Source organism: Ambystoma mexicanum, chromosome 3q, assembly GCF_040938575.1.
Source record: "Ambystoma mexicanum isolate Mex_15411 chromosome 3q, UKY_AmexF1_1, whole genome shotgun sequence".
Classification (NCBI taxonomy): Eukaryota; Metazoa; Chordata; class Amphibia; order Caudata; family Ambystomatidae; genus Ambystoma; species Ambystoma mexicanum.
The window spans coordinates 246,294,309-246,438,487 of record NC_090926.1 but is presented as its reverse complement, the minus strand read 5'-3'; the positions used below and the strand labels follow the sequence as shown (position 1 = coordinate 246,438,487).

Genomic DNA, 144,179 nt, shown 5'->3' with positions numbered 1-144,179 from the left:
GCACTTCTATTTTTGAACTGTGAAAGGCAGCTCTGAAAAGAGCCTTTTTTTGGGGGGTTTTGTTGTTTTGTATTTTTTTTGGTTTTTCAGACATGACACATAAGGAAGGAAGGGAAGGGAGGGTAAGGAAGCGCACCAACCATGGGGATATGAAAGGGCAGGTGGCGAGAGGAAGATGTAGGGTGGGCCTTAAGCAGGTAGTTGACAGTCCTTCCCATGCTCCTGGACCGCAGCCTCAAAAGCACTTTGGAGGGTCTCCCCCCTACAGAGTACTGCATCACAGTACATACACAATACTGTGACCCTCGAAAGCTAATAGTCTACATCATCATGTATGGCCTGCAAGGCAGCAGGAGGGATGCGCTGCCCCACAGGAGTGCCTCTTGTGGTGGCAGGAGCAGAAACGGAGGATGCTGCAGAGGAACTCAACCTACTACGTTTATCGCAAGGTACAACCTTACGAATAGCCCCACCGTGGAAAGACTTTAGGTGGCACTTCATTGAGGTAGTACCGTAGCTGTACAAACCTGGTTTGCCACGACTCAGCACCAACTGACACTGAGTGCAGCACACCTTGTTTGCACAAGCTTTCGGTACTCCATCAAGAGTGACAAACAACCTCCACACCCAAGATTCACGGTGGCTGCTAGTAGTAGGTACTTCCACTACCTCATCCTCGTCATCCTCTTCATCCTCCTCTGCATCCTCATGCCTGTTCCCCTCTCCAGGCCCTTGGGGAAGTGGTGGTGGTGGGGGGGTTACGGGTAGTGCTGAGGCAGAAGTAGCACCAGCAGGAGCAGCAGCAGCCATGGTTGCCATCTTCAATGGTGTCAGGTGGCACAGCAAAGGCAGCAGTTTGCAGAATATCAAATTCAGCAGTGTCTGACCGAAACTCCAAAAACTGAATGAGAAGCAGCTCTGGGTGTGGCCTTTTATAGGGGTGCTGGTGCGCTTTGCGGCCTCCTGCGTGGTCCGCGAACACTTCGAACACCAAAAAGGGTTCAAAAAGTTCCAGAAAGTATGCAGATCGCTAGGGACATGGGCCCTCATTACAACACTGGCGCTAAACCATGGCGCTATTAGCACCATGGTTGGTGCCGGTGTTGTAACAAGTCTGCCATGGTGAAATGGGGAAATACCACCCCATTCCAAGGTTAGCGGGGCGGTAATTCCCCATTGAACCATGGCCCTTCCCCATTCCCATTTTTGCCCCATAGGGCTCTATGGGAATGGGGAAGGCGCTAAGTACGGTACCGCATATTGCGGTACCGTACTTAGCACCAAGATCCCTTTGTGGGTCCCTACTTTAACGGCTGGTGTAGACCAGCCGTTAAGGTCGGGTCCCACAAAGGGACCTCGTAATCAGGCGCTAATGGGTTAACGGTGCCGCAGCCTTTTACGGCGCCGTTAACCCATTAGTGCCTGGGTCATAATGAGGCCCATGGTCTGGGTAATGTGCAAGGGTGAAGTTTCACAGGAAAATACCTTGGATTGCTTAAAAAAAACTTTTTTTGGTGTCCGGGGGTCCGGACTGTGTTCGGGAACAAGGAGCCATGCTTAGTGTGGGTGCGGTCACATGATGACATTGCGGACACGTTCACGAATGGGACTGGTGTCCGTAGGACACCAAATGCGTGGGGTCGGTTGTACGCTTCCGTGTGGGTGTTCTACGAATGGTGTTCATGTCCCCGAATAAATTAAAAGTACGACACACATGCGGTGGACAGTTATGTACAGGCACGATGTTCGTAGGACCCATGGGTGTGATACACATGCATGCGAGTGTTCTACGGACATTGTTCAGGTCCCCGAACTAATTAAATGTGCATCACAACTTTGCGGACAGGGCATAATACACCCTCCCAGACACTTGTGGAGCAACAGAAACTGAGTTAAACCCATTTGTTCTAAGTCTTCCACACAAGCTCTCTCCTACTACTTGCAACGCCATGCCAGTACTGTGGCATGTCCTACGGATCCATGGTGTGCTTTCTTTCACTGCTACTGGAGCGGGAAGTATGGTGACTTCACCCTGCTCCCCCTGATCAACATCTGATTCCCAAACCTCTTCATCTTCTACTCCAGCTACCACAGCCTCTGAACCTTCTACAGGCACAGAAGCATAATCAACACTATCGTCTCCCATCCACCCTGCTCTGCCACTGTACCTTTGGGTGCATCCCTGTTTCCCATATCCACCTCAACCATTTTGATAACTGAGTTGTCCAATCTAACAAGAACCTGCCCATATCTCTACCCTTTTTCTTCTACATCCCTTACCTGTCTCTTCACTTCCTCCCACTCTTCATCCCTTTGCCACCGAAGCAGCACTACCTCTTCTTCTGCTAGCCTTAGCGCTTCCTTCAATTTTCCCCCGTTCTTGCGCATCTACTACTCTTCACAGCCTACCAGCTATCCTAGCAGGAAAAGGCCTAACCTCTTCTTTCTCTCTCATTTTCAATCCTTCCTCTGCTCTTTTGACTACAGGTCAAACTCTTTCTTGCTCCTCCACCCTTAATCTATCTGCTATCTTAGCAGTGAGAGGAGTTATCCCCTTTCCGCTCTCTATTTTCAACCTTTCTGCAGCCCTAACCATTGAAGGAGTTACCCTTCCACTTTCCTCAAAATCCCAGTTCTTAGAAATCATAATTGATGGAGGCGTTACCTGTGTCCGTCTTGCAATCACTGAAGTAGCCACTGGGGAAAATGGTGGTATGAACTCAGGGTCTGTGTATCCATCTGTGGGTGATAAAGTATAGCACCCATATGGGGGCAGTGCATTCTTCCTGCACCCTCCTTTTTGGGCCCTCCCCCCATGATTTCAACATCATGGCCCTTTCTGCCTTTTTCATACATCCTCCATAATTCCAAGATGTTTAACCGCTTCTCTAACTTCAAGCCCTTGTGAATTGTAGTTAAAAAGGCATGCAGGTTCTCCAATATTCCTGTATCATAGGTTTCCTCAATAGGCCAAGAATTTATCATTTTCCCTTTACTTTCCCACAACCACTCCCTGTGGTGTTTTAGAATGTTTGCCTTATAGCCGGGTAACACCTGGCACAAATGGTTCAATGGAGGTTCCGTACTCCTCCACAAGTTATCAAAAAATAATTTCACAGAAAAAATGTCACGCTGAACCCGCAGCATGAAAAACGTGCACACAAAGATCCCCCTTCTTACCCCTACTCATTTCTTAGTCGCTTCCCACAATCACTCACCGTACTTAGTTATACTGCAATTACCTCATTTGGCTACATCAATTCTACTTCTCACTCTTACGCAAAAGACAGCATCTTATCAAAAACAGTTGCTGGCCAATATTTCCGAGATATTCCCACCACTCGAGTATAGGAGGGGTGCAAGGCTTTCCATTTCCAATACAGCACTGCTGCTCTCCTTCTTATTAATATGGCCCGCGCAACATGAACCCCCCATAATCATTGGGACCTTTCCTGACCACCCCAACATACATTACTAAGGCCTCCCTTGCTATGCTTGGTCGCACACACTAATTTGGGGGAAATGCTTATAACTGAACATACTCACCAGCAACCAACTGCCTTGAATCGTTTACAATTCCTCAGGAGCTCCAGGGACCACCCCTAGGGCACCCAAAGCTGCCTCCACACCTGTTTACTGTACTTTTGTGCATAGGTACTGCTGCAAGAGTTGTCCCTTAGCTATGTTACTAGGTAATTTTCCATCGAGTGAAAACACAGAATAGCTTGATAATGAACTGGTGCCTCATCCATGACCCTGCCTGACATACGGCAAACAAAAGGGCCAGTCATAAGTGACTTAAGTTAAAATGATGAAAGCACGTGGCGTGGAATTGTTTGCTGTGGTGATGCACTGCAGGGTGAAGATTGCACAACAGATGCTAGGAGCTCCCAACCACGTCTTCTGGATATTTGAAACGTTCTGCTCTCGTAATCACCAACTGCTTCACCTTTCTGGGGCGTGGTATGAAATATTCGTACGCACTCTAGTTTAGGAACAATTTATGCTCCTTCTCCCTACGTCTAAAAATAATGATGTACAGAAATTAACTGCAGACAGAGATCGGCGGGTGCAGGGGTCATGAAAAGACATTAGTGAATGTGAATATTTGTCATGTGGGAGCAGTTTCACCACCTAAGATAATTATAACACCTGGGATCCAATTAAACGTGCATAGCCAGGTATTTTGTGAGTGCAGCTACGATGCAACAGGTGTCTTTCGCTACGTCTGTTTATGTAAAAGTACAAACTACACCCAAAGTATTCGGAACAGGTTGTCTTTCACGATTCAAATGATTAATTGTTATTGTCAACCCATATTCTCTTTTCCAAATGTGTATAAAAGTTAGAGAGCATACCAATGGGCCAGTGCTGGATTATCCATTATTTTTTTATGTTTGTATTTGTTGTGTTTATGGTTAATACAAACCTTTACACAAATAAAACAGCGTAAAATACATAAACAGATAAAATAATACATAAAAAGGGACACAAAAGGGAATAAGAAAATGAGCCAACACAAATATATCCATCAAAATGGTCTACAGAGCAAAATCCCAAATCAATATCAGTTATCTAAATGATCAATCTCTAAAACATCAGCCAAATGGGAGATCATACCGCATGCCTTCTTCCATACACGATATGCTGCCCCAGTCATGACAATCGATTCTACACTATTAATAGCAGACCAAAATGGATTGTCTTCATTGTGTGCAATATTCATCACAAAATTAGAGTAGCTTTTAATATATTCAACTTTCGATTTGTCACATTGAGTAGAATATGTCGGGCGAACTCTACGTCTAATTTACATAAATAACATAATCTGGGCCTAATTACGAGGTTGACGGAATGGGTTTACCGGCACCGGTAATGGTGCCGGTAAACGCATTCCGCCCTATTACGAGGTTCCGTTGCGGGACCCGTGCAGAACGTCTGGTCAGACCAGACGTCCTTTGCGGGTCCCGCAAGGGGACCAAGGAGTTAATAACGGACCCGTTATTAACTCCATCCCCATTCCCATTGCGCCATATGGGAACTAGAATGGGAATGGGGAATGGTTTTTTGAATGGGGATTTACCGAGTCCTCCAAGGTTGGAATGACCTGGTAAGTACCCATTCAGGGAACCCGGACACGATTTTGGAGGCAGCCATGGCGCTAATAGCACCATGGCTACCTCCAAACTCGTAATGAGGTCCTCTCTGTCTTTACGAGGGATCTTAGCCCATCTCTCAGTGTGTTCTAAGCTAGGCAGGATATTAAATCGAAGGTATGTGATATATCTTCGCATTATCCATTAGGCCAATTAGGGACCGGCCTATGTGCCCCCACTCCTTGTAGGCGCCCGGGAAGGCAGAGGCTTTGATGTCCAGCTGCGCCATGTTAGCATTCTTATAGTTTGCGCAGGCGGCCCCGAAATGTTGACTGCCAAGGGCCCTCCACAGGGTTTAATCATGCACTGCAAGGGGGTTGCGAAGAGGGGCAATTACCCATCACCATAATTGGTCCCCCCAATTGGTTTCTGCCCTCTGGATAAGAACACTTTCGGGAGTCTTAACGTTGCTTCCTTAAGCACCAGTCACAATTGGCACGTTTACACTCTTCTTGTTTGCTGAGCCAATTCTTTCACCTGGCCTGAAGCAGACACCACGGGAATAGACGGGCCATGAATATCTTTGGGGTGGGAGGCATCTATGTTAAAAACAGACTTCCCTTGTGCGTGCGCACTAACATGCTTCTTAAACTTAAATCCACCATTTTCCTGTAAATTGAAGGTTTTTTTTAAACTGTGTTTATTTATTTTTTGTTGGACTACCGACAGAAATACCCTGGGATTTTTGTGCTCCTTCTTTTGAGTTTTATCAAAGGGTATACTTCTAAAGATGTTATTTGCCCATCAAACTGATCAAGCAAACTGAGCAGTGTATTCATGAGTGCCAACATTTGATTTTCACTATGGGGGGCAGAAATTCACCCACTCCCACCGTGAAAATGAGCAAAGGTATAGCTCAACCCATTTTCAGGCCAAACCGTGCATTTTACAGCCCCTATTTTTTAATAAGGATTTGCAAAAATCTATAAATTTAAAAGCAGCTTTAAACATATAGGGCCTGATTTACAAAGTGTTTTCAATGGGGGTTTCCTATTGATAAAAAAACTTTTGTAAATCAGGTCCATGGCATCCCAAAACCGATCACTCAAGCAGCTGAGTTACCATGGTACCATTCTATTCACTCTATCTTTGACGAATTCAACATTAGATATCGATCCCTGATTGTGCTCAAAATCACTGTATTACCAACAGTGTAGTTCATGCACATGACTTTATAGCCAACAGTGTTTCATCTTCAGCCACACTGACACTGAACACAGTCTCATTTAGGATGTACGTCCAGAAACAGAAAACTGAAAACATGCCTACGGGGCAAAGTGAGGTTTCTGCCCTCCATTGCTAAAGAACAAAGGGGCCAGTTGACCCATTCCCCCTCGACCCTGTGCCTATGGTTGATATCTCATCTGTCAAATAGGCAGTAGATTATTTGAAGCTGAGGTGGGAGTGATGTCTATACTATTAAACACCAGCTATTTTAGTTTAAAGTACCTTGGGCCTCATCACGAGTTGTGCGATGCATTAAAAATGCAGTGGTAATACCGTTACCACTACATTACAGCACCGTCTAACTGATAGCTCTGAGCTGAAGGTACAGCCGGCAATTTTCTGCCCATTTTTGGTGCAATTACCCTGGTGGAATTGCTGCTGCAGTAATTGTTCCAACATTGCCCCTTTGAGTCCAATGGACTCCAAAACAAGGGGGACTTACACCACCACAACCACGTGTAATCCAGCGGTAATACCGCCAGACCAAGTGTCGGTAATGGTAATTTCGTTGGGTGGTGTTGTGGCAGAATTACCACGAGGATACCACACAATTCGTAATGACCAGAATTTCTTTTGCTGTGTGCTTACTTTTAGGTGGTTTATTTATGAATTATGTCTTCTCATTAAAGGTATGCTGTCTCTTGCTTGTATGCACATAATGCATAACAACAAGCTGCATGCCTTGGAACAACAAATAAGATGGTGTGCAATATTTACACTCACTGCTAACCATTGGCTTGTGATATTTGACCCTTGGCGAGTGAGAAATGGTTTGCTCTGAGTATGTATATAATTGAGATGTCGAGTGACTTTTGTAGGGCTAGCTAGAAGCTTGAACCTGAATGTTTGCCCCCACATGTTTAAACCAGCGTGGAGATTAAAGACATCTCAAATTAGTGCCTGGCAGGTCTGAGATGCTAAACCAGTTCTCATCATCTCATTTCATTCTGGTATTTATAAACCTAGCTTTGTAGTCTGAAGATAAAACTACAATTGCTGGTCAAGCATAGTGAATGAAGAGTGCTGAAGGGAAGGACATCTGAACCCTTAAGACAACAATTCAAGAGCTTTCTTTCTGCATATTATACATCGTGTAAAGAAGCAGCACTGGGTTAGTCCTGTGCTCCCTTCACCATTTCTCCAGACTGTTTTGATATTTCCAGGAATAAAAAGGGCCAGGAAAAAAGGTGTCTCTTGTCGACTGCACCCCCCGCTGACACACAACTACAACTCTTTAAGAGTAGTGTGGGGCTAGAAGGGGCCGATTAACAAAAGACAATATTAATTGCCCCATAGGCAGGATTATTGCAAGTCCCTCCTACCCCTCAATGCCTGCAACAACAGAAAAATGGCAAATGAGTGCATGGGCTGTAGATACAGAAATTGCAAGCTACACCTAAACCTTTACCTTACCCTTCTTGCCCTCCCTTTTCCTCTACTCCTGCTGACCTCATTCATCTTACCTGAGGGCCTCACACTCGAGCACCTCCTGCACCAAATACATTTGTGTTCCATTTCGACAAACACCTCTCCTTCAAGACACAGATAACTAAGAAAACTCAAACAACTTGGTATCAGATCTCTCTCCTGCAGAAACTCAAACCATTCTTCCATCCAGAAAGCTTTGTATCCCTGTTCAAGAACTGGTCCTATCCCACATGGATGGAGGTAATGCCCTCCTCGAAAGTCTCCCATCGTCCTCCCTTGTGCCCCCGAGTAGGGTCCTACACATGGCTGCATGCCTCATCAAGGGTCTACGCAGATAAAAGCACATCACCCTGGCCCTCATAGACCTTCACTGGCTCCTACTGAATGCACAAATCACCTTCAAGTCTTGCTGCATCATCTATAAGGCAGTCGCCCTCAAGTCATCCAGCTCCCTCACTAAAAAACTCAGCATCTCCGGTGGACAGTGCACCACCAGAAGCCAGGACATGTGCAGACTTGAAATCCGCCACTGTGAAAAGAAAATAACCAGAAAAGAAGTATTCTCTGCCTACACCCCAAGACTATGAAACATCCTCCCCGTCAGCATCAGACTCGACCCCACACTCCTGCAATTCAGAAAAGACCTCTAGATCCACCTCTTCAAGGATTCTTTCCTCCTCAATACATAGGCCATCACGTCATCCCCTGCCCCACCTGACTCACTAGACACCATCTGCACCACTCCTCCCCACCACCCTGTACAGCTGTACCCCTCCTCTGTGGCCCTCTATATCCTACCCCCTACTGTCATCTATTCCATTGTTACCTCTGAAAAGTGCTCTGTTATGCATCTGTATTGCTGTATACCTCTTTAAAGCACTCTGTTGCTTCTCAAAGCCAAGTCTGCAGTCAAATGAATACAATAATTATAGTAATAATAATAAGATACAGAGTGTATGACCATAAAGTACATGAGCAAAAAAGAAGATTGCAGAAAAATATTGTGGCCATCCTATTAGATGTACAAAACACCCAACCTGTCAATGATACTTCCCTGCAGATTAAAACAGCAAAAGTGCACTAACGCCAATGTGTGACACAAAAATGGCAAGAACTCGTCTCCTATACTAAATTAGGGAATAACACAGGGATATGGAGAGTGGTGAGAAGTAGTCGCAAAACTGATATCCAGATGAATATTATACCAGAGGCTAGCTGGTATACCTATATTTCAAATACGCTAGGAGTACCAGACACTGCAAGTGCACAAATAGGCAATACATGTGCCAAATGGGAATGTAAAGCCTCAATTGACAACATTATAGCCATCATTATGAGGCTGAGCACATCAAGAGCTGTCCGACCTGACAGAACTTTTAATTCACTCTTGAAATCCTCCGCAGTCATCTGGGCGAATGCTCTCCACATTCTCCTACTCGCCATGTACCTCCGCCAAGACTTGTAAAATGTTCTGTTGCTTCTGAAGCTAGGTCCGCAATCACTATATACCCTAATAATAATGATAATAATAATTAAAAAAACAAGCAAACCTGGCTGCACGATTTTAGACAATTTAAGTGTTTGTTTATGACATCTGTTCACAGCCTAAAGTCAGACATGAATTCTGGCGGAGTCGACTTGGCCCTTCATCCTTCAGAAGTTGATCAATTGAGTACCTTCAAGAGTGGCCTTCTCTTTCCTCTCAAGCAACCTGCTGAACTCAATGCCCAAGAGACTCTGCATGAATGACAATCACCTTGTCTTCAGACAATCTCTCAAATCCGAGATGTTCACTAGATATCAACAGATAAACCACAATAACACCTACATATCGGACCGGGCAGAATTTTCAACCTCGAACCATGCCAGTTTGTGGCCGTAAGACTCACCAGAACCACACAGATGAACCAGCATAGTCATGCAAGTCCCAAGGGATGGGCTACATCTGGACACAAAGACTGACCAGAGCACCCCCCTTGCAACAGGGCATGATAAAGACTAATCCCCTCGGGTCTTCCTCATTGACGTGCAATGTGCCTCTGCACAGTACTTAAATCAAGAACACCTTGGAGGTCGGAACCCGGATAGGTCTCTCCAAAATCTTTTCCCCATCACACATAGGACACTGACACCTTCCCAACGTCATCAGAACATGTAAACAAGGACAGTAAAAACATCTCATCCAGTTACATAAAACAACTTTAACTCTACTGATTCAGTATAACTCTAAAATTACTCCACAGGAGCCCCAAATTATCTCCTCCCTCAACCTTTCAAATTACCAGCACCTTTAAACTACACACAAAAAATATAACACACATGCAAGATGTATGCCTGTTAGCACCATCCCAAATGCATGAACCTTTGGGAGCAGCTCAGAGTCCATTGCACAACCTTCTGCATATTTTGCTCTATCGCATACTGTGCTCTGCCAGTGGCTCTCCCAGCATCCCAGTGCTGTCATCTAACAGACTTTGAGATGTTGCTTCCAGATAGAAACCACAACCAAGAGTAAATGTCACAAACCACATAGAGCCATACCAGCACTCACAACTCTAGTACTACCGGCACACACTCATCAACTCCACATGCTTAGTCCCTGCCTCTTCCTTATAACCACCCACTCTTGTTTGGGGTAAAACCCCATCTCACAAGGCCACCACACACATTTCAGAGATGCATTATACAAGACCACTTTAATTGTTTTGCATTACAATTTCTTTAATTAACAAGAACACTTATTACAACACTGAGACGAGGGATGTATCTGCCATGAACAGTAGCTAATAAGGTGATATTTTTAATTTATTTTTTTGTTTATTTGTTTATAGCGCGCCAGAGCCTGCAGGCATCAGGGCGTGAAAAATAAAGACAAGGACAAACATATAAGATGGGTCTGAAGGAAGGACCCCGAAGTTCAGGGTCTAGGTTATTATCTGAATAGTAATGTTTTCAATGTCTTCTTGAAAATCAAGAAATTTGGCTCAAGCTGTCGGGAGCTTTTTCCATTCAGCTGCTGCTTTAATTGGGAAAGATCGTCCCAGTCTGTTTGCTTTTTTTACAAGGGTGTTTTTCACCAAACCTTCTGCTTTTGATCTCAGAGATTGACCTGGTTCATATGGTGTTATATGCTCCTTTAAGTATGCCGGGCGGACCCATAGAGGCAGTGGTGAACAATTGAAACTGATTTAAAGGTAATGCGGTCTACCACAGCTAGCCAGTGGATCGACTTCCTATTTTCAGTGATGTGATCCCTCCTAGATTTTCTTTTGATGACTCTCACTACATCATTCTGGATGACCTGGCATTGGGTTATTCAGCCTTTGTTAGCTCCCAGCAATAAGGCATTTCCATAGTCCAGCCTTGAGAGAATTGTAGCTCTGGCGATGTTGGTGCTTTTTTTTCCCATTTAGGACAGGTCGTATGTGCCTTAGTAGCCTTTTGTAGTACCTGCAGTAGGCATGTAACGAAATAACGGTATACCGTTAAAGATACTGTGAACAACTTAATTGAACAATAATAACCGTCACATTGTTTATACTGTTAAGTGTGCTTTTCAATCTGATTTGGAAAGGCTGCAGTAAGCAAGTGCAGCACAGTCGTGGTCTTGCACTGTTGGATGTGCCTGCCGTCTGCCAAGGGGGCCTTGTTTGGCAGTCTAGAGCATATGGAAAGTGAGGCCACATTAGTAAATGTAGCTTTGCTGTTGTGACCACTCTTTCTCTGTGATCAGTAGAGTTGAGTCAAAGATCAGCCGACTTTGCGCAAATTGTGTTGAAAGCTGCCCAGTGCCTGAACATTTGTGTTCTCCATGCAAAGCTGGTAACGATGATCTGACTGGCTCTATAAGCATACCGGAGACTCCAGTTCATAGACTCTGCCAGACCTGGATTTCATGGGCAGACTAGAACAAAGTTATTTTGTTTCAGGCATTATTTATTTGAAAGGCAGCATACAGATTTTAAACGTTTTCACAGTCATGCTGCTCCACGCTACAGGTAAACTCTTCTATGGTGATTGTCCTGATTTTCAATTTGCAATTAGCAAGACCACAGGGACATCACAAGGGTGAGCTGAGGGCCTGAACTGCAAGTGATAATTTTATTTTTCATTTTGTTCGTATGTAAACAAATGTAATAAAGCGTTCAGTGACTCCAGGAGCACTTTGCTTAGCAACCACTCAGCCAGCAGGAGCAGAAATGTAATGATTCAGCCTGGCCCGGCATCATGTGCCATTAGTTCAGTAAGTTAAGGTCCTACAGCACTGAGCAAACACACATTGGAACAGCTCTTGCTCTGGCTGTGCAAATTGTAAAAAAAAAAAGGATGTCCAGTGAAGTCATGCTCTCCCCAAGGTTTAGATTCCAGAAACTTTTCTCATGGTCATGGATCGGATAGCCATCCAGGTCTGTTTTAGCTTAAAATCTGGGATTTGTAGTTTTCCCACCAATTTGAAAGATGGGAACTACACATCCCATAATTCAAAGGGGGGGAATGAACTGGATGCCCTTCTGATGCATGTCCACAAAACAACTTTAACTCTGTAGACCAGGCATGGACTGACCTTTAGGGCAGTAAGCCCATGGCCGAACCAAAAATGTGAAATGCTTGTGTGGGCCAGTTTTTTGGGTCAAAGTGGCACACATTTATGGCCAAAGTGGGCCCGTTTGATGAGTGATGTCACTATGTGGCTAATTATTGTGACCACTGTTGCTGAATAAACATTCTTTTAAATGTACAATTTGCATCACATTTTATCAAAAATCTCCCACTTGGGTACTATTCAAACAGTGTTCCAGAAGGAATTAATTCCCATTTGCAACTGTGGGTCACTTTTATGTTGGTGACCGAGACAATTGTATGCCCCAGTCCGACCCTGCTGTAGACTGTGTGAACACTGGGCCTATCAGTGCTTTATGCTATTAAATAAACTGCCCCCCCTCACTGTCCTCTGTGTAGATTTGCACATTGGCACTAGAGTTATTGCTTCGCTTGATCCTTCACCTATCTGCCATCTGCATATGGCACTGGACTCAAGCAGGCAGGACAGATTCTACATTCAATTTGAAGTATCCAGAGCAGTGGGGGTGAAATATTTCTTGGGTCTATTCTCAATTCGTGACACCACCCATGAACGGATTCCTCCCTCTGAAGTCGCATCACAACGGTCCTAATGCACTCAGCCCTTGGGGAAATGGTAATGATGGGGCTCTGTGATATGCCGATATGAATTTTAACTTTGTCATGTCAGGGTTTTTTTTGCCACCATCTTTAAGAAGGTAAATGAACAAGTATTGCAAGAATCAAGAAAGAAATCAGCAGCGCCCACTGAATGCTGTCCCTTTAGGATTACATGGTCAGTGGTGACTCCGACATCAGACCTTCATAATAAACCAGGAAGATGGTAAAGATGCTAGAATGATTAGATCACTATGCAACCTTTTGATGTGTCTATGTTGGCTTTGACATTTTGACAAAAGAACCACAATGGCATTGGCTTTCAGACCGCACATCAGGGACTTTTCTTCCTTCAATGGGATTAAGAGTTCTCAAAGCAAGATTTTTGTCGCAGCGTGGGGTCAGGGGTCATGATGCCCATGCCATGTGCTTCCAAAAAAATGCATGTCGAGGCCAATTTTCAAAGCAATGACCTGTGACTGAGCAGCAAGCTCATTGCTCAAAATGTGCATTATAACACTTCCACTAGTCACTCTTTCATTCAAGGCGATCGAGTGCGCGCCATGAAAGACCAATTCTGCAGCTGCCTTAGATTCCTGGAGGATCAGCCAAATATATGCACAGAGACAAGTTTCAAAATGCTACCTTGATACAGCTGGAAAATCCTGCCTGCGTATTCGTAAGTTAACTAAAAAGCATTGACTTAATGGTAAGTTAATGAACTTCCAATGCAAAAAGGCAATGTAAAAAAAAAGTTCTTTTTTTTGGTACAATACGTTTCAGTTGGAGCAGTTTTTAATGCCACTTCGTAAACCACACGTGCCTGACACAAAATCAATATGGTAGCAATAGGAAGAATAAATACAGTGCCAAGATGGAAAAGGATTTACTTTGGGTTAGCGGCTTTGGGGTTTATATACTTATAATGGATAATGTTTTCTGAACATATGACAATGGGGGATTTCCCTGGTTCTATCATAGAATTTACATATAATAAGTCACACCGCAAAATTCACTCATCTCTGTGTATTCCCTGCTGCCATACCAAAGGGTAACATGTCCGTGATTACTCAACACCTTTTGGCCCGCAAGTGAAACAAAGGCTGTAACGTAAAGAGAGAGAGAGAGTGCGTATGCGTGTGTTTGTATGCGCACAAGCACATACTACCAACAGCCTCCATTGATCTGTAGCATGCAGTTTGTCAAGATGGCAACATGTTCATCTTCACCAGTAGCCAGTTGGCTAGCTAACAGCCTAAATTGACTACCGTTCAAACAGAGCCAATTCGTTTTCATCCAGGCCTAGATTACATTATAGATGGTTGAGATCTTAGTGCTGTCTGTGCTGTGGCACCCACTTAGTTCGACTATCAGCTGTGTGTTATCAGCAAAATTGGTAAATAGCACCCATAAGTTGTTAAGAAGTGTGCAAAGGCAGCCGAGGTATAGATTGAACAAAAGAGGGGACAGGCTTGCCCCCTGAGGAACCCCACAGTCCATACGGGTGGCATTGGATGTGTTGTCTCCCCATCGTATTTTGAAACTTCGATCTGTGAGGAAAGAGTAGATCCAATCAATAGCTTTCTGAGACCACTTTCCCGATTTTTCCAGTGCCTCTTTAAGTTTGTGGTGGTCTAGCAGATCAAAAGCTACTGATAAATCATTATTGTTAGACTTGAAATAATGGAAAGAATTGGATGTAACATTGTTGTGGATTATTTGTTTCAAACACTGAGTGGGCCCTTCAAGGAAGATAGTTGAACAGTAACGTTGGAGTTGTAATATGCACGCTGACTGGGATACCATGCTGTAATATGGACCTTAGAGCTACATCATGGAGAAAGAGTGGGGTGAATTTGCAGACTGATCATTTCTTTTGTCATGCAATTTTTCATTCATTTTGTTAAGGTTAGAGGGACAAATGATGATGAATTGTATTCAATGAAAAACGAGCAGTAAAAAAAGTATTGTAACTTTAAAAGCCTGGGGATTTTTTTGTTGATCCTTATTGCAACTTTTGAACTACTTTTTAGGGTGTATATTTACTTAATGCAAAACCTTTTTTGTCTTAAAGCTAATCTGAACTTGCATAAGGTCACTTTTTTTAACCAGCCTAATGTAATATATGTTCAATTAAACCAGTTGGGCACGTTGACCCACATTCGATGCGCCACCGCCCCTTCATCTATTTGTGCGCATTGGCGTGTCCAGAGTCTTATGACTGGAGTGGCCCAAGCGGGGCACTGATTTATGCAGGGGTGGCATACGCGCTTTGAAACACTTGTGCATAGGTGCGTTATAAATGCCATATCATAAGTACGAACGCACACACACAATGATCACAGTTTAGGATAATGGGGGTGGCACCTGGGGTGGCCAACCAGATTCCAGGGGTGGCTCATGCCATCCCAGGCCACTGCCTGGACATGCCACTAGTTGTGCCCCCTGCTTTGCCCTCCATAATACTGATTTCTAGAGACGCCACTCTTGTAGGGACCAAGTCATTGGAGTGGAGTAAAACCTTAATCCCAGTATGACAGAGCCAAGCATAACAATGCCAGGAATAACAGAAAGATTCCTTGAGCACTTCCAGTGTGTTGACGCTAGGACGCGTATAATATTAAAACCCAGGGATGTCATTTGGGGGTTGCCAGGGGTTGCAGCTGTGACCCCTGAGGTCTCCCCTGCTACCCCTGTGCTCTCCCTTGCTCCCTTCTTCCTCCAAGCAAGCCTTTTTTTTTAATGTAAGTTCCTGTGCTGTGGCAAGCACCAGGTGGCTCTTTGTTTCTGGAGTCGCTGGCTTTCTGGAGTAGCTGGCTTTCTTCTTCAGGACTTTTAAAAAACAGGGGGCTCCACAATTGTAACACTTTGAGCAGTGACCCTAAATACGAAAGAATAAGAATAACAAATAATTTGTCTTTATGGAATTCTATACAATAATTGCTAGACTCATTAAAGGTTTATTTCAGGCACACTTCAGGGGGTGAGTGGCTGATTTGGTCTGTTCTTAAACACCTTAACTCAGCCTTTCATCCTTCTGAGGTCGATAAATGAGAACCAACACAGGTTGGATGATTTTGTATGTATAATTTGATCTATATAAAGCGCTTAGGCATAAGTGCTATATAATAATACATCATTATCATTTGGCCTTGGACCTCTTGCATTCACAGTACTTTGGTAATATGGGCCTATACACACTGATATCAACAATACATACGGTGATCCACTCTTGTATGAAATGTATATCCCATTATAGTGATATCATAACCATATTTTTCGTAGTGTACTTAGGAACAGTGCTATGTGATGCCAATTCCTGTTTTGTCAAGGGGTGAAAGGTCGTGTTTCATCACTTCTGGTGATGTAACTTCGGGTGGGTGTCAAATTACATCACAGTTACATCACTTCCTGTGGTGTCATCAGAGGTCAAGGGTCGTATGATGTCACTTCCGCTACCCCTGGCATGTTGGTGAAATGACATCCCTGTTAAAACCCAGTGTGCAGGATTTCCAAAATGAATAAGCATTGGAAAGTGTATAAGACAGAATGGCAATGGCACTTACTTGCGTATGTTCTAGTTATTAAAAATGTGACTAGATCTCACAGTTCGTTGGTGCAATGATCCGGCGTTTAGGCCGTGTTATTCAATATTGGTCTGAAATCTCAGTGAGCTAAACACAAATGTGTGCAACCTGTACATCGCCTGCAAATCTTTGTTTGCGATGTGTGGTTTATTAGATATACACAATTGCGCAAAGTCCGAGTCGGTGATGCAGGAGAAGCCTAGGTCGCCACCACATGGACAAACTAAGTGTTGCCAGATTTACACAATACACATAAAAGCTGGCTGGCCCACTGGGAGGGGGGACCCACAGGTCGCTTGTCAGAAGCGGCATGCAGCTTCGCGCCAGTCTGTCCTCTTACCTCGCGTTTCAGCATTTCAGGAATGTGGCAATAGCACCATATGGTGGTCACTACTAGAACTTGTTCAAAAGCTGGAGAGAAAAGCCAAATAAAACCCCTGCTTGAAATTCCCCCGCTCCTAATACAACCTTGTCGGTTTTGTTTATTTAACTAAGGGAATACATATTATCCTTGAAATCACCTCTTTAAATGGATGTATTTTAAAGGCATATTTATTGAACATGGTTTTCTATGTTCAGAGATGGAACGTCAATCTGGTAAGATAGCTCAGCAGGTGTAGCGCTCGCTGCGTTTGAGATCTCCAGGTCGCATATTCAAATCCTGGCACGGTCGACTCAGCCTTTCATCTTTCCGAGGTTGGAAAAGTGAGTACCTGTTTCGATTGGGTAATAATAATGTATGTAGATATGTTCTCTGTAAAACGCTTTGGATAAAAACGCTATTACTGCGAACGTGATGCTGCACAAGTCTTCGGAATCCTTACTAGTCTGGCCAGCTGCTGCCCTGGGCGTTGATAATATGTAACTGTGCAGCAGCTTATAACAGGGCGCTCCGTGTGCCAGCGCAGCAGACGCGCCCCTCAGACCTCATAGGACGTTTGACTTTGCCTCTTAGTTTCCACATTACTATTCAATGTTCACATTTTAAAGCTAAGCAACCATTACACACTCGCTTCTACTTTGCTCCCACAACATTGCCATGCATTGAAACACTTGTGTATATTATATACGCGCGTTACAAATGCCATATCATATATCATTTTGCACATTGGTCAGAGCCAGCACTCCCTTCTTGCAGGTGCACTCCCCTCTCATAGGAAACGACGATGCCATTCAACATTCTGGTCACTGGCCCTCCAGATTTGGAGCACCCTACCTCTAGGCCTCATTCAACCGACAACCACTTGACATTCAGACATAAGGTGAAAGTCCACCTGTTCACCCAGTGAACCCCGAGCTCCTCTTCATTCCCTTAACAGCTCGGAGCGCACAGTTTAGAAAACGGTTCAACATAACAGCCATTGCCACGATGCACTCTCCGTGCAGCTTTGCCATTGTCTCCAGACCAGTGTCACAGGCGCGTCAGTGCTGTCATGCCAGGCTCCATAGTATGTCATTTTCACATTGACACAGCTGTTGTCTTTGTTGCACCGGCAACAACATGCTAGTTTGACATTGACTAGACATAAATGGCTTGCCGGGTTCTCCATTGCCATTGTTACCCTGATATTGTCATTTAAACTCAAAACGTGTTCCCAGAAAAGCCCGTTTCCCATTACCACAAGAAAAGTGCAGTGCCAATGATCTCGTCAAGAAGGCAGGTTCACGTTGCACATACGCCGCCCTCCAAATGGGCTTAACAGGATGGAGGCTCTAGACGAGAGGCTAGGACCGTTTATGAGTCATAGGTCTGAAGATGTCCACTGCTGATAGGGTGCAACCAGAAGTGGGGCGGGGATTACATTACCCAGTAGATTGCATGATTTGGGTTAGAGCTTGAGTGGAATAAAGCAGGAGTGATTGGCCGCTCCTGGTACGTCAGGGCTCTGAATGACCAAGAGAGGTTTTTATTACAGTTGTTGTTTCTATTGGCGGAGCCAGAAATAATGCTCTTTGTGGGAACCCCAGGTGGGTTCCTGAACAGGGCAGCCTGGTAGGAGGACAGGGGAACCCTTCTGTTAACCTTGACTTCCAGGAGAGTTGATACCCTGACATGGGTGGCTTCAGAGTTGCAGCATGGAGACAGTGCTTTACTACAGGAAAATATGCCGGTAATGCTACATTGCACTAAAGGGACTGTTCTGGGAGGGATACCATACGGTCTACATAGCGGAATCATAGGAGGGGTAACTGTCTCTTGGGCAAGAGTGGTGCCCTCAGGAACCCAGCTGAAGGCACGGAACGCGGTGTGGACTACGGATGTCACAGTATTGATTTTTGAGGGGTATGATACCAGTGCTCAATTTGTGAAAAAATAAGTGGCAGGGCCCACCATTTTCCTGAGGAAGTGGTCCGCACTGTCACCCATGCGCCTCTGTCTATCAGTCAGGGGTCAGGAAGGATGCGGCTTCTCTTTGCTGGGAACCCTTTCACTATTTCATCAATTTCTACACTTACCCCCTGGGTGCGACCTCTATGTACAGCGCTCAAAGCTAGGCTGGGGCTTTATAAATCCCATGCAGATGCAAACGTAAAAGAGGAAATGACCTATGAAAGAACACCTAACAAATGTGGCCAGTAATCACATCTTATTATGATATGTGTTTAAATAGACGTTCAGCAAAAGCCCCACGACGAACGGAGCGAGCAGATCGCAGGAATTAGCCTAACAACATTCTATACAAATTGGATTGATTACTAGCCATTGACTCTATGAACCACAGGGATTCTTGCCCAAAGACCCTTACCTAATTGCCATGAGAAAGACCCTCAGGGATTGAAACACGTGTCGGCTGACCTTCACCTAATAGACAAAGGGCCTCATTACACGGTAGGCGGTAAACCATGGCGCTATTTGCGCCATGGTTCATGCCGGTAATTTACCGGCACCGCCTTGGCGGAAAGGGGAATTACCGCCCCATTCCAAGGTTGGCGGGGCGGTAATTCCCCCTTCCATCATTGCCCTTCCCCATTCCCATTTTTGCCCCATAGGGCTCAATGGGAATGGGGAAGGGGCTAATTACGGTACCGCAAATTGCGGCACCGTAATTAGCTCCCTGGGTCCCTTTGCGGGTTGGTTTTTAACACCTGCAAAAAGCAGGCGTTAAATCCCCCAACCCGCAAAGGGACCTCGTAGTAAGGCGGTAAGGATTTACCGGTACCGGTATTTTACCGGTAAATCCTTACCGCCATCCGTGTAATGAGGCCCAAAGTGTCTAAACCATATTTCAATGCAAATAAAAACTCTCATGTAATAACCACAGCAGAAACGCGTGAAATCCTTTCATAAACAAGGGTCCAAATACTTTCCTTGCAAGGTAACCAGGACGCTTTTGCTGAAACTTCCCCTTCAAGAGGTATTGTTTTGTCTCTTCCAACCTGTGACCTTGCAGAAACAGATTGATTCCAAGTGAACTATTGACAGAGCTTAGCACAGGAGTGTTCACTATCTAGAACCCAGTTTCTTATTCTCTACCGTGTTTGAATAGAGCATTCCTTTACAAATACTAAATCAATCTGAGCAAACATATGTTTGCGTTGGCACAAGCAAAATTATAGTAGCGTCCCTCCTCATGAAGCACATAAATCAGAAAATACTGTTAAATATAGATGTAAAGACTGCATTATGACACACCTTCCACCCCCTATTGCCCTTTGACCTTCTACCCATGAAACAACAGAGGTGAGTGTATGGAATGTCCAAGATCACAAGGCTAAACTACAGTACATCCACCTACCTGTCCTGCGATAAAACAACGCAAGCACCGGTCAGCAGAGACAGCTTCAAAGTAATATTGCAAGCTGAACCCTCCATCCACTGTTTATCCACTTTCCAAACTGTGCTGGTCCCTACTTTGCACAGCATAGTAGTGTGATTTACGATTAGGGAGGCATACTACTCTCTCCTTTGCGTCTTTAACAGATCCATGACGCTCCCGAATATTAGTAAGAAACATATTTATTCTATAGCAAGACTGGCGGCTCACATTACGGTTGTTTAAAGTCTATTTACCGCCAATGAGTTCAACGGCCAATGAGCTACTCTGCTCTTTGTGCCTCTCCGCCATACATCGGTACGTTAGTGTACTTTTAATTTAGAATGTGCACAACAAAAACATTATTATCTTGAAAAATTATTATGGCTTCCTCACCTAACGTGCCTTAAGTACATTTAGACTGTATGGAATTCAAAAGCAAAATCATACTCTTACTTTACCGACTACAAGGGAGTTAAATTATCACAACTCTAATATGCATGTAGGACTAGTCAATGCCAGGTCTGTTGTTAGTCGCAGCATAGGCTGATTTAATTGAATTACATAAACTGGACACGGTTTTCATAACCAAAACCTGGTTCAGTGCAGGTTCTACCTCTGTGTTCCATCTTCTAGTACCTACCGACTTTTAAATTAAGTGTATGAATGGTGAAACCCACAGTGGGGGAGGAGTTGCAATTGTTTTTAAAACCGCTCTGTCCATAACCAGTCCTGAATCTCAGACCTGCTTTCAACTTACTCCTATCTCTCAGGTGTTCCTTTCATACAATGCTCTTCTACCTTCCACAGGCTCTGCCAGTTTTTCTTGGGACCAATGCCCTAAAATATTCTAGGCTTCTTAGTCTAGGAGACTTTAACTTATGGTACGATATTTCATACAACCCCAAAGGTTGTGCTTTGGGTTGATGTGATATGTGGGGTTTTCTGTAGGTTCTTGTCGATCAAAGTTTTAATCCCGCCAGTCCCTAGTCATGAATGGTGTGTTTTAGTCGCTTGGTCCCAATGTGTTGCTGCTTTCCGTCTCAGGTCTGTCCGTTGTGTTTCCATCGTCCTTCCTTGTGCCATGATAGTGCTTATGAGTGGCTGTTTGTTGATGTCTGTTATATGTAGAGAGGTAGCGCAACAGATAAAGTAATCATGGGCTGAACAAGGCAGAGAAATTTGCCCAAGCCAACTGATGACTTATATATGTGCTTGTGATATGGGGAACCAGCCAACAACGCATCTGCTAAAAATGGAAAAACCAGGCCTATGGCGTGCTATTGGGCAGAGATATGGGGAGTGTCTTAGAGTAAGTCCCTGCATAGAGTGAAATATGTTTTTTGCTGCAATTGCTAGGAAGGCCCTCCCTCTACTTATGTTTACAAAATTCATTCAGAGCTTGCCATATAATCTGAGCCACCAGATTGTAATACACCCACTAGAATCATGGGCTTTGCTATTGTCAAAATGAATTTATTTCTCTGACTTGTAAAACTATAGATTTGGCACAAAGTCCTTGAGTAGCCTTTGCTAATGAGAACGTAAAGTAGAGTACTGGTTTAGCAATCCTGAAGGAATGCCATATAATGACAAACTCATAATACAAGCTGAAATGTATACCGTGCATTTGCTGGTCCGGGACGTGAGCATAAGAACTAAGTTCAACATCAAAGGCTTACCTGCCTGTATCTCCAGAAAAAAGTATTTATGGCATATCTGTGATCGAAGTACTACCACAGGTAAAAGCCATTTTAGCAAAAGTTGGACCGAGGGTGTGCCCTTTTTAGTTTGGGCTATTTGGTGTCTTATTTATGTGTACATAGGGATAAGGGATTTTGACAAGGGGCACACATGAATGACATTTGAGGAGGGATACACAGTGTGTTAGGTGTTGTTTGATTATTGATCCCACCCATTCCTGCTCATCTTGGCAACTCTTTGTAGCTCTGAGCTCTTGCATGGAGGCAGCCATCTTGGATGAATGTCTCTAAGGAAGGTCTCTGGAAACAAGCCGAAACTAGCGGCCATCTTTGAATGAGAAAGATCCCATGCATCTTCCAAATAAAATGATACATTGAGGCATGTGAGTGTAATCGTTTTATAAATAGCTAATGTACATTTATTTTGTTTTTCATGGGGCCTCATTGCACGGACGGCGGTGGACCAAGGTGCTATTAGCACCTTGGTCCATGCCGGTAAAATACCGGCACCGCCTTGGAGGAAAGGGGCATTACCGCCCTATTCCAAGGTTGGTGGGGCGGTAATTCCCCCTTCCCCCATTGCCCTTCCCCATTCCCATTTTTGCCCCATAGGGCATAATCGGAATGGGGAAGGTGCAAATTACGGCACCGCAAATTGCGGTACCGTAATTAGCTCCCTGGTCCCTTTGCGGGTTGGTTTTTAACGCCTGCAAAAAGCAGCCGTTAAAGTCTCCAACCCGCAAAGGGCCTCGTAATAAGGCGGTAAGGGTTAACGGTCACCGGTACCATTAACGGTGACCGTTAATCCTTACCGCCATCCGTGTAATGAGGCCCACGGTTTTGTTATATTTCTGTTTTATTACTGGATAGGATGCATAAGAGTTGTAAAATCTACATGTGTATATTTAAATTATTTACCATGTATTAGTGACACATTCATTTCAGCTGTCTCTTGCAAATTTGGCAAAGCTGAAGTCGTCCATAAAGAAAGTCCTTCCTTTATTCCGTTGACTCCAAAGTGTTCAGCATAAACAGACAAAGATGAGACTACTATGACTTTAAAATTGTATTAAAAACGGTCCATATTGTAAGAGAAGCTATTTAATGTTCTACTCAGTACCAAGAGACCTGGCAAAGCTAGACAATTGACATACTACAGTCAAGTTGTAATTACTTCTGCCATAAAATGATAATACGTATGTACAAACACAGGATTTTTAAAACTCCTACTATGGTCAATAGCATACATGCGTTTGAAAGTGTGCATGATTTTATCTAAAAAAACATCTTTTTCATTGTGAACATTAAGCAAGTCTGCTTGCATGTGTTGTAAAATGATTTTCACAGCGCTACGGCACTTCTCTGCAGCATGGCTACCAGTGAGGGCGAACCTGCTCCTATCGTGCATTCCGAGAACCTGCAGATTGAATCCACGCCACCAGCTGCCACTGGACGGGCTGCAAGAGTAGCAGAAGCTGTAAGACCAGGTTCAAACAGCACAGGAGAGTACGCAAGCGACCTGGTCATGATGGTGACACTTTTTGCAAGCCTTTGTGCTCTTTCACTTTGTGTGTTCCTTCACAACGCCAGATAGTGTATTGTGACAGCTCTTCTTGCCTATGTTTTTTGTGTGTTAAGCACTCTCTGTGTGTGTCAGAGTAGAGATGAGAATGAGCTGCACAGCTGGAGCACGTGTTTGGGGGATGTGTGCTTGGGCGCTTTGCCATTAGGATTTAAAGTGTTTGTCCCTCTCACTGGATTTCCGATGATAAGTGGCTGAGTAAGCAGAGTGGTCAGGTCCTTCCCTTTGCCCCGATATGTTAACTGGTGCAGACAGAGCCACGGGTGCACCGACTGTCCAATGCAACCATACATTTGTGGGTCAAACAGCTGTTGGAAACGACTGGACACTAGAGCATTTTAAAGAAATGTACAGTGTAGCCTCACATGTCACAGTTTGTCACCCAGCCTGTGACCCCCTCCCAGGGGCTCTCTCATTCACCCCCACGACCAGTCCGTAAAAGGATTTTAAAGGCACAGGCTGTGGGGCCAGGTTTTGTGGTTGATTGTTTACACTGATAAACACAATGATAGGCTTCTTCATTTCGGTTTTCCCCTTACGGTTGTGTTTCAGAAGGGTTTGTTCGATCAGCATTGGTTTATCCACTATTAATAGTTTCCTGTTTTTTTTTTTTTTTTACTCCTAGTGTGTGGGAAGCGCCTCCAAAGATTGGAAATCAAATTGCTAGATTGTTTCAAAGGAGTCTAGGGAGCACGCTTTAAAACTAGAAATGAATGCTTGGACTGATTAGAATTAAAAAAAAGTGTATTGGGGTGGTGTTGTGAACTGTATGAAATCGTGTTTCATACTGGTAAAAAAAAACTGCTCTTTATCAAAATAAAACATTTACAAAACGTGTGCAGGTTAAATGTTTGAATATTTATCGTTTATACAAGCGAGCCCGACGCTCGATTTTATTAAACACATCTGTCAAGGCTTCCTAACAGAGGAAAGGTGCAGGGCTCACTTCGGTGTTGTCCCTGCAAGCTTGAGGTGCTGTTGGAACAGAAGTTCATTATGCAGTTGGCGTTATGGACCCTGGTGTAAAAGCATAATACATGGTACTGGGAACTCTGATCACACGCGCTCTACAGCGAAAAGCTGCCAAACATAACCTTCCTTCTTTTTCGGTCTATTTCATTCCTCACGTTCCAGCGAGGAGTGGCTGAGAAACATAAACTTAATATCTATCCTTTGAAAGGGTCAGACCGAACATTCGTTTATTTTTTATACCGAGTTTGTAGCTGCCAAATTGCATTTGTGCAGTTATATTTAAAAGGAGAGCGGGGGACGAAAACGTGTGAAACAGCAATGCTCACTAGCGGCCCACTCCCTAGTTTCCCGGATGTTGCTACTACTCCACGTTGCCCAGATCAATATGACTGTTTGGGGAACTGAGTGTTTTCTTTCCGTTTATGTCTGTCATAGGTGGGGTATGGTAAACGTCTTTTGCTTTTAACGTATTTGCGTAGTGTAGTCCGAAATGTAAACACGGTGTCGTCATTTACTGAAAGCACAATTGGCGCACACGTTTAAAAAGCGCTTCAGAGTTTAAAGGCGGTAAATTACAGGACTACCACCTACTATTCCAAACTTTCCCGGAGCACTTGGCTGACACTGTATCGATTGCGCAATCGTCGTTTGCAAATGATCTGCAATGCAGTGTTGTGGACTGTCCAATGCTGTCCACTATTTTGTAATTTGGCATCTTGTGTAGTTGTCGGAAATATTTGTAGCAAACACTGCTCTTTTTAGTGTGGGCTATTAGGTGTCGCTTGTGACACGTATAAGCCGAAACTATTGCATTAGAGTACAGATAGGGAGGAAAGGCATATGAGGAGAGACATACAGGAATGACGTAAGCGGAAGGACATACAATCTATAGGTGTTGTTTGGTTATGAGCCCACCCATTGCCTGCCCCTGGCCATGCTAAACCCTATGGCCATTCCTAACCAGTCCTGCCTCTCTCCCCACCCAAAACACCTCCTCGTGGGAACTTTTTGAGCTCACTTTAATCAAGCCTTACGTTTAAGCTTTGCATTCAGAATGCCTGCCAGTGTTCGCTTAAAGCAGTTTTCTGAGAGTTAATGGCTTAATTGGAGTAATACACATGCTGTTTTACCAGACCTGCATCCAGCCATTCGGTTTATGAGCACTCTGCATGTCCTTCACTGAAGTGCTGTTAAATGTAAGCATTAGCAAAGCCACTGAAGTCTTGTTTAAAACAAGCATTAGCAAAGCCAACATTTTTGGCTTGTGCATACGTTTTAAGCTTTTTCCAGGCACTGCTATTAGATGGCCAGGTAACCACACAATATTGCACCTCTTACTAACAATGGGCCTCATTACGATAGTGGCGGTACAGTGATAACAGCGCCGGTAGTGTGCTGCTCTGCACGCCTGGTTAGACCAGGCGTGCAGAGCGGCACCCGCGAGCAGAACTGGATGGTAGCAATGGTACCATTATGAACGGTACCGCTGCTCCAATCTTCCCCATTCCCACTGAGCCCTATAGGGGCCCAATGGGAATATGGACGTACCAGCTCCAGGTCCCACGAAAGGGGAATTACCTGGCCCACCGAGGTTGGAATGGCCCAGTAATTCCCCTTTCGCGGGACTCGGAGCCGGACCCGAGTTTGGGGGTAGCCATGCCCTTATAAAGGGCATGGCTACCTCCAAACTTGCAATGAGGCCAATGAGTAGTTAATACCATTATGCAAGTGCCTAGCAAGTGTCTTTCCCATGTCCACACAAAAGTCCAAACTGTTGGCATTGCCAATGCTTGCTTCCATGGTTACTGAGAGACTGCTTCAAAGCCATCTGCGCTCAGCTTGCTCTGTGAAACAGGAAACAGTGTCTAGGTTGCATTTTGTGCTCATAAAACAGGCTTCGTGACACAAATCCTAGTACACGTGAGTGGGATTATGTCCAGTGAAGACTTGTTATGTTGTGCTGTGCTCTGTTAACTTTTGCCCTGATGTTTTTACCTGTTTGCGCTAGGTAATTTTTCTTTCTGATAACACTCATATTAGGAAAAGAAAAACTGCAGCCTTGGCTGCTTTATCACTGGATACCATTAGAAATAGGAACTATGTTAGCTAATATTTAATTGTGTGACATTTTATGAGGATTTTGAGAAACTGTTTTAAAACTTTGTACTTGATTTTGATGTTTATCTAGTAATGATTTAATAGCTTATTGCTTTAAAATGTAACTAATGTATGAAACTGTTTTATGGGCTGCTTTTCTTAATAAGAAGTCAACTTACATTGATTGATTGGTATTGTTGGACCTATCTGCAGCGTTTAAATGGAGTACTCCTTGCTGAAAGGTTCAGCACAGGAGAAGATAGGTCAGTTCATATCTATACATTACGGGTACAATCTTGGCCTGGTGCTCTGGTCATCTGCGTTGGCTTCTGGTGTTTTCACAGCGAGCAGCCAACGCAGATGACCGCAGCACCAAAATATGAGCATGGGATTGTACCCATAATTCGAAAGTGCGAGCATTAAGGCCAAGAATTAACCAACTCACCCTACACTGGTGAACTGTAACAACATTATAGCCCTGATTTGAGAAAGACCAAGGAAGGCCGAAACACGTGTTATCTAAAGGGCAATTCAATAAAACGCGTACTGATACTATTGGGCGCAGAATCCTGGATCTTCTTTTTTTGTCTTGTATAGTTTATGACGTGTTTCCAGAGGCTTACCGTCAATTCAGTGAACTGCAACCCTAATTAATTATTAAATCCCAGGGAAGGCGGGGGTCTCCTACTCCCCTCAACCTGGTTGAACGTATTCTACCTAAGTAGAAAAGTAGTACCACCGCCAAGATTGGACTCTAAAGTCGCCAAACAGACCAGCTGTATCCCCAAGCCTGACCCAGTTCATATCTAACCTGACACTGCAACACCTCTACCGTATGGTGCTCCCTGGGGTTCACTCCTCCTACTTGAATGCCTATTAATGACCCCTAGCAAATCTGATAGAGAACTTCAACTTACCATTCAAACTGTACCTGGATGATACGCAGTTCATGAACCCCCTGGGTGACAATAGTCCCTACCCAAGAACGATATTGAGATCTTGTACAACTCATGGTGGTGGCCATTTCACTGTCTAAAACCCTACCCTAAAATCCAATAAAAAAGATACCCTTACTAAGCACCTCCTAAACTGCAATACGTGTGTTCCAGTGGTCATTCACCAAATACAGTGAATCAGCCATGGTGAGTTGGGCAGGTACTCGATATCGGCCTGTCTGGTCACTTTCCAACGTTGGATGAGGGATAACTACTTCTCGATGCATCCAACACCGAGGTCCTGTGGTGGTGCTCTGCACTAGGAGAACAACTACCCCTTCCCAAGCCTGCATCACTGCTTCCTCACAACAACATATGCCGGAGAGCAAAGTGTGGAATCTGGGAATACAGTTTGATTCAGGCCTTTACTCCACCCAACAAATCTCTTCTCTCGCCAGTAAGTGCAACTGTCAGCTATAATTGTGGAAGACAGCATTCCCCATCATCTACGTACAACACACAATTGAAACCATCTAAGCACTCTTCCTATTTAAATTGCATTGATGCAACAGTGTACTATTGGCCTTCCTTAAATAGATGTCCAGAAACTTCAGGTCATTTCAATAGAGCAAATAGCATGAATCTAGATAGATAGATGAATACTTTATTTTCAGTTTTCATCATGTCCAAGTAAAATAAAATACAATGCAAATTGAATTATTAAAAACAATCATGATATAATATACAGTACAGGTATTAATAAAAAGGAGAGGATATGAACTTAAAATGTTCTTTGACAAGGGGGGTCCTGGGAGTCTCTCTGCCAGACATTAGTCCTGGTTACGAGAGACTTACCCAGAGTCTTTAGCTCACTATCTTTCACAGAGAAGAAATATCCCAAACATATCAGTCTTTGTCCTGCCCTGGGGCAGTCCAGCACCGAAATGCTAGGCAATTCTCCTCTGAACAAGAGTACCAACAGCATCCCCAGACACGTGTTTCAGTCTGGTTGGACCTCATCGGTAGAGAGGAGCTGTGGCTCTCTAAGAATAGTGAGCAAGGGGTCCACGTCTGGATTCCCCTAGTAACTTAGGGTGAGACCCAAAGTTATTTAAATATACAAATTGACAAGGGGGGTCCTGGGAGTCTCTCTGCCAGACATTAGTCCTGGTTACGAGAGACTTATCTTTCTCTGTGAAAGATAGTGAGCTAAAGACTCTGGGTAAGTCTCTCGCAACCAGGACTAATGCCTGGCAGAGGGACTCCAAGGACCCCCCCTTGTTAATTTGCATATGCAAGTAACTTTGGGTCTCACCCTAAGTTACTAGGGGAATCCAGACGTGGACCCCTTGCTCACTATTCTTAGAGAGGCACAGCTCCTCCCTACTGATGAGGTCCAACCAGACCGAAACACGTGTCTGGGGATGCTGTTGGTACTCTAGTTCAGAGGAGAATTGCCTAGCATTTCGGTGCCCCGCAAACAGGACTAATGCCTGGCAGAGGGACTCCCAGGACCCCCCTTGTTAATTTGCATATGCAAGTAACTTTGGGTCTCACCCTAAGTTACTAGGGGAATCCAGACTGGACCCCTTGCTCACTATTCTTAGAGAGGCACAGCTCCTCCCTACTGATGAGGTCCAATCAGACCGAAACACGTGTCTGGGGATGCTGTTGGTACTCTTGTTCAGAGGAGAATTGCCTAGCATTTCGGTGCTGGACTGCCCCAGGGCAGGACAAAGACTGATATGTTTAGGATATTTCTTCTCTGTGAAAGATAGTGAGCTAAAGACTCTGGGTAAGTCTCTCCCAACCAGGACTAATGCCTGGCAGAGGGACTCCCAGGACCCCCCTTGTTAATTTGCATATGCAAGTTACTTTGGGTCTCACCCTAAGTTACTTGGGGAATCCAGACGTGGACCCCTTGCTCACTATTCTTAGAGAGGCACAGCTCCTCCCTACTGATGAGGTCCAACCAGACCGAAACACGTGTCTCGGGATGCTTCGGGATGCTGTTGGTACTCTTGTTCAGAGGAGAATTGCCTAGCATTCCGGTGCTGGACTGCCCCAGGGCAGGACAAAGACTGATATGTTTAGGATATTTCTTCTCTGTGAAAGATAGTGCGCTAAAGACTCTGGGTAAGTCTCTCACAACCAGGACTAATGCCTGGCAGAGGGACTCCCAGGACCCCCTTTGTTAATTTGCATATGCAAGTAACTTTGGGTCTCACCCTAAATTACTAGGGGAATCCAGACGTGGACCCCTTGCTCACTATTCTTAGAGAGGCACAGCTCCTCCCTGCTGATGAGGTCCAACCAGACCGAAACACGTGTCTGGGGATGCTGTTGGTACTCTTGTTCAGAGGAGAATTGCCTAGCATTTCGGTACTGGACTACCCCAGGGCAGGACAAAGACTGATATGTTTAGGATATTTCTTCTCTGTGAAAGATAGTGAGCTAAAGACTCTGGGTAAGTCTCTCGCAACCAGGACTAATGCCTGGCAGAGGGACTCCCAGGACCCCCCTTGTTAATTTGCATATGTAAGTAACTTTGGGTCTCACCCTAATTTACTAGGGGAATCCAGACGTGGACCCCTTGCTCACTATTCTTAGAGAGGCACAGCTCCTCCCTACTGATGAGGTCCAACCAGACCGAAACACGTGTCTGGGGATGCTGTTGGTACTCTAGTTCAGAGGAGAATTGCCTAGCATTTCGGTGCCTCGCAAACAGGACTAATGCCTGGCAGAGGGACTCCCAGGACCCCCCTTGTTAATTTGCATATGCAAGTAACTTTGGGTCTCACCCTAAGTTACTAGGGGAATCCAGACTGGACCCCTTGCTCACTATTCTTAGAGAGGCACAGCTCCTCCCTACTGATGAGGTGCAATCAGACCGAAACACGTGTCTGGGGATGCTGTTGGTACTCTTGTTCAGAGGAGAATTGCCTAGCATTTCGGTGCTGGACTGCCCCAGGGCAGGACAAAGACTGATATGTTTAGGATATTTCTTCTCTGTGAAAGATAGTGAGCTAAAGACTCTGGGTAAGTCTCTCGCAACCAGGACTAATGCCTGGCAGAGGGACTCCCAGGACCCCCCTTGTTAATTTGCATATGCAAGTTACTTTGGGTCTCACCCTAAGTTACTTGGGGAATCCAGACGTGGACCCCTTGCTCACTATTCTTAGAGAGGCACAGCTCCTCCCTACTGATGAGGTCCAACCAGACCGAAACACGTGTCTCGGGATGCTTCGGGATGCTGTTGGTACTCTTGTTCAGAGGAGAATTGCCTAGCATTTCGGTGCTGGACTGCCCCAGGGCAGGACAAAGACTGATATGTTTAGGATATTTCTTCTCTGTGAAAGATAGTGCGCTAAAGACTCTGGGTAAGTCTCTCACAACCAGGACTAATGCCTGGCAGAGGGACTCCCAGGACCCCCTTTGTTAATTTGCATATGCAAGTAACTTTGGGTCTCACCCTAAATTACTAGGGGAATCCAGACGTGGACCCCTTGCTCACTATTCTTAGAGAGGCACAGCTCCTCCCTGCTGATGAGGTCCAACCAGACCGAAACACGTGTCTGGGGATGCTGTTGGTACTCTTGTTCAGAGGAGAATTGCCTAGCATTTCGGTGCTGGACTACCCCAGGGCAGGACAAAGACTGATATGTTTAGGATATTTCTTCTCTGTGAAAGATAGTGAGCTAAAGACTCTGGGTAAGTCTCTCGCAACCAGGACTAATGCCTGGCAGAGGGACTCCCAGGACCCCCCTTGTTAATTTGCATATGTAAGTAACTTTGGGTCTCACCCTAATTTACTAGGGGAATCCAGACGTGGACCCCTTGCTCACTATTCTTAGAGAGGCACAGCTCCTCCCTACTGATGAGGTCCAACCAGACCGAAACACGTGTCTGGGGATGCTGTTGGTACTCTAGTTCAGAGGAGAATTGCCTAGCATTTCGGTGCCTCGCAAACAGGACTAATGCCTGGCAGAGGGACTCCCAGGACCCCCCTTGTTAATTTGCATATGCAAGTAACTTTGGGTCTCACCCTAAGTTACTAGGGGAATCCAGACTGGACCCCTTGCTCACTATTCTTAGAGAGGCACAGCTCCTCCCTACTGATGAGGTGCAATCAGACCGAAACACGTGTCTGGGGATGCTGTTGGTACTCTTGTTCAGAGGAGAATTGCCTAGCATTTCGGTGCTGGACTGCCCCAGGGCAGGACAAAGACTGATATGTTTAGGATATTTCTTCTCTGTGAAAGATAGTGAGCTAAAGACTCTGGGTAAGTCTCTCGCAACCAGGACTAATGCCTGGCAGAGGGACTCCCAGGACCCCCCTTGTTAATTTGCATATGCAAGTTACTTTGGGTCTCACCCTAAGTTACTTGGGGAATCCAGACGTGGACCCCTTGCTCACTATTCTTAGAGAGGCACAGCTCCTCCCTACTGATGAGGTCCAACCAGACCGAAACACGTGTCTCGGGATGCTGTTGGTACTCTTGTTCAGAGGAGAATTGCCTAGCATTTCGGTGCTGGACTGCCCCAGGGCAGGACAAAGACTGATATGTTTAGGATATTTCTTCTCTGTGAAAGATAGTGAGCTAAAGACTCTGGGTAAGTCTCTCGCAACCAGGACTAATGCCTGGCAGAGGGACTCCCAGGACCCCCCTTGTTAATTTGCATATGTAAGTAACTTTGGGTCTCACCCTAAGTTACTAGGGGAATCCAGACGTGGACCCCTTGCTCACTATTCTTAGAGAGGCACAGCTCCTCCCTACTGATGAGGTCCAACCAGACCGAAACACATGTCTGGGGATGCTGTTGGTACTCTTGTTCAGAGGAGAATTGCCTAGAATTTCGGTGCTGGACTGCCCCAGGGCAGGACAAAGACTGATATGTTTAGGATATTTCTTCTCTGTGAAAGATAGTGAGCTAAAGACTCTGGGTAAGTCTCCCACAACCAGGACTAATGCCTGGCAGAGGGACTCCCAGGACCCCCCTTGTTAATTTGCATATGCAAGTAACTTTGGGTCTCACCCTAAGTTACTAGGGGAATCCAGACGTGGACCCCTTGCTCACTATTCTTAGAGAGGCACAGCTCCTCCCTACTGATGAGGTCCAACCAGACCGAAACACATGTCTGGGGATGCTGTTGGTACTCTTGTTCAGAGGAGAATTGCCTAGAATTTCGGTGCTGGACTGCCCCAGGGCAGGACAAAGACTGATATGTTTAGGATATTTCTTCTCTGTGAAAGATAGTGAGCTAAAGACTCTGGGTAAGTCTCTCACAACCAGGACTAATGCCTGGCAGAGGGACTCCCAGGACCCCCCTTGTTAATTTGCATATGCAAGTAACTTTGGGTCTCACCCTAAGTTACTAGGGGAATCCAGACGTGGACCCCTTGCTCACTATTCTTAGAGAGGCACAGCTCCTCCCTACTGATGAGGTCCAACCAGACCGAAACACGTGTCTGGGGATGCTGTTGGTACTCTTGTTCAGAGGAGAATTGCCTAGCATTTTGGTGCTGGACTGCCCCAGGGCAGGACAAAGACTGATATGTTTAGGATATTTCTTCTATGTGAAAGACAGTGAGCTAAAGACTCTGGGTAAGTCTCTCGCAACCAGGACTAATGCCTGGCAGAGGGACTCCCAGGACCTTCCCTTGTTAATTTGCATATGCAAGTAACTTTGGGTCTCACCCTAAGTTACTAGGGGAATCCAGACGTGGACCCCTTGTTCACTATTCATAGAGAGGCACAGCTCCTCCCTACTGATGAGGTCCAACCAGACCAAAACACATGTCTGGGGATCCTGTTGGTACTCTTTTTCAGAGGAGAATTGCCTAGCATTTCGGTGCTGGACTGCCCCAGGGCAGGACAAAGACTGATATGTTTAGGATATTTCTTCTCTGTGAAAGATAGTGAGCTAAAGACTCTGGGTAAGTCTCTCGCAACCAGGACTAATGCCTGGCAGAGGGACTCCCAGGACCCCCCTTGTTAATTTGCATATGCAAGTAACTTTGGGTCTCACCCTAAGTTACTAAGGGAATCCAGACGTGGACCCCTTGCTCACTATTCTTAGAGAGGCACAGCTCCTCCCTACTGATGAGGTCCAACCAGACCGAAACACGTGCCTGGGGATGCTGTTGGTACTCTTGTTCAGAGGAGAATTGCCTAGCATTTTGGTGCTGGACTGCCCCAGGGCAGGACAAAGACTGATATGTTTAGGATATTTCTTCTATGTGAAAGACAGTGAGCTAAAGACTCTGGGTAAGTCTCTCGCAACCAGGACTAATGCCTGGCAGAGGGACTCCCAGGACCGTCCCTTGTTAATTTGCATATGCAAGTAACTTTGGGTCTCACCCTAAGTTACTAGGGGAATCCAGACGTGGACCCCTTGTTCACTATTCTTAGAGAGGCACAGCTCCTCCCTACTGATGAGGTCCAACCAGACCAAAACACGTGTCTGGGGATGCTGTTGGTACTCTTGTTCAGAGGAGAATTGCCTAGCATTTCGGTGCTGGACTGCCCCAGGGCAGGACAAAGACTGATATGTTTAGGATATTTCTTCTCTGTGAAAGATAGTGAGCTAAAGACTCTGGGTAAGTCTCTCGCAACCAGGACTAATGCCTGGCAGAGGGACTCCCAGGACACCCCTTGTTAATTTGCTTAAAATGTTCTTGCCATTTGTTCAAAAGAGGAAGTAATATACTTGCATAGATCATCAACAAAGCGACCATCAACACAAGACAAGACAAAGTTCGTAGCATCATTAGCAAACCTTATGTTATCAATAAAATATCTTCTCAGCCACAGGCGTCTAAGGTCTAAATGTTTTCCCAAAAAAAAAGTGCATTAGATCATCTACAGCCCCACTAGCGCAGGCACACAGCTTGGTATTGAACTGCACAGCATCCGGGCCCTTAGTGGTAAAACATTTAGGAGCACCATGGCCATGATACATCTCTACACCAGTGACCGAATAACACTCCCTGAGAAATACTCGTAGTAAGTGCGAAGTGCCACCATTAGTGAATCCAGGTCTGATTAAACACCCGAACATCTACAAGGTTTTCAGAAACCTCCACTGGCTCCGAGTTAAGGAGTGCCTTCCTTTTAAAGCAACGTACCTCACTCACAGTCATCTGGCACACACAAGGCTCTTTATGCCTCTCTCTCAGGTTTAAACAGCACAGATTGCAGAGGTCCTAAAATGTTGATGTTCTGCAAGGCCTTCTCTATTCTGTATCTCCTGACATTCTCTGGGTCAGGGTTGGTTTCTGGTTCAACTCCCCTACGCCTAAATATCTATAGACGGTTTTCACAAATGCAGAGCTCTTGACCCATAGGTAATTCTCTTTCTTTCTTTCTTTCTTTCTTTCTTTCTTTCTTTCTTTCTTTCTTTCTTTCTTTCTTTCTTTCTTTCTTTCTTTCTTTCTTTCTTTCTTTCTATCTTTCTCTCTCTCTCTTTCTTTCTTTCTTTCTTTCTTTCTTTCTTTCTTTCTTTCTTTCTTTCTTTCTTTCTTTCTTTCTTTCTTTCTTTCTTTCTTTCTTCTTTCTTTCTTGCTTTCTTTTCCTCTCTATTTCTCTCTCTTTCTCTTTCTTTCTTTCTTTCTTCCTTTCTTCCCCATCCCTTGTTTTGACCATTGTACTCTGAAGCTCTCCATAGGCATTCAGCACATTATAAAACCTTGAATAAATAAAAAGATGCATACAGTTCTTATACTCCTACAACTACTCCCTATAGTGTAAGGTTACGCTCAAGTGTTCCTATTTTGTGAATAAATGTCTTCCAATCATTTAACCGAGTGCTCACGTCTGCGTAAGGAATACTTTTAAACAAAGCATAGCTTCAGTGAATTTCAGGATCAGGAAAAAAATATGTTCTTGTTGTGAAAAGGGCTCCCCCAAGTGGTTATAAGGAAACTACTACTTATCAGTAGTTGAACATAATATGTGATGAAACAGGCTACTCACCAGGTTGGCAAACATAGGGAGGGGTGTCATGTTATGTTACGAAGCTTTTATATTTAGCAAAAACACCACCAATCTAGCCGCAGAATATGTGAGCATTGTTGGAGGTTGGTGTTCTGCTCCCCTGTCCATTTATCCAGACCTTAATCTGCAGAGGAAAAGGACTAGAGTAGGGTGACCATATGTCCTGGTTTTGCCAGAAATGGGGATGGGGCCCTCTGTCTGCCCGAGAGTGGTTTTGGGGAAATGAAGGGTCTTCCACAATGATAAAGTGCATACATATTCGACATGTCACAGTAGGTTGGGTTTGAAGCCCTACCATTGCAGGTTCTAGGCACGCACGTTAACTGATAGTGCCACAGAGACAAGTTGGTAAATGAGAGCACTACAAGGCCTGTAATGTGTATCAGAGCAAAATCTTTTTTTAGTAATATGCTTATACCAACAGTCAAAACCGTGCAGTTTGTATGCAGGATCAGTGCTGGAAATACTGTCGGATCGCGCGGGGGGTGAGGGGGGGCGGGGGAGGGGGGTTTGAGGTGGGCGGTTTGAGTGGGGGGGGTACAGGGTTGGGGGACGGGCTGTGAGGGGGTAGTCCTTCTTTTATGTTTTTGGCTGTCCCGGTTATTCGACTTGAAAATCTGGTCAACCCAAACTAGATTGAAAATAAGAGGATGGGTACGTGGGGGAAATACCACAGTCATAGGAGTGGGAGGCTGTAGAAGGGAAACATTAATGCTTTACAATGGCATCTGGGCATGTGGATCCATTCAGGTGTATCAGAGATTGGCACTGCAGGAACAAAGGCATATTCTAAACATGTTGGAATCAAACAGACTGTGTGAAGCATTCTAGAGGAGCAGCCGGGAGCCAACAGCAAGTGGTGTTTCGCTGTGTCCTGGACTCTAAATAGACTGTGTGCAAGGTGAAAGACGATGAACAGATGGGTGGGGCATGCTGCTATGGATCCGTTGAGGATATGCTGCAAGCCTGGAAGAATAGTGTGATACTCTGATGATCTATTGTGAGAGAGTGCATTCGCTGCACAGCTCGGGGTGCCTGTGTACTGGATTGTGTGTGTTACATGACTATTACTACATATGATATGATAGGTTATTTATAACACGCTTAATGCCCAGAGGTTTCTAAGGGCGGACCCGGGGATCGAATCTGTGTTGCTCCGTGTCTTCTTGCTTCCAAGGTGAGCACGTTGCGCCTGAGCTATCCTCCCGGGACGCCCCTGCGTTTGTTGCTTGTATAAAGCTTTATGCAATAGTAAGTCCACCAGAATGCACAGAGCAGTGGAAAAGGGATGCTTCAGGCTGCAAGCCTATAACATAAACACCCATGTTCCCCAATATCAGCAGGAATAAGTGGGTGAACCTGAATACACTTCCAGTTAGGATGGCTTTCAGTATGCCAGTTTCCTGCTGAGAATATAGCTCCGATGTTGAGGCCCAAGTAGTCATTGGTCTCCGTCAAACACTTCTTTGGAAGTGTCTAGGGCTTTGTGGGCCCCAGTCCCACCTAGGGGATTGTAAGGCTCCCCAGGGAATAATCTGTATACAAACCACACATTCTCAACTATGTCCCTGATCTGCAGTTGCCTAGTTAGGTTAGCAGGTAGTGCACATGGTGATCCCACACAGCTTTGGGAACACAGCTCAGTTTACTGCACAACCTGCTGTTTTTACAACACTGAGCAGTCTATAGGCCCAACGTTCCAGCAAAGACGTGAGGTCCAGAATCGAGAGCATGGGCTTGAAACACACATTAGTTTGCTATGAAACTGACTCGCAGGCAAGAGCAATTGTGATCTGTATAAGAACACCCAGAATTGTATTCAAACCTCTCAAAAAGACACAAATTCATTTACTTGAAAGCTGTCATGTACATAGTTGTGCAACCTCGCCCAATAGCAGAATGCCCCCTGCGAACTCTAGTTCCGATGCCAAGCACGGGGCATGACAGCTCAAGGTTTTTACCTACCGATATGTCAGGGCAAAAGGAAGTATGCCTACAGGGCACCGATTTGAAAAGGAAGCAAAATGTGCACAGAGCAAAAATCCAACTGTTCCAAAAGCCAAATCATACTGTTAGCCAACCTAAAGCCCTACCACCAGTCTGCCTCGGTACACTTCTTTCTTACAAATGCAATAATAATATTAATAGTAATAATGGAAGTAATTCTAATGATAATAATAATGTTATTTGTCAATACAATTACAAATTGGCTACAAAGGGACCCTGTTTGTTCAAATATTTGCAGTTGGGGAGGGCGCTTAGGATCTTTAACATCAGGGACGTCATCTTCAGACCACGTGTCTGCTCTTGCAGAGCAGGGCCCTTGATCTGCATAGGCCCTTAACATAACCAGGCAAAATCCTGGTTGCCTGCTTCCGCAAACCACCAGGGCTCATCAATTGGTTTCCCTAATAGGCCAAGAGCTGACTCGACAGGGAAGGCTGCGGCATTCTGCTCTCTCCATGTTAACCCCTGGCAGAAACAAAGATGTCCTCCCATATCCGCTGTCATATGGCGCCCCATTTGGAGGCAGGCTGTATGATTTTCTTCCAAGCTCTGAAGAAATCTCAACAGATGGCAGTGAGCGGGTTCCTTATAGTCACAGTCTTCAGTGTCTTTTATGTATACTTGACATTTCGCCAAGTCAGCAGAGAACTTCAAATATCATGGTATACCGTGATATCCAGTGGGATCCAGTGATATCCAGTGGGATCCAGTGACATTGTCACCAAAGAAAAGGTCGGCAGGTTGCAACATTTAGCCAAATTTGCAGCCTGAAGGAAATCAAGGACTTTCCACAAATATTCTAGGACTGAAGGTTAAAATAGTAAATTACATCAATCCTACAATATTTTGGGGAAGGCTTTTTAGGGATCAGTTAAAAAAAAAAAACTCCTCACTGGCGACATTTTCCTGGCAACATTTTCACAAAGAATCAATAGCATCTGCTCCCTTTAGAGGAGACTGCATCCATTTTACAGAAAAGAACAATAGAGTTGGTTCTGCCTGCAAAAAGATGTAATCTACTTCAAGTATTTCCTGGCAGACTAGAGATGTGTGGAAGGGGACAAGAACCATGTTTTATATCAAGGCACTTAAATGCCCTGTGCCCCCAAAACACAACAACATGGCCATAAATACCAATAAGAGACAGGCAGAACACTACCTGTGCATCATGGAGGGAGTGAATTGAAATGGAAAAACATTACCAATTTGGGTACCTTACTGTACCTTAAAATCACCACTGAGAATTTTTCAAAGTGCAGATCATTTTTAAAGGCACCTCTTGGACGTCACATCTGCCCTTTCCTAGATGACTTCTTAGTGTAGAATCTTTTACAACTGGAAGCACTATGGGCATTGCGAGAAATAACCTACCTGGTTTGTTTATTATTATTCTCTCTGAATTCCCACTGAATTGGGTGAAATCCAATCTACTCCAACAACTCCATTCTCTAACATAAGCGAGACAATTTTCGTGTCATAATCAATCTATATCGTTCCAAGATGTGGTGTCTCGCATCCAGGCATTTCGCGGCAGAGTCAGCCGGCCAGTCTGCAAGCTGGTGTCCCCTTTAGGCTTGATGTTATTGAACATATTAGTGATGCCCAAATGCTCTGCTACACATGAGGCTGTGGCAGGATTGTCTTCTATCAAATAGTCCACAGACGGCTCACTCACCCATCCTGCCCTCTTTTCCTTCAAATGTCAAAGGTGAACACCCAGCTCAAGAGATCAGCCTTCGATCAAACAGACTCTGCAGACTGTGCCATCTGATGCATCCCTGTAGGCGAGGCACCCCCTGAAGATAGATCCTGGACCTTGACCTCTGTTTCCAAATAAAGATGAGCTCTGTCACATCAGCTTCCTGGAATTGAGGGTGATCCAGCTAGCTATTCAAAGTTCCTTGCCTGTTCTTCCAGGGGAACTGATATATATTCGGAAATGTAACACGACTAGCATGTTCTTTGGATGCAAAGAGAGAAGAACCAGTTTGGAAAACCTCTCGGGGGTCATTCGGGGTCTATAGAAGTTCAGGTTATGTTATTTCATTTTGTAACGTGCACATTAGATCACCAAAGTCGTTTTCTGGTGCTGTTGGGGGTTCTATGTGATTTTGTTGAATTTATTTGCATTAGAAATCATTTTTTTTTAAAAAACAAAGTGTACAAAATTTGCGATATACAATTCGATGATTTCTACCGTGGGGAAATATGCTGCAGCAAAAACTCCTTGTCCCCTGTTTGGCCTAGTGGAAGGAGGAGTGACTGTTGACTGCTCTGCAAGTCTGTAAATTCAGGATGCATCAGAAAGTAGATTAGGAGGGGAAAGGGAAAGGCCTAGGTTAAGCGAATTCCAGAGAATGGGTGCAAGAAAAGAAAAGGAGCAGCAGCCATTGCAGGAGAGGTCGAATCTGGGAATTTTGAAGAGCTCGTAATAGGAAGAATGAAGAGGGTTGGTAGGTGAGCAAGAGCTAATTCCTCTGCAAAGAAAGTGGGACAGAGCTGTAAAAGCTTTGAACTGAACATGCTGTTTCACCAGAAACCAGTGAAGTTTAGCGAGGAAACAGGAGAAGTGGGCATTGTCACACGACATGTTCCCTTGTTATGAACAGTGAAAGGGCATGCTTCCCAAAAATGCATCTCAAGGCAGAGGAAAAATTGCATTGCCGCCCAGATAAGGCAGTATTTTTCCAACCTATAGAGGACCCCGTATATACATTATTTTTGCTAAGGAAAGAAATGGAAAATGTCTGCTTTGCACATCAGGGCTTTCCAATCCAAAAACTCCAGAGAATGTATTTTTGACAAAATTATACAGTAGCTTTCTATATGCTTTCTCGCGCATTCCCTTGATCATTGCAGCCATGAGCATGTTTCAAACGCGAAAGTGCCTATGTGAGCGTGAGATGTCTGGTATTTAGGCTTGCTGCCTATGTTTCTTACATAGGTCAATCTGCCAATCTGGCCAGATCATCTAAGGGGCTAGAAATTGCCACTGTGATCTACAATCCATAAGGGAAGCATTGTATCACAAGTATATCACTGACACAAAAGGTACAATTTGTAAAACCTTTATTCAACTCTTGGGGTTTGGCAAAACTCCTGCTTTGCCCTATAGCTAAAATGGGAGTAGTCTCTACCATCAAATAATTAAGAAAACACAGTCCTAGTCAGTCTCTGTCAAATCAAAATGGCTTATACTAACAAAACCTGATGCCTGCCCTATCTTTTATACAAAAAGTGTGTAAAGGGGAATATGTATGCAAAGGAAAATCAGTGTTAGAATATGAAGAATCAAAGTGGCTGAGTCAGCTCTCCTCCCCACGTTGGACAGCACGGCATAAGGCGGTCCTCGTAGATAGGATGACACACTCTGGCTCAGGTTCTCAAAACAAAGCAGTTCAAAACGTGGCTCGAGGCCCGCCTGGACTTCCACGTTAAAGCCACTTTTTCAGCATTCCAAAAGTTATTTCACAGTTCAACAAAAGGCGCCATAGTTCAACCAAAAGTTTGCGCAGGCCTCCCTCAATTGGGCTCGGACCTCTCAAAGTATAAACAAAAGTTCACATGGGTCTCCCTCTGTCGTTTTCAGACCTCTCAAACGTGACACTTGTATGGGTTCCCTTCCCCAAGCTTTACTTAGCTTCGTTAGGGGTTCCCTTCCACTAATGTATCACACTTCCGGTCTCCCACAGACAGGCTCAGACCTTTTCCTGATGTCGAAGACCTTCGAATGTGTGAGGTTTTTACTATAGACCTCTGCAGGACCACTTCGACTCTTCCTTCAGCTCATACTCTTGTGTTATTTGCCCCAGTGTTTCTTGGTCTATGTAGTTCAATATTATAAGCACAAGAGTTCAATATTCACTTTCCACTTCCCCTTTTGCCGGGGTCAATCTTGGTCATCACTCTTTCTAAAGTTCATTCACTTCGTTGCTTTATATCAGAAAAAAAACATTTTGCGTTTCGCAGAGACTTTCAAGTGGGTTACTTCCTTTTGATGACCAATCCGCTACTCTGTTTCACTGGTTTCAGTAATTTCAAGTTCAACACAAGTCTGTCTTTCTTCGCAGCTCATCCATCCGCTTGCAGCCTTCAATTGTAAGACATGTTATTACCACTTCAATCTTTCGTTAACAAACGCCAGTCTTTAATCTTGCTCGCCAACTCACTGGCTGTGTGAATTCTTTTCTTGTCTTTGCTGTTTAATTCACGTGTCAAGGTTAATACCACAGGCGTGGCCTCCCCAACTCTGTCGTTCAACAGGGAGGGTCACAGACACCTTTGAAACACAATGCAGTCTTCTTGTCTGGTATTTGGCCTTCTCCACATATCTCTTACGGTTCTCTGGAGGCAACAACCCCCTGCAGGGAACTCCTGGGTTCCTTTACCCTTGGTTTTCATCCCTACAAACGTCGCTCTGCTCCAGTAGGTTCACCTTTGCCCCAGAAGTTCTGCTGCTTCTCGTGTTCCACCTTGCTTAGAGTGTGTCTCTTGGTTCTGCCTTTTATCCGTGTGGGGAGTGCTAATGGGTATCATATGTATGTAATTAAAGTCAAGTGCCTGACTTTGCCTGACCTGATTAGCGGCACATATCCAATGAGATGTTCAAGGGTTAGCCTTGTTACTGTCAGTTGCCCTCTTCCTTAGCCTAATGTTTGTGCAGAAAAGGGGGTGTTGTGACATCAGATATTCCTATGAAATAGGAGGGGTCATGGGTATAGGAAAGGGGGAATACCACATCTCACCATCGGTTGACTTACCCCCATTCCCTAAAGACCCTTCACCTAGGTAATCCTCCCGCATTGGTCAACCCCCAGGAACTGGATCCACAAGCGATGGCCGTGTGCTGGCCACCTGGATGACAAGTCCCCGAGGACTAGCAGGTGAGACGCCCTTTGGTGTCTCACATACCCTTCCCCTATGTGAGGTGGATCGGTTTGTTCTTTTCTGAGGTCCTTCAATTTAAGGGCCCTGGAGAGAACAAGGGAACATTTTATCCAGGGGCTCATGCATATTTATGGGGTTTCTTTTTGGCTGTGTTGGTAGGGGCTGAAGGTTCATGCGGTCCCTTGTAAATAGCCTATGAACTGGGATTAAGGGGCTTTTATACAAATTACATGTTTGTGAGGATCTACTTCTGTCCATTCTCATACCCGAGACGGCTTGGAATAGGAAATCAGATTGCCACTGGTCTTGTGGTATAAATTCTCTGGGTAGAGCTGGGAGTTCTTATAATGACCTCTTCCGGAAGACCAGGGATAATGGCTGATGACACCAGCTGTGACGCGCCTCTGGTATTGATGTATACGGGTACCCAGGAATATATCTCGTTATCTCCCTGTACACAGGTAACTCTAACTAAAATCGCTTTCTCTAGATCTGCTGGAGGGACCAAATTGGCTCTTATGGCTGTCTGTTTACTGCCAGAGTCAATTAATGCCTTTACCACCTTCACATTGACCAGAACTCTCTCATAGGTAAAATCGGCTGAGGATCGGCATAAACATATGCTAAAGGTTTCTAGGTCTTCCTCTTGTTCTTCCCATACCTCTCCTTTTAGGCATCCTATTTCCATAGGCTCCTCCCTTTGATTTTTTGGGACAATACCAGGCCAAACGACCTGTCTATCTACATGAGAAGCAGATAGGTGGCAATGGTTTTATTCCTCTAGGCTCCTTAGCTCTTCTTTACGCCCAAGATTGCTGTTTTTGAATTTCTACCCTCTCTTTCAGAATCCACTCCCGGGGATTATAGGATCCTCCTCCTCGTTCTCATGTCTCGGGTTGAGAGCGGTAGGTTGATTTTTGATCTTTTCTGTCTTCATTTATTCTTTTTTAAAAAAATGTTTTATTAGTTTTTACAGAACCACAACCAACAATAACCAAACAGTTACATAGTCATATAATCCACAATTGCTTCATACTGTTCCCCAGTAACTCCCCAACTACCCCACAGCCTGTTCATTCCCTAACTTTTATTAATTGTACCACGCTCTCCCCAACGTCCCCTTTTGTGCATTGGGTGGCACCATCTGTTTCCTGGTGATCAAACAATGTCACAGTCAATTCAATCCATTGTAGAATGTCTGTTCCAAATTCTTGCTTTTGTACCCCAGAGCTTTTTCCCACACCCCCGTTTCTGCCTTTCACCACTTCCTTAGGTCTTCCCACCATTTATCAATGCTAGGCTCTGTGGTGGCTTTCCAGCTCATTGCAATGCTACGTTTAGCTAGTATATAAATTAGGTCCTTCATCTTTGCCATGGTTTTCTGTTTCACATTCCTCTTAAACATGCCCAACATGCAGGCCTCTGGGAATTGTACATCCAAAGAGATGCCCCCATGAGCTACTTTACATGGCACTCTCCCCCAGAAGGCCTGAATCACTCGGCATCCCCAAACATGTGAATCAATCCTGCATTTTCTTCTTTACATCTGGGATACACTTGACTCTGGGCACCCTTGGATTTTGCTATAGCTGCCAGTGTAAGGTATGCCCTTTGCGTAATTTACAATTGTATTAGCTGTAGCCCGGCGTTCCTGGACACTCTCTTATGGTATAGGGCAATCCTCTTCCATTCATTCTCTTCAAACGTTCTCCCCAAGTCTTCTTCCCACTTGCCCTTACATTTCAGTTGGCTCTCGAGGAGCACTCAATCAATACTTCATAAATTCTGGAAATAGCGTACCCTCTTCCCCCCGTTCAGAGATGTTTATGAGCATTTCCATATCTTGACATCCAAGAATCTCCCCAGTGACGGCTTGCCATCTATCTTTTATTATACACAACATAGTCTTGTGCAGCAGGAATTGGCCCTCGTGTATACTTGTGTTCTCCCTCACCCTGAAAAATCTAGCCATCCCTCATCATTTCTCTGGTCCCCTATTGTCTCTATTCCCATCGCCTTCCAGTGTGTCCTCACTCTCTTCCTATGTCCATGCATTTCCGACACCACCGCTGCCAGGGGCGTCTGTGGCAATATTGGGTCTCCCATTCCCATGGATCTACAGATCCTCTGGCAAACCTGTATCCCCGACCTCATTAGATGAGGGTAGCTACCCTGCTCCTCTGGAGAAATCCAAATCAAGTCCCTGAGGAATAGGCTTTGTAATGCCGGTTGTAAGAGAAATGTGTCCCCAGTGGGGTCAGCTGTCACCCAGTGTACCACATGCTGCAGCTGGCTCGCCAGGGAGTATAGTTAAAAGTTCTAGACCTTCAGTCCCCCCTGTGCATATGGCCTCTGCAAGACATTCAACGCCACTCTATGCCTCCCCCCTTGCCAGAGGAAGCCCCTGCATGCTTTTTCTAGTTCCGTGAAGAATTTCTTAGGGATGTTAAATGGAACATTTCCAAAGCAGTGCATTAGCCTCGGCAGTGCCACCATTTTTAATAGTGCCGCCCTGCCCAACATTGACAGGGGTAATTTACCCCAAAACCTCATTGATCTGTCCACACCCTCTATGGACCTGACTGTGTTAGCTTCATGTTCCATCTTAGGGTCACAGTATATATTCAGCCCCATGTATTTGAAGGAGTCCTTACTCCACTTCAAAGGTAGGACTAGCAATGCCGCCTCTACAAGTGTTGCAGTCTCTGCCAGTGGGAATATGCAAGAATTGCTCTTGTTTATTTGGATCCCCGTTAGAGTACCGAAATCGTCCAGCACTTCCAATACAAATGGCAGATTTACCTCTGGGTCCCTGAGGTACAGTAGTGTATTGTCCACATACATGGACACTATGTGCTGTACCCCATCTATCTCGATGCCTGTGTCACTGTATTCCTGTCTCAAGAGTAATGCAATGGGTTCAGCTGCCTGTATGTATAGCATTGTGGACAGCGGACACCTCTGTCTTGTCCCTTTCTACAATTCCCATAGATCAGAGAATGTCATTCTAACCCTGGCCATCCACTTGGTATATATCAATTTTAACCACTTCATATACTATAGCCCCACTCCCATCTTCACCATGGTGGCATATAGCCAATCCCAATGAATGGAGTCAAACACCTTAGTGGCATCCAATGAGGGAACCGTGCACTGATCCACCCTGTCCATCGTGCAGAAGATGACATGATGCAGCCTCCTCAGATTCCCAGCTATGCTTCTCCCTGGGACATATCCTGTTCGTTCACGGTAGGCTAGCATCGGTATCACTTTCCTAAGTGTTCACAAAGAGTGCAATCAGGATCTTGCTGACCTGATTTAATAGGGACAGTGGTCTATAAGAGCTACTATCCGTGTCCTCCTTATTCAGCTTGAGGAGTGGAATCATCACAGCCTCTCTTAAGCTTCCTGGGAGACTACCCGGCTCATATGCTTCATTGTATACCCTGGCAAGTAGTGGTGCCAGCGTATCTTTGTAAGCCTTATAAAACTCCCCTGTTAACCAATCTGCACCAGCTGCTTTTTCCCAGAGGGTAATGTTCTAATGGTGGCTGCAACTTCCTTTTGGGTAACTGGTTGTTCCAGAATGCTCTTCTGTTGCACATCGAGCCTAGGCAGAGTGATTAGGTCTAGCACATCCTGTACATCCTCATCTCGCGCCCCGTGTGGGTCCATATACAGCTCCTTGTTATATTCAGAGAAAACCTTGTTTATACCATCTTGTGTATTAACCTCCTTTTGCTTTGCATTCCGGATGGTGTGTATGGGGGATCTCGCTTTCCTATCCTTGTATAACAAGGCTAACATTGTCCCAGGCTTATCCCCTTGCACGTGACTTCTTTCTACATGTCTCTCATAGCTACATTTTCCCAACCGTTCCCAGTGTGTCATACACTTCTGCTGCAATCTGATCTCTTCCTCCATTAGGTCCTGCCTGTCGTTCCACCTCCAACAACTTCCTTTCTGCTTCATTGAGGTCCTTAATAATGACTTTCTTTATTCCCTCTGCTGTGGCTATCATCTCACCTCTGATCACCACTGTATATGCTTCCCAAAGCGTGCCCACCTGTTTCACGCTGCCTTCATTAATTTCAATAAACTCAGCCGTGGTTTTCCTAATGTGTTCTTTCGGCCCGTGTTAGTGCAGCTTGGCGACTCCATTAGTATTGTAACCCCTCCAGTCATCCGTTGCTGTTGCGGAACCCCTCGTACATCATGCTCTCATATGTTACTCCTCCAATGATGGGACTTTCACGGTATCCATCCAATTCTGTGCTTCAGCCGGCGTCTCGAAGAACAAGCCTTCCCGTTATGGAGTATCTTTAGCTTAGTAGGGTATATAAGCATGTATTTGATCCCAGCTTTATTTAGTCTCACTTTCGTGGCAATGAATTGTGCGCGGCTCTCCCGCACTAGTCCATCACCAGGAACAGGACCCAAAAGCGATGGCTGTGTCCTGGCCACCTGGATGAAAAGTCCCCGAGAACTAGCAGATGAGACACACTTTGGTTTTTCACAAATCACTTAATTACACAGATTGGCTCCAGAGGGCCTTCAATACCGATGTGTGGTTATAGCAAATACTGATATTGAGATTTTGAAGTGAAGCAACAAGGTTGTGTGCCAGAAAATGCTGTTCCTTGAAATGCAGGAAGGTTCTACGTGTGATCTATAAAATATGGGGACAAAACACAGCCACGCAAAGAGGAGGCTCTGATCCCTCATATTTTACATGGCTGGAATTAGCTATTAATGTCCTTCCATTGGGAGCCATTCCTTTGCTATGCATGCACACATGAAGTGACTTTTTTGAATATCGGAATCCTCAATACTGTTAACAATCCTGTTAAAGGGGATAACGCTATGTTTTCCTTCAGTTATCATATCTCCCCTTCTTAGGAATGATTTAATCAGAATTGATGTTATGTAAAAAGCTCAATTCTTAACATGTGAGGTAGCCCCCCGTACTTTTTGCTGGATTCTTCCTGGTTAGGATTGTATTTTTCCTCCCAACCATACCTAATACAAAGCCTGAGTGATATTGTGGCTCTGTTTTAATGTGCTTGGTCTTAATAGTCCTTATGACTCCTGAAGCAGGGGTACCCCAAACGCTCCCCATAGTGTCCCAGATAAAGTACCCTTTCTCTGTTAGTCATCCAGCTAGACTTGTGGTGGGTGGACTCAAGTTTTACCTCGCTGGGCCCGTTTTTACCACCTCCATTTCACAAAATTACTCTTGTCACTGTTTTCATCAAAGACCTGATGGATCACATGACTATCCACTGTCCCTCTTTGTGTGTGTGAGAGGAAGTGGCCTCCTTGGACCACTTGGTGCTTGTATTGCAAGACTGGAGCTGTAGTCAGTCTGCTGAAACCAGCTCTGACTGGGATGTGCAGATGCCTGTCTGTGACAGTGTGGATTAATTCTTTGTGTGCAAGCCCTCCAGAGTGCCCTGGTGAATTTGGCGGGATGGTCTTCCAGCAGCTGACCACCCCTCTGTACCCTCTGTATGAATGATGCTTGTGTGATTAGGTTCTGTGTTCACTCACTGCTTCTTAAGGGGGGTAAAGCAGACTCCATTCCCCACTAATCTTGTCTGTACCTGCACTCTGGAAGGCCTGCTGCACATCATTGAGGGTCTTATGTGGGTCTCAATCCACAGGAACTCAAGACACTCCTCGTTGGGACACTTTCGCAGACGTAACCTTTTCCTCCCAAAGACTGCCCTAAATCCACACAACTGGTCCCCCGTGGTCTCTTCTTAACTTTCTGTCCTAGATAGGGAAAGTGTGTTGCTTACCTGTTACTGCGTTCTCCTTTCTAGGAAATACTGTTTACCTACTTGTTATATTGTGACATCTTTCATTTTGCAAAGTTTACTTATCTCTAGGCAGTGGCATAGTTAGGCTGTCTGCTGTCCCAGGCCTGACAAAGTGTATGCACCCACCACCAACCGTACCCCACCTCTTTGCCACGCTACTCTGCAGCATAAAATGTAGTCCCTGGCCACCCTCTGGCTTTATAAGAGATGTAACAACATTTCACTTTGCAATACCTGTATAGTGACATTGTTTTGTGAGAGATGTGCCAATGTATGGATTATCAAGAGGGTTGCTAGCCTGTGCCTTCCACCTGCCTCTGTCCCCTTAGGCATCTAATTGGCGTGCCAACACTACACAGCACAGCACCTTATTCTCCCCTGTGTTTTATATAAGAAAGCAATATCATTTGTGGAACTGTAGGTGGACCAAATCAAAATGTAGAATAAAGCAGATGAGTCCCATACAGTGGGCATCAAATCAACAGAAAACATAGTCAGACACTTTGTTTTTGCCTATGTGTTTGTATTGCTGCATTACCAAGACATCACTTAGAGGACTTATGGAACTCTGATTCAATCAATTAGATTCTTTGGGTACATGGCTCATGTGATGTAATTATAATCGCTGCTTGTAATTACGATGTAAGCCAATTCCAGTGTGTTTGTTTATTTTTTGGGGCATTCATATTGGACTAACTGCTTTCACATCCATTGGTCATGAACCCCTTTAGGAGAATGCTGAGGTTAAGAAAGCTTTCTTAGCCATATCCTCTGGCAAATTCTAGTTTATAACTTTTTGTCATCTTTTGTCATCAACTGGCTAGAAACGAGAATTGTGTATGGTGAGAAGTCTAAATGTTGGGCGTGCTTCTGTTTTTTGGAAAATATGTTTATTGTCATTTTTAAGTCATACATAGCATAACAATTGGTTATAGTCAGCTTCATAGCGCTATTCTTGAGATTCCAATACATATTAAGTTAACTCTATAAAAAAGTAACAAACACAAACTGTCTTCATGCATTTTTAACAGATTCTATCCTCCCCTATAGTTCAGGAGTACGTTGGTGGTGTGCTGGTACCCATTGTTGGCGTGGTTGTGGGGGCGAGTCGGTTTATTGTACTCATTCTTCAGTGTGACAATTACATTTTCGGCAGGTGCGTCTCTTCAAGGAGGCATGTCATTGGACGGGAGGAACATGTCTCTTACTATAGCCTTCCATGCCTCAAATTTGACATTGGTGTCTCCATTTCCCCCAGCAACCCCCGTCCCCAATGTTTCTGTTTCTGCGGCTGCCCATCGTTCCATTTCCCCTTTCCACCTTGCATACTGTGGGCCCCTTTTTGATTTCTATGACATTGCTATTTCTCTTTTTGCCAGTATGTATGCCATGTCCATTACCCTCACTATGGCCCTCATTCCAAGTTTGGAGGTAAGTAACGTCCCTTACCGATATGGCGCAAATAGCGTGTCCGTGCTGGCACCAGTCCGCTAATAAAGGACTATTACGACTTCACGGGCACGAGCTTTGCACCATGCCGGTAAGGTACTAGCGCCATACCAAGGTGCAGATTACACTTCGACATATTCCAATGCGTCATTAGCGGTGACCATAAATAGCGGTGACCGTAATTAGCGGACACCTCTATTTACGGTCACCGCCTAATAGCGGAACCGGAAATAGCTTCATCGCACAGGAATGGGAAGGAGCACGGCGGCCATCTTGAAAAACACAATCCATTGCCATCCTCAGCACACAGGACCCCTGGGAGACTGCTGATCTACTGAAAAGTACCCCTTACAAGTCCAGAATGCCTAAAGCTCTGAAGAAGGGATCTGCCGGCCTCCGAAAGGAGAGATTTAAAAAGGACGAACTGCAGATGCTTGTGGACACTTTGCATGAGCATTCAGGCACAGTCTTCAGCTGCAACATGAGGAGGGAGGCAGTGCTGCGTAAAAAGGAGATCTGGGCACTTGTTGCCCAGAAGGTTAGTGCACTGGGCAACACACCCCGCACGGTTAAGGATTGCCGTAAGCGGTGGGATGATCTGCGCCTAAGGGTGCGCAACATATTATCGGTAAATCGCACCCAGGCCATGGAAACCAGAGGAGGACCAAGTTCACCCATAAAGGTCACCCCTAGGGAGGACACATGTGCAAGCATGATTGGCCCTGAATCGATTGAAGGTGTAGGAGAGATGGAGTGTGACGCCACGACATCGGCTGATGGAGGTGAGTGTCCAAAGTAAACACTGCTAAGCCAAATCTGATGAAAGTCAATGCCAATGTCTGTCCAAAGAGTCACGCCATGGTCGGCCACACACACACTCCCTGTAAAGTATGCCAAAGCAAGTGAGACACATGCTGATGCCTGCTGCAGGGCCATATCATACATGACACATACCACACAAGTAGGAAATTCCATGAGGCACACAGCGTGCATGACCAAAATAGTGAGCATGTCAGACAGCATTATTCCTGACCAACAAGACTGACACCGACATATGGCTGCATTCACCACCCATGTATGAAATGACGTGCCCTTCCCAACACAAATGCCTAGTACCCACAATTGTGTGGATGAGCAATTGTCCCAATGTATGTATGATGCCTATCCAAACATCACTCATGCCGTCCCTCTCTTCCACCCCCACAGGCAGTGAGCATGTCAGCGAAGAGCAGCACACCACCTCTGCACAGACCACACCCAGTAAGAGGTCCCAGGAGGACAGCAACCGTCCATCTACTTCCAGGGTACAAGCCAGGGGGCGCCGTGTCCCAGCAAGCAAGCCACCGCAGGGGCACATAGCACCTGCACCACCAAGGCCCGTGGAGGGCACACCAGCCCCACCCCCACCCCCACCCCCACCCACTGTTCTGCCCGGAGACACCTGTCAGATACCCCATTCAGAGGAGTCCAGTGTGGCTGGGGAGGTGCAGCCACGGCACTCCTCACAGTGGAAGACAGCCAGGATGACATCTGGGGCACCATTGAGGATGATACAATGGATGTGGTCCACACCCCAACCCAAATTGCATCCCCCCAGGTATCTACGAGTGATACCGTTAACACCAACACCCCAGAGCAGTTTGCGCATGATGACACCAGGGACCAATCACTCCAGTATCCAGTGTTGGGGAGGATGAGCAGGCTCGGCATGCCAGCCACATGCCCAGCACACCCACAGGTGCAGCCACAGGACCACAGTGGGCCGACATGCTCACTGCACTCATCTGGGAATTTGTAGAGGACAACCGTCAGGCCAGACTTGAGTGGCGTACAGAGTTGTCAGCACTGGGCCGGTCCTTTACAGACAACACCACCCGCATCTGCGAGGACGTCTCGGCCCTCCGGCAGGTGCCGTGATGGCCACTGGATTTATCACCGATTTGATGGTATAGGGTCCTAGATATCTTGGACGAAAGGTCCGGGTACCTTTTATAGGCACATGTTTCGATGCTAACCAGACTTCGCCCCCAACTTGGTAATCAGGAGCTTTGTTCTGGTGTTGGTCAGAGATTTTTTTTTGTCTGTCTTTGGCCTGCTGTAATTGTTTAGTTGCCTTTCTGAAGGCTTGGGTTATTCTTGTGTGAAGAGTCTTTACCGCTGGCCTTTCCAAGGTCATGGGAGGGTCTAGTTCAGAGGTACGTGGATGTCTCCCGTAAATTGTGTAGAACGGGCTTTGTCCTGTGCTGGTGAGTATGGAGTTGTTGTATGCGTATTCCGCTATCCATAGTAAGTCCTTCCAGCTCTCTTCCTTTTGATGCAGAATACAACGTAGATATTGTTCTAATGTCTGGTTTGTTCTTTCTGTTTGTCCATCCATTTGAGGGTGATGGCTAGTGGATAATCGAACATCGATTTGTGCCGTGGTACAGCATTTCTTCCAGAAATTGGATACAAATTGGCTTCCATGATCTGAGATTAGGACTGATGAGAAGCCATGCAATTTTGTAATCTGTTCAAGAAATACCTTGGCCAGACCAGTAGCATTAGGAAGTCTTTTGAACGGAATAAAATGTGCTATTTTGGAGAACATATATACAAACTCTAAAATTGTATTAAATCCTTGACTGGGAGGTAAGTCTGTAATAAAATCAAGAGAAAGAGCATGCCAGGGAGCCGGTGGGATGTCCAGTGGTTGTAGAAGGGCAGCTGGTTTCTGTTTTTGTGATTTATTTTGTGCACATACCCCACAGGATAGAACGAATTGAGCAATGTCTTTACGCCAGGTTGGCCACCAATAATTCCGCTTAACCTTGGCTAGAGTTTTAGCAATGCTGGGATGGCCTTCGATCAGGGAATCATGATAACCAGATATGACCAACTCTTGCAGATCTTTATTTGGTAGATATAGTTGTTCTCTGAAGTAGGGTAATCTGTCTAGGACCGTGTGATGTTCGCTTTGGATATTCCATTTTTCTAAGGTCTCGGGGTTCATTAAGAACTGAATCTTATCTTGAAGTTCAGTTAGTGTCAATGTGGTAGTAAGTCCCAGTAACTTATCACTTGGAATGATTGCATCAGGGTCAGGGGTACCGTTTGTTTTTTCTTCAATACCCATACGAGATAAGGCATCAGCCTTCCCTTTCCGAACTCCCGCTGGATATGTGATTACATAATCGTATTCTGCGAAGAATAAAGCCCACCGCAGTTGTCGCAAAGATTGAGCTTTTGCTGACTTTAGGTATTGAAGGTTCCGGTGATCTGTGATTATGGTGATGGTATGTCTGGCACCTAACAGATACTGCCGCCAGGCTTTGAAGACCGATTTTATTGCTAAGAATTCTTTGTCTATAATTGCATAGTTAAGTTCTGGTGGTGAGAAGTTAGGTGACCAGAAGGCCACGGGATATAATTGGCCCATTTCTGGGTCTCTTTGAGAGAGAACTGCTCCCATAGCTACGCTGGAAGCATCAGTTTCCACTACATAGGGGAGGTCTGGGCGAGGATGTCTTAAACTTGGAGCGCAGGTGATTCTTTTCTTGAGTTCTTGAAAGGCCTGTTCTGCTTCTTCAGTCTATTGGAATTTCTTGTTGTTTTTTCTCAGTAATGAAGTAATTGGGTGCTCTATCTGTGAGAAGTCTGGAACAAATCTGCGATAAAAATTTGCAAAGCCGAGCATTCTTTGAATTCCCTTAAGCAAAGAAGGTGACAGCCAATTAAGGATGGCATCAACTTTGTGGATATCCATCCTATCTCCTTTTGGCCAGAGAGGACAAAACCGAGGAACTCAACTTCGGTGACATGGAAGGAAGTCTTTTCGAGTTTAGCGTACAGTTTGTGCTGGTCTAGTTTTGCAAGGACTGAGCGAACATGTTTAATATGCTCTTTTTCAGAGGAAGAGTACACCAGGATGTCATCAATATAGACTAGGGCACAGACATTGATTAGTTCTCGTAATACGTAATTCATAAAATATTGGAATGCGGAGGGAGCGTTGCACAGCCTGAAAGGCATTACCTGATATTCGTACAGGCCATACCTGGTGCGGAATGCGGTTTTCCATTCATCCCCACTTTTCATACGTACAAGATGATGTGCCCCTCTGAGGTCTAATTTGGTGTAGATTTGGGCATCCTTAACTTGGTCCAAATGTTCCTGGATATGGGGCAAAGGGTAGCGTTTTTTTACTGTGATTTGATAAAGTGCGCAGTAATCAATACAAGTCCTCAAATCTCCTTCCTTCTTTGGTACAATGAATAAGGGGGAGGGTGCTGGTAACTTCGACGAGTGTATAAACCCATCTTAAACCTTTTGTACACACTATGTATTCGTTTGTACAGGATGCCACAGAAATTATTAATATAGTGGAAGAGATGCAATTTGATTCAAGTACACAATTACTGGTTAGCTTGGATATAGTGTCACTGTATACCTGTATCCCGCAACAAGAAACCGTACAGGTGCTAGAGGAGATACTCCGCACTAAAAGAACGAAGGGTAGCACCCCGAATAGCTTCATCCTTTGGTGTGCAGAAATGGCACTTACCGAGAATTATTTTAGTTTCAATGGGCAGCTGTATCATCAGACCCATGGTACAGCAATGGGCTCTTCAGTGGCCCCTTTGGCAGCCAATTTGTTTGTCGAAGGTTTTGAACGTTGTATCATCTATAGCTCCACAAACCCATGCTTTTCTAAGTTAGGTTTGTGGCGCCGTTATATAGACGACATTTTGATTGTGTGGGACGGTCCTGTTGAACAGTTCCAAGAATGTATGTTGTGGATCAATTGCCAAAGTCCCTATTTCAAGTTTACCTCCACACCAAGCAATTTGGAGATCAATTTTCTAGATATCGCAATCTGGGTAGTCAGTCGTAATATTCTCCAGGTTAAACCATGCCATAATCCAACCGACCGTAACTCTCTTTTAGAATTTGATAGTTGCCACCCACGCCACACAAGGGAGAATCTCCTGTTTGGCCAGTTCTTGTGTTTAAAACGTAACAGCTCTACAAAAGCAATTTTTCTGTCAGAAGCCAACACGTTGAGTTCTAAATTGGTTGCAAGAAAATATCCGACTAAGATAGTGCGTTGTGCACTTAAAATATCTAAAAATAACAATCGTGAAGGGTTGCTAGAGTACAATGACAGAACAAAAGATAAGGACGGCATAGTATTTGTCAGTACCTTTACCCCCCAAACGAATCATGTTATTAAGATCATCAAGAAAAACTGGCACGTCTTGAAGGGAGGTGAATGTCCCCTGGATATGCCGCTTTGTGCCTTCAAAAGAGGTCTGAACCTCAAAGGTCTTCTTACTAAAAATGACATTACGAGAGAACTCCCTAAAGAAGAAAAGTGTCACAGAAATATGGGGGCTACCAAAAGCAACAGACATGCCCCGTGTGGTCAGTGTGTCAATTGTCACTTGACAAGTTGAACCACACAAGTAGATATAGGTCTGGTGAAACCTTGGTCCCACGTCACTTTTACCAACTGTAATACCAGTGATTTACGCTATATGATGTCCGTGTGGGAAACTCTACATAGGGATGACCAAACAGCGGATTTGAGTTCGTATTACAGAACACAGGAGCTGTATTAAAAATAAGGTTTCCACAGCCCCGATGGTGAACCATTTTATTTATTTATTAGATATACTTCTAGCCAAAAGGCTTTGTATAACACAAAAGACATACAACATATACAGGTAATCGATACAAAAGCTTAAATTAGTGAACATTTCTAAAATATAACATCCAATACACATTAAAATACATCATTCAATACATTTTAAAATCGCCACAATTTTTACATAGAAGATTACAAAATGGTATATTAAATTAGTATCATTACCTCTCATAAAAGACATCCACAAATCAGTTATATTCATCATGTCGATTGCATTATTTAAAGATTTAAAAGATTTAGTTCTAATCTCAGTCAGACTTTCGCAATTCATAATTAAATGATAAAGTGACTCAAGAACATTATTGCCACATAGACGACATTTCCTCATTTCATGTGGGATACCAATCATAGCGCCTTTTGTTGCCAATGCTTCGTCATGCTAAATTTCATTAAAAGATAGGTATGGAAAGTGCTAGTGCTAGCATATGCTACGATATACTTTGGGGGCGTAGTTCTAGAAAGATACTCTTCGAGGTATGGACCACTATTTGACTTTGAGGCAACATTGATCACATTTTGCTCATGCCAAAGCTCATGCACTTTCTTTTTTATGCCCCTTTTGAGAAGAGTATTTGTTGACATTCCAGGAGTACTCCCAGGCAACCATTTCCTGTAAGATCTTTGTAGGGAGCCAATAGTACCAACTAGCATATTGCCTTCTAGGAATAGATATGCTTGCACATATGGCACAACAATCGTATCATTTGCTAGATTGACCACCTTCTCATGGGACAATACGCAGTGGCATATATAGGCACACCAAATACCTTTGATGGCCAACTCCAAATACAGGTACTCCACACTGAGATTATGTGGTAACTGGAATAACTTCCTCAGGAGTTTGTCCTCAAATACCACCATACGTTTAACAAAAGAGTGACCCCATATCTCAGCAGCATATAGGAGCATTGACTGTATTTTAGCCAGGTAGATATTTACAACCACAGTGACAGAGTAGCCACTATTTCAACCAATAAAGGCACTCAAAGCATTTGTGGACACAATACACCGATTCTGAAGTGCAGACCATTGGGTTTCCCATGTAAGCTTCTCATCAACAATAATGGCAAGATATTTATATGATGTAACTTGTTCCCATTTTTTAGAGGCCAATTTCCACAAATAACTTTTAGGTCTTCGTTTTTTGGAAAAGACCATGATTTTACTTTTATCAATGTTGATAGTCAAACCATTATCGACAGAATAAGCAACTAGGGAATCAAGTATATGCTGGAGACCGGCTGGGGTATAATCCAATATCAACAGGTCTTCCTCATAGGCAAGCCATCCGACAAACACATCATTGACTTTCACAGGGTTAGCAGTGGATAGGTTAAAGGCATTCATCATATCTGACAGGTAAAGATTGAAAAGGATTGCCGCTATCATGCATCCTTGTTTCACCCCACAACAAGTTGCCATATTTTTTGAAAGCCTGCCAGCGGCGTTAAGTCTTATTCTTACCAAGGTATCTGTATGAAGCAACATCAACATCCACAATAGACTTTGTGGGATTCCCCAAGAATTAAGTTTTTGCCACAATTTGTTGCGTAAGATGGTATCAAATGCGGCTGAGAAGTCTATCTAGGCACAATATACATCCAAATTCCGTTTAGCCCAAGCATGCTCAATTGCAGATGTTAATATCAATAAGTTATGCATAGTGCTGGATTTGTCACGAAAGCCTATTTGATTCGTCGGTAGAATATTAGAAGCAGCAATCCATACATTCAATTCTTGGAGGAGGACCTTAGTAAAAATCTTGGAGGAAACATCAAGCATTGCAAGCATTCTAAAATTTGCCGGGTTATCCCAGGACCCTTTTTGGTGTACCGTTAAAATATGGCTGGTTTGCCACGATGGAGGAATCGCACCCAACCTACCAATTTGCTTGAATAACAGTAATAGTGCAAACACCTCTTAAAGCTGGTTGTTTTTGATCACTAGGGAATTTTTCAGTTTGTCAATGATCCTAACAATATCAAATATAGATGCGTTACAGTCCCATGTGGCATCCGGTAGTGGAAGGATGTTTGTGGACAATTCAGTTTTACCCAATGTGTCTTTAATATATAAGGCCCAAGTATCCTCAGAAATACAATTAATGGACAGATCATGTTTCTTATGTGTTCTAAGGAGATGCCAGATACCTTGATTGTTATTAGACAGAGGCATCATTGCAATTCTTTTCCATAAATATATTTCAGTTTCCCTTTTATGTAGTTGGAGCCACTTTTTGTAATCCTTTTTTAATGTTTTAACGTGACATGCAACAGCTTGCACAGATAATGTTGGATCATTTTTCTTCACTACCATTCTAATTGCATTACAAAGGTGCTTTTTTGCCTCTCTAATAATTTTTTCATTTCCCAACCTACGGGCTAACATAATATTAGTCCGTTCACCAACTTATTTATAGGACCTTCGTTCACACACGTGTTCACGAATGTTCTGCATAAGCAGGCTAAAATGGGACATAATTTGGCATGCAGGGATCATACCCGAAGCCTCCTCCTTGATAAACTCAGGTAACAGAGCAGATACAACATGGGTGACATTCTCAAGTTTGCGACTATGCCAAACTATTCTGTTTTTATCTTCGTTAACATGGATCATCCCATTATCATCATGGTCAGAGCCAACATCACAATTGCCCGGGAGTGCATACAAAAGGCAAAGTGGAAGGTGATCACTTTCTTCACGTTCCACAATACCCATATCCCTTATAGAGTGTAGGCCTGAATTGTTTATGAAGATATAATCAAGAATGGCAGCTGATCTTCCTTCAATCCTAGTATATTTCATCATGGCATTGCCTGGAGTGAGTCCGTTTAATTTTACCAATCCATGGCTATTAGTAAGTTTATCCCATTTATGGCGTTGCCTATTAGACTCTTGAACGGATGCTGATCTCATAAGCTCGTCATTCGTCTCAAGGTTATTACTGAGGTCACCAATTTTGGCTTCAGGTCACCTAGTAGCCAGATTGGATGGCGATGGTTATACAGCTTTAAAACAGCATCTACAGTTCGCATATTTTCTATAGTATGGACCCTATTAGGAGGATCATAAATATTAATAACTATTATCACTTCCAAGAGCCAAGTTAGTTTTGCAACTAATATGTGCTGTGTGGACAGGGGTAACTTAGCAATCTTCCATGGTGATTGGACAAATACCAACAGGCCCCCTTTCGGACGACCAAGACTGCCCTTAGTGGCTACCTGATGTACGGTACTTCTATCATCAAGTTGGACCTCAGAAGACAACCAAGTTTCTTGGAGTGCAACAATTTTAAAAATTGACAGATATTCGATGAGGCCCTCAGTCTCAAACAAATGTGAGTAACCTCTCGTGTTCCACGAATACAACAATTGTAGGGAGTGCAGTCAATTGCGAGACTCTGCAAAATGAGATTTAAAGGTCAGTGGCAACCATTGCCAGTATCCTTCGGGAATGTCGTCAGTGCCACTATTAACCACATTCAATGAAGGTGGATTTCTTGTAAGAGGAATGGGTGCACTTAACTGATGGGTTGCAATTGCTTTCCCACAGTTCACCATTGACTCAGGTTCCTGATTTAGTTGGTGGGGGACACAGGAATCAATAAGGATGGGCTTCTGCTGTGCTAAGTTAATGCGAGATTTCACAACTGGTATCATTACTTTGTGCACGGCATAACCCATGCGTAATAAGTCTAACTCATAGAGCAAAACATAATTCAAAGTACCTTCAGCCTCAAAACATATATTAGAAATATATTAGTGAGTTAGTTCTAGCTGATCGACCAGACGGATATCGTTAGAAATGATTACTGGATAAGTAATTAAGGGCACAAAATATTTAAATATACAGGATCGTTGAACGATTCAGCGGAGGAGGACATTTATCCATATGAACCTGGGTGATTTGTAGCGCTGACAACATTCCAACATTGGGTGCCTCCCTTGCACAACTATTAGGATTACCATTAACAGTGTTTTTCAGCACCCAAGCATCTGGCAATGTCATTTGTAGTGATGCTGCTGCAACGCCATTGTTTTGAACAGGCACTGCTGCACACGGCTGCTTCAATACTAGTGTATTAACCTTGGCTGAGGGCACCACAGGTTCATCCAAAACACATATTGAGTCAGACACATCATCAGTAGTTTTACTCGGCCGCACCTTAGCCTTTGCGTTAACACCCGCTTGTCCTTGTGCATTATCATCGACAATGATAATAGCTGGCGGGGCCTCAGAAGCACAGATATCTATCATTGCCACAGCATTGGGATCAGCATGTGTTAACTTTTTTCTTTTCACAATTCGCTTGCTATGCATGAAAGCTTGGTTCACACGTGGGGGGTTTCTTTTTTAGCAGAGATTTACTTCTTCCCTGCATTCATAGCAATACAATTTTTGTTTTTTTTCTTCAGATTTGCTTCTACAGGGATTGCTGCATGTGGCATGACATGTTTGCTTACACACTCTTTACAGCATAGCTCTTTCAGTCTAGTATGGATTAACAGTGATTGCACATCAATGTTTGTTTCTAGATGTGAACACTTCTCAAGTGACATTGAGAGTAGATTTTCTAAAGCATTAAACATTTCATCAGAATTCATAATAGTATCTGCTTTGTTTTCACATGATCCTTCCCCATGGTCAGTGATCACGTTTCTTGGTGAGCGTAGAGGCTTTCCTGGCTTTACATTAGAAGTGACACTAAATATAGGAGGTATGTTCGAATTATACTCAGATACAGGCTTTAGGCCAGGCTCAGTATTAATGGTTTCTTTAACATTAGGCACAGGGACTAGAGCCATCTTTGAAGGGGGTGGGGGGTAAAGTACATGGGGGTTGCAACTGCATCAACTAGGGATATTTCAGGGTCAATGCCCATATACTCAATGTCTAACTCTACAAGCTCAGAATTCGATATATCAATAGCACTCGTAGTAGGACTATTGAATTCCCTATGAATAATAGCAGCAGTGCTGCTGTTGCCATGCGATCCACTATTGTCGTTCAGTCTACACAACTCAGCATTAGCGGACGGCATAAGCATCACATTAGGCAGGAAGTCATTAGCTTTTGGATCAAGGAGGCTTGGAGTGGAAATGGTGACAACATTGGTATCCTGAGAAGTTTCATTAACGCCATGCCACCATCAACACAAGCGTGTTTTACTTGCATGGGGCCACATAATATATCACACAACAGTTTTGCACTAATACATCCCAAATCACTAGTCAGCTCTAAGACCAAATCAACAGATGCTAGGTTGAGAGACGCAAGATAATTTTGGGAATGCAAATGCGTCGATTGCGCTGATTTTTGTGCATGGCAATTTCCTTTTCATAGTCATCCATTTCAACGTGCTAGCCAGAAATTTAACACTGATAGTAATATTGAAGAGAATGCAATGTTGGGCTTATCAGGGGTAGTTGGTATTATTGTGGTCAAGATTGCTTAACATGGAACCAAGTACCAGATTCTTATGGAGTAGATAATAACAATTATTTATCACAAAGGTTCAACTCAAATACTATGTAACACGGGCACATAAACCCAGAGCACCTAAAGCACACAGAGCATACAAAGCACTTAAACAGTACAACAGGCAACAGGCAAACAATGGTCTGCTTACCTAGTGTAGAAAGCAAAATGTGAGAGCAGGTACCATTACAATTGCCTTCTTAGTGCCTCGTCCTCATACACACACCCGCGTATGATAGCGCGGATAATGCAGCATGATTATGCCTCTCCTGCTTCTGCTCACACTCACACTTATGAGGGCTAAGAGGGACGAGTGGCGAAGGTGCTAATAGCAGACAGATTCTGCTGTGCACTAGCACGCTTGCTCGCTTGCCGAGCAGCATAACAGCAAACCACCCACTTCCGAGCCACTTCTCAGCGCGCGCGCGTTGGAGTGCGCGGGTGGCTCTTTTTAATGACGATGGGGGCGTGGCTAATGGTATCCTAAACAGTATATAAAAAGAGGTATATTAGGGTACTACAATTATACTATAACAAGTATAAATATATTGAAGGGTCAATAGGAGTCCATAAAGGCCATTGAGTCCATATTAGTTCTTTTGAAGTGTAGTACCGTGTCAATCAAAATCCTAAGGTCGTGGTTGGAGAGTATATCCTAGCAAAACAGCCAATTCTGAGCCACTTCTCAGGTCGCGCACGCAGGAGCGCGCGGGTGGCTCTTTCTAATGATAATGGGGGAGTGGCTAATGGTATCCTAAAAATATATAAAAAGAGGTATATTAGGGTACTACAATTATACTATAATAACTATAAATATATTGGAAGGTCAATAGGAGTCCATAAAGGCCATTGAGTCCATATTAGTTCTTTTGAAGTGCAGTACTGTGTCAATCAAAATCCTCAGTTCGTGGTTGGAGAGTATATCCCAGCAAAACAGCCACTTCCGAGCCACTTCTCGGAGCGCGCGGGTGCCTCATTTTAATGACGATGGGGGCGTGGCTAATGGTATCCATGCCAATCAAAATCCTCAGGTCGTGGTTGGAGAGTATATCCCAGCAAAACAGCCACTTCCGAAACATTTTTTGATGATGGACCACGGAACCAACGATCTAAAATGGATAGTTTTACTCCATATTTCACCGCATAATTGGGTAGAAATAACCAAGAGGTTATTAGCGAAAGAGCAATGGCTCATTTTCTTATGTCAAACATCAGTAACTAGACTTAATGAGGTTGTCGATTGAAATAGTTTTGGTTGAAAGGAATTCCCCTCCCTTTTTAAGTCCGCTGTTTACAATAGCAGGAGCTGTCATGTGATAAGTACATATTGTATAACTAGCGGCATAAGAACATTTAATGATGTTTCATGCAGTTAATGGCTTGGTAGTTGTCGGGTGCACCACTGGACATGTGCTGACGTTAAATTGAGTAGCTTCTTAGCCTAACAGCATCGACAGGAGACTCACGCTTACCTCAAGTAATATGTTTTTTATGCGTCTGAAGAGTAATTCACGGTGTTCCAATTAGAAGTGACCTGTTATAGTTGCATCATTCCGTTCCTCTACAGTTGTGTCACTCCATCACCCTTTATAAGGGAAGTACGGCAACGTGAGTGTGGAATCAGGTGACCGGCGCCATACGTACGAGATGAGGATGGGAGTGAAGCCAGACGAAGTACTTGTTCGAAGTAAGTGCCAATGGTTCGGAAAGGAGTAGGGGGCGACTTATTCTGTAGAAGGTTATGCCCTGTTGAGGGTTGATTAGAAGGCTCTATTTGAGTGAAAGGAGAGAATTGTTACGAGCAAGAGGAGGAGTTGCGACTCCGCTTACGACCATGTTTCGAAATCGAGTCTGTTTTCCTCGAGTAACCGAACGTCTGTGATCCACAGCGTTACGAGGCATAACGGTGCTACCAAATTGGCGTCTATGAACAAAGGGCGACACAATACCAACAAAGGTGCACAACCTGGCAGTACTACCGTGAACGGACAGTCAAGACCTGTATAAGTGAGTAGCCACTGCATTAAAGTGTTCGCGTTGCGGGGACGAGCACTATACTAGGGGCGTGGTGTGATTACACATTTCTAGTCACGCGGCATATTGTACGCATACCGAGAAGGTCAGCATATGCTGGGGTGACTTGTTGTTACTAAATGAGGAGGGGCGGTATTGTTTAATATGGTCATGCACTTATTCAGGCTGATCTATCCGCCCCCCCCATTAGAGAGTCCTCGTTCTTTACCTCAGTTTGTATGGAAATGTAGTGAGATAGCAAACCCTGTCTGCACGTGAGGTTTGTGTATTAGACAAGCAAGAAGTAGGTGAAAGGTTTATGGTTTTGACAGATTTTCTGTTGACCAATTCTTGTACATATACCTATGTAAAGCCAATCGTTTTTTTGCAGAGTTTTAACCGGGTGGCAGAAGGCTGCACGTGGAGTTTACCACCACAGAAGGCTGTTTTACTTTGAAGACGCGCCTACTGCGCTGTGGACATTATCTATTAAAGCTACCATGGTAAGCCTAACACAGGAGACTTTTAGCTCTAATGATGGGTAGTTGTGGCATTTAGTAACAGCAATATTCATGGCTGTTTTTTATGCTGTTCCTTATAGGGTCACAGATGAACACTGTTACACAAAGTCGAAAAAAAAATGTTTCCCCTGAAGAAGTTCTAGTAATGTTCGAATAGAATGTGTTCCATTATAATGCAACATTTGTGAAGCAATTATTTAGTTAATCAGAACCAAGGATTCGTCTAATTGGGACATTAGTGGTCGAGAGAGAGCAACTCGTAATTGGAGAGCTTTCTGTATTTTTGTATTTGACGTTTTGTATGGTTCAGAATGGATGTTGAACTGAGCGAATGTATTGTGTGCTGTTTGGAAGGAGGCACTTTTTTGCACTTTGTTTGTTTTACTAAATGGCAGTATGAGTTGCAGGCAGCTTTAAGACTGCATTGAGTTTTTTACTGAAGATGATTTAATACATTTAAAAAAAAACATTAATGGGCCTCATTACACGGATGGTGGTGAACCATGGCGCTATTAGCGCCATGGTTCATGCCGGTAAAATATCGGCACCGCCTTGGTGGAAAGGGCAATTACCGCCCTATTCCAAGGTTGGCGGGGTGGTAATTCCCCCTTCCACCATTGCCCTTCCCCATTCCCATTTTTGCCCCATAGAATTCTATGGGAATGGGGAAGGCACTAATTACGGTACCGCAAATTGCGGTACCGTAATTAGTTCCCTGGTCCCTTTGCGGGTTGGTTTTTAACGCCTGCAAAAACCAGGCGTTAAATTCCCCAACCCGCAAAGGGACCTCGTAGTAAGGTGGTAAGGGTTTACCGGTACCGGTAAAATTCCGGTACCGGTAAACCCTTGCCGCCATCCGTGTAATGATGCCCATTGTCTTAATCAAATAATTATTGTTTTGTACAACTAAATGTTTCTAGCGGTTGACTGATATTTTGCAACAGTTACGGTTATTTTGACTTAATGGTGTTCACCATCCCTTGTATAGGGTCCAGCATAAAGGCAACGAGATTCTTAAGTCCAGTAGCTTTCGCAAGTTGTTTAGGGGGGACGAATCTCGAGGCCGGTAAATAATTCCCCACAATCTTTCATTTGTAAATGTGTGTATAAACCTATTAGCCAGGTATTGATCCAGATAGGACTTCAAGTGGAGATTTTCGGTTTCCGTAAGTGCATAAATCCGACCACAAGGAACCCGTGTGCCAGGTATCAGGTCGATCTGACAGTCATATGGCCTATGTGGCGGTAATGTGTTAGCCTGTTCCTTCTGAAAAACATCTTGATAATCTTGATATTCCCTTGGTAAGGTGTCCAATGATTCCGTGATCACAGACGCTATTCCTTGAACAGATTTCTGGTTTGGTTGTGGTATAGATTTTGGGTAGCAAGTGGGGGCACATTCATCAGAAAAGGCCAATCTCTTTGCACGCCAGTCTATGTGAGGATTGTGAGTTACCAACCACGGCATCCTTAAGATTAACCTGAACTGAGGAGTTTTGATGAGGTCAAATATGATTGCTTCTTGATGTGCATTCTGACACAGAAGGGTTAATTCTGTTGTGCATTGGGTTTACTGGACCAGAAGCAATTTCTGTACCGTCAACAGTGGTTACCTTTTCAGTTGTTGGTTTTGTGCATAAGGGAAGTCCCATTTCTGCTGCCAGATCTCGATCAATGTAGTTTCCAACTGCTCCGCTGTCTATATACGCTTCTATGGCATTCATCCGCGACGGTCGATGATTGATCAAGTTTAGTGGTAGAGCAAAATGTGAGGTCTGTGACTCATCCTTCTCACTCGACAAGCGGACCTCTACGCTTGCCGGGCCTGGTAGTTTTCCGATTCTTTCCCATCATCTTCTTTTTCTGTAGCGTCTACTGCCTTTCTTTGAGGTTTCACTGGGCAGTCCTTGAGGAAGTGACCTGATTTACCGCAATACAGGCTCAACTGTAGCTGCCTTCTCTTGTCTCTTTCAATCTTGGTTAAAGGAGGTCGTACTCCTCCGATCTGCATGGGTTCTGTGGTATTTTCTGGTGGATGTTGACCATTGTCTTTTGAACGTATGTACATGGCCCGGTTCTCGAGTCTACTTCGATCTGTTCTCCGATCCTGTAATCTGTGATCCAATTGCACTACAAGGTTTATAAACTTTGCACAGTTTTTAGGTGGGTCTACCACTTGAGCAAGGACATCTTTTAGATCTCCTCATAGGCCCCGATGAAACAACTTGGTTCTTTTATCTTCAGGCCATCCAGCTTCCACGACCAGTCTATTGAAGGAGGCAATATAAGTCAGTAAATCTTGGTTTCCTTGGCGGTGAGACAGGAGTTTGTTGTCTAAAGCTTGTCCATGCAAATGTTGAGCAAATAGCTTTTCCATCTCCTGTTGGAAACCCCGGAATTCCTGCAGTAATGGGTCATCCCGGCTCACTAAAGGTACAGACCAATCTGCAGCACTTCCACTCAAGTATGATAAAATGAAGGCCACCCTTGACTGGTCGTTTGGGAAAGCCCCAGGCCTACAAATAAAAAGGAGACGGCACTGGTTCATGAATGTTGCGTACCTTTTGGGGTCTCCATTAAATCATTCTGGTGGTGCCAGAGGTACTGCTCCCGGCAACGTTATCTGTACTGGGTTGACTGAAGTTGGTGTAGCAACGGATGGAGCGAATCCGGGCAATGGAGTTTGCCCAGCCTGTGATTGTAGTAGCTGTTTACTTAGTTTATCAGTACAGTCTTTCGTGACTATTAATTCTCGTCTTCAGGTATTGGTTTCTTGCTGGGCTCCGTGTACCTTGGCACGTAATTGTCCCAAAAGCTGAGCTAAGTGGTCATTTTCAGATGTCTCCATGATGCACAAGTGGATAAGGTTTAGAGGCTTTGCGTTCTGTAACACACACCTGATATCCCCAGGGGTGTCTGGAAGGCTCTGTGATCTGGAACCCTGGATACGTAGTTGCCCAGTGCGGAATAACAATTCTGCAATCACAGAAGGGAGGATTTGTGGTAACTGTCTCTAATGGGTGAATCTTCCACCTCCCTCTGACCGATCCCTCTCCCACTGAGACTTTCTCACCTTAATTGTTTGTAGGTTGAAATATCTGTCGTGCGTCTGGTGCAGGGGCGCTTGGCATTTGTTGGCGATCTGCCCAAGTTGCTTCACTGGTGCAGTGCGCCTTTCTTCGGGTCCAGGCCTGCTGTGACCCCAACTCTGTTGGTAGGCAGGCAGGATTGTTAATTGTAAATCTTACTTCTGTTTTATGGTGGAAATCCCCTTAATGTCTTTATGGTCTTCTTTTCAGGTGCAAAGGTTTGATGCTGTTGTGCTGGATGAATAGGCACGTTCTAAGGTAAGGGAAAGCGCGAAGCGCAGTGTTCTTTATTGTCTTTTTGAAGCTAACCTGTGTTCTCTTCTTCTTCTCCTCACAGGCTGCTGCGGTGCAATGAGTGGAGGAGAGCACGATGAAAACTGACCCCAGGGATCCGTTAAGGTAGGTTAAGTACTATGCAGGCATTAAATATTGAAAACAAACCTGAATATTTCTCCTTTTCTCTTGCAGGGTGTTGCTGTGGAGTTCCGGATGGAAGCGCTGCGTAGCACGATGGAATTCAGGTAAGAATGATGGAATTCGATGTTTTGGAAGCGCGCGCATTCTAATATTGTTTTTCCCTCTCTTGCTTTGCAAGTCGCGATGTTCGAACGGATGCTGGAATTCCTCAAGCTAGTACTCACAGGTGATGTTTCTTCTTCTCTCGGTTTCCACAGGTTGCATCCCAGTTGAAATGCTGAGCGTAGGATTGTGTATTCTCAGATAAGATAAGTAATCTTGTTCTTGCAGGATTACAGGAAGATGCTGAAGACTTGGAGCTGGACACGATGAGTGTCACGCTGCTAGTTGCAGAATAACGCGAAGCGTGTTCTGCAGTCCGGGTGTGGTTTATATAGCCCATGTAAAGTAGTACCAGGTAAAGTAGTTCCGGGCCCACCCACACCCAAAACACTAGACCGCATGGTTTGGTTCATAAGAACCTAGCTATGTGGTTGTTTCAATGTTGGATTCAAAGACCCATGGCCATAAATGAAAGCAAGCCTGATAAGTCTCTCCTTACCGCATATGAGCCTGGTTTTCCAAAGGCACCAGGACTGGCCCCAGGAGCCTTTTTGCAGAAGTTTTAAAGCCCTTAGGGTTCTGGTGGGAGCTTGCTTGTGGCACAGCTTGTGACCCCTAACAGTGGTCATGACAGCAGCAGGTCCTCACCGGGCAAACCAATGGTCCAGGAGTTGGAGCGGATGTCCTCTTCAAGTTCTTTTTCATTTTCTTCCTCCAGTGGTCGACTCTGCCTTCCAAGCAAAAAGCCTCACCTTTTATTCAGTTCTCTCCCATTCATTCCAGGCTAGCTGTCACTCACCCAGCAGGGTGGCTGTCCTTGCCAGACAGTTAGCCGGTCAATTGCTACAGAGTGCATTTGGGTCTCCTAGGAGACTAAGCACAGGGAGTTTCGGGCACCTCCCTCACTTCCTGCCTACCCCAGACATCCTGGAGCCAGAGGCGGGTTTCACTCGTGAATCCTGCCAAAGGCAAAGCAAACAATGGGAACAAACCTGGTTTGGCGTGCAGAGTAAATCTCAAGAAGGACCTTTCCACAATGAAATGGTGAAAATATAAGACCGGGGTCATTTTGACAAAAAAGGCACCCTTGGGTGCTTTACTGCAGCTGTGAACGCAGCCAGCGGTAAATGCACACCACGGTAGTTAAAACAAAACCACTGCCACCACCCATTCGGTGAGGAAAGGGTAACATAAAAATGTTACATGAGAAGCTAGACAAAGGGGATACTACGTAACCCCTCCAGTACCCTATTGTAAGATAGTGTGTGCTGGGTATAGAAAGTTACAAATGTAAGTAAAGTCAATTTCACTTTACTGCTCTGGGAAACAGTAGTTTATCCCAGAGAAGGTATTTAAACCTTGGAGAAATCTAACAGACGTCCTTGTACCACTGCACTGAAGGTGCTTTGTGACACAATGTAAAAGATGATGCCTACGGAGTTTGTCAGACTCTACAACCAAAAGAAACACAACGCTCAGAAATCACATTAAAATACATGAGTGGGAAAAAAGGGACTCACTCTGTGTCTTCAGGTTAAAAAAATCAAGTCCTCAAAATCCAGCAAAGTTGCTGGGGCTCTCTAAGGTGGAGGGGAATCAGCACATTTGTGAGAATTCTCCCTAACAATGATCCATTCTTGTGTGAAATGTATATCATATTACAATGATATCGTAACCCTATTTTTCTTATTGTACTGAGGAACAATGCCATGTGATGCCACTACTTGTTTTTTCAAAGGGTGAAAGGTTGTGTGCCATCACTTCCCATGATGTTTGGAGGTGGGGTTAAATGGCATGACTTCCTGTGATGTCATCAGAGGCCAAGGGTCATGTGATGTCACTGTTGCTACCCCTGGCATTTTGGTGAAATGACGTCCCTGAATGGTTTAAAGGTATTACTTTGTCTCATATTCTCTCATGGTCTTGCCATTACGTGTTTTGCAGTTTGAACTTGTGTGCAAGTGTGGTCTGGTATTTGTTTGAAAAAAGGACATGGTTAGGCTCCAGTAATTTTCTGTAGAAAGATTGCACTCTTGTTCCATGAGGCCCCATGCATAGATTTTAACCTTGAAGTTCGAGACCTCTGTTTGCCAATAAAGACATTTTAGAATGGGTTTGATATGGTCACATTTCTGGCTAACTTGTCTGTCGGGCATTTTGGGGTCCCAGCGTAGATAGCAGACGAGTCAAGCCATTTTGAGAGAACATGTGCATTTGAATAGAAAAAAGCAAACATGAATTTCTAACTCTAGGAATCTGGGCGGGGAAGGAGGCAGAGATACAAGGCATTTGAATCGACAGGCTAACTTTGGGTTACCTGGCACCTTCTTTTTTGTAGCATTAAAATAAAGGCTACTCTTCCTCAACCGGTGAAAGATATGACAACATAAATACAATTCAAAGAAATGTACTTAAAGAAGTTCACGATGGGGCACATAGGCATATATGATGAGCTGAGGTAGTTTCCAGTAGGTTCCTAAAATTCAGAGAGGTAGGCTTTGTAGTGATATTTACTAATACAGCAACTGGTTACTTCACACCTAAACAAATCCATGACCTCCAACAATAGACAGGAAGTGATTTGGAATCTTGCAATCAAAAGTAACATGTTTTATTTCAATGGAGAGCAGAGAGCGGCGTGACGGCAGTCTTCACAAGTATGCCCTCCTTGTTTACCGTTGGAAAGAGGAGTGGCTTCTACAAAAAACCTCAGCTCCAACCGGCTCCAACCGGAGTGAAGCAGAGTAAAGGCAAGTGTTTTGTGAGAGCAGAGAGCAGCGTGGCAGAAATCTTTTCTTCTATTTTTCTTCATGAGTTTGTCCTCATTGTTACTGGAAAGAGGAGTGGCTTCTTCAAAAACCTCAGCTCCAAGTGGAGTGAAGGCAAGTGTCGAGCAGAGAGCAGCATGGCAGCAGTCTTTTCTTCACAAGTCTGTCCGCATTGTTTACCATTGCAAGAGGAGCGGCTTCTACAAAAACCTCAGCTCCAAGCTGGGCTAAGCAGAGTAAAGGCAAGTGTTTTGTGAGAGCAGCAGAGCAGCAGTCTTTTCTTGTTTTTTTTCTTCACAAGTCTGTCCGCATTGTTTACCATTGGAAGAGGAGCGGCTTCTACAAAAATCTCAGCTCCAAGCGGAGCGAAGCAGAGTGAAAGCAAGTGTTTCATGTTTCCATGGGACCGAGGGGCCGTGAGCCGAGCTCCGCCGAACTTCACTGGCAGTAACTCTTTGGATGCAAGTGAGTGTGCCAGAGAGTCAAGCTAAATACTGAACATGTGGTGATGCACACTACTTGTAACATCTCATTTGCTGGCTATGCTTATATTGCAAAGTCCAGAAAACGGGAACTGCAGGGAAATTTTCCCTTTGGCCCGAAGAGTGCGTGGTTGCCTTCCTACCATGTCACCTAGATATGAAAGGCAAAAATAAAAACAACACCATGCTCTACCAGTCGGTCCAACTAACAGCGTCTAAAAATTCAGAGGAGGGTCTATCGGGATTGGGTCCTTTGGGTGGGCCCACTGCTCAAGGAATAATTACTACATTTTTCCTCCAGAAAGGGAAACAACTGTATAGCCAAATTCTCGTCTCCAAAGCTTCTGCTGAAAATAACTGTACGATGGGACCATTGGAAGGTACGAACCAGGATCTAGAAATCTCAGGGATTGATTTGTTACAAGTGGAAGAGGAAGCAAGTATGCATTTGACCGAAGTTTGCCTCAGTCTGGAAAATGAAATAAGAGCATCAGAGAGTGCCTATGAGTGTCTTAGCATCTCTCTGGCACTCTTCAAAATGTAGAATCCTGAGGTGAATGTTATATAAGATACTCTTTCGCTCACTGGAAGAGACGTCCTTTGCAGACAACGATCTAGCCCCGCTATCATTCAAGGGTGATAATACCTGCAGTCATGCTCCACCAGAAGGGGGTACAAGCTCAATTGCAGCACTGAACATTGTCCTGCAAGCCTTTATGACATTTTATGATCTAATTGCACTGAGGTTAAAGCGAACACCTCAGCCTTAACTAACATCAACAAACAATTATTGGAGTGCCCGGTCCTTGCTGCTAGTGGCACAGCTTATGGGGGTCTGACCCGAGAGCCACTCTGCACAGACCAGGCCAGGTGCATCAGTCTGCAAGGGCAATAACACAGATGAGCCGGGCCCCCGATCTCCGGCTAAACGAGTGAAAGTGCTTGATCCCACGTCAATCCCTAGTACATTCCTAGGGAGGAATGCAACATTTACTAAGAAACCTAAACATATCCAAAATGGCCCAAAAGAAAATAATAGGGGCTCTCGAATGCTTCTAAGGCATATGTGGTTATGGTCCTCCAAGAAACATAGGAACACCACTGGGACATTCCCGACAGGTTCAGACAGAGCTTATCGTTGACGCTGTTGAACCTAATAAATCTGGGAGAGTACAGGACCCCATAGAGGAGTCATTGCTGAATGCAGACAAGATCATTTTGGAGGCAATGGAGTCTGCAGCCATACACAAGAACAAAAGGCGCCAGCTGAAAAACACATGCAAAATAAGACCTAAAATCAGGCTCCGAAAGAGCCCGTGAATGGCTCTGAAGCTTCCTCTAAAGCCAGGACAGGTTACTCAGGACGACCGAACGAACACCTAAAGGGTGAGAAAACAAGGCTCCCTGGGGGCAACACTGGACAGAACACAGATACTCACCCCAAGAACTCTTCAGGTATCCGCAAGGATACCCAGATGCCAACAGCATTCTGGGAACAGGACAACCAGAAAGTGGGCCAAAGCTGCTCCCAGGCAGTATAACAGCAGGAGCTGGGAATACAGCCAATCATCTTTGAGTCTGTATTCGAAGAGGACAAGAAAGTCCCACTCAACAGACGAGGCATATTAACCCTTCTGGGCCCGATTCCCATAGTTAAGGCCATTTCCTCGGCTAATATCCAATTTGTCCACTTGTTCGACCGCCACCAGCTTGGGAAATATGCGATCTTCTTCCATTCTAAATTAGTGGAAATGATGGTCAGTGAATGTCAAGAAGACCTCTGCCTGAATGGCTTTGAGACATACTACCCCTAAAAAAAAACAGGGGAGGAGGTCCAGGATCAAGGTCCAGGATTCAACCTAAAATTGAGGACAGACGACAACAACTTACCAGTAGCAAGTCTACCAGCCCAAGCCCGTCCCCGCCCACTGACACCAATGTAGGATTCACATTTTAAAAGGTAACTATATTGGAAGTTCAAAAAATCATCAGCTCTCTCAAACCTTCAAATTGCAAAGGGGACAGCTGCCCCCCCAGATAATCAAAGACACAGCCAGAGATGTATTCCCCTTCATCACTAAACTAATCAACCTGTCTTTCTCTACTAATTCAGTCCCTAGCAACCTGAAACAATCATGGGTCCTCCCTCTCCTTGACAGAGTTGCCTACCTGCCATCTTACTCCTTTTAGACCTCTCAGCGGCCTTCGATCTGGCTGACCACAAAATCCTCTGCAACCACCTTTCTTCTGCAGCTTAATTCTCCTCTTCTGCTGTCATATGGATACAATCCTTCTTGGCTAACAGAACCATGAAGGTTTTTTCACCCATAGCAGCAACAGACCCCATCCCTATAATGTGCCGTGTCCCACAAGGCTCATGTGTTTCACCCACTTTGTACAATATATTTACAAAGCCACTCCTTGACATACTGGACCATCTGGGTGTCACCTACACCAACTATGCAGATGACACCCAGATACTCCTCATCCTCTTAGGTAACTACAATGCGGAAGCCATCTGGATTAACAAAATCTTCTCCATCATTCAGGCATGGATGGCCATGGCCTCTGCCTGAATGATGAGAAGATTAAGCTTCTCCTTGTCGGTTCACCCAATAACCTGTCGAAACTCAGCCCTAACTACACTAGTATCATCATCGATGGTAACACTATTCCCATTGCAAAAAGTGTGAAAACCCTTGGCTTTTATCTTGATGCCAACACTAACCTTTCCAAACAAATTAACATGACTGCCTCAGCCACCGCCTACACTGGCAAGCTGATCAGGGCCAGCAGACCCTTCCTGTCCTCCAATAGCTGTCTTACGTTGGCCAGGGCTCTTATTCAGTCCAAACTGGACTTCTGTAACAGTCTTTACCTAGGCGCCAACCAATCTATAATTAACAAACTACAAGTGCTCCAAAATAACGCACTACAAGCAGCATTAAACATCCCCAGGCGAGAGCACATCTCTACCACCAGAAAATTGTGTAAATAGCTATCTATACAACAAAAAATCGACCAAAAAACCATCTGTATCACATACAAAGCCTTGAACCATTTAGCCCCACCTTATCTCACCAACAAATTCACCATGAAACCTGCTACCAGAATCACCAGATCCTCCAATCCCTTATGCCTAACAGTGCCCAGATTCACCTTAAAAAGAGCTGGAGGATCCAGCTTCACGGTCCTTGCCTCCCAACTCTGGAATACCCTACCACTTAACATCAAAACGATTGAGTCCTTTCAGTCTTTTAAGAAACAGGTTATTGCTTGGTTACTGAACAAAAACTAGCATTTACCATCTGCTCTTTCCTATGTCAGACGATCCTGCCTATACTTGTGCTTTTGCCTGTAAACTGTATAAATGTGTTTACAAATGTAAATGTATATAATGTATTATGTAACCGCTTCCTCAAGCACCCTTTTACTCCTGGGTATATAAATAAATAAAACAAACAAACAAAGAAACAAGGGAGGGTGAAACTGACTGTACAGTGCTTTTTTTTACACCGACCAGCGGAGGCAGGTTGGCCAGGAAGGGCCCCCTGCGTGTTAGGGAAGGCTCTCCAGTGTGCTTTCAACACTTGCAAGAGACCGTCCAGGGTCCTAAGGACGTGGATTTTGTAATCTGTAGTTGGAACTCAAGAGGCCACAACTCCTTCTTGAATAATGACCCGATTTATCTATTTAAGGGGGCGGGTATCATCTTTTTACAGGAAACATGGCTCAGGGATAGCCCCACCTTCGATGGATACTTGACGATTTGTAGCAAGGCCAAAAAGGGTGTCAAAGGAAGACCGGCGGATGGATTACTAGTGGCAGTAAAAATTGAGAAGTGGAGACATCTCCATCTTCTAAACACGATTGGCAAGGGTTTACTAAATAGTACATGTGATCAATAACCAAGTTGTTCAGACTCTCATAATGAACATCTATTTCAATCCTCTCCTGGGGAACTGTCATGATGCCTGCTCCCGAGGAGCCAGGTCAGGCCCAGCGTCCCCGGAAGCAGACTTCATACTCACCAAGCAGGACCCAGCAAACCCCTATAGGGGCTCTTTGGACCTTGTCCTGGCGCCTTTGGCGCCAGGCTCATAAAAGGCATCTGTCCTGGCGCCATAGGCGCCAGGCTCATCATGGCAGAACATATGGTAATGCTTGGGTGAACTCACCTGAGGCAGACCATGCTGCATACTCACCCGAGGCAGACCGTGCTGTCTGAAGCTCCAAGCCAACTAAGGCTGGGGAGGAACTATTTTCTTTCAGGAACTCTTTTCTTACTCGGGTGGGGCCAGTGGAAGAACAATCACCTGAAGCTCTTCCAAGGCTATTTAAACCACGCCCGGATGGCCACACGTGCTTCGCGTTATTCTGCATCTGCAGCAGGACGCTCACCGAGTCGGCTCCTGCATCCTGGCTCCTGCCACGCCCGCCAGCACCTGGAACACCTGCAAGGAGAGAAAGGCAAGCATTAGGACATTACCTACCTTCATCCAGCATCCGGATTCTTCACTCCGTCGATCCTGCAAAAGAAAGTCAAGGGTTAGAAACGCATCTCATCGCTCGCTGCAGCGCCGCTTCCACTTACCTTCACGTGGCGCTGTCTAGCTCTTCAGCTGTCATAGGCGACATCGGCCGCATCCCAGCACCTTCGGAAAAGAAAACTCACTACACCACGGAAGTGACATTGCTGGGTCAAGACGGGCATCGGGAGGCAATGGTGTTTGATGTAATCAAGGCTCTGCAATTTCAAGTAATTCTAGGAATCCCTTGGTTGGAAACACACAATCCTCAAATTGATTGGTGAGCAAAGAGGATAACCTTTCCAGAGTGTGTACAAACCTGCTATCCACAAAATACAAGCATTGGCCTAGCTACCGTAACTCCTGTCAGTTTGAAATACTGCCAGAGTACCAAGAGTTTCAAGACGTCTTCTATAAGGAACAGGCCAATACTCTACCGCCCCACAGGTCATACGATTGCCAGATAGATCTACTACCCAGTGCAACACCCCCTTGCAGCAGGATCTATGCCCTTACCGAGCCTGAGAATCTTCATTTACGACAATATCTGGACCAGTACTTAGCCAATGTTTTTATTCGCCCGTCTAAGTCTCCTGCATCCTCGGCTTTATTCTTCGTACCAAAAAAAGAAGGCGATCTCAGAACTTGTATAGACTACCGCGCACTGAACCAGATAACTGTCAAAAACAGATACCCTTTGCCTTTGATCCCTGAACTCCTTGACCAATTGAAAGATGCCGGCATATACACCAAGCTAGATCTCCGGGGGGCTTACCATCTAGTGCGAATCAAAGAAGGCGATGAATGGAAAACTGCCTTCCGCACTAAATATGGGTTTTTCGAGTACCAAGTTATGCCTTTTGGACTGTGCAATGCACCGGCTGCCTTCCAATATTTCATGAACGATGTCCTCAGGGAACTCATCGATGTTTGTGTTATCGTATACATCGATGACATTCTTGTATACTCCTCTTCAGAATCTGATCATCGAACCCATGTCATGGCAGTCCTCGAGAAATTGCGCCAACACAAACTATTTGCTAAATTTGAAAAATGTGTTTTCCATGTCACGGAAGTCGAATTTCTAGGTTTTATCCTGACACCTAAAGGAGTCCACATGGACTCACGAAAAGTGGATGCTATCCACAAATGGCCATAACCCAGCTCTATAAAAGGTGTTCAAAGCATGCTTGGCTTTGCCAATTTTTATTGCAGGTTCATTCCGGAGTTTTCACGGGTGGTTCAACCCATCACTGCACTCTTAAGAAAAAATAAACGTTTTGAATGGTCTAAAGAAGCTGAGCAAGCCTTTCAAGAACTAAAAGCTAAATTTACTTCTGCACCCGTATTGAATCACCCGTGCCCGGATCTCCCTTATATCGTCGAAACCGACGCATCCAGTCTAGCTATGGGAGCTGTCCTTTCGCAAAGGGACCCAGAGACTAACCAACTGCATCCCGTTGCGTTCTAGTCCAGAAAATTCTCGGCTCCCGAGATTAACTACGCCATCACGGACAAAGAACTGTTAGCGATTAAATCTGCTTTTAAGGCCTGGCGACTATATCTCCTTGGCGCAAGACATACCATCACGGTGATCACCGACCTTACAGTACTTGAAAACCGCCAAGGCTCAGTCATCTCGACAGCTCCGTTGGGCTCTGTTTTTTGCTGAATTTGATTTCATAATCACCTACCGTCCTGGCTGTAAGAATGGCAAAGCGGATGCTCTATCCCGAATTGGAATTGGAATGGGGGACACAGTCACTAACTCAGAGCCTGTGCCGATAATTCCCGAACAGAGGATCTTAGGTATGACGTCTTCACAATCGCTAGAAAATATCCAAACTAGAGTTAAACAACTCCTGGACACAACAGACTTGCAGGACTGGGTTCAAAAGGGATCTGATTTTACTATAGATAACGATTTACCTTATTTCCGAGGACGATTATTTCTTCCACACACGGATTTACAAAAGCTAGTTGTTTCTTGTTATCACGATACACTAATAGAGGGACACCCCGGCATTGCCAAAACCTGAGGAAAAGGTGAAAAGACAATTCTGGTGGCCTTCTTGGCAAAAAGATGTAAAATCATTTGTGATGTCCTCTGGTGTGTGCGCCCAAAATAAAGGCCAAAAGAAAAGACCAGCCAGTCTTCTTCAACCGTTAGACATTCCACCATCGCCCTGGCACACACTATCATTGGATTTTATTACGGACTTACCCCCCTGTTCAGGATATAACACTATTCTTGTTATTGTGGATTTATTCTCCAAGATGGCACACTTCATTCCATTAAAAGGTTTACCTTCGGCTTCGGTTCTAGCTAAAGAGTTCCTTGAAAATGTTGTCCGGTTACACGGATTTCCGTCTGTGCTGATTTCAGATCGAGGAAGCCAATTTATTTCCCACTTTTGGCGTAGATGTTGTCAATTGGCACAAATCGATGTAAGACTATCAACCAGTCATCACCCCCAGACCGATGGTCAAACAGAACGAACCAGACTCTCAAACAATATTTACGTTGTATGCTGCAACAATCTGAAAGTAACTGGAAAGACATTCTTTGGATAGCTGAATATGCATATAATAATTCTGTGCACTGTGGAACTGGGCAAAGTCCTTTTTACACTTTATATGGGCTTCACCCTCGAACCTCTGACCTGGATCCACCTCATGATCTCGGAACACCCGCAGTGGACCAGCTGCATACCGCAATTACCAAAGCCTTCAAAGAAGCAACTGAACATTTACAACAAGCCAAGAAAAGATACAAGAAAAGTGCTGATCGGCATCGAAGTGAGGCACCTCAGTACCAGATTGGGGACCAAGTCTGGCTGGCTACCAGACACTTATCACTCAAAGGACCTCAAACTTTTAATCCCAAATACCTGGGACCATATTCCATTACGGCCATAATCAATCCTGTGGCCCTTAAACTGGATTTACCAGCTCATATGCGAATACATCCTGTTTTTCATGTGTCACTTTTGAAACCTGTGCAACCTGGAACCAGACTAATCAAGCCTCCAGAACCCATTCAAGTGGAGGGAGAACCTGAGTTCGAGGTGAAGAACATTTTAGATTCTAAAATGATAAGATCAAGGCTTTTCTATCTAATCGATTGGAAGGGTTACGGGCCTCAAGAGAGGTCATGGGGAACCCCATGACCATGTACATGCTCCTCGGTTCATTAAAAAATTTCACCGGACCTTCCCAGACAAACCAAAACCCCCGGGGAAAACAACCTTGGGAGGGGCCTTGGGGGGGAGTGCTGTCATGATGCCTGCTCCCGAGGAGCCAGGTCAGGCCCAGCGTCCCCGGAAGCAGACTTCATACTCACCAAGCAGGACCCAGCAAACCCCTATAGGGGCTCTTTGGACCTTGTCCTGGCGCCTTTGGCGCCAGGCTCATAAAAGGCATCTGTCCTGGCGCCATAGGCGCCAGGCTCATCATGGCAGAACATATGGTAATGCTTGGGTGAACTCACCTGAGGCAGACCATGCTGCATACTCACCCGAGGCAGACCATGCTGTCTGAAGCTCCAAGCCAACTAATGCTGGGGAGGAACTATTTTCTTTCAGGAACTCTTTTCTTACTCGGGTGGGGCCAGTGGAAGAACACTCACCTGAAGCTCTTCCAAGGCTATTTAAACCACGCCCGGATGGCCACACGTGCTTCGCGTTATTCTGCATCTGCAGCAGGACGCTCACTGAGTCGGCTCCTGCATCCTGGCTCCTGCCACGCCCGCCAGCACCTGGAACACCTGCAAGGAGAGAAAGGCAAGCATTAGGACATTACCTACCTTCATCCAGCATCTGGATTCTTCACTCCGTCGATCCTGCAAAAGAAAGTCAAGGGTTAGAAACGCATCTCATCGCTCGCTGCAGCGCCGCTTCCACTTACCTTCACGTGGCGCTGTCTAGCTCTTCAGCAGTCATAGGTGACATCGGCCGCATCCCAGCACCTTCGGAAAAGAAAGACAATAGTTAGAAGCGCTCCGCTTCTCACGCTGCCACACCGCTTCCACTTACCTTCACGTGGCTCCGGCAACCTTTTCAGCGCCCATAGGCGACATCGGTCGCATTCAAGACCTACGGAGAAAAAGGACAAAACAAGGTGAGCAACAAATTAATTGCAAAAGGACAGATTACTCACCTTAAGTCTTACCTGAATTTTGTTGGGACCTCAGTTCCCTTTTCGGGTCGCAGCGGCTTTTCTGGCTTTTCCGTACCTCGGCCCATATGGGGAAATAAGACACACTCATTAAGGTGTCGGAGCAAACCACTACGGCACACCTTCATTAAAAGTACTCACCTGAGCTTACCTCGGCTAATCCATTCCTCCACACGGATTCCTCACCTAGTCCCTGAAAATTAAACAAAGGCCAAGGGACAAATAAGACTTGATCTTTTGAACTATATACTTACGGCAGCATTTTGGTAAAGGCAAGCAGACATCGAACGCTCGCCAAATCCGAGATCCAGTGAAGTAACTGGAAATCTATGCGCCCTTGCGTCAGAAGCAGGATGGAGACCTCGTCCATACAGAAATCAAGGTGAGAGTCTGCGGAAGGCACAGCTAGGGTTCGAGGAGGGTGAGAAGGGGAAAAAGGGGGGAATCTCACACACAATCTAGCAGACAGTTAACTCCCTTTTCTCATCTACAGAAGGATTATTCTACGGGCCAGACAGACAAGGTTTGGGCGTCCAGTCCAGTCCATCTTCCAAGCACTACGCTTTACTGTGGAAGAAGTTGTAGCAATCCAGAACGGGTCGGCGCCTCTGTGGGAATCAGGTGAGCATTACAGGAACTCTGACACAGTCTTGAACGCTATAGAAAGTGCCTTATAAGAATGGCAAATAGAGGAGTCTGGGGGTGCCAATATTCTTGGAGGGGACTCAATATGGTGACACCTGATGGAGTTTGTTGAGCTAGACCTTTACCCAATCCAATTTGATTGGGGACTGGTCCCAAAAAGATATTCCAACCTTGTCCAAGGCATAAACATCCTCAATGATTGACTACATCTTTACTAAAAACATAGATGTGGCAAGGCTGAGAGTTTTAGAAATTCTAAAACCAAAAAGGAGCAATCACTCTCTCCTCTTACTAACTGTATTAGCGTTGGCCCCGTAAAATAAATGGAACCGATGGGTGACAGACAACTTTTAATCACTGGGGAAGGTGGAAGATTGCTGCAATGTAGCACTAACCTGCAGAACCTTAATAAGAATCTTGCCCAGTGGTGGAATGACCTTAGTTTGGAAGACAGAAGGGTGGTGACATTGTCCAAACATTTCTCCAATCTGCTTGACAAACTTTGAAGTTTAAGGGATTTAACAATAGGGATGCCCTTATGCCTACCCTGGATGCCAAGAGGCAACCATTTGACAGTGCAGTTCACAATAGAAAACATCTTCTACAAAACGAAATTAGGAATGTAAAAAAATCCTCCCTGGTTAATGAGGTAGCAATGAAAAAGGAAATGAATTCCCTGAAGCAAAAACACATACTCTGGTGTAGGTATCAGAAAACACACATATACATGGATAACAATCGAGAGCTATTGCCAAAGTTAGTGAAGAAAGACACACAAGGTGTATGGCGGACAATGAACTGTAAGACTAGACTTCAGTCTACGCTACAAACATTGGGTGTGGCAGAGGAAGCATGGTTGAAGTTCTTACAGAGCAAATTTAATGCTGGCAGGAAGTTGCCCACCTGTGATACACAAGTAGTGGGCCTAGCTCCAGTATGGAAGGCCAAATTTGATCGGGAAGACTTAGAACTCATCATAGCCAACCTTAATAATTCACTGGCCAGCGGACCAGATGGGGTGACAAATGGGGTCCTGAAGATTGACCCCCCTCTCTGGGCTGATATTTTAGGAAATGGTATTCAAACAAATCGCAAAATTTGGTAAATGTCCCGACTCATGGAACCAATCCATATTGATCCCAATCTTTAAAAAGTTAGATAGAGAAGTGCCAGGGAGATACACCCTATCTCACTTATCAATACGTCCTCTAAGGTCTTCACCACTATGGTCTTGGGCTACCCACTGACTGCACCCATTACAAACCGGATTTAGGAGGGGTGTGGGCACCTTACAGAGTGGTTTCCTATTACATGCTTGTCTTTCGCAGGTTGAAGGTAGTGGGCCTATTAATATGTATGTAGCTGCCATAGACCTCTCAGCAGCTTTCGACGATTGTGGAAGAAGCTGGAAAATTGAGGCATCGGTCGGGTCTTTTGACAATGATTAAGATGGTTTATTGTCATACGTCCTGCAAAGTGAGGGTCAACAGCAAAGGCACCCTCTCAAGGTCGATCTCAGTGGTTAGGGGGTCCGACAAAGGTGTGTGGTTGCTCCCACACTTTTTAATCTGTATCTAGCAGATTTGTGGGAGGAAGAAAAGACGTGAGGGGATTTGCCCTGAGGTGGCGGGAACTTCAAGTGAGCTGCATCACGTACGCTGATGACATTGTCCTGATTGATTACACTCATGCAGGACTGCAACGCTGCCTTACAGGATGTATGAAATACCTGACAAATAACAATCTTACAGTAAACCCAGATAAATTGCACATGATGACTTGTAGCAAGAGGAAATATACAATTAGCTACAAGTGGAAAATCAACAATTCCTGGGTTAGCAAGGTGGAGTTTATCCAATACTTAGGATTCTCTGTCTCCCACAAACAGCGACATAGAATCGAAGAAGGAAGAAAGGAAGAGAAAGTGGGGGTCTGTCTGTCCCCAGCCAAATCAGTTAAAATCAGGTTGTGTGAATATTCCCTACTTCGCTTAATTGACTTCTACAGGGCTAAGATATCGGTGACTGTCCTGTATGGAGTTAAATTCACTCACGGTAAGAGCAGAAAGCTTCTTGACACCCTGGAAGGGAGAATTCTGAAGAGGGTCTTGGGCCTTCCATCTTTTTGAGGACAATTTCGAGACAGTTGAGTCCTCGAACCGTATCCGGCTGCAACGCTGACTGTTGTCATGCCGCAGTCACCAGAGTTGCCCGAGACGCCTCGATCAACATTCCAGATCCACCAACCAGCACAGAGACAATGATTCTTGGCCCCGAGCCACCATGCCGGACAGCCTGCAGACATCCGTCCAGCCTTGCTTGCTGAAAGGCCTGCCACCTGGTACCTGCAGCTGTCTCCCACCACTAATTCTGTCTCACAGGCTGCAAAGCGCCCCGGAACCGCCTCAAGCTGTTGAGTACCAATAACTTCTTCAGCACCAGGTACATTGTGGTTCTGCCCCCCTGGTCCTTCTCTGAAGGCCTCTAGAGACATTTACGACCCTTTGCCCTTTTGGTGTTGAAACCAAATAACCTCGAACAGTAAGACTGATTACTTTACCAACTACCCTCCTGTCAGAATCCAGAGTGCATCCCTTCCCTTTGTGAAACTGTCTGTCTTCTATGTTCCTTTACAGTTTGGGTTGTAATTGTAGTGTGGTAGACTTCTCTGGTGTAGTAATAATAAAGTAGATATTTGTATACAACCTTGACTAAACAGTCCCTTTTATCATTGGGTAATAATTGTATTTTCGCTCTGGTGCAATTAACAAACGATCCAAAACCTTGCGGAAATAAGCCTGCCTTTCTGTCCACGTTACCAACATTGGACAAGGAGGTCTTATAATTTACTTGTATTCCAATCTGTTCATATCCCTTCTGGTGTACTGGAGGTGTAGGGTTGATTGCCGGTTTAGAAACCGATATTCATCGCTGGACCACTGGTGCTCCGGACGTTGATTCATCACAGGGCTGCTCACCTCTGTCCCAGTTAGCCTTATTCGATTGGAAATGGGACTTGTTTCTTGGTGGGCTCAGCTGATGAAGCTTAGCCTCACCCCGTTCTTTAGGATGGCTAAAGCAGAAAACCCACAAATTGACTTCTACTTGACCTCCATCATGGACAAGGGATTTAACCCCTTCTTGCGCAAATATTAGAAAAGGTGCAAGGACTTAATGGAACAACTTGATCTCCAGGGACCTGTCTCAGGCGTTCTGTTTAAAACAAAGGTTAAGAGATGGGATATTATAGCTGATCTCTGAGAGCTAGAACGTCTAAAAGGGTATGGTGGGCAGGAAGCTTGGTACCTTCCTGTGTGCGTGCTCAGACTGTATATTAAAAATTTCCATTGACAAATGTGAAAGACTGGTACCTCAGATTTAGACTCAACTGCCTGCTGACCTTATAAGTGGTTTGATGCAAATTGGGGATTCCTGCTGAGCTCAGACTCTGTAGACTATGTGGAGAGGAATCTGAGTCACTGCAACACCTGGTGATGCATTGCCCCAAGGTCTTGGATGAGAGGACCACAACGTTATTGCCCTTCGTTAACTCCACGTCATGCCTCATATCAGCTGACATATGGCATAGACTCATGACTACTTCCCACCTGTCATTTACGCTGGCCCTAATAAAGTTCCTCATAGTAATCTTTGGAAGACTGGACAGAGTGATGAAAAAAGCTTGAAGTAGAAGATCTGGTGGGAAGCATGAAGGATAGTCACACAAATTGAACAATTAACTCATGCTGGTAGAGGGGAGGAAGGTGTGGGGTAGGAGGCTGAGAAACAGGAATTGATATTGAGTTTGGGAAGACCGTTATTCTGAGTGAGTTGTGGTGAGAAAAACCACAACTAATTATTGGGAATTAGGTGACGTATCAACTATTGTTTGTAAGGAAATCGAATGAATTTGTTTTTTGGTTATTATGAAGTGTATTTAAAGTGTTTCTTTTTCTTTTTGTAACATTGTGTAAAAGTACTATGGGCCTCATTCCGAGTATGGCGGTAAGGGATAGCGGCCACCGGTAACGAGACCGGTGGCGGTGATCCCTTACCGCCATACTCCGAGTTCCCCTTTGCGCCCTCGCCCTTAACGCCTGCTTTGAGCAGGTGTTAAAGTCGAGGGCGCAAAGGGGCCTCCAAGCCAATAACGGTGACCGTAATGAACGGTCACCGTTATTTTCATCTTCCCCATTCCCATTGAGCCCTATGGGGGCTCATTTGGGAATGGGGAAGAGCCTTGGTGAATGGGGAATTACCGCCCCGCCAACCTTGGAATGGGGCGGTAATTCCGCCATCCACCAAGGCGCTGCTGGTCCGGGTACGGCGTCAACCAAGGCGTTAATAGCGCCATTGGTTAGCGCCGTACTCGGAATGAGGCCCTATGTGTACTAAAAATATTTTGAAATAAAAAATTGTTAAGTCAAAGAATGTCATCTTTAAGGGAGTATGCTTTATGCAAGAGCTATAGATTTATTGATGACTGTATCCTAGAAAATATAGCAAGCATTCAGTTGAGTGTGAAACACGTTGTGTGCGGGTCGTGCATCCTGGCGTCCTGCCTCTGTTTTTGCCGCTGCTCCCCAGCCGTATTTTGTGTATTTTTTGGTCACATTAAATACTCTAGGACCTTTACTTTCTTCGTGAGCTGTGCTATGTGCGTTTCCTCATGGATTTTGGTCCTTATTGACCGCGGAGAGTGCAATTCACTCTCTCCTCCTTTTTTATATATATATATATATATATATATATATATATATTTAGATATATATAATATTAGTGTGATACAGTTAAAATAACGTTACACACAATTTATCTCATTTATAGACATAATATAAAAAGACAATTAAAAGAAATTAAAGTTGTGAATAATCAAAAGAATAAAATTAACAACAATAGGATCCAATAATGCCCAAAAAGGAACTCTGCAGGTTTCATATCTGTTACATCATAAAATAAAATCACAATCCAAGACACATGCTCATATTAACATCATCTTATCCCAATGCCATCACATTCAAGTAGATTCTCGTATAAATATAGATGTACATACGGGATTTCTTATGAACATTTCACTAATTAATATTGGGCTATCAAATGCCTACTAGCCACATCACCTTTTAGTGGAAGCAAAGACAACCTTGCCTCCACCACAGACCATACTCCAGCAATGGCCACAAGCATGGAAAGACTATGGCCGAGAATTATTAATCTTTGCTTTGTAGAACGTCCGATAAAATTTTCCATATATCCTTTCAAAGAGTTTTGATCAAGTGATATTTTTTTCTCGTTACCCTTCCTCTGCTTTTTACGACAATAGTCACCATTCTACATAGAGGATTTGTCCATTCATGTCTCTGTGCAAGTGTAAACTTGTAATAGGAGCCTTAGGGCCTCATTATACGGTAGGCGGTAAAGGTTTACCGGTACCGATATTTTACCGGTACCGGTAAATCCTTACCGCCTTACTACGAGGTCCCTTTGCGGGTTGGGTAATTTAACGCCTGCTTTTTGCAGGCGTTAAAAATCCAACCCGCAAAGGGACCAGGGAGCTAATTACGGTACCGTAATTAGCGCCTTCCCCATTCCCATTATGCCCTATGGGGCAAAAATGGGAATGGGGAAGGGCAATGGAGGAAGGAGGAATTACCGCCTTCCCAACCTTGGAATAGGGCGCTAATTCCCCTTTCCTCCAAGGCGGTACCGGTAAATTACTGGCATGAACCATGGCGCTAATAGCGCCATGGTTTACCGCCTACCGTGTAATGAGGCCCAATTTAGGGCCTCATTACGACCCTGGCGCTAATGGGTTAACGGCGCCGTAAAAGGCTGCGGCGCTGTTAACCCATTAGCACCTTACTACGAGGTCCCTTTGCGGGAACCGACCTGAATGGCTGGTCTAGACCAGCTGTTAAAGTAGGGACCCACAAAGGGACCTTGGTGCTAAGTACGGTACCGCAATTTGCGGTACCGTACTTAGCACCTTCCCCAGTCCCATTGAGCCCTATGGGGCAAAAATGGGAATGGGGAAGGGCCAATGTTCAATGGGGAATTACCGCCCCGCCAACCTTGGAATGGGGTGGTAATTCCCCATTGAACATTGGCAGACTCGTTACGATACCGGCACCAACCATGGTGCTAATAGCGCCATGGTTTAGCGCCAGTATCGTAATGAGGGCCCTTGTCAGTATTTGCACCTTGCTTCCACATACCCTCTCCCCTGCCGAAACCACAGTTACACTACTTTTATTTTGTTAAACGTCCACCACTAAAAAGAACCATTAACCAGTTTGCAAAGGGAACATTTTGCAAAAGCGTAATGTTAGCTTTAAATATTGTTATACTGTTTCAGGACAATTAGGCATAACAGTGGACTTATAAGAGGAAACAGGTAGGATACATGACTTGTTCATGAGATATACTTTTCACAATCAGATCATAAAACATGGTATGCATTTTGTTTTTCTTTCTTGTAACAATGACGATATTGTATAGTGTCAGTTCTTACTGACATACTTTAAAAGCGATATGAACAAGAAGAGCTGCCACACATGAGGACATGCTTCATAACTGTGAAATAGCTTGAAGGGATAGTATTTTAAAAGGCAATATTAATACTATCCAACATGTTTTGGTTTTACATTTATTCATCCAAAGGAAGATTATATTTCATATGCTGTCAGGCATGTGCTCATCTGGATGCATGTGTAACCCCGGCCCAAATGGGGCCCAGTCAGGTAGAGGGTTATATGTGGTGGGAATAGTAAAGGCGGTAATAAGAGAAAAAACAAAGACACAGACACAAGGAAGGTTTTAAATAACTTTATTAAATGTGAGTGTGTAGGTACTTTGTCTGTAAAACTTACCTGACAGTACCATGTTTCCCATTAGAAGGGGGACACATAGAACACGGGCACTCAGAGACAATGGGCAGGTTTACCCTGCCAACAAGATTAGACCTAACTGGAAGGAAGATTCTGAGGAGGACTGTTAGCAAAGGACAGCTGGGAGGATAGGAGAAACAGATAAGGAGTTATACAGGAATCGAGGAAAAAAAGAAAGAGAATGAAAAGAGGAAGCAGAGGAGGAGCGAATTCGCTGGAGGTGGAGGAGTGTGACCTTGAGCACACCACTCCTCCCCTAGGGATTTGCAGAAGTGCTGGGCCTGGGTGCGTGTGCCTGCTGTAGATGGGCATCCGTGAATCCCTGATCAGCATGGCGGCGCCCTCAGCTATTCAGAGCCGCAGTGCGGTACTGGGGTGGTCGGAACACAACGGCTCACCCGGGTACTAGACCAGGTAAGCCAGGCGAAGGAGCAAGCCCAGGGCCATGTAAGGACTGTATGAAGTACTGCCTTTGCCCAAGGCATGTGAGCGGGGATAACCCCAGGTGGCCGCGTGGCTTGAGAGGTGGACGGTCCTCCCGAGAGCATGACCGGGAGGATCAGAGAAGATCTGAATAATCCTGGGCCAGATAGCACACGGCAGCCTGGCTGAAGCATTCTTGGCCAATCAGGGCAAGCCTGCCCACCTGGGGCCAGATGGGGTGGGAGGTGAAGATTGTTACCTCGGTGGCCGTGTGGCTTGCGTGGCCACACAGCTCACTGAGGGGCCTGTGAGGCATTCACCCTCCCTAGGGCCAGACGGGGAGTGTGGAGCGTGCACCTAACACCAGATTTATCGGGAGCCCCAGCCACTGAGTCCTAGGTGGCCGAGACTCAGGGCGGATGTGTGCAGTACATTGTAAGGCTGTACCTATGTGGGTGGGGACTGCGGGGAGCCCAAGTACATTTGTCATTCAAGATCATCACTGTCTCTGAGGAGAAAAACCAGGCCTCCAAAGCCCCATTACTAGTTTACGCATTGTCACTGATGAATGAACAGGGCTTCCAAAGCCCCATTAAATTAAGCACATCAGAGAGGAAAGAATAGGCCTCGACAAGCCCCATCAAGTGCAATACTCTGCAGCAGAGGACATGTTTGAAATCACTTTTACATATGTGCCTGTGCATAAACACAGAGGACATTTTTTAAAGGGGTGCAACATAGGATAAAGCCAACCTAAAGAATAGGTGATAGCCCGCCCCTACTCAAGTCAAGTAGCCCATGGAAGCCACCCACCGCAGAGGGGGGGTGTCCAGGATAGGGAAGAATGGAGGGAGGACAATGGATAGACACTGAAGGTCCTGTACTGTACATGTACTATTGCTATTGCTATTCTGTTGGGAATTTGGACTGGCATTCTAAGGCAGGCTGCAGCTGCCCAGGTTATTGACAGGGGTACAGAAATATTGGAGAAAAACGGGAAAAGTATTCCCAGTGTGTGGAGTAACTGTTTCCTGACATTTGACAGGACTGAGAGCTGATGCGTGTGTATGTATACATGGGATTTCAATTATCTATTAGATGTGTCTTCCAGAACCATATTAAAGGTTCTGTATGAATGGTGTAACCCCTTTTTAGTTTTGGCTATTAGTTGGTGCTGAAAGCGCTACCTTTAAGCTGAAACTATTGAGATATGAGGATGGATGAATAGGCTTTTTGTGTTTTTTGGCTATGTGTCTGTAATATCCTTTCATCACGAGACCCTGCGCGAGCTCTCGTGATGGAAGGGTGAATAGAATATAAAGATGTATGTTTGGAATGCGAGTTTCAAACCCGCTTCATGTCAGTTGCTTTCCGCGGTCGGTGGGGCCGAATCACTATCACTTAGCTATAAATGTAAATAAATAGCCTGTTAATCAATCACATCTTCCTGCGTGTATTTGGTCACTTCAAGTGGCGACAAGGATCTTCAGGCCCCACCGCCCCTTTGTGTGCCCCAGGCTTTCATTTTACCTGATTCTGTTTACCATCTTCGACGCTCGTTCTGTCAGCCGTGATTTATGTGTGTGAGCAGGCCCTGCAGCTGTCATAAAAGCTGTGGCCGCTCCGCTCCACTTACAATCAACTCGACTTCCAGCGACGCCAGTCAAGGTCAATTAAGTGAGTGGTTTTCTTTAATCTTGCTTGTGTTTACTTTCAATGTATGCCGTCCGGACACGCCTCTTGGCAGGTGCTGTTAATCTTACCGTATTTCACAGAATAGAGGTGCTTTTTGCCTGTTACAAGTTTTTTCATCTACCGTAATTCCCAGTATAAAGGCGCAATCACATGGAAAGTGAAGGTACACATAAATTTGAACTGGCAAGCGTTTAAACTGCAGGAAGTCATATCTTTGGCTGATAATTAACTATTTTCAAGCCTCCCACCAATATTCTCAACTCATTGTGCAAGTACATAAAAAAAAAAAAAGAAACAGAGAATTAAGGTGATACATTATTGTGCTGCAGCAACTCCCTGCATTCGAATCTAAAAGAGACATTAAGAGGACCGAAATTCGCAATTTTGGTCAATCCTTTCCAATTTTGTGGCACATACACATTTTGGTCAGCATGTCTTTCAATAGTGTACCACCGCCAATGTTCTTCCTTTCAGATGTTGGTGAGCCAGCTATTCCATGGAAAAGATGGATTAAATCATTTGAACATTACGCTGGCGTTGTGTGTGGTCAGAATTGCAGCGTGGAGAGGAGGAAGTCTCTTTTAATGCATTGTTTGGGCCTGGCAGGGCAGGAAAAATTTGAAGATCTACCAGATCTGCCTTCTGATGAAGATAATGACTTAAATGAATATGAGCGGTCAGTGAAGAAGATGGGAAAACATTATGAAAAGAAACTGAGCACTATTTTGGAACGTTATAAATTTGGGAAAAGAACTCAAGGAGAGGGTGAGAGCATAGAACAATACATCACTAGCTTGAGAAAGCTAGCCAAGACATGCAATTTCAATACTCAGTTGGACGAGAGGTTGAGAGATCAATTCATGCTGGAGTGTAGGAGTAGCAAAGTAAGAGAAAGATTATGGGCTGAGGACGACCCCAACTTGGACACTGTCTTACGTGTGGCCAAGGAAGTGGAGCACACGGAGTAATGTGTTAAAGAATTAGAAAGCAGGATACAAACTACTGATATTAAACATGAAATTTCCAAAGAGAAGTATGTGACACTTACCACAAGTAAAGAGAATGAACCCATTGCTCAAATTTCAGGAAATCCCAATAGGAGATACAAATCAGAAAGGAACGGGAGATTACCTTGGATTGATGTTAAAAGAAAAAAACCAAGTTTCAGAGTTAATAACGGTGATGTGAGAAAGAAAAGTCCGCACAGGCGAGGAGACGACCCTAGAAGGACGAGTACGGGGAGATGTTTTAGATGTGATAGCATAGATCATTGGGCGGATAACCCGGAATGTCCTGCTTTGAAAATTATATGTGGGAAATGCAAAGGCAAGGGGCATTACGCCCGATGTTGCAGAATGCAAAACACTTCCACTAACTGGATAGGAAGCGATGAAAATAGTGATGAAGATGGAGAAGAATGCGTGTTTGTCGTGACTGACGAAGAAAATGAACAAGAAATAGAAAGCCCCAAGGCCGTAGTTTGTGTTGATGGAACCAACATGCACATGATGATTGATTCAGGTGCAAAATATACCTTGATACCACAAATCTTCCGGGACAGGAAGAAACATGAATACCTGCATGAACCAGACATAAAACCCAGGGCATATGGCGAAGTTAAAATAGATGTCATTGGATGGTTTTGGGGAGCACTCAAATTCAAGGAGAGGAAAGCAAATGGGAAAAAATACATAACAAGGAAGGGGAGAACGCCTTTGTTAAGTTGGACTCACCAATGCAAACTCAAAGTGAAGTTAGATGCTGCGTCGGATGAGTCTGTATATTCGGTTGAAAGCAACGCTGGAGGAATTCAAGGAAACAAAGAAGTCACCAAAGAGGCTTATATGATGAAAGAAATTGGATGTCTGCGTGGGTTTGTTCATGAGATCAAAATGAAGCCAGGACATGTTCCTGTTGCACAGAAGTTACGCAACATTCCGCTCTCAATGAGGGAAGAAGTAAGAAAGGAGATTGAATTATTGGAAGATCAGAAGATCATCGAGAGAATAGATGCCAGTGAATGGGTTTCACCATTAGTTGTATTAAGAAAAAAGTCCGGAAAATTGAGAATATGTGTAGACATGAGAGAATTAAATAAGAGCCTGATCCCGGACAGACATCCACTCCCCAATATTCAAGAGATTGTATCCACTATTGGGCCCTCAAAGTATTTTTCCACTCTGGATCTAACATCAGCATACCATCAGGTTAAACTTCATAAAGATTCTAAGAAAATGACAGCCTTTATCACGCCAGATGGGCTGTATCAATACAGAAGATTGCCATTTAGGTTGGTGTCAGCTGCTTCAGTATTTCAGAGAATCATGCACAAACTATTTGAAGGTGACGAAGGGATTATTTGTTTTCAAGATGACATATTGGTACACGCCGTCAACCAGAAGGTGCATAATGAAAGATTACAACATGTCTACAAGAAGTTATATAAAGCAGGTATGACCCTTAGTAAAGATGTAGCGAAATCGAATATTTAGGACATACCATATCTGCTAGCGGCATAAAACCAAAGAAGCAACTTGCTGATGCCATAATGAACATGCCAAGACCAGAGTCAAAGGAAGGCGTGCGTACGTTCATTGGAATGGCGGAGTACTATTCTAAGTTTATAAAGGATTTTGCCATACATACTGTTTCGCTACGTGAACTTTTAAAGAGGAAGTCATTTGAATGGAACAGGGAGTGCGAAGAAGAATTTGAAAATATCAAATCAGAATTAAACAGAGCACCATCATTGAAGAATTTCAAGAGTGGGAGGAACACTATAATAACAACAGATGCAAGCAACCTAGGGTTAGGAGCTGTTGTCACACAAGAAGTCGAAGGAAAAGAAGTTCTTATCACATTTGCATCTAGATTGTTAAAGGGTGGAGAAAGATCGTATGCTGCAATAGAAAAGGAAATACTGGCCATCAAGTGGGCAACAGAAAAGTTCAGGAATTTCATCTGGGGAGTGGAGGTGGAGATTCGCACTGACCACAAACCATTGATACATGTCATTATGAATAAAGGTTTGGACAATGTATCTAACAGGATTAAAAGATGGGTTGTACTTCTGCAAGAGTACAACTGTACCGTACGATATGTACCGGGAGTGAAGAATCGTGCTGCTGATTGTCTGTCGCGACTTACCAACAATTCTGAGGTAGATAATGAAAGTGAAAACAATCCAGAGGTTGTTTTGAACGTTGAAGCGCTATCCATATCCAAAACTGAGTGGGAAGAAGCAGAGAGACAAGATGATAATATAAAACAGTTGAAGCAAATTATACAAAGCAAGGGAAGTCTAAAGAAAGTTATGTTTGAAGGGTCCGGTCTCATCGAATACTGGAGAGTTGCAGATGAACTCAATGTAGCAAGTGACAGAATTATGAGAGGAGATCGAATAATTCCGCCTACAAGTCTGAGACAAAGAATCATCGATCTGGGCCACGAAGGTCATCAAGGAATTGTGAAGAGTAAACAGAGAATACGCGGTGATTTCTAGTGGCCAGGATGTGACCTGCAAATCGAGAGAACCATCAGAGAATGTATCCTTTGTAATCAGAGTGACAGGGCGTGTGTGAGTGTGAAATACCCTACGGTAATAACGAATATTCCAGGAAAAGTATGGGATGAAGTAGGCATGGACATACTAGGGCCTATTCATTGTGATGGTAAGCAACAATTTTGCTTGGTGGTCATTGACCTTCTGACCAGATGGGTAGAAGTCTTAATCAAACCTCATATGAATGCGAAAATAGTGATAGATTTTTTGTCAGAGATATGCACCAGAGAGGGTTTCCCAAGAAGCATATTAACTGATAATGGTGTCCAATTTAGGTCAAAAGAGATGGAAAGGTTATGTACCAGTAATTCAATTGTACACAAAACTAGCGCAATATACCACCCACAAATCAATGGAGTGGTTGAGAGATTCAATAAAGTGCTCAAGGATGCCATTCGGTGGGCTTGGTCAAATGGGCTCAACTGCGAAGAAGCGGTGAAAAGGAAAATAATTGCTCACCGTTTTACTCCCCATAGTACAACTGGTCTATCACCTTTTGAGTTAAGTAGAGGGCGCAGAGCAAACACCAAATTGACACCATCTTGGTTGGAGAGAGAGACTATAGTAAGAAAAGATTTTGGAGAGGCAGTAGAGAGTATCAGGAAAATCCAGCTGAGGAATAAGGCAGCTCACGATAGTCTAATGAGCGAAGGGAAAAGAAACAAGGTTCCCAGAGTGGGGGGTCTGGTGAGAATTAAACTACCCCCTGTACTAAGAGATGGACCCTGCAAATGGTCCAAACCAGTGAGTGTGATTGAGGTTTTTAGATATGCGGTGAGAGTGCAAGATGGTAGAGTCTGGAATATGGAGAGAGTGTGTGTGATGGAGTCAAGTAAGGATGTGAAAACTGGTGAAGTGGAACACAAGGAGCAATTCAGTAGGGGTGGTAATGAAAGCATGAAGAGGAATGTTGAGCATGTGAGATCTAGGTTGAATAGAAATGTAATATCAAAAATTTCCTTGCCAACATCTAAACCAGATCCTCTGCATATGTCAAGAACAGGAAGAGTAATCCGCAAACCAAACCACATGAAGGATTTTGTCTAATATTACCGAATATACAGAAGAAGCATACTAGACTGTGTTCCATAAACAGCAAGAGACTAAGGAGGGGAGATGTGTAATATCCTTTCATCATTTCATCACGAGACCCTGCGCGAGCTCTCGTGATGGAAGGGTGAATAGAATATAAAGATGTATGTTTGGAATGCGAGTTTCAAACCCGCTTTGTGTCAGTTGCTTTCCGCGGTCGGTGGGGCAGAATCACTATCACTTAGCTATAAATGTAAATAAATAGCCTGTTAATCAATCACGTCTTCCTGCGTGTATTTGGTCACTTCAGTGTCCACCCATTTAATATCCATCTCTAAGTCAAATCTATATGATTTTCCACCCATTCCCACACATCCTCATGTAAAACCACACCCCGTTTGTACTCTTTTCATGCAGTTGTATTGTGTGCTGCATTTGGCAGCCATTTTTACTTCCAAAACGGCGGCTGCTATATGTTAATGTTTCTACAAAGTAATTTGACATGTTTTTTTAGTTTAAAAAATATATACTTATGCTTTTAAGTAATGTAATATGTTTGTATATATTTTTTTGTTATAAATAAACCACTTACTGTTATACATATGCTTTGTTTCAAAATGTCTAAGAAAATGTCCATTTACTTACTTGTCGGTGTTGTTCTTGTGTTTTGTGATGTAAGCAGTACCTGATTGGATGGGCAGAAAGTTAGTGATGGCAGTAGGAGGTGATTGGGTTTGGAGTATGTGTTTGTTTCCACAAGGCAGTCATTTTCTTTCAGAATTGGAAGAGAGAGGTAAGGCTGCGTATTTACAGGGTAATTCATAGAATTTCGCACAAAAGTGGTGCACGCGGCTGGCGCACAGTGTCCCCGTGCGATACACTGCGCCAGCTGCGTATGACAAAATCCATTTCATCGCACAGTGTATTCATGGATTCCAGCCTCCAAAACCAGCCGTGGCGCAGAGTGGCGCAGCGACCATGCAGCAGCGCCAGTTACGCCCCCAAGAACGCCCTTGCGCAAGGAAAACCCTTCAAAATTCCCAATTCATCGCAAAGGGCTGCGCTAACCCTGGACCAGTTCACAGGGCTGCCAAACAGCAAACGCCAAGCGGGGAACGGGTATTTCAGTGGTTCGCGGGAAGTATCACACGCGATTGTCCTGGATACGTGTACATCAGGGGTGCGCGTGAAGTAACACACGTGATTCCATCAGGGCATGTGTATTCCAGGGGTGCGCGGGAAGTATCACACGCAATTCCATCAGGGCATGTGTATTTCAGGGGTGCGCGGGGAGCACTACACGTAAATTGGCCATGTGGGTCCTCCCAGGTGTTCCCTCTACACCCTCCATGGCCCCTGCAGCCAGCCCACACCACAGGGGACCACCCTGCACCCCTGCCCATGTCCCGCAGGCAGCCCATCCACCATGGCCATGCCCCCCAGCCAAGCCACATGTCACCTTGCACTACTGATCAACAATGCATGTCTCCCAGCACCCTCACCCCCCAGCACTGTGGGGCACCTGCCAGCAGGCCCCCACACATGTCCAACTCATGTCCCCCTGCACCCCCACACCCCAGCACTGTGGTGCACCCTCCACCAGGCCCACACTCATGTCTCCCTGCACCCCCACGCCCCACCAGTCAGGGGCATCCTCTACCAGTCCCCCACTCATGTCCAACTCATGTCTCCCAGCACCCCCACCCCCCTGCATCCAGGGGCACCCTCCACCAGGCCCCCACCTATGTGCAACTCATGTCTCCCAGCACCCCCACACCCCTGCATCCAGGGGCACCCTCCACCAGTCCCCCCACTCATGTCTCCCTACACCCCCACCCCCCAGCACTGTGGGGCACCCTCCACCAGGCCCCCACTCATGTCCCCCTGCACCCCAACCCCTCTGCATCCAGGGGCACCCTCCACCAGGCCCCCACTCATGTCTCCCAGCACCCCCACCCCCTGCATCCAGGGGCACCCTCCACCAGGCCCCCACTCATGTCCAACTCATGTCCCCCCGCAACCCCACCCCCAGCACTGTGGGGCACCCTCCACCAGGCCCACACTCATGTCTCCCAGCACCCCCACCCTCCAGCATCCAGGGGCGTCCTTCACCAGGCCCCCACTCATGTCTCCCAGCACCCCCACCCCCCAGCACTGTGCGGCACGCTCCACCAGGCCCCCACTCATGTCTCCCTGCACCCCCACCCCCAGCACTGTGGGGCACCCTCCACCAGGCCCCCACTCATGTCCCCCTGCACCCACACCCCCCTGCTTCCAGGGGCACCCTCCACCAGGCCCCCACTCATGTCTCCCAGCACCCCCACCCCCCTGCATCCAGGGGCACCCTCCACCAGGCCCCCACTCATGTCTCCCAGCACCCCCACCCCCCAGCATCCAGGGGCACCCTCCACCAGGCCCCTACTCATGCCTCCCTGCACCCCCACCCCCCACCAGGCCCCCACTCATGTCTCCCTGCACCCCCACCCCCCAGCATCCAGGGGCACCCTCCACAAGGCCCCCACTCCTTCCTACCACCCCCCAGCAGTGTGATTCGCCTGTGTACGTGTATATCAGGGTTGCGTGTGTAGTCTGACACGCTATATCAGCCGGTACGTGTATTACGGGGTTTGCGGGAAGTTCCACACGCGACTGCCCTGGGTACGTGTATTTCGGGGTGCGCGGGAAGTTCTACATGCAATTTCAGCAGGGTACGTGTATTCCAAGGTGCGCGGGAAGTTCCACACGCGATTTCTGCAGGGTACGTGTATTCCAAGGTGCAAGTGAAATTCCACAAGCGAATCCAGCAGCCTACGTGGATTCCGGGGTGCCGGCCAGTCCTACACGTGAATCCACTGTGTGGGTCCTCCCAGCTGTTCAACTGACACCCTCCATGGCCCCTTCAGGCGGCCCACACCACAGGGGACTACCCTGCACATGTCCCGCAGGCAGCCCATCCACCATGCCCATGCCCATGCCCCCCCAGCCAACACACGTCACCTTGCACTACTGCCCACCAACGCATGTCTCCCAGCACCCCCAGCAATGTGGGGCACCTGCCAGCAGGCCCCCACACATGTCCAACTCATGTCCCCCTGCACCCCCAGCACTGTGGGGCACCCTCCACCAGGCCCACACATGTCTCCCAGCACCCCCACCCCCCAGCATCCAGGGGCACCCTCCACCAGGCCCCCACTCATGTCTCCCTGCACCCTTACCCCCCAGCACTGTGGGGCACCCTCCCCCAGGTCCCCACTCATGTCTCCCAGCACCCCCACCCCCCAGCTTCCAGAGGCACCCTCCACCAGGCCCCACTCATGTCTCCCTGCACCCCCACCCCCCACCAGTCAGGGGCACCCACCACCAGGCCCCCACTCATGTCCAACTCATGTCTCCTTGCACCCCCACCCCCCAGCATCCAGGGGCACCCTCCACCAGGCCCCGACTCATGTCTCCCTGCACCCCCACCCCCCTGCATCTAGGGGCACCCTCCACCAGGCCCCCACTCATTTCTCCCTACACCCCCACCCCCCAGCACTGTGGGTCACCCTCCACCAGGCCCCCACTCATGTCCAACTCATGTCTCCTTGCTCCCCCACCCTCCAGCATCCAGGGGCACCCTCCACCAGGCCCCCACTCATGTCTCCCTGCACCCCCACCCTCCTGCATCCAGGGGCACCCTCCACCAGGCCCCCACCCATGTCTCCCAGCACCCCCACCCCCCTGCATCCAGGGGCACCCTCCACCAGTCCCCTACACATGTCCCCCAGCCAACATGTCATCACAATCTAGATCCCTGGCCCTTATGGTCAGCCTCCAAATGCCAAAAACCCACCCGTGTATTGCATTCACCCACTTAGAAATGGCAATAACATGATAGTATCCCAATTGCAAGTTTGGAAATGAACACATGTCCCAAACATACACACAATGGGTGTCAGTGAATGTCAAAACCTATATCATGATATGCATGAAACCAATGAGATGATACTACACATTGAAGTTTGAAGAAAAAATATGTATTAAAAGCAACATAAATTGAATCAAAAATAAACAAACAAAAATGGGAATAAAAAAAAAAAAATGTCCGTGAAATAATGCACAACCACAAATCATAATCCAAAGGAAAGGTGTCCAAAGTCACAGTCCACAAAAGTAAATCCAATGGAAAATTAAAATCGAAAACCATTGCTCCATGGGTAAATCATTAAAAAATATGAAAATCCAACAGTCAACTATATACAGATAAACAATCCAGGGTCCATGATTCCAACAGAAGAAATGAAACCTATCTAACAACACTACCTAATAAAAAAACTATACACAAAAATGTGGCCCATTGTCCACAAGGTCCAAGAAAAATGCTAAACCAAAGGAAACCTAACACTAACTACAGAACTATTTAGAAGGGCAGCGGGCTAGTCCTACGGCTCACTTCGGGATGTTCCGGGCCAGGGCATCATCGAACTCCTGCTCAATGTCTCGGAGGCAGTCCTCCTCCATGGCCCCGAGGATCCGCCGGGCCGTCGACATGTTCACCTCCAACTCCCTGTGGATTGCTTTGAGGCACTTGGCCTGCCTCAGGGCCCTCCACATGGAGTTCTCCGCCCTAACCACCGTGAGCCGTGCCTCTTCCGCCTGCTGCCGCCCCGCATCTATGGCGTGGCCCAACCGCTGCCACACGAAAGACACTTCCCGTCCTGGGTCCTCCTGCCCTCCGGCCGATGCCTGCCCCTCCGATGTTGAAGGCCCCGAGCCATCATGGCTCCCACCTCGTACCTGCTGCTGCTGTGCCTCTGCCCGTGCCCTGCCTCCTGCTGCCTGCACATCCTCCACTGGCTGGGGTGCAGTCGTTGATGTGGCCACCCCTGCTGGACGTCCAACTCCCAACTATGGCAGGGATGCCTCCTCCACCAGCCTGGCCGCACCGTCAGAGGCAGCTTCACAGGGTACCCAGGTGACTAATGGGTGGGAAGATGGCATGGAGGACGACTGGCGCATAGGGGGTTCAGTTGAGGAGGGGGTCGGAGCAAGCCCCATCAAACGGAGGAAACCTGCCTGGGTGACCTTTCCCAGTAGGCTGACGCGGTCAAGGAGCCATTCGAGATGACGTGCAGTCTCCTCATGAAAAGACTGCAGGTCACCTCGTGTGGCCCGTTGACGCAACGCCACACCAGTCAGGACAGGCTCAACCCGGACCCGGATAGCCACGTCTGCAGGCAAAGGAAGGCCAGTTGTTGTGAGCTCATCCCCTCCCTGAAAACGGGTCTGGACATAGGCATCCCTGCTGGTGCAAGATGATGTAGTGACAGGATCAGGGACAGGATTGCACACAGGCACCTCCGCGGCGGCCTGTGCTGCCTCCTGTCCCTGGTCCTGCACTGCACCACTAGCACCAGTGGAATCCCCACCTCCAGACCCTGTCTCTGTTGCTTGCACGGCCTCCTCCTCCACCAAACCCCCCACCAACCTGGATGACTCCGTGCCATCTTCCCCCGTTGGGCCCTGTGGGGTCCCAGCTGCCCCTTCTGCTGCCGAGGAGTCCAACTCTGACCTCCGCCTCTTGGACCTCCCCCTGGCAGCTGCGGCCTGGGACGCGGCACCGGACTCCTCACTCCCCGACGAGATCACAAGCTGGGAGGGGAGCCGGGCCTTGCGTCTCCGGCTGGCAGTGTGATCCCTGCCGCTGTGCTCCACAGCACCTTCTCCGCCCTCTTCATCAGTTGACGCTGCAGACAGGGAGAAATAAAACACAGGCATCAGGGCATTGTACAATGGACACATACACACATGACAGTTGTACATGAGGGGCATTGGCAAACCTCAGACATGGCATCACAATCGCCAACACACATGTCATTTCAACTTTCACACATGAGCCATACCACAGCCATATCGCAACTGCCAGCACCATCCATACTCATAAAACAGCATGAGCAGGCAAAGGTGAGACAGACATCACATGCAACACAGGGAGTGCACTACACATGCACACACACCACCACACTTGCACGCATGTGTACACCTCTGACAACTGTCTTGTGTTCAGATGGGCATCCATGTCACATCTGCCAATCAGGCTTCCACATCCCGCTGTCACATGCATCCATGTTGCAAGCCTACACACACAAGCACTATCCATGTCTCACACATCACAGCCCTCGCATGTGTTAGCCTCACGGCCCTGTACACCCCCACCCATACTCGGCCCCATACAAACAGATGTGCAACCTGCACACTACTGGCACATCACCACACGCACAGTTTACAATCATGATGCATGTACACTTACCGCTCGACTCCAGACGGGTCTGCCTCTCAAGGACGTGGACGTGGAGCGCTGGGGATATGCGTTCCAGGACCCTCATCTGATCGTCCGACAAGTGGCCCCGGCGCCTCTTAGCATCCTCTGCCGTCAAGAGGCGCCGGCCTTGTTGAAGGCCCTGGACCTGAAGTCCTCCCAGCGCTTCTTGACATGTTGGAAGTCGCGGACTGCCACCCCCTCTGCGTTGATGGCAGTCACGATGTCCGTCCAGATCCGAGTCCGTCCTTCCTTGTCGGCGTGCAAACTTCCGAAAAGGGCATCATACTGCCCCAGGACTTGCTCCACCAGGACACCAACTTCGTCTGCCTCTCTGGCCGGGGGTTGTCAGCGGTGCCAGATGTTGCAGTGCCCGACATGACAACCCCAGAGGCAGGAGTGGGTGGGCAACTGGGTCCTGGGGCTGGGCTATGGAGCGATGGAATCCCAGTCGGGAGTCTTCGGTTCCAGCAGGGGTGGTCACAGCAACAGCACCCCTGGCTGATGTGCAGGCAGCAAATGGCAGGGCACGTGGGCAGCAGGCAATCAGGCAGCAGCAGATGGCAGGTGGTGAGCGTGCTCAGGGCTCTGGGGGGCAGTAATTCAGCCTTCTGGGCAGGAGCGTGGTCTTCCGTGTGCTTACGCGTGGCCAGCTTGATACGGAGTGAATTGGCATGTGAAAATCCAGCACGTCTGCGTGTAATTCGAGGAAAGGGCGTAAGCACGTCAGCACACGTACGCGAATTCATTGGCCCAAAGGCCAACAGCACGTATGCGCGTCTGTGATGTGCGTGCGCGTTTCCCTGTACACGGGTGCATGTTACACGTCCAATGACTGCACGTCAGAGTGTCAGCGCGTGTAATTGGAGGATGGGGCCTTAGCGCGTACACGCGGAAGTGACGCTGGACGTGTGGGCATGTTTAAAAGGTGCGTGTAGAACACCATTTCCTTGTACGTGCTTTTCGTGGAGAGCGAGTGGGTGAAATCTGTACTTCTTGTCGGTTCACACGCGATTTACTTCACGGCGTTCCAAGTTCGTACTCCCTGTTACCTCTGACAGCTTTTTCTCTTCTTGTCTTTTTCCTGGGCCTGTTTCCTCAAACAGCGTTCACTTCTCCTGTTGTCCTGTCTCCTCAGACAGCGTACAATTCTTCTTTTGGCAGGGGTGTTGCCAACGCACACACGCGTGTATTTTACACGCGATTTTTCCTGGCAGACGGTGAGTTGCGCACATATCTGTGCTTGCCCCGTGTGTTGCCTACCCCTTCAGAGGTCAGTCTAGGCTGCGTGTGACACGCATACGTTCATTTTTGTGTTTCTGGGTGCCACAGCGTAATGCAGGTTTTTTTTCCACGCAAATGGTCTAGGAGGGGTTGCGTGCACATTATTTCCCTTTTTCGGGGTGCCTGTGCGTTGCGTGACCCGTCATCTTCCCCCAGGGGTCACATACAGCCTTGCTAGAGCACTAAGGTACGAATTCCATCTAGTACCCTACCCCTTTGACCCCCAATTGCCCAGGAGAATAGTTTACTGCAACTCCCATACGCACAACAACATCAGTGCCATGGTTGGGAGGCGAGCACGCGGTAAGGGTGGCAAAGGTGGGCGAGCCACAAGAGGTGGCCGTGGTGGATACGGTAGGGGACATGGCCAGGACTTGCAGGGTGCCCCTAGCCCACCATGTGTGGGTGACCAGTCAGGGACACCCATGCCCCCCCCTGGTTGAGGGTAACGTGGCTGACACCATCCCTGCTCAGCCCTTGTTGGACCAGCCCATTGTGGCACCAAACCTGGCACTGGGTGACTCCATGGCTGACTTCCAGGTCAGCAGGTCTAGGCCACGTGTGGCGGTGCACGTTGGTGTCACCAGCCCACGTGGATCAGGGGCAGCTATGTCATCTGCTGCCCTGAGTAGGCAGGGTGGGGAGGCTGCAGGGGCAGCTGCGGCTCCATCCACCACAGCTCTGAGTGTCCCAGCCAGTACGGTGTCGGTCCTAGTCCATCCTGCTGACGTTCCCCCTGATCACATCACACTTCAGCTAATGCCTGCACCAACTCCCATGGTGAGTGTTCATTCCCACACTCCTAGTCCACAGTCCACCGGGGATCCTGCCCCTAGTGTCCAGAGCGGCTTAGGACACTCAGTATCACCACCACCTTCCAAGCGGAAGAGGAAGAGTGCTCGTCCAGTACAGGCTGATGCCCCAGACACGGCGATACAGTCCAGCCCACCAAGGAAGCCCTGCTTCAATCGGGTCGAACTTGATGCACTTGTGGAGTATGTGTCCACACATGACAGCGAAATGGTGATTACTGCAGGATGCAAGACCACACCTGCACAACGTCAGGCACACTGGCAGACCATTGCGGAACTCAGAAGTGCCCTTGGAATCGTGAGGCGCACAGCTAATGATTGCTACAAGCGCTGGAATGACCGTAAGCGCAGGGCAAAGAAAAAGCTGGCCTCAAGTCATGCTGCAACTCTAGTGACTGGAGGTGGGTCTCCAGCAGAGGACATAGAACTCACTCCACATGAGTATGTTGCTGGGACCTACGTCACGGAGGAACAGATCCAAGGCGTGGGAGACCTGCCAGATTATGAGGCATTGTCCGGTGAGTGCACATGCATGTGTGTGTCATCCATGTCCATGGCGTGTGTGTGAGTGCTTCTGATTGAGTGCCAGGTGAGGGGGTGTGTGCCTGAGTGGTTTGGGTCACCCATGTGCTTCATCCAAAACATTCTGCACACCAGGATTTGGGTGTTGCAGTATCCCTTCTGGCAACAGTAGACATTCAGCCCAACCTCACGCCAGTTGCCCTTGAATTGTCATCTTGCCACAACATAGTTGCATGTTATTCGGTGTTCATTCAGGCTGATTGTCTGCATTCCACCAATTTCACTAGGCATTTCTCAGTCTTATTGTCACATGTGTGACATGGCTAGGGTACATGCCATCTGTGTGATGGCATGTGTCATGTATGTGTACTGGACATGCCAATCACAGCCCAATGTGTGATGGCACTGTTAGGCAGCATGCAGCAAATTTGTTGGTCTTCCATCTTGGTGTCATCAATGTGTGCCATTTGCCTCCCCTTCATACGCAGTGACAGTGCATGCATGGGAGGGTTATAGTCATGTGGGACATGTCAATGAAGTACTGTTTCTGTTGCTTCTCAGCCCTAATTGTGTTCCATGTTGCTAGTGCCTGTTCCCATTTCTTTTCTTTCATGTCTTAGCAGGGGATGACGCACTTGATACTGCTGGGGTTGTGGAGATGGTGCAGACCCAGGAGGGGTCTCAGGCCTGACCGGGCACCAGCGAGGGACGTGGTGTGGTGGTGGGTGAGAACCCACACTTGCTGCAGGCCGTCATCTCAAGGGGTGTCTCTGGGTACACCTCCCCCGAGCTCTATTCAGGTGTCGATTCAGATGATGCGACCTATTTGCCGTCGCAGGTAAGTGCCTCTGGGAGGGATTCTGTACTGTCCAACCCACCTGCACCAGGGGTAGAACCCTCAATGGGGATGTCAGTGTTGGTAGGTCAGCCTTTGGTGGTTACGGATGCAGGGTCACACTCCGCTACATCTGATCCTGTTCCTGGGCCAGCAGATCAGAGGGGGAATGCAGTCCTGCAGCCTCAGGCAGTGCCGGCACAGCAAGGCGCAGTTCGCCTTGCCCCAGAAAGGTGTGGTGCCCGCCGACACGGTGGCCGTACGCCACCTGGCAATACCGCATGGGAGCAATCCATATACGGTATGGCAAACCAACAGGCAGCATCAACTGAGATGATGGCTCAGGCCATGGATAGGGTGGCCACTTCCATTGTCCCCCAAGAAAGGCTAATTGAACAACTACAGCAGGCATCAGACTCCATTAGCCAGTCACACAGGGAGGACATGTTGGCGTCCAACAGGGACAGGCGGGCGGCACTGGAGACTCTGCAGGAAGCCATTTCGATTGAGTCCCAGGGCCACAGGGAAGCCCTGAGGGTGGAACTCCGTCAGCTCAGGGCAACTCTGGTTGAGCTTGAGGCTTCAGCTAACACGAGGACAGAACAGCAGCTGGAGCGGCTCACACGTACGCTCTCAGCTGAGATGCAGGCAACTAGGGGGAGGTCTGGGCATCCCGTGGGTTGTTGCATGGGGACCTCCGCACAATTATCCTCCAGAACCAGACCTTCCACACCCGCATGCTTGCTGCCATGGAGGACCACACTAGGGCTTTGCGTGGGCTGCCTCCCATAGTGCCACCACCACCTGATGCAGCTGCAGAGGGTGAGGAGAGCGACAGCAGCGATTCTCCCACAATAGGGTAGCCGTGCAGGCCATGAGCCCATGGAGGGTTTTTTTTCTGCAAGATCTACACAGGTGGGTTTTGGTGTGCACGCTGTCCTCGGACCTCCTGGTGGCCTCCCCCACCCCCGCGGGACTATTAATGGCCATTTCTTTTTTTTTTTTGATTTTTTGGACAGTGTGTTGCCTTGTGTGGCTCCCGTTGGCATACGCTGTATTGTGGCTGGGCACATGCAGGCTTGTCCTGAATTTGGGTCAGATGCTTGGGTTTGTGTGACACACACCCCTCCTGCTTCCCGTTTCCATTGGCTTGCAAAGGGTGTGCCCAAGTGACATTGACTTACACAGTGACGTTGGTCTCCCATTTGATGTGTGGGCAGTCTGTAGTCAATACTGTGTATACATTCCTAGTGCATATTGTTATTGTATTGTACACTGCATGGTGTATTGATATGTGCCTCTGCATCCATCTCATCCTCCTAATTTGCAGGTCCATTTCTCATGTCTTCACAAGGCGGTCTACTTTGGGACTGGAGTCCATGTTGTAAGCAGTGCACCGACACTCTTGCGTGGCGCTAACACTGTATACTTGGAAGTGTTCGAAGTGCTGCCATTATCAGGTAGTAAGGCTACCAATTTTTTAAGTCCGTACTGTCATCTTTATGGTAGGTTGGAGGTTGTGTAGGTGATTGGTATTCTTGGAAAGTATTTGGTAATGTGTGTTGTTTGTCCTGCATTACTGTGAGCATTTCATGTGTGGCCAGTTTTCATTAGGGACACTGTAGTTGGTGACACTTGGGGCATGTTGTGGGGATTAATTTGTTTGCTCTCACATTGCATGACATGACATGCCATGGTGTGTTGTGTGGCCGTGCCGGGGAGGGGTTGGGTGACATGGCACTGTTCTCATGTTGTATTTTGCAAGTGGGTATTCATTTGTGCTGCATGGAAGTGTGTCTTTTGATGACACTGCATTGGTGGTGTTTGTGTAGGTAGGGATGCACACATTGTGACACTTCCAGATGAACAATCTTAGGCTGCTATGGTTCTGACAGTTGACTGTCCCTTTGTTCATCATAATTGTCAGATTGAGTCATCATTGATTGTCAGATGGTGTGCCAGGGCTGTGTGCACTCCACAGGGGTGTGCTTTCTATGTGAAGTAATTAGCCACCAGCTGCGTACGGGCTGCCTCACCCCGTGCCCTTTCCCCTCCCATGCGCAGCAGGTGTGCATGTGGTTGGGGATGTGGGGGCACCACCATGTCCACAGCCAGGCCCCGGCGTGTTGCAACATTGTGCAGGACACATGCTGCCACTATGATCCTGCACACTACTGGGGGAGCGTATAACAGCTGCCCGCCAGAAAGGTCAAGGGAGCGAAAGCGTGACTTGAGCACTCCGAATGTGCGCTCCACTATGCCCCGTGTTGCAATATGGGCTGTGTTGTATCTTACCTCGGGAGGCGTGATGGGGTTCCGAATTGGCGTCGTCATGTGTGTGCTCAGAGGGTAGGCACTGTCCCCTGGGGAGTTGGTGATGGGGATCATTAGTGGGGTATTGGCATTACTCTGTATCTGTCATGCATTCATGTGCTGTGGCATTTCTACTCACCAAGCAGCCATGCATCGCCATGCCACCTAGCTTCCATGTCCCGGTTTAGGGTTGACATCCTGTAAATGAAGCTGTCGTGGGTGGACCCTGGATAGTTGGCATATACTGAGGTGATGATTCCCTTGGCATCACATACTACCTGGACGTTGATGGAATAGCAGTGCTTGCGGTTTCTATAGATGTGCTCAGATGCCCTGGGGGGACGTAGAGCCACATGGGTGCAATCAATGGCACCTAGCACTTTGGGGAATTGTGCCACCCTGTAGAAATCCTGGCTGACAGCCTGCCTTTCTGCAGGTGTTCTGGGTAGATATATATGCCTGCAGACTGATGGGCGTGCAGTGATGATGGACAACACCTGGTGTAGGCACCGTGACTGCGTGGCCTGTGACACCCCCCTCACTATGGCACTTGTCCGCTGAAATGATCCGGTAGCCAAGAAGTGCAGTACATTGAGGACCTTCTCCAGGGGGCTGAGTGCTTGGGAGCACAGGGTGTGTGATGTGAGGTCATCCTCCCACTCACTGACCAGGTCGAGTATTATGTGTGGTGGAAACCTGTACCTCCCATACACCTGGTCATCTGGCATACCAAATAGGCTGGTTCTGGGTGTGAAGATTCTGGCCCTGACTATCCTTCTCCTCCTCCTGTGGTATCCCACGGCCACTGCTGCTAGGAACGGTATATTCATCCTGGCATCTGAGCTTGTTTGTTGTTTGCGCACTCTTTTATGCTGCGCGGGACGTGTGCCTGCTTCATGCTGGTGTACGTGTTTCAGGATTAGTCCTTTTATTTTTTGGCGCGTTGTAGGCGAGCGTGTAAATCTTCCCGCCCACCCCAGGAATACACGTAACACGCTCTCCCAGGCCCAGTCGCGAGTAAATAATCCCGCCCACCCCTGGAATACACGTACATCACTCTCACAGGCACAGTCGCGTGTGTAACTTCACGCGCATACACCGAAATACACGTACCCTGCAAATTTGCGTGTGAAACTTCCCGCGCACCCTGAAATACAAGTACCCTGCTGAAATCGCGTGTTGAACTTCCCGCGAACCCCGTAATACACGTACCCTGCTGATATTGCGTGTCAGACTACACGCGCAACCCTGATATACACGTAAACAGGCAAATCGCTCTGCTGACGGGTGGGGGGGGTGGTAGGAAGGAGTGGGGGCCTGGTGGAGGGTGCCCCTGAATGCAGGGGGGTGGGAGTGCTGGGAGACATGAGTGGGGGCCTGGTGGAGGGTGCCCCTGGATGCAGGGGGTGGGGGTGCTGGGAGAATGAGTGGGGGCCTGGTGGAGGGTGCCCCTGGATGCAGGGGGGTGGGGGTGCTGGGAGACATGAGTGGGGGCCTGGTGGAGGCTACCACTGACTGGTTGGGGGTGGGGGTACTGGGAGACATGAGTGGGGGCCTGGTGGAGGGTGCCCCTGGATGCAGGGGGTTGGGGTGCAGGGAGACATGAGTGGGGGGCCTGGTGGAGGGTGCCCCTGGATGCTGGGGGGTGGGTGTGCAAGGAGACATGAGTGGGGGCCTGGTGGAGGGTGCCCCTGACTGGTGGGGGTGCTGGGAGACATGAGTGGGGGCCTGGTGGAGGGTGCCCCTGACTGGTGGGGGATGGGGGTGCAGGGAGACATGAGTGGGGGCCTGGTGGAGGGTGCCCCTGACTGGTGGGGGGTGGGGGTGCTGGGAGACATGAGTGGGGGCCCGGTGGAGGGTGCCCCTGACTGGTGGGGGGTGGGGGTGCAGGGAGACATGAGTGGGGGCCTGGTGGAGGGTGCCCCAGAGTGCTGGGGGTGCAGGGGGACATGAGTGGGGGCCTGGTGGAGGGTGCCCATGGATGCAGGGGGGTGGGGTGCTGGGAGACATGAGTGGGGGCCTGGTGGAGGGTGCCCCACAGTGCTGGGGGGTGGGGGTGCAGGGAGACATGAGTGGGGGCCTGGTGGAGGGTGCCCCTGGATGCAGGGGGTGGGGGGTGCTGGGAGACATGAGTGGGTGCCTGGTGGAGGGTGCCCCTGGATGCAGGGGGGTGGGGGTGCTGGGAGACATGCGTTGGTGGGCAGTAGTGCAAGGTGACATGTGGGTTGGCTGGGGGGCATGGCCATGGTGGATGGGCTGCCTGCGGGACATGTGCAGGGGTGCAGGGTAGTCCCCTGTGGTGTGGGCCGCCTGCAGGGGCCGTGGAGGGTGTAGAGGGAACAGCTGGGAGGACCCACACGGCCAATTCACGTGTGGGACTCCCCGGCACCCCAGAAATACACGTAGGCTGCTGGATTCGCGTGTGGAATTTGCCGCGCACCCGGAGTACACGTACCCTGCTGAAATTGCGTGTGGAACTTCACGCGTACACCGAAATACACGTACCATTCTAATTCGCATGTGAAACTTCCCCCGCACACCAATATACACGTACCCTGCTAATTCGCATGTGAAACTTCCCACGCTCCCTGAAATACACGGACCCAGGGCAATCGCGTGTGGAACTTCCCGCATCCCTGTAATACACGCACACGCTATTTTTCACACAGCGGGTGTCCGTGTTTGTCGGTACCCCTTTGCACCTCATTTGTCCTAGAGGGCCACTGCATGGACCATTCATCATAGCTGTATATGGGTGCTTTTTGTTAGCGCACATTTTGGCGCACATTTATTTCAGGCGCAGGGACGCTACCGCCTGCTTTCTTGTGGCGTACTTGTTTGGCACTGTGCGCGTCTTTCACGGTGCACTGGTTTGCGCTATTCGATTCCATGAATACGGGTTGTAGGCGAGCGTGTGGGCGTTCCACGCACTTGCCTCCTGTACTTCCCCCGTGACACCCATATTTTCACGCGTTGTTCCCCATTCCGAGTGTTACGCCCCGTGTTCCGCCTACTTTTGTGATGTGCGCCGCACTATGTGCGATTTCGCAGTGGCGCACGCCGTTGGATGACCTGTGCGCCACGCACTTTTTCAGCGCACATCCAATGTTTTTCTCTCACACGGACTTCCATGAATCGATGTGCGCTGGTTTCCCTGCGATTTTCGCAGTTGCACTGCGATTTTCGCACTTTTATGCGAATCGCACGTTTTGGCACCTCTGCGCGGGAATTTTCGGCGCACATTAATTCCATGAATCGACCAGTTAGTCTGTTGGTGTTACTTTGTTAATTGCGTGGTGAAACTTTTGCAAACTGTAGGTATTTACTTGTAAGACGTGCCTACTAATGTGCTTTGTGGTGCTTTAGCAGTTATGAAGTGTGAACATTTCCCTGCATGCCAGTCGCTGTCGGTAGTGTGCTCCTGCTGCTCCCTTTCTTGTATTGAGTACCTAGGGCCAGATTACAGAAACTTTGCACTGGTGCAAGTGTTAAATTGCACGGTATTAGCAATAGGGCAAAGTTTGCCCTATTTTTAAATACACTGGGGCACATTAGACAACTATTGCACCATGACAAGTGCAGTTAGACATATTAAAAGCACCAGGCCAAACATTGCCCTAGTGCAAAAGAGATACATTTTGTTATGTATTTTTGCATCAGGGCAAACTTTGCCCTGGTGCAAAAATGCAGTAGAAATGCATTTGAAAGGTAGATGAAAGAAGATGAAAGGTACAGCTGGCTTTTCAATAACTATATTGGTAGCTCTCAAATGACAGATAGGGGAAGAAAGGAGAACAAAAGTGAAGAGTACGATAGCCAGAGAGAGCATGCTCTTTTTCTACTCTGTTACATGAAAAAGGTAGCCTTGTTATAGCCAATGATTGTGAGGGGAGTTGGGGGGGGGGGGGCGTGTTGGGGAGGGGGGTAGCTGTACTATTTATGCACATGCTGTACCGGTTTTGAGTGGAGGAGGTTTATGCTGTCAGGGGCATGAGTAACTGATGTAAGTGAATCATTAATTCAATGCTGCTGCCTGTTCTAAGATTGAGAAGCTTGTGCTACTTCTGCCTGTAACATACCTAGGGGTGGACTGGCTTTTAGGGAACTCTGTAGATTTCCCGGGAGGTCTCTGCACTCTGGACTCCTTTTGTGTGGTATTTCCAAATGTTGCCATAGGAAAAGGGTTGAGGCTTACTGAAAAAGTGTAATATGGGGCAACTTTGACAATTATTTCCATGGCCTCTTTTGATTCCATATCTGTTCCTTGGGTGAAGGTTGCCTGCCCTGCTGCTGCCTGCCTGCCCTGCCTCCCTGCACACATACACCCACACTGGCAGTGCGAGGGGCCTGTGCCGCGGTACGAAGGCAGCGATGGAGCTGGTGGGCAGAGGTGTTAGGATCAGTGCTGCAGGCAATGTGGGGATTGTGGGAAGGGGTGGGGTGATGTGGGCGCCGGCAGGCACTTCCTCTCCACTGCCCTCAATGTCCAACACAGGCCAGACCCTGTATTAGGACAATGGGCAGGGCAGTTTAGCACTAGGAACAGAAGTGAGAGGTGTCCCAACACTTCTCATGTCAGTGCGAAAACCCGAGCGAAGGGAGGGGAGGGGACAAAAGAAATCAGGGCATAATGGACCCATAAATAGCAGTGGGGAACAGGAGCAGATCTCCCTGCCACTTAAATACCATGCAGCGAAGTCCTTTCTGAAGAGCTTCAACCAGCAGTAAAAAGCAATGGCCACTCCAGAAACTGCCGAGCTGCCTTCAGATGAAGACGACCATGAAATGGACACAGTGGGCAGGAAAAAGAGGGGATGCAAGTTTACCCCCAACTCTCCCCCTCTTTGCCTTCTAAGAATGCGAAGCACAACCCAGAGATATTGCAAGCAGCCAGGAGGCACTGACTCCATAAAAGCAGACAACGATTCCACCAAGTATTGTCAAGAACCTGAGAATGCATAAGGACCTAGTTGACCTACTGGAGGACCTATGTCGATCCAGCTATACCATAAAACCAAGAAGCGAACACGCAAAAACTCTGTAACCACGATTGAAGACTACATAAGTTTGACACTTATTTGAACCAAAACCTGCAATATCACACTTTCCCCATTACCCGAACCAAGGCACAGCGGTTTGTCATCTGGGGACTGCCAGTGTCGGCCTCACTAGGCGAAATCTCTGAAGAATTTGCTGAAAAAGAATTTCCTGTGAAAAATGATGTGCAACTCTCATCGCAGACTGACAAGAATGCAAAGTTCCTGCTATTCGTTGTGACTCTGAGAACCTCTCCTGAAGAAAAGCCGAGGGACCTCTGAAAAATCACATGTCACTGCAAATGCATAGTCACCACTGAAGCACCGAGATGGAGACAAGGCCCTGTAATGTGCTTTAACTGCCATTGGCTTGAGCACACCTCAGAATTCTGCCACCAGCAACCACGCTGTGTCCGCTGCAGCGAAAACCACAAAGCTAAGAAATGTCCCTGTGACCGAAAAAAGGACCCCACAACATGCGCAAACTGTGGTGGTGCACGCCCAGCAAGGTACAGTGGCTGTCCCTACCTAGTCAAAGCGAAACAGGCAGACCAACTGTGAAGGATAAATAACCAACAGCATCTGCACAGCTCCCATGCTCTTCCAAGACCAATTCCATGACTACCAGCACATGCTACAATCCCACAGAGAGACCAGCGCCAGGACTTGTCGAGAAGACCACAAGTCGAGCCACGCCCAGGAGGACGGAGCTACACTGCTGCTGTCCCATAAATAAAACCCTCACACCTCCAATTGGCGAACCTACCTCTGACCGTGACTCCAACAGCCTCATAAACTGGCAAGAAGTCATCATGAAGGCTTCAACGCAATTATGAAGATGCAAATCCATCCCATTGTAACAGCTTTAGCCAAACTCATCATGATCGTATTCCCCAGTGAATATACCAACCAGATTGGCTGCAACAAATAAAGGTAGTTTCAACATCCTGAAATGGTATGCCAATGGCATTCGGAAGAAAACAGCTGAAATGTTACACCTAATGGAGAAAGACAACATCTGTTTGGCGCTTATTTCCTAGACACACCTTCAGGCACACCAGAGATTGCTCCAGGCAAACTACCAAATCTACTGCACAGACCACACAACAAAGGGATGTGGAACAGCTGTGCTACTAAAGACCGGCATCAAGCGTTGCGAACTAGCCCTGCCCTCTCTAAAATATATAGAGGCAACTGGTATCCAGATACAGACTGCAAAATGACCTCTAAGTTTATTTTCTGGGTACTCTGCGCCAAGGGCAGGTCTAATGGAGAGCGACATTGACACCTTACTAGACTCAAACCTCCCAACGATGATAGGAGGGGATCTGAAAGTAAAACACCAAAGCTGGAACTCTCTTACAACTAACAGCAAGGATCGGACTCTCCTAGGCTACTCGAGAAGAAGTGACTTTGTGGTTGCCATGCGCTGGATGTCCTGGACATTGTAATGCTGAAACTTCTCACCCAGACTGTGGAGCTAGAAAACATATCAGAAACCATATCACAGCTGACCTCAGATCACAACCCAATGATAGTCAAAATCGGGGATAAGGTAGAAGTCCACCAACAACTCTCAAGAAACAACAGGGCTAATTGGACACTCTGCAAACAAGAGCTAAGCAAAATGACAAATCCTGGCCCTCTTGAATCGACTGAAGAGATCTAACAGGCTGTCAACCACCTCACAAATGTAATCCAGCATGCTGTTGAAAAACAAGAACCTGCACGCTGCTCTGTTTATGACTTTACAGAAGGGATCAAAAGATCAATTGGGGCCAAAAATAGAGATAGACGCCAGTGGCAGAAAGCAAGAACACGTGACCTACTGAGGAGATACAACTGGCTAACAAAGCTACTCAAAGACCAAATCCAGGAGCACAGAGGTAAAAAATGGGAGACAGGAGTGGCACACTTGCAGGAGACGGACAAGTTGATATGGAGCATGGCCCATCACCAGACTGCAAAAAATAAACCAGTCTGCCAATTCAAGGCAAGATCCACCTTGCCAGTACAAACAAGGACAAAGCAGAAGTGTTGGCTGACACGCTTGAAGAATCTTTAACCCCCAACCAAGCCAGCAAGATATCAGAATGTTGCCAACCACTTCAAAGAGCACCTGCCAGGAACTGAAGCTGAACATGTGAAGACATGCACACTGGATGATGTTTTCCAACTTGCTCAAGGTCTCAAAAATGGCAAAGCACCAGGAAGCGATGGAATAACAAACCAGGCCATCAAGATGCTTCCACCTAATGCTATGGAGTACGTGTTGGAGATCTTCAATGCCTGCCTGCATCTTCCACACCTCCATGCAAAATGAAAAAAGCGAAGGTCATAGTGTTTCCTAAGCCTGGGAAGTCACTCAGAAACCCTGCCAACTATCGAACAATAAGCCTACTCTCTGGACTATGTAAAAGGGTGATTTTTTTTACCATCAAATGCGCCTACAGAAATTCAAAAGTCTGTATGTCAAACAAATGGTTAGCTTAAATTGTCTAGCTTAAATTGTCTTCATCATTTGCATGAAAGACATTGTATGTATACACAAGATAGAATTCAAATTGATTGTTAACTGGTGAGTTCTCTTTGGTGGGCCTTTGAGTAGCGACCTTGTCAGTACCTAATGTTGCTTCACATTAGTACTTGGATGATTGATTGCTGAAGAAACCTTAAAGGTCACTAATGTTGCTTTACATAGGCGTTTCTTTGGTTAGCTACATATTAGTCTTTTCTGATTTGGTACTACTCGTAGATTCTGTTGCTTTTCTTTTGCTGATGCACTGCAGTATTTGCCTCAGATTTGAGGTATGATGGCCCTCGCTGTATGTTGCTTCACATAGGCGTTTCTTTGGTTAGCTACACACTAGTTTTTTCTGATTTAGTTGGGATTTGGTATTCCTCGTAGATTCTGTTGTATATTTTTGACTGATGCAGATAACAAGGGGGGTCCTGGGAGACTCTCTGCCAGGCATGAGTCATGGTTACAAGAGCCTTACCCAGAGTATTTAGCTCGCTATCTTTCACAGAGGAGAAATATCCTAAACATATGAGTCTTTGTCCTGCCCTGGGGCAGTCCAGCACCGAAATGCTAGGCAATTCTCCTCTGAACAAGAGTACCAACAGCAACCCCAGAAACGTGTTTCGGTCTGGTTGAACCTCATCAGTAGGGTGGATCTGTGCCTCTCTAAGAATAGTGAGCAAGGGGTCCACGTCTGGATTCCCCTAGTAATTTAGGGTGAAACCCAAAGTTACTTGAAATATGCAGATAACAAGGGGGTTCCTGGGAGACTCTGCCAGACATGAGTCCTGGTTACAAGAGCCTTACCCAGAGTCTTTAGCTCATTATCTTTCACAGTGGAGAAATATCCCAAACATATCAGTCTTTGTCCTGCCCTGGGGCAGTCCAGCACCGAATGCTAGGCAATTCTCCTCTGAACAAGAGTACCAACAGCAACCCCAGACACGTGTTATATTTTTGACTGATACACATAGTATTTTCCTCAGGGTTGAGGTGTGATGTCCCTCGACACGTGTTTCCCCAATCAATTATGATTGGTTCTTCAGGAGGGTAGTTAGGTGTTCAAACTATCACATTGTGAAGGTTGCCTATTTCAAATGGTAGAAAAATTAGAGTGTGTTAATATTTTGATTTGGTTTGTTTTCAGTGGGGTCAGACATACAGTTATTACAGTGAAACAATGGTGCATTATGTAGTTTTCTTGAGGCTGGACAACCGCTTACGGCTTGGGTGACTGATTGTATTATCGAAAACGTGGAGTACTGCTTGGTTTAGTTTGTAGATAGTTGCAATAGTTTTACTGGTTGCTTATTTTAGCTAGTAGTATCAGGAAAATCACTTACTTGGGCACAGTAGGTTTGGAGCATTTTATCTTCAATCCGCATTAGCGCTGTTTGTTTTCACTAGATGCAGATTAGAAGCTTTCATTTCGGTCATGGATTCTGTCAGTTAAAAGCCAATTTTTCTTTGAAGGGCTTTGGCGACCACAAGATCGGGAACCCGTCCACCCCCCACCACTGGCCTCGCCACCCAGACAATCCTGCCTTTCACGTGGAGCAAGGAAAAGGAGCCACCCAGGAGATCTGTAAGTGCCCCAAGGGACAACTGGAGTGGGCATCGGGTTGCGGTGCCTGGGGAGGAGTGCACGCCAGGCAGTCTTTACCACACTCCGCTTTCAGGGCTAGTTTAGGAAAATTAAAGCACATCATTAAGTGTCTCCCCTGAAGTTACTTGGCCACTTACAATGCTGTGTTATGTTGGGTGAGGGTTGATTTTTGGATTGAACACATTTCAAATGCAAGTACGCTTGTCTACTAGCAGTGTCTGGCAAATGCATAACACTCATACACAAGCCAAAACTCTTGCCTTTGCCAATGCTTGTTTTTAATAGTACAAATAAATCGAGTGGCTGAAGGTAGATCTGGTTAAGTCATTTTTATTACACCAGTAGAACGTTAACAGCTCTAAATAAGACAATGGGCCTCATTACAACTGACCCAGTATGGAAACAATGGTGGCAGTAAACCCGCCGCCACTGTTGTTTCCATGCCGGGTGATCACAACTCCTGCAGGCGGAGGCGTCAAACCCGCCAGGTCTTACCTGGCGGGTTTAACACCGCCCGCCTGCAGGCGGACGAGGAAACACCGGCACCATCACGAGATGGTGCAGTGTTTCCATGATCCCCGTTCCCATTGAGTCCTATGGGACTCAATGGGAACGGGGATTAACACCACTCCGCCTCCGGAATTTCTGGGTCACCGGGGTTGTGAAGCCCCGGTAATTCCGGGAATCACAGAGGCGGAATGGTAATACGAGTCCAGCGGTAACCAGGCGGTTTTACCACCTCGGTTATCGCCGGACTCGTAATGAGGCCCAATAACTTTCAGAACGCTGCTTTGAAAAAACACTGGCAGGCACTTCAAGTGGAAAGTTAGATGGTAAGGTTTAAATAAAGAGAGCTCAAAGAGTTCCCATGAGGAGGTGTTTTGGGCAGGAACTGGAAGGGAATGACCATAGAGATTGGCATGGCCATGGGCAGTCAATGGGTGGGCAAATAACCTAACACCTAGAAGCTTTGTGTCCCTCCTCAAAGGCCATTCCTCCGTCTGTACTCCAGTGCAATCGTTTCGACTTAGGGGTGGCTCTAGCAGAGAAAAAAACAGCCAGAATTAGGCCAGTAGCAGAGTTTACGTGATCTGAAGTGACTGATCCACAGGACAAAAGGAAGCACAGATAAAAGGTGCAGAGTCACCAAAAGGCCTGCAGCCAAATGGTGGAAAACAGAGACAATGCAGAAAAATACTCTCCATCACTTTATTTAGCTTTGCAGTGGGCTAGCGATTCCATCCGTTGCTCTGACGCACGGCGTCCACTTGTTTTTTATCACCTCTCCCCCCAACCCTGAGCAAAACCATGCCTGCATTACTCGCAGGCTGGGAGTGTGAAATCTAGGCAAGCGATTGCCCTTGTTGCGTCCCATTGAACGTAACACACGTGACCAGAAACAGAACTGTGAGAGAATATAAAATTAGGGACAGAGAAATGCTATTGAACCATTCTTTCAAACTGATCGAATGTTTAAGTTCTCTACGTATTCAAAATAAATCCACAACATTAAGCGACATTCAAAGTTTTTTTTTTAAATAAACGTGCGCAATTGTGGGGCTAGGTACCAAATTCCCCATGAAATGTATTTCGGTGGAAACAAACAAACAACACTTATTTTTTAACGCAAATGCCACACGTTTCCAATGATAACCGCGAAACTGTATCACAGGCTACAGTTACTGCAATTTTTTCCATATAAACAAAACTGGCTGGAGTTGGAAAATGAGTATTTCAAGCATTGGTCAGATGCACACAAGGTTAAACGGGTACCCCGACATCAGGGAGTGGGTGCTAGGGTGAAGGGGTTCGGGCCCCTTAGGTGGAAAACGGGATAACCCGTTAGGGAGTGCCATACGCTGGTAGAATAGACTTGGGAAGGGCGTGGTCGGAAGCAGAAGGAATTGGAGTGTAACTAGATTTAAAATTGAGTTCAAACTATTCATAAGCGGGTACAAGTAGGCAAGGCTAGAGTAAAAGAAAGGAGGGTACAGGTGTGCAATGAAGTTAGTGGCAAAATAGTGTAGGTGGCTTTGCTGGGTGAAGTGGGGGTGAATCGGCAACGAGGAAATGATACAGCCAGCGGAGAACAGGGTGCTGGTGGCTCTGCAGAACTAGTGGGTGCAGGGAGTCCCCCTGACTGGTAGTTAAGGAAGGTTGTGGGGTCAATTATGAAGAGATTCGTGCAGCAATGAAGGGTGCCAGGAAGACAGGAGTGCTGTACATAGTTGGCCGAAAAAAGTGGATTTTTCAAAGCAGCGTTCTGAAAGTTATTGGGCCTCATTACGAGTCCGGCGATAACCGAGGTGGTAAAACCGCCTGGTTACCGCTGGACTCGTATTACCATTCCGCCTCCGTGATTCCCGGAATTACCGGGGCTTCACAACCCCGGTGACCCAGAAATTCCGGAGGCGGAGTGGTGTTAATCCCCGTTCCCATTGAGTCCCAGAGGACTCAATGGGAACGGGGATCATGGAAACACCGCACCATCTCGTGATGGTGCCGGTGTTTCCTCGTCCGCGTGCAGGCGGGCGGTGTTAAACCCGCCAGGTCAGACCTGGCGGGTTTGACGCCTCCGCCTGCAGGAGTTGTGATCACCCGGCATGGAAACAACAGTGGCGGCGGGTTTACTGCCACCATTGTTTCCATACTGGGTCAGTTGTAATGAGGCCCATTGTCTTATTTAGAGCTGTTAACGTTCTACTGGTGTAATAAAAATGACTTAACCAGATCTACCTTCAGCCACTCGATTTATTTGTACTATTAAAAACAAGCATTGGCAAAGGCAAGAGTTTTGGCTTGTGTATGAGTGTTATGCATTTGCCAGACACTGCTAGTAGACAAGCGTACTTGCATTTGAAATGTGTTCAATCCAAAAATCAACTCTCACCCAACATAACACAGCATTGTAAGTAGCCAAGTAACTTCAGGGGAGACACTTAATGATGTGCTTTAATTTTCCTAAACTAGCCCTGAAAGCGGAGTGTGGTAAAGACTGCCTGGCGTGCACTCCTCCCCAGGCACTGCAACCTGATGCCCACTCCAGTTGTCCCTTGGGGCACTTACAGATCTCCTGGGTGGCTCCTTTTCCTTGCTCCACGTGAAAGGCAGGATTGTCTGAGTGGCGAGGCCAGTGGTGGGGGGTGGACGGGTTCCCGATCTTGTGGTCGCCAAAGCCCTTCAAAGAAAAATTGGCTTTTAACTGACAGAATCCATGAACGAAATGAAAGCTTCTAATCTGCAGCTAGTGAAAACAAACAGCGCTAAAGCGTATTGAAGATAAAATGCTCCAAACCTACTGTGCCCAAGTAAGTGATTTTCCTGATACTACTAGCTAAAATAAGCAACCAGTAAAACTATTGCAACTATCTACAAACTAAACCAAGCAGTACTCCACGTTTTCGATAATACAATCAGTCACCCAAGCTGTAAGCGGTTGTCCAGCCTCAAGAAAACTACATAATGCACCATTGTTTCACTGTAATAACTGTATGTCTGACCCCACTGAAAACAAACCAAATCAAAATATTAACACACTCTAATTTTTCTACCATTTGAAATAGGCAACCTTCACAACGTGATAGTTTGAACACCTAACTACCCTCCTGAAGAACCAATCATAATTGATTGGGGAAACACGTGTCGAGGGACATCACACCCCAACCCCGAGGAAAATACTATGTGTATCAGTCAAAAATATAACACGTGTCTGGGGTTGCTGTTGGTACTCTTGTTCAGAGGAGAATTGCCTAGCATTCGGTGCTGGACTGCCCCAGGGCAGGACAAAGACTGATATGTTTGGGATATTTCTCCTCTGTGAAAGATAATGAGCTAAAGACTCTGGGTAAGGCTCTTGTAACCAGGACTCATGTCTGGCAGAGTCTCCCAGGAACCCCCTTGTTATCTGCATATTTCAAGTAACGTTGGGTTTCACCCTAAATTACTAGGGGAATCCAGACGTGGACCCCTTGCTCACTATTCTTAGAGAGGCACAGATCCACCCTACTGATGAGGTTCAACCAGACCGAAACACGTTTCTGGGGATGCTGTTGGTACTCTTGTTCAGAGGAGAATTGCCTAGCATTTCGGTGCTGGACTGCCCCAGGGCAGGACAAAGACTCATATGTTTAGGATATTTCTCCTCTGTGAAAGATAGCGAGCTAAATACTCTGGGTAAGGCTCTTGTAACCAAGACTCATGCCTGGCAGAGAGTCTCCCAGGACCCCCCCTTGTTATCTGCATCAGTCAAAAATATACAACAGAATCTACGAGGAATACCAAATCCCAACTAAATCAGAAAAAACTAGTGTGTAGCTAACCAAAGAAACGCCTATGTGAAGCAACATACAGCGAGGGCCATCATACCTCAAATCTGAGGCAAATACTGCAGTGCATCAGCAAAAGAAAAGCAACAGAATCTACGAGTAGTACCAAATCAGAAAAGACTAATATGTAGCTAACCAAAGAAACGCCTATGTAAAGCAACATTAGTGACCTTTAAGGTTTCTTCAGCAATCAATCATCCAAGTACTAATGTGAAGCAACATTAGGTACTGACAAGGTCGCTACTCAAAGGCCCACCAAAGAGAACTCACCAGTTAACAATCAATTTGAATTCTATCTTGTGTATACATACAATGTTTTTCATGCAAATGATGAAGACAATTTAAGCTAGACAATTTAAGCTAACCATGTGTTTGACATACAGACTTTTGAATTTCTGTAGGCGCATTTGATGGTAAAAAATCACCCTTTTACATAGTCCAGAGAGTAGGCTTATTGTTCGATAGTTGGCAGGGTTTCTGAGTGACTTCCCAGGCTCAGGAAACACTATGACCTTCGCTTTTTTCATTTTGCATGGAGGTGTGGAAGATGCAGGCAGGCATTGAAGATCTCCAACACGTACTCCATAGCATTAGGTGGAAGCATCTTGATGGCCTGGTTTGTTATTCCATCACTTCCTGGTGCTTTGCCATTTTTGAGACCTTGAGCAAGTTGGAAAACATCATCCAGTGTGCATGTCTTCACATGTTCAGCTTCAGTTCCTGGCAGGTGCTCTTTGAACGGGTTGGCAACATTCTGATATCTTGCTGGCTTGGTTGGGGGTTAAAGATTCTTCAAGCGTGTCAGCCAACACTTCTGCTTTGTCCTTGTTTGTACTGGCAAGGTGGATCTTGCCTTGAATTGGCAGACTGGTTTATTTTTTGCAGTCTTTTGGTGGGTCATGCTCCATATCAACTTGTCCGTCTCCTGCAAGCGTGCCACTCCTGCCTCCCATTTTTTACCTCTGTGCTCCTGGATTTGGTCTTTGAGTAGCTTTGTTAGCCAGTTGTATCTCCTCAGTAGGTCACGTGTTCTTGCTTTCTGCCACTGGCGTCTATCTCTATTTTTGGCCCCAATTGATCTTTTGATCCCTTCTGTAAAGTCATAAACAGAGCAGCGTGCAGGTTCTTGTTTTTCAACAGCATGCTGGATTACATTTGTGAGGTGGTTGGCAGCCTGTTAGATCTCTTCAGTCGATTCAAGAGGGCCAGGATTTGTCATTTTGCTTAGCTCTTGTTTGCAGAGTGTCCAATTAGCCCTGTTGTTTCTTGAGAGTTGTTGGTGGACTTCTACCTTATCCCCGATTTTGACTATCATTGGGTTGTGATCTGAGGTCAGCTGTGATATGGTTTCTGATATGTTTTCTAGCTCCACAGTCTGGGTGAGAAGTTTCAGCATTACAATGTCCAGGACATCCAGCGCATGGCAACCACAAAGTCACTTCTTCTCGAGTAGCCTAGGAGAGTCCGACCCTTGCTGTTAGTTGTAAGAGAGTTCCAGCTTTGGTGTTTTACTTTCAGACCCCCTCCTATCATCGTTGGGAGGTTTGAGTCTAGTAGGGTGTCAATGTCGCTCTCTATTAGACCTGCCCTTGGCGCAGAGTACCCAGAAAATAAACTTAGAGGTCATTTTGCAGTCTGTATCTGGATACCAGTTGCCTCTATATATTTTAGAGAGGGCAGGGCTAGTTCGCAACGCTTGATGCCGTCTTTAGTAGCACAGCTGTTCCACATCCCTTTGTTGTGTGGTCTGTGCAGTAGATTTGGTAGTTTGCCTGGAGCAATCTCTGGTGTGCCTGAAGGTGTGTCTAGGAAATGAGCGCCAAACAGATGTTGTCTTTCTCCATTAAGTGTAACATTTCAGCTGTTTTCTTCTGAATGCCATTGGCATACCATTTCAGGATGTTGAAACTACCTTTATTTGTTGCAGCCAATCTGGTTGGTATATTCACTGGGGAATACGCTCATGATGAGTTTGGCTAAAGCTGTTACAATGGGATGGATTTGCATCTTCATAATTGCGTTGAAGCCTTCATGATGACTTCTTGCCAGTTTATGGGGCTGTTGGAGTCACGGTCAGAGGTAGGTTCGCCAATTGGAGGTGTGAGGGTTTTATTTATGTGACCGCAGCAGTGTAGCTCCGTCCTCCTGGGCGTGGCTCGACTTGTGGTCTTCTCGGCAAGTCCTGGTGCTGGTCTCTCTGTGGGATTGTAGCATGTGCTGGTAGTCATGGAATTGGTCTTGGAAGAGCATGGGAGCTGTGCAGACGCTGTTGGTTATTTATCCTTCACAGTTGGTCTGCCTGTTTCGCTTTGACTAGGTAGGGACAGCCACTGTACCTTGCTGGGCGTGCACCACCACAGTTTGCACATGTTGTGGGGTCCTTTTTTCGGTCACAGGGACATTTCTTAGCTTTGTGGTTTTCGCTGCAGCGGACACAGCGTGGTTGCTGGTGGCAGAATTCTGAGGTGTGCTCAAGCCAATGGCAGTTAAAGCACATTACAGGGCCTTGTCTCCATCTCGGTGTTTCAGGGGTGACTATGCATTTGCAGTGACATGTGATTTTTCAGAGGTCCCTCGGCTTTTCTTCAGGAGAGGTTCTCAGAGTCACAACGAATAGCAGGAACTTTGCATTCTTGTCAGTCGGCGATGAGAGTTGCACATCATTTTTCACAGGAAATCCTTTTTCAGCAAATTCTTCAGAGATTTTGCCTAGTGAGGCCGACACTGGCAGTCCCCAGATGACAAACCGCTGTGCCTTGGTTCGGGTAATGGGGAAAGTGTGGTATTGCAGGTTTTGGTTCAAATAAGTGTCAAACTTATGTAGTCTTCAATCGTGGTTACAGAGTTTTTGCGTGTTCGCTTCTTGGTTTTATGGTATAGCTGGATCGACATAGGTCCTCCAGTAGGTCAACTAGGTCCTTATGCATTCTCAGGTTCTTGACAATACTTGGTGGAATCGTTGTCTGCTTTTATGGAGTCAGTGCTTCCTGGCTGCTTGCAATATCTCTGGGTTGTGCTTCGCATTCTTAGAAGGCAAAGAGGGGGAGAGTTGGGGGTAAACTTGCATCCCCTCTTTTTCCTGCCCACTGTGTCCATTTCATGGTCGTCTTCATCTGAAGGCAGCTCGGCAGTTTCTGGAGTGGCCATTGCTTTTTACTGCTGGTTGAAGCTCTTCAGAAAGGACTTCGCTACATGGTATTTAAGTGGCGGGGAGATCTGCTCCTGTTCCCCACTGCTATTTATGGGTCCATTATGCCCTGATTTCTTTTGTCCCCTCCCCTCCCTTCGCTCGGGTTTTCGCACTGACATGAGAGGTGTTGGGACACCTCTCACTTCTGTTCCTAGTGCTAAACTGCCCTGCCCATTGTCCTTATTCAGGGTCTGGCCTGTGTTGTACATTGAGGGCAGTGGAGAGGAAGTGCCTGCCGGCGCCCACATCACCCCACCCCTTTCCACAATCCCCACATTGCCTGCAGCACTGATCCTAACACCTCTGCCCACCAGCTCCATCGCTGCCTTCGTTAGGCGGCACAGGCCCCTCGCACTGCCAGTGTGGGTGTATGTGTGCAGGGAGGCAGGGCAGGGACAGCCAACGCATGCAGCCAAATCTAAAGCCACCAGAAGCCAATACAGGCAGCAGCAGGGCAGGCAACCTTCACCCAAGGAACAGATATGGAATCAAAAGAGGCCATGGAAATAATTGTCAAAGTTGCCCCATATTACACTTTTTCAGTAAGCCTCAACCCTTTTCCTATGGCAACATTTGGAAATAGCACACAAAAGGAGTCCAGAGTGCAGAGACCTCCCGGGAAATCTACAGAGTTCCCTAAAGGCCAGTCCACCCCTAGGTATGTTACAGGCAGAAGTAGCACAAGCTTCTCAATCTTAGAACAGGCAGCAGCATTGCATTAATGATTCACTTACATCAGTTACTCATGCCCCTGACAGCATAAACCTCCTCCACTCAAAACCGGTACAGCATGTGCATAAATAGTACAGATACCCCCTCCCCAACCCGCCCCCCCAACTCCCCTCACAAGCATTGGCTATAACAAGGCTACCTTTTTCATGATACAGAGTAGAAAAAGAGCCTGCTCTCTCTGGCTATCGTACTCTTCACTTTTGTTCTCCTTTCTTCCCTATCTGTCATTTGAGAGCTACCAATATAGTTATTGACAAGCCAGCTGTACCTTTCATCTTCTTGTAGAGGAGGTCCCAAATAAGGCCTGCACTTCAGCCGCCCATTTTGAAGTACCAGGAACGTTCACACCGAGATATGTAATGAATGGTGACGTCACGAGGGCCCAGACAGACTCACAGATGAAAGAAACGACAATCGAAAGATGACACACAGAGACGAAACGTCATGAATAAGGAGATGATACACTTAGAAATAAGGAGATGATACACTTAGAAGGAGAGACGATGTTGAAATATAAAGAAACGTAAACTGTAATGCAGGAGGAAGCTATTCAACCAGCTAACGTCTGTACGTGTGCTTGTAACCGCAAGAAGCTAAGAAAACAGTACATCTTGCTATGCTTAGTAGAAGAATAGAGCGGTAAACGCCACCTATATATCTACCTCAACAAAGTACGCTATATAAGTGCGAGTCCACTTTACACAAAAGCAGAATTACCTCAGGTTACTAAGGGTCAAACAGGACAGGTTTCGTATTCCAGCTAAAACTAGAAAAGAGATGGCGGAATCGAAACTTAGCAAGAAGCAGCTCGTGCCTGGGAAATCAAGGTCAACCAAGAGAGGGAGGCGGACAGTAGCTCCTGAGAATCGAAACGTAAGAACAGAGCAGCCTGCCCCGTGATAAGGAGGCCGAGGCAGGTGGCAAGACAAACAAGAATTAAATGCACAAATAGAAGGAAAACTAAGCAGATTCACGGTGTGCTAGCACGTGACCAGCCGAGTGAGAAGAGGCATCTACACCTGGCTATCTCCCAAACAGAAGATACAACAAGCTACAGTTTCGAGGCCGACCACAGCCAACTAATTGACACATAGCACTGAAGTACTGATTGATGGAAGGGAGGCTGGGTGAATCTTGGGGCACCTTGCATCTGGTTGACCATTCTGCGTGCTGCTAATTAAAGTGGAAATGTATGCATGGGGTTGAAGCCAACCCAATCATAGTGGACCAAATCATCTAGAGTCCTATAGATAGTAGAACCAATAGGACATCATAGTTTTAGTGATGTCTACAAGAGTAATTTTAGAAGGATGGGCTTAGATGGCCACCTAATGTTTATCCAATCCTCACATTCCGTTACCATATACAGATATAGCACCTATATTTAAGTTACTTTTCCAACCAATAGAATTGCATGACAAACTTTTGAGTGTTACACGTCAATGATGATGAATTTTTGGTATAACTGTTGCTGTTTGCATGAAGTTGTTGGGAGTTGAAGCGAGACGGGCTTTCGCATCACTGTTGATTTCCATGTTTCCCCGTTTTTTGTACTTGTCATTAAACGGACTCCCCTTTGCCAAACCATTGAGTTGTCCTTATTGACTGGTGTCTGAGTAATATACCTGCACCTCCATCCACCTCAAGGTGAAGCTATCTCGTCTTAAAGAACTTGAGAGCGAGCTCTGACTCTATCGGCCGGTCAGGGGTCACTCTCTCTCCTGTACACTGACATTCGACATAAAGTAACTCTAGGTCTTCGGCATTATCACAAGTCCTTTGCCATTTGGCTGAGTAGACTGTGAAGCTTCCCGTAGACATTGGTAGTTTAACCCAAGACTGCAGTCGGGGCCTGAAGTGACCCGTTTTCCGAACACATCCCTTCCCATTCCTACGGGCAGCCGATTGGGTGAAAGTCTGAAGGAGGCGGTAACAAAGGCAGTGATCCCGAGGGTCCAGAGACGAACAATGAGAATGGTGAGGGAAGAAAAAATTGAGTGCTTTGGCAAACAGTGTACACCTTAGGAACAAGTAAAGGGAAAAAGGTAACGTAGGGAGGAGGAAAAAACAAAATAATCAGAAGTAGAGAAGGCTGTATATATATAAGGGGGTAATGACTCGAGAATAATTGAATAAGTAGAGGTTTTCAGGATGGACACCCGAGAAGAGAGAGGTTACCAGGGCGGACACCTGAGTAGTGAGAGGATATGCCTTATTCCTGCGCTTTAATATAGCGGCCAGAAGAAACATGTACCCAGAGTCCCACGTAATGGGGAACAATTAGACTACCACCACATTTAAAGACGTTGTGAAAGGGGTTTGTTTAAACTCCATAAAGGGGTAATGATTAGAGGCATAGATATCTGTGTCCAGCTGGTGTCCGTCTAGTCTGTTAAGTGTCTGTCTTACATGTTTTGTTGTGACGACATATGTGACATTTTTGTTAAGAGAACTGATTTACATTTATTTTGTTTTTGAGCGATTCGATAGCTGAGACAGAATCGCATATGAATTGATGTTTTGAACAAATTGGTAATATAAAAAATATTTGGGTAGAAAATTTGGGTTGAAGCTTGCGGTGTTTGGTGCTCGCTCATATTGTCACAAGGTGTTTGAACCACATGAAAGCATTAACAAGTGTTACATAGGAGAAAAGGGAACCGATTTAAACATGGAAGACATAACTCCATTATCACACTTATGCAAGCAGTTGCCAAAACATGCACCCAAGCTAAAGAAGTATAGCACTGAGTGGGTTAAGGGTACCGCCCACAAGATGTTTATGCCATGGCCACAAAATGGGTCTTTATCTAAAGCCATCTTGCAACATATGATGACATATTTGCATGCCACATATACAGGCAAAAAGCTAGAAAAATGCCTTGCAGTTCTAGAACTTTGGAAGATGTATGAAAAGACAGGAGGAAGAGCCACCAGCAGATTGGATACTAAATGTATGTACAGAGCGGGGTGAGACGCCTACTGCGCCACCAGCCCCGCCTGAAATGAAAACCAAAGACAGTAAGGATAAGGGATTGTACCCTTTGAGGTAGTTTAAAGCAGCCACAGGGTACAGCAACCCCACATATGAGTCACCTACATATAGTAGTGATGAAAATCAAGGGAAGGATGAGGACAAGTATCTTACCACCGCAGTCCCGAGGGACAAGGGGAGACGCGATGACGAAAGAAAGGATCAGGCACAGACAAGTGCATCTCTCGACAAGGAGAGAGAGGGAAAGAAATGGAAAGGAAGTGAAGACAGAACTGATGAGATAGCATTCACAAAAGGAGAATGGATGGGAGGACAAATCCTATTAAAACTCGATGGAAAAGGCAGTGATGACGTGAGATCAAAGGAGAGGTTAGATGAGGCATAGAGAAAGGAGAAAGAGAAGGAGTTAAGAGACGAAAGGATAAGAAGGAAAGATAGACTAAGGCGAGAACAGCAATACCACGAAGAGCAAGAAAACAGCTCTACTGCAAACTGAGAGCAGCCTATGATCAAGACAGACAGAAACAGCAAAGGTTAGAGGAAGAGCAAAGGGTACGTGAAAAAAGAATAAGGAGACAAATTCAAAGGCCAGATGAATGTAGAAATGAAAAGAAAAGGGAAAAAGATAGGGTCAGAGAAGAGGCGAGGAAGTGCAAAGAATTTGGTGACGATATCGAACGTAAGCAAAGACAGAGGGCACGCGATCTCGAATATTTGGAGAGGGAAGTTAAAAAAACCTGATCCAGTTGTAGACTGGGAAGACATTGAAGAATTCTTTCCTGCGTACGATTCAGTACCAGGCACGTCTAGGGCAAATATTGAAGATGGCTTTGACACCAGAAGCATCGGGAAAACGATCGATAGAGTATGATGAAATGGGGCTAGAACACATACCCCAAGGAGAGGGGGAGACGAGCGCTTGGAAAGCAATCAGCTGTATGACACGGAGGATGTCACCCAAAGTAGTGGAAGTAGGAAACTGTCCGTGGACAGATTAGAAATCAGTAGAAACGATGAAGACACAAGAAGTTGCGTGAATTGGGAATAAACCATGCCCGACTCCGAAGGGGAGGAGCACGAGGCAAACAAGGAAGGTGGACGGCGCGAAAGACAACTCTCAAGGGAAAGAGGGATACGATGGTCAGACAATAGTGAGTCTGCACCGAGGGCATCAGAATCAGCCGTACAGTGAAGAGAAAGAGGGCTGCATATTTCAATTTCCGTACTAGAAACGGGGGTAGAAAGACAACAATATATTCCATGGCCACACATGGATCGAGAAAACTTAAAAAACAAGCTTCCAATGCTGACATCGGGAGCCGGAAAATAGATACATGAGTTGGAAAAGATGAAAGGGGAAACACGCTAGCTATAGGGGACATTAAAGTTCTCCTGATCGGCATACTTGGTGAGAGAGGAGACGATGTGTGGACACGGGCAGGCTACCCCGGTGTAACCACAATTAACACCGCGCATGATGGAGCACCATTTAACAATTGCATAGCAGCAGTATGGAAAGCGCTACGAGTGCTTTACCCAGATACTTCCGATATGGGAGCTACAATGATTAGAAAAATGAAGGAGTCGGAAGATCCGTTAATTTATATCCAGAATTTCCAAGACGCGTGGGTGCTCGAAACTCATGAATCTTGGACGAAATCAATACCTGTATTTTACTATATTATGCCAAGGGTTTCCAGAACCAGTGCAGAAACAACTCAAGAAATTGGTAGGAGTTGAGGCTAAGCCCTGGGCTGAAATGCAGTTGACTATCGCACATTACTGTAGACTGTTGAAAGAAAAGAATCACAAAAAGGAGGCAACTCGAAAGGGTGAGGAAGCAAAGCTGGTGCAAAAGAAATTATCCAAGTACGCTCTTGAGGGAGACATGCTAACTAACACAGCTGAACAGAGCAGCAGCAGGTGGCTAATCCACAGCAGAATAACCAGGGTAATGTAGGGTTTTACCCACGGGGAAGAGGATTTAGAGGAAGAGGATGGCAGAGCAATCAGGGAGGTTTCCAAAATAATCAAGGAGGCTTTCAAAATGTGCAAAATGGTTACCGAAAGATGTCAAACGGACAAATCATCCGCCTGTATGTTGGCTGTGTGGAATGACAGAGCATTTGGCTCGCACGTGCAGAAGTCAAGGCAAGGTGCGGAACGGCCAAAGAATGGGAGCAGGCACGGCAAATCCACTTGCAGTCTTAAAACAGGGCATTGCACAGAATCACACGGTGCAGCAACAAGCGCCAGGAGTGCAACAAGTGGAGCAACCACAAAAAATGGGGTATTTCCCACAAGGACAATCCCAACAGGCACCATTGCAAGTGTCACACACAATGAGCACAGGGCAGGCCCAGAACCCAGGAAGGGGAAGCAACACTGGAATGAGGAAAATCCACAAGTGCACAGTGGGCCAAACTTATATATAAACTCACAGCTCACTGGGAACCCTGATGTGATCTATCCTATCAGTGACACCAGAAACTCATAGGGAATCTAGGGTGGATGTCGTTATAGGGGGTAAAGAATATTCCTTCCTAGTGGACACGGGTGCAACACGCTTGTGCATGAGTGAAGGCAAGTTTTCCTTGTCTGGCGAGGCCATAGATACTCAAAGTTTTACAGGAGCTCACAGAGAGAGCAAGATGAATGTACCTTTTTTATATTCACATCAGACCCCAGTAAACATTTTGGGTCGAGACTTATTGACAAGGTTGAACATGACAATTTTGTTCACGGAGGAGGGCATAGTATGCTCCACTCCAGGAACGCACTATTCAAATGTATGTGAAATGATTAGAGCATACTCAGGACACATAGCCATGAGGGCCATACCGTTGGAGCCAGAAGCTTTCGCATATGGCATGCATGTGCTTATGGCAGGATTGCCAGGCCTTGCAGACAGAACCATGAGAACCCCTGATGAGTTTTTATTTAGACCACGAATACCTATGCATGAGGAGGAGGGACAAGTGTTTCCCTTGATAATACACACAGCAGCAGTACGAGGGAAAGTAGCATTGGTTGATGGGTACCATGATGAAGGCAGACAATGGTGCGCAATTATCGCCATCGACGAAGGGTATCAAGTGACTGACATCACCAATGACGATCTGTTTGAAGATCAATCAGATACGGAAGTGACAAGAGTGAAAGTGAGTCTCATTTTTTGGGTAAAAATGATCAAAAGGGAAGTGCCTCAGAGAATGATGTTGGCGCTGAAGTGTCCGGAATATTTTGATGAGGATATAGCTAAAGTGGCTGTCTCAGTATGGACTATAGGACCCTATTACGTAGGGTTCTTGAAGGGGGTGGGAGAAGTGAAAATCAAACTAAAACCAGGAGCAATTTTACCGAGAGTCTGACAATATCCCATGTCCAGCGAGGCAGATGAAGGAATTTTTAAGACAATTTCTGCTATGATGGACCAGGGCATCTTAGTGACGTCTGAGTTACCATGACTCACAAGATCTGACGTCATTCACGTTCAGACAAATGTGTCTGAAAAGCACTAGGCTGCCACAGGGGTACTGAGTCTCTGTCTATTTTCAACAGAGTCCTGCAGATGGACTTAAGCAATATTGCATTAGAAAGTACCGTTGTGCAGTATGTGGATGACATCCTTATCTGCATCACCACAGAAAACCAATGCAGGCACAATTCTGTCCAGCTACTGACTATACTGGCTGAGAAAGGTTATAAGGTTGACAAGGAAAAGTTACAATATTGTCAACAGGAAGTGCTGTACATAGGCCAGTTAATCTCACATGAAGGCAAGAAGGTGACCCCAGAAAGGGCTTAAGCCATATTGAACACAGCTAAGCCACACACAATAAAGCAAATGCAGAGCTTTTTAGGCTTGTGCAACTATGTTAGGGCATGGGTTTTCGATTACAGCTCTTATATTAAGCCTTTACTTCAGGCCCTAAAGAAGGCCCAGGTGACAAAGGAAAAGATTGAATGGTCTGAGACAATGGAGAAAGGGTTTACTAAACTCAAGAGAGCGATTTGTACAGCTCCAGTTCTCGGAATTCCCAATTATGCAGAGGAATTCTAGCTGTTTTCGCACACAGATGGTAGCGTTATGACGGCAGTGCTCGCCCAAAGAACCACGCTGGGGTACAAGCCTTTAACATATTACAGTGGGAACCTGGACCCAGTAATAAAGGGCCATTCCCCATGCGAACAAAGTTTAGCTGCCGCAGCGTTCACCATGGAGAAAGCGACAACCATTGTAATGGGATGTTCCATGACGTTATACGTCGAGCACTCATTATTTGCCATTTTAGAGAAACCAAAGGGCACATTGACATCTCAGAGAGCTTTTGCCTACGAAGTGATCATATCAAACCCATCGATCAAAATAGTCCGATTTTAGACAGTGAACCCAGCCATGTTTACAGCAGAGCCAGTCACTGAAGGAGAGCCAATACATGACTGGGCGAATTATGAAGAATTCTATGATGAAATCCCCCAGGTAAAAGAAAATGCCTTGGCAGGAGGAGAGATCGTCTTTATTGATGGGTCTTCGAGGATCAACCAAAGTGATGGGCAAAGATACACAGGCGTCACTGTGATGAAACACATAGCGAATGGAGAATTTCGAGTACTTGTTAGTGCGCGAGTACCATCTTATTTCTCTGCACAGGCTGCAGAATTATTGGCGTTGATACTCGCCATTGAGAACTATACAGACCAGGAAGTAACGGTGTATGTGACTCCGCCTATGTGACGTCAACAGTGCACATAGGCTTAGCGCGCTGGAAAAGAAGGGGCTACCTCAGAGCGGACGGCACGCCAGTGCAGCACGCAGCCTTATTGGACAAGGCCATACAGTTCCCAGTGGGCCTAGCTGTCGTGAAATGCGGCGCCCACATGAAAGGGACAGATTTTGTATCACGCGGGAACCAAGCAGCAGACACTGAAGCCAAATGTATGGCATCCAAAAGTGAGATGATTATGGAAGTGGAAGTGGCATGCACCCATGAAAGAATGATGGTTGCACGAACCACACCGGAAGCCTATAACGATCTTGGGCAAACACAACTAATGGAGCTCCAAGGGGAGGCACCACAAGAAGAGAACAACTTGTGGAAACATCGAGGGTGTTCTTTAAACCCCTCTGACAGCTTGTGGTGACAAGACAGCACTGGTAAACCAGTAATGCCTGTATCCCTACTAAAAATAGCACTGGAACAGTTGCATTACCCGACGCACATGACAAATGTTATGTTATGTTATTTTGCATTTATATAGCGCCTTATATACCATTGGTATGGTCCGAAGGCGCTGGTAGGTTGAACGCCCTTGGGAACCGAAGTTCGGGTCAGTAGAGAGAGTAGAGAGAGTGTAAAGGTGCGTGTGCGCACCAGGTATGTGTGCAGCTGGTGCGGAATTCTTGCGGTAGCTGCTTCTTAGCGGTAGGTGTGGTGGTTGAGAGATAAGGAGTATATATTCGCTCTGGCAGGATTTATCCAGACCGAGTGTGGCTGCGTTAGGCCTGAGGTGAACGCCTGGCTGGGGGGTGTGAAACCAGCAGTGTTTACTTAGAGTGATGGGGAGTGAGCGGGAGATGTTGATATGAGGACAGTTATGCCGAATGGTGTCATAGTATCTCTGTGTTCTAGTTGAGTGGTGGTGTAAAGAAGAGAGTAAGCGTGGGGTGTGGTATGATATATGCTCTTACAAATGTTCCCTGCATTCCAAAGCATATTATGTACGTCACACAATTCTATGCGATCAGGTCTGTTCTATGCATTTTTATTCATTTCAGGCGTTCAAGGTTGTCCTACACATTCCTGTCAGCTCGACACACTCACGCACTCTAGTCCACCTTGCGTGCTCTAGTTTGTCCCTCATTCTCCAGTGTGCCCCACGCATGCACTCATGTATTCCATACGCATGCGCCCCTGTCTTCCCCACGCATGCACTCCAGTCTACCCCGCGCATGTACTCCTGTCAGCCTACGCACTCATCCGCTCTGTATACTCATCTGCTCTGTATACTCATCCGTTCTGTACACTCTTCCGCTCTGTACGCCCATCTGCTCATCCGATCTACACGCTCATCGATCTACACACTCATCCGGTCCACATACTCATCCGCTCAACATACTACTCATCCGCTCTACGTACTACTCATCTGCTCTATGTACTCATCTGCTCAACACACTCATCCGCACTACACACCCATCTGCTCCATACACTCATCTGTTCCAGGCGTTCATCCGCTCCACACACTCATCTGCTCCACACACTCATCCGCCCCTTATACATTCATCCGCCCCTTATACATTCATCCGCTCCACATACACTCATCCGCTCCACATACACTCATCCGCTCCACATACACTCGTCCGCTTCACACACTCGTCTGCTCCATACACTTGTCCGCTCAACGCATTCGTCCAATCCACACATTCGTCCAATCCACACATTCGTCCAATCCACACATTCGTCCAATCTGCACATTCGTCCAATCTACACACTCGTCCAGTCTACACATTCGTTCCATCTACACATTCGTTCCATCTACACATTCGTCCAATCTACACGATCGTCCAGTCCATACACTCATCCGGTCCATACACTCATCCGGTCCACACACTCATCGGCTCAACATACTACTCGTCCGCTTGACATACTACTCGTCCGCTCTATGTACTCATCCGTTCCACACACTCATCTGCTCTACGTATTTATCGGCTCCACACACTCATCTGTTCCACACACTCATCTGCTCCACCCACTCATTCGTTCCACCCTCTCATCCGTTCTTCGAATTTATCCGCTCCACACATTTACCCGCTCACCACATTCATCGGCACCACATACGCATCCGCTCCACACACTCATCTGCTCCACACACTCATCTGCTCCAATCCGCTCTATGTACTCGTCCACTCTATGTACTCGTCCGCTCTACGTCCTCGTCCGCTCTACGTACTCATCCGTTCCACACACTCATCCTCTCTACACATTTATCCGCTCCACACACTCATCTGCTCCACACACTCGTCCGCTCTACGTACTCGTCCGCTCTACGTACTCGTCCGCTCTACGTACTCGTCTGCTTTACGTACTCGTCCGTTCCACACACACATCCGCTCTACGTACTCATCTGCTCCACACACTCATCTGCTCCACACACTCATCTGCTCCACACACTCATCTGCTCCACACACTCATCTGCTCCACACACTCATCTGCTCTCTACATTCATCCGCTCTCTACACTCATCCATCCTCACACTCATCCGCTCCCCACACTCATCTGCTCCACACACTCGTCCGCTCTACGTACTCGTCCGCTCTACGTACTCGTCCGCTCTACGTACTCGTCTGCTTTACGTACTCGTCCGTTCCACACACACATCCGCTCTACGTACTCATCTGCTCCACACACTCATCTGCTCCACACACTCATCTGCTCCACACACTCATCTGCTCCACACACTCATCTGCTCCACACACTCATCTGCTCTCTACATTCATCCGCTCTCTACACTCATCCATCCTCACACTCATCCGCTCCCCACACTCATCTGCTCCCCACACTCAGCCGCTCCCCACACTCATCTGCTCTCCACACTCAGCCACTCTCCACACTCCGTCACTCCCCACAGTCATCCGTTCCCCACAGTCATCCGCTCTACACATTCATCCGCTCTCCACACTCATCCGCTCTCCACATTCATTCGCTCCCTACACGCATCCGTTCTCCACACTCATCCACTCTCCACACACATCCACTCTCCACACACATCCACTCTCCACACACATCCACTCTCCACACACATCCACTCTCCAAACACATCCACTCTCCAAACACATCCACTCTCCACATTCATCCACTCTCCACATTCATCCTTTCTCCACGCTCATCCATTCTCCACACTCATCCGCTCTCCACACTCATCCGCTCTCCACTCTCATCCGCTCTCTACACTCATCCGCTCACTACACTTATCCACTCTCCACACTTATCCGCTCTCCCTACTCATCCGCTCTCCCTACTCATCCGCTCTCTACACTTATCCGCTCTCCACACTCATCCGCTCTCCCTACTCATCCGCTCTCCCTACTCATCCGCTCTCCACACTCATCCGCTCTCCACATTCATCCGTTCTCCATGCTCATCTGCTCTCTAGGCTCATCCTCTCTACACGCTTGTTCGCTCTTACACGTTCATCTGGTCCAAACGTTCACCCGGTCTATACATTCGTCCGTTCAGTATAGCCATCAGTTCTACCACCTTCCCGCGTTTTATTCACTTCTCTGTATTTACGTACTCATCAACTCTACACGTACTCATCATCTCTACACGCTCGTCCGCTCTACACACCCAATCACTCTACACACTCATTGACTTTAGTATGTTCATCTAATCTATACGCTTATCCGATCTCCATACTCATTTGATCTTTGTAGTTGTCTGTTCTTCCGCTCATGCACTCTTCCACTTAGTGCATTCATCAGTTCTATATGCTTCATCCATTCTAACTATTTCATCCATGTCATTCACTATGTTCCCTCCTCACTCATTATGTCCAATTCATCAGTTTAGATCTCTTTACTTTCCCAATGATTTATTCATATTATCCACTTCACTGTTTTGATCTACATTACTGTTTGTCTTTCTAGTTTACATTCAGGTTCATTAGCTGTCGATTTCTCACATCATTTAGTTTGTTGGGTGGTGTTTTTGTGATGCTGTTAGTTTGGATAACCAGTTGGTTTTAGGGAAAGAGCCAGGTTTTCAGTAGTTTACGGAAGGACGTTAAATCCTCAGTTAGGCGGATATGGTGTGGGAGCGAGTTCCACAGGGTTGGGGCCAGGGCTGAGAATGATGTTCCGCCTAGCCTGACTGAGTTTGCCTTAGGAATTACTAGGAGGCCGGCTGAGCTTGATCTTAGGGTGCGAGTGGGATGATAAGGTATTAGCTTGTCTTGAAGATACTGAGGTCCAGATTTATGCAATGCTCGATGGGAGAGGCATAGGGTTTTGAAAGCCAACCTATGGGCTACAGGAAGCCAGTGCAGTGTCTTAAGGGCTGGGGAGACATGGTCTCTTGGACCGAGCGCAAGTAGCAATTTGGCCGCCGCGTTTTGTGCCCTTTGGAGTTTATTCAGTTGGTAGGCATGGATTCCGAGGTATATGGGGTTTGGTAGTCCAGTCTTGATATAATGATTTATTGGACCGCGGAGAGTCTGTTGGGAAATGAGAGATATGGAAAAATGCGCCTAAGGGTTTTGAGGTGGAAGTGGCAAGACTTTGAGACATTGTTGACTTGGCGTGAGAGTGTTAGGTCAGAGTCCAGGGTGCATCCAAGATTTTTCACTGAGTTGGAGGGTGTCGGTGAGTTGCCCATGGCGGGTGGCCAGGGTAGTGGGTGTGGAAGAATATCGGAGTTGCTGCAAACCATGATTTCTATTTTGGAGGGGTTTAACAAGAGGTGGCTTTGGGTCATCCAGAGATCTATGTTAAGGAGGCAAGATGCCATGTCAGGTCGGGAGTTGGTTTTCGAGTTCAGGAATTTTAGAATTAGTTGAGTGTCGTCGGCGTAGTTGTAACACAGGATGGTGTGTGAACAAATTATTGGTGGGAGGGTGATCAGGTAGAGATTGAACAGGAGGGCGGATAGACATGCCCCTTGTGGGACTCCCGTGTCGATTGGTCGGGCTTGCGAGGTTAAGCTAGAGAGTGTCGTTATTTGGTTCCTGTCTTTGAGGAATGAAGCTATTCATTTAAGAACGGTTCCAAGAATTCCTAGGGAGTGGAGGCGGTCTAGGAGGATTGAGTGATTGATCGTGTCAAAGGCGGCCAATAGGTCGAGAAGGATTAGTGCGGAGAATCCCACAGAGTCTGCTGTCATTTTAAGGTCATCCCAGATCGAGGTTAGGGTGGTTTCAGTTCCGTGACGTGTTCTGAAACCTGATTGGGCGGGGTCTAGGAGATTGTTTGCTTCCACAAAGGCATTTAGTTGAGAGTAGGCGGTTCGGTCAATGAGTTTGGCAAGGAACCTGGTGTTTGAGATGGGGCGGTAGTTTTTGGGCTCGAGAGGGTCGAGCAAAGGTTTTTTAATTAGAGGTTTGACGTGCACCATTTTGAATGCGTCATGAAAGATACCGGAAGAAAGGGAGGCATTTATGATTGATCTTGCGTGTTCTCCTGTGCAGGTGGAAGCAAACATTTCTTTAAGGGTTGTGACTGGGCAAGGGTCCAGTGGTGATCCAGATGGTTTGCGGGCAGATAGAAGTTTGAGAAATTGTTCTGGTGATATTGGACTAAAGGATTCGAACATTGGTTGCGTAGAGGTCGCAGCTGATGGGCTGGCCGGTACGGGCGGAGGATTGCCTGGTGGCTGTAAGAGAGCCAGTTTGGTGGTTAGAGTTTTTGTCCTTTCGATAGCCGTGGTGTAAAAGTGGAGGGAGAGTGAGTCGCACAGTGATTGTGACGGGCTCGGGACGGTTGTGTTACAGGCCGGATTGGTGAATTCGGAGATGATTTTGTGGAGTTCTTTGGTTGGGTTTTTGCAGTTTAGGATTCGGGTGTTGTAGTGGGCTTTTTTTTGCTTTCCGGATTTCGGCCTTGTACCGATACAGGTGTCGGGCCAAGGTGGTCCTGCTCTCGTGGGTTTTCTTTCTGCCATTTGCGTTCTAGGTATTTGTATTGTCGTTTAGTGGTCTTCAAATCAGGAGTGAACTATCTGGGGAAAAGGCCACGGTTGGTTGATGGTTTGCACGGGAGGGTGAGCCGCATCAGTGATGCGTTGAGCCATGAATCAAAGGCCTCAGGGGTTAGTTGGTTGTCGAGACGGCAGGTAGGTGGTGGAGACTGGAGGAGTGCCTCGGCTAGGTCCGGGGTGATTATTAGTTTTTTCCAGCATTTGTGTAGATTCGGAGGTTCAGATGCGAGTACGGGAAGGGGGTCGGGTGAGCGGATGGCGAACGAGAGAATGAAATGATCGGACCATATGATAGGGATGAATCAGGGTGTTGGAGCTAAAGATGGCATCGAGAGTGTGTCCTTTATAGTGAGTCGGGCCGTTTATGTGGGGTTGGAGATTAATTGCATCTAAACCGTCAACCAGGGAGTGTGTCATAGGGTTGGTGGGGATGTCGAGCCATATGTTGAAGTCTCCAAGAAGGGTGATGTTGGGATGGTTTAGTTGGAGGGTGGCAATAGAATCACAAAGGTTGTTTGCGAATTGTCTATCGTAGCCAGGGGGCCTGTAGATTATTAGGAAGCTGTGTGAGAGCGGCGGGGAGATGGATAGTTTAACGAGGAGAGATTCGCAGGACGGAATGGAGGGTTGGTTATCGATGATTGAGGCGTGGAAGAGAGATTTGAAGACGAATGCTACCCCCCTCCTCTGGACGGACGGTTCAGTGGGATGAGGGAGTAGTCAGGGGGAAAGGCTTCATTAGCGATTGGGCCGAAGTCATCGGAGAACCAGGTTTCAGTGATGAAAACTAGGTCTGGTTTGACAGAGGTGAGGAGGTCAAAGATACAATGTCTGTTTTTTGCTACAGATCGGGCGTTAAATAGGATACAGTTCACATCGGCAGGCAAGGTTGGTCTCGGTGCTGGAGCGGGATGGGGCGGTGGCGGAGAGAGTGGAGGGAGAGGGGTAGGGTGGGTGATGCTAGATGGGAATAGTGGGCGAGCGGGAAATTTGGCAGGCTTCGGGCGGGGTTGGGTTTCTGCGTGTGATAGGATGATCGGGTTTGGGTTGGGGGATTTGAAGGTGGAGTGTGGGCGGTTAGGAGTTTCAGTTGCAGTTCAAAGGAGAATCTAGCAGCAACTCTTGCGGAAGACTGGTTCACACCAAATGTAGCTGAGCATGTTGCATTCTTTATGGTGAACTGCATAATCTGCCAGCAATTCACCACTGGGCACACATTAAAAGTAATGAAAGGAGTCATCCCCAGGCCAAATGGGCCTTTTCAGCACTTGCATGTCGATTTCGTCGACATGATTCAAGTATGCAACGGCTACATATATTTAATTGTTGTGGTGTGTCTATTCTCTAGATGGATAGAAGCAAGAACATGTACACAGCCAAACTCTACCTGTTGGGCCAAATTCTTAGTGAGGGAAGTGTTCCCGAGGTGGGGGGTGTGTGAAGTGATGAGATCAGATAATGGGGCTCATTTTGTAAATGCACTCTTTGAGCAGATTAGCTTACTGCTTGGTATAAAGCACAAATTCTCATCGGCGTATCATCCAGAAGTTAATGGGATCTGTGAGAGGCTCAACGGCTTGTTAAAGGAAAGAATAGCCAAGTTGAAGCTTACTCTAAAGACGGGATGGTTGCACTGCCTTCCACTGGCACTGTATGCTCTTCGGAACCAACCCAGCTCTGACCATCATCTTACGCCACACGAGATAGTCAGAGGAAGAAGAATGAGAACTCCCCTCACACCCCGTGATAGAACTAGATGTGATGCCCAGTGGACAGGAGAGGTTCTAGGTTCTGAAATGCAAAATTATCTGAACTGCATGACATCTTGCCTTACTGTAATTTCAGACCAGCTGCAGCGACGACGAACAGGGTGCAGTGCAGCACAGAACACAGAAAGAGAAAATACAGCAGACACAGCTCAGGGTCTACGTGTTCCACTCGTCTTCCCTGGGTACACCGTCTTGGTGAGGAATCATACAAGGAAAAAGTGGGACTAGCCAAGGTTCAACGGACCATTCACAGTTGAAGACGTGACTCCATCCGCAGTCAAGCTGCAAGGAAGAAGAGCTTGGATTTTCCTGGGTGATATCAAGCCATACATCTGAGGAGCCCCCTGCTTGTACCCCACCACGAAAAGACTACAAACGATGGGGAAGGACCACAGCACGTGCAGACGAGATCCATGACGAGGAAGAAGGACGCATGACCAGCAAAGTAAAGTCAAAGAACTTTTGCAAGTTGTGGCTTAACTTGGACACTTCCTCTAAGCACAAAACGGGATAAGGACATAAAAGCGACCACTCTGTGCATCCTAGTTGCAGGTTGAAGAAGAAAATTGCGCGTATAAGCCACTACATGTTTTGTTGACTTGAACTTTTTGAACAAAGACACCCTCAAGCCGCGAGGAGAAAAGGACTATGACAAACTCTGATCAAGGATACGTACATTGGAAACAGATACAGCATCCTGATTCATCCAAATCCGAGACTTTGGTTGGAAGCACTTATGGTGTCCCACAGTAGAGACATCACAAAGGACGTGGTTACATACTTCCACCTAGTGTTAAGATCATATTCGTCACTGGTAAGGAGGCTCACCAGTGTCACAGACTTTCTTCAAGATCCTGACAACTAAAAAATAATCAGACAACTGCTTACTGTCATTGCTGAAACATTCATCGTACTCCTTGAGTACAGTGAGGAGGAAACAAATGCTTTCACCATAGGTGGAAATAGATGAACTCATCAATACACTTTTCTTTCGCCTAATCGAAGACTATCCATCTCTAGTCGGGGGAACAACTGATACATTGAAATTACTTTGAGATCCAGCAAACACTGAACATTTGAGCCATCTGTTAAATAAGATCAGTATTTTGGTTGCACTCCACGCGACTCGACAGTGCAGACACTGTTCACGTCAAGGAAAGAACGTATAATCCTGAATCTCAAAAAAGACAGAACAAAGGTCCCTATCACCAGAAGACAGCAGATTAGCGCACAATGTCCTTTTTCGCCTAGTTACTAACTTTACGGAGTTAGTGGGGAGACCTATCGAGGTTGACGTCCTCACCTTCATCAGAGATCCAGGTAATATTGCACAAATGGGAATGCTCCTGCATGGTATAATACTCCAAGTAGAACTTTCCAACCATCAGAGAGATTGTCTGGGGAGATTCTGAAGAGATTTTCGCCGAGGGACAGATTGAGGGCGCAGAGTTAAGAACCTTATTTGTTATAATTGTCATTTTTCTCATAATGACCAGTGTCCAACATGTCCTCAGGACTTATTCGAGGAGTGGACTCGGAACTCACACACTTTGAACATGCACAGTAAAGGTGACTCATTGAAGTATTATTTTAATCTATTTTTCCCATAGTTTAGCAAAGAAACGGTATCCTGTATTAAGAGACAATCACCACTCACAAGAGGAGGGACACTTGTGAAGCACCTGACACTTTTGACACAAAACTCTGAGAACGGTACTGGGTATGGAACAATAACATTGAAATTTGGCGTATGATCGAGATGGGGGCCCAGAACAGTAACCTGGTCCTTCCACAAGCAGAGAGGCACCCCCGCTTTTCTGGAAGAAAACGCTGTTGCCTTACATATCAAACTATAATGTATTTATGCATTGTATCTATCATTGTTTTACTGTCATTAAAGATCAGAACTGCATTCTTTATTGGTGCACGAAGCGTTCCAATTTCAGAGCACCCACCTGATGATACACGCATGAAACCGACAAAAGTACCCAGACCCTATATAGTCATTCCAGTCCCTAGAAGATCTGAGGGTGGAGCGAATGAACTCGAAATGAATATTGTGCAGGCCTACAATACAACCATACACTGGAACAGTGCAAGTCTGGTTGGCATGGGCACTTGCACGCAGCAGAGAAAAGATGCACGAGGATGAGGAAAGAGCTGCCAGACTCTTGTCCACTCAAATGACGCAGATAAAGAAGCCTGCACCATGGGCCAAGATACCTGAGAACCCCCCAGCAAGAATAAGCCATACAGAAGCATTCAGCTATTCAGAGATGTAGTTATAGCAAACTACAGGAAAACCTTAAGAATCGAGAGAAGCTTTCATGAAGATAATAATGAACTAAACGATTACCTGGAGAGCACAGCACATCTAGGGAACAACATTTGGTACCAGCACATGATAGAAGTTGGAAGACGAAATTCAGAAGGAGAATGCTTCGTTTGTGCACTTCTACCGTACAGCATGGGGAAATCCAAGATCTTCGTAGCTGTAGAAAGAGATGTCCCGACAGCACACTGTCTGTCACACGTAGCAATGTGCAACACCAGAGGCCAGTTCATGGGAAGTGACGCTTCCCTCATTGATATGTGCAACTGAAACAGATTATCCCGATGAAGACGATTACATTCAGGACATTAAGACGAGAAATAGAGCCCATACTAGGAATCACGTGATCAGGTACGAGAAACCTGAAGTTAAAGGAGCAGGGATAAGATGGGAAATAAACCCAAGATTGAACGTCCAAGGAAAATCTCCAGAAGAAGCTCAAATTTGGAAAAACAGAGGACAAATGCAGATTTGGGGAACAGTGCTTTCATCAAATGGATGGGAAGAAGGATTTGTGATCTGCCGATCACATGGATGGTCCTTAAGGACTGCAAGGAAGCCATAGAAAACTCACAGAGATTGTGCAAACCACTATGGCCAAAACTTACAAGATTACTGACATGGGTCGAAGACAGAGGAGGACCCTTGCAGATAGTGCCAATAGAAAGCCCGAAATTGTGCTTCAGGACCAATGGCTCAAGGAAAATGGAGAAAATCAGAACTGCTAAAACATTTTTGAAGCTCCAGGAATAACTCATGGAACTGCAGTAATCATGGATCATTATTGGGCATGTGGATCCAAAGCATACATCAGACTGCCAAAAAACTGGGGAGGCATATGCACAATAGTGGATGTCCACGTTCCAGTACTAGTGATCCCGAAAGGTGACCTGAATATTGAAAGGTTCCCAAAAGCAGATGCCTACCTGAGGAAGAAAAGATCTGTGGACCTGACAACTCGAGTGAAGAGAGAAAATGATTTCTCTGCCAAATCAGAAGAAGCATTTCATGCAATCCCATATGAACACAGGCTGTTCAGCCTCACCTCATCAGTGTTCGCGACAATCCTCAAGCCAAGATTCCAAGTTGGAGCAAATAATAAATGGTTACAGATAACCAGATGGGATTTACTGCAAACCATCAACTCGACAATAAAAGGCTTCAATGCGAAGAGTTAAGAGTCATCCGACTGATGACTCTCCAAAACAGATATGTACTTTATATGATCACAGCTATGGATGAAGGAGTTTGTGCAAAAATTGGAGAATCATGTTACACATTTATACCTTCCCACGACGAGGAAAATTGAACTTTAACAGAAGCTATAGGTATGCTGACAAACCTGCAGAACCAGATGATCAGTGAAACCGACGAAGTTAATGATGACAGCTGGTTTGGATCACTGTTTTCATGGGTTCCGCAATGGATGGCGGATGCATTCAAGTTCCTAGGAGCCCTGCTAGTAATTATATTAGTAGGATTTTGTGTTATCAAGATAATAATCTCGCAATGCCAGAAAACTGCAAAGAAAGCCATAGGGATGAAGATCATTATTGATGTCAAACCAGGATGGAAGCCCAGAGATCTAACTGACGATGAAATAAGAGACTTTGTGAAAGCAAGCGAGCATGCGCCAGAGGGTACAAAGTTTCTTTATCCTAGGAAACGCAGAAATTATGAAGGAAAATGGATCTATGGCAGCCCAAATGGATAATGTCAGCTAATGACATGGAACAAAGACGAACATGTAAAGACGGCAGGAAACCTGAAAGGAGTGATACAAATATGGACTCCAAAGAGATACTCCTTCAAACCATCATGTACAAACCCAGAAGATGAAGAAGAAATGGATACAGAAGAACCAAGTAAGATGAAACCAAAAGAGGAAGGGATAGTGGTGGATGAACCGACTACAGGGGGGAGTGTAGAGGAGGTCCCTAATAAGGCCTACACTCCAGCCTCCCATTTTGAAGTACCAGGAATGTTGACACCGAGATATGTGATGTATGATGAGCAAATAAACCAGCAGAGAGCTGCATTAGGGCTCTGCCAGTGCCCCTCAGAAGAGCAATACCTATTGAAGTGCCAATAACCAGACAACCATGGGCAGTAAGGTATCCATTGAGAAAACCCTACCAGCAAATGACATGTAATGAAGATTGCTTAAACACTGTCCCAGAAGAAACTCAACAGGCCTTAATTGAAGGCAAATGGTGATGTCACAAAGGCCTAGACAGACTCACAGATGAAATAAACGACAATCGAAAGATGACACACAGAGACGAAACGTCATGAATAAGGACATCATGAACTTAGAAGGAGAGATGATGTTGAAATATAAAGAAACTTAAACTGTAAAGCAGGATGAAGCTATTCAACCAGCTAAAGTCTATACATATGCTTGTAACTGCAAGAAGCTAAGAAAACAGTGTGGCTTGCTATGCTTAGTAGAAGAATAGAGCAGCAAGCGCCACCTATATATCTACCTCAACAAAGCACGCTCTATAAGTGCAAGTCCACTTTACACAAAAGCAGAATTTACTCAGGTTACTAAGGGTCAAACAGGACAGGATTTGTATTCCAGCTAAAACAAGAAAAGAGATGGCAGAATCGAAACTTAGCAAGGAGCAGCTTGTGCCTGGGAAATCAAGGTCAACCAAGAATGAGAGAGGCGGACAGTAGCTCTGGAGAATCGAAACTTGAGAACAGAGCAGCCTGCCCCGTGAAGGCCGAGATAAGGAGGCCCAGGCAGGTGGCAAGGCAAATAAGAATTAAATGCACAAATAGAAGGAAAACTACGCAGATTCACGGTGTTCTAGCAAGTGACCAGCTGAGCGAGAAGAGGCACCTACGCCTGGCTGTCTCCCAAACAGAAGGTACCACAGTTTTTCCTGACAAGAAGCTCCAGTTTCGAGGCCAACCACAGCCAACTAATTGACACATAGCACTAAAGTACTGATTGATGGTAGGGAGGCTGGGTGAATCTTGGGGCATCCTGCAGCTGGTTGACCATTCTGCATGCTGCTAATTAAAGTGGAGATTGATGCATGGGGTTGAAGCCAACCCAATCATAGTGGACCAAATAATCTAGGCTCCTATAGATAGTAGAACCAATAGGATGTCATACTTTTAGTGACGTCTAAAAGAGTGATGTTAGAAGGATGGGCTTAGACGCCCACCTAATGATGTTTATCCAATCCTCACACTCCGTTACCATATACAGATATAGCACCTATATTTAAGTTACTTTTCCAACCAATAGAATTGCATGACAAACCTTTGAGTTTTACACGTCAATGATGATGATGAATTTTTGGTATAACTGTTGCTGTTTGCATGAAGTTGTTGGCAGTTGAAGCGAGACAGGCTAACGCATCACTGTTGATTTCCATGTTTCCCCGTTTTTTGTACTTGTCATTAAACAGACTCCCCTTTGCCAAACCATTGAGTTGTCCTTATTGACTGGTGTTGGAGTAATATACCTGCACCCCCATCCGCCTCAAGGTGCAGCTATCTCGTCTTAAAGTACTTGAGAGCGAGCTCTGACTCTATGGGCCGGTCAGGCCGTCACTCTCTTTCCTGTACACTCTCACCACCATCTCTCCTATCTCCACCTTCATCTACACTGTTC

General features: G+C 46.2%; 1 long non-coding RNA gene across 1 annotated transcript; it reads left to right on the top strand.

Moving 5' to 3' along the window:
- Positions 1–62,658: 62,658 nt before the first annotated feature.
- On the top strand, positions 62,659–143,974 carry LOC138582400 (uncharacterized). Its single transcript, XR_011305017.1, has 3 exons — positions 62,659–62,957; positions 63,355–63,466; positions 138,293–143,974. It is a non-coding gene; the product is annotated as an uncharacterized lncRNA (long non-coding RNA).
- The last annotated feature ends 205 nt before the right edge of the window (positions 143,975–144,179 follow it).